The following is a 144,179-nucleotide window of genomic DNA, read 5'->3' as shown; positions in this document are numbered from 1 at the left end:
GGTCTGGAGGTTGCACAATATAAGGAAACACTCATTTGAATCACAGAATATTTTATTGAAGCCAGAATAAAAGGGAAGTATCATAAAGTAATCAAAGAGAGAATATGTGAAATACAGCTGATTAGGAAGGTCAGGGTCTAGTAAGCGAGGGCAAAGACCTCCAACTCAGAGTGTTTCAAATTCAACATGGATGAGAAAATATTTCTTCACATTGAGAGTAGTGGGTGACTTGAATGAACTTCTACAATAAGTGTTTTGTGCATATTTAGCTATATGAAACAGAGCATGGGTGGGTGGTACAGATGGGGATAAAAGAGGGTGATACAGCTCCAGGGTGTTAGCTGAAACACCTAGTCAGATTCAACAGACCTGAAATAACTACACCCAGAAACTAAATGTATTCAGCAAAACTAACATCTGTGCATTCTTTTAAGAAGTCATCTGTAGTGGAATCATTAGAGGTGATGAGGGGGTGCTCCCAGTGGGGAGCGGGCAGTCACTCCCCAAAACTAGCAAACTGACCTTCTCATTACCAGATGACTCTCACTGAGAAGCAGAGAACTCATTATGACTCACTGGTGGGAACAAATAGGCCATAGGACTCTTATCCAGCCTGGAAGTGCCCAGATGCCATGGCCCTAGAACAAATGTTCAATAGAGCTCTTACCCAGCATGGGAGTGACTAGATCTCATAACCCGGAACAAATGCTCCATAGAGCTCTTAACCAGCCTGCACTGACCAGATTCATTGGCCCTGGAGTGAATAAGCCATAGGATCTTACCCAGCCTGGAGTGCCGAGACCCTATGGTCCTGGAATGAATGAGCCTTAGGGATCTTACCCAGCCTGGGAGTTCCTGAATCCCATGACCCTAGAAAGAATTGGCTGATAAAGTCCTGGGGGAGGAAAACAACAAAAAAATAATTTTACAGAAAGAATGGAGTAGCCCTTGTACCCTACAGTCAATAAAAGTGTGTTCAAAATCAGCATTCAGTTACAACCCAAAAAAATGACAGAATAGTTTCTATGACAGTCCAAGGTAAGCCTTTCAACATTACAGTGATACAAGCTTACGATCCAACTACAGATGCCAAAGATGAGAAAGTCAACTGGTTCTAGAAGATTCTTCAGCACCCTCTAATTATATCAAGAAAAAAATATTTATTATAAGGGATTAAAATGCTAAAACTAATAGTCAAAGTACAACTGGAATACCAAGCAATTTAGGTCTTGGAGTATGAAATAAAATGGGACATAGATTAGTAGAATTCTGCCAAAACATGCCACTGTTCATAGCAAACATTCTCTTTCAACATCCTGAGAGATAGCTTCACACATGGATATAACCAGAAAATCAATATCTAATCAGACTGACTGTATATTTTGTGGTAAGAGATGGAAGAGGTCTATGCAGACAGTAATAACAACACCTGGACATGACTGTGGCTCCAACACTCAGATTCTTACTGTAACATTTAGAATACTTAGTTATTTTAGTTCTTATTGTTAACTGAGTAAGTGAACTTGTGCAATGACTCTTCAGCCATGCATTAAACCCAACTGGCAAAAATGAGGAATACAAAAGACAGAGCTGTCATGTTTTAAAGAACATTATAAAATAAGAAACATTAACAAGTTGTATACATGCAGCAGAAATGAGGCGATGTAGTTTTTAAAGTGACAGTAAACGTGTGTAAGCACTACTGTATACTATAAATAATATTGAATTTGAATACATTAATAAGATGATAGCATAAATGATGGTGTTTGTGGACATGTAAAATTTTAAAATAAGCTTAATGTATTAGAAACCATACTGTAGTCTGACCAAGTCATTTAAAGTGATATATCTGCAGCAAAGTTGCGAGTGGAATATTGAACGTCTGACTAAGCAGAACTCCTACAGAACAGTGGGGAGGCATATAAGGAAGGAAATGTGCATATACAGAGCATAGCATGCCTAATTATAATTAAATACAAATAGTAAAGCAAAATCTATACAAAATGTACATGTGTTCATGTCTTGCAATGTCAAGTTACATGCCTCTAGGCTGGTCAAACAGTGTGACGCAAGAGACACTCCAGGTGCAGTTAACCATTGACAAGACCTCTAGTCAAATCATAGCTAACTACTGGCCCAATCCACCTATCTGGACCTGTTTGAATCTATCAAGATTCAACCCTTTACCCTGATCCTGGGTGGCTTTAATTACCCAAGCATAGATTGGAAGAACTATTCATCCCAGAACACAAATGCCCAGAGATTCCTCAATTTTGTCAAAGCAAATGCCTTGGAACAGCTAGTCAATACCCTGAAAAGAGGTGATAATATCTTGGACTTGGTATTAACTAACACTAGTAACCACTGCAATATCCCTACAGTATCATCCTGCCTGGTAAGATCCGACCATAAAGTGGTCACTTTTGAAGTCACCATCTTCCCCAACCCCCCCTCTAGCTAGGGTCAGACATAAAAACTTCTCCAAAGCTGATTACAACATTGTGAGGGATGGTATAAACAGCTTCACAGCTTCCCCCCCATAGGAACTGGCACCAATATCCAAAACTAGACCAAAACACTATATGAGCATTTATATAGATGCATGGAATCAGGAATAGCAAACATGACTAAATCATCCTGCTCAAGGAAGAATAAACCTGTCTGGTGGGCATCTGCTATAAATAAACTCTATAACAAAAGGAACAAATTGCTATCCAAGACCAAGAAGGAGCAGGTACCCATTTGGAAACAATGCATCCTTAGCCTGAACAAGCAAATAAGAGCACTAGTGAAATCCTCCAAAGCAAACTTCGAGTCCAAATTGGTCACATTTACTAGACACAATCATAATGCCTTCTTCACATATGTCTGCAACCTCAAAGGAAGCACCCAAATCTGTTCAGAACTGGTGGTCAAGGATACCTCATATACAAATGCCATAGATATAGCAAACTTGCTGGCTGACAGATTCAGCAAAAACTTTACCCCTCTGTCCCCCCATCAGTAAATCAGGAAATGCCCAGTACCTTCCCCCTTCCCCTTATATCTAGGAAACAGGTCATCACTGCTCTCTCAAAGGCAAAAAATACAGCCTCCACGGGACCCAATCACATCCCAGGCTGCAGTCTACATGAACTCAGGCAGGAGCTTGCAGCACCATTAGGTGCCCTATTCAACCAAAGCTTGAGTACTGGTTTCATCCCAGCTGAGTGGAGGACAGCCATTGTCATCTCTGTGCACAAAGGTGGAGTGTCCACCGATCCAGGAAGATTATAGATCCAACAGCCTAACTAGCCTGATTTGCAAGGCCATGGAAGAGATTATCATGGACCTCATTAACAAGTACACTGGCAACCTCCAAACACTCAATCCCACACAGTCTGGCTTCATCAAGGGGAGGTCATGTCTGTTAAATTTGGTCGACTTCTTTGAGACAGTCACCAAAGCCATGGATGAGGAGAAGACGGTGCACATCAACTACCTTGACCTGGCCAAAGCCTTTGACACTATTCCCCACTCAGGCATAATAAATAAACTTTCTCAACTAGGCCTCAGTCCGTATGTCACCAGATGGGTAGCAAGCTGGCTCACTGATAAAACCCACCTAGTCAAAACAGGGGAAACCACCTCAAGCAGTAGACCTGTAACAAAAAGCATATCCCAGGGTTCAGTCTTGGAGCCTCTGTTATTTGGGATATACTTTTCTGAGGTGCAGGCCAAAACCAGATGCCTGCAAGCTGGGTGCTGTCATCAATTCCCCTAGTGATGTGGACATCCTCCAAGAGGGTCTCTCACCCAGACAAATGACTGGTGCCAGAAACTTGGCCTCAAGGTGAGTACCAAAAAATGCGTCATCATCCCCTTTGGGGAGAGTGATGTTCCCACAAATTATCACATTAATAACAACATCCTAAGCATGCAATCAGTTGTGAGGGATTTGGGCATCCAGGCTGATAGCAACCTGACTTTTGACCACCATGTTGCTTCCGTTGTATGGAAAGCCTTCTACGTGGTCCACCTCATAAGTAAGGGTATCTCATCCAAGGACAAGGAGGTCATAACATTCCTGTATTCTTCCCTTATAAAGTCCATTATTGAGTACCATGCCCCTTTTGGCATGTACCGTTCAAAGCACATGCAGCAGCTGGAGAGACCACAGAGGTTCCTCATCAGGAGAATCCAGGGACTCGAACATCTACCATACACAGATAGGCTAAAAGTCTTATCCCTCTATTCAATTTCATACAGACTCCTCAGAAGTGACCTCTGTCTGGCATACAAGGTGATCTCAGACCCCGCCTTGATGGAACTGCTGTATATCCGCAAGTCAAGTCCCACTCGAGTAACCTGCACACATGGCCTCAACTTGGTCTGTAACATCAACAGAACTTGTTGATGGGACAGATTTGTGTCCCAGAGACTCCCCCAATTTGGAATAGACTCCCTCTCCATGTCAAGCACAGTACCTCTTTACCCCTTTTTAAGCGAAACCTGGATAACTGGATGGGAAACAGAAAATACACCCTGGGATTCCACCCGTGTCCCTGCTGGACAGGGGCATCAGGTGCTGATTTGTCTAAACATGGGATAAACTCTTGGCTAGGTTTATAAGGGCCTCAGGGCCAACAGCCTAGTAACTTCCTATGATCCTGCAAACAAACAGTGTAAGTGACCGATTATGTTTTATCTCTGAAGCAGTTACTTTGTTTCCTTTTACTAGGTGAGATCATAACTTCTTCTTGAAAAGTGACAAATCAAGGATTATCTTAACTACTCAAAAATGATATTCCAGCAAGCTAACCGTACCTTTGGGAATGCTTTTTGTGTAATAGATAGTTTAAATTGGGATCTAACTACTATCAAGGCATTGTTGCCTCTTATGGAATGTGCCTGCTCTCTTTCAAACCATCATGTTTCTGGTGGTGGTGGTGGGGGGGTGGAGATAACCTCACTTGGAGTAATTTAATAGTATGAGTACCTAAGGCTGGTTTGGGCCCTAACTTACACTAACAGCAAGTGGCATTTGGTAAGTGCAGTATAGTGGCACTCCCTGTTGTTAGCCAAACAAATAAATCAGGGTAATTATTTTTCTGTGGTTTGAGTCAATGTATAATTTTGGGAAGGAAGAGGGTAATTATGGAACGTTTGTGCTCTAGCCTACGCAAGTCAGTAGCTCAATGAGTGAAGTACGTCTAGTTTCCTTTGTAAGCAGATGGGATGTTTTGAGACTTTAAGCTAAGCTAGTACTTTATTAACTATTATATGTGTAGTGCAAAGGGCATATTATAGTCAAGAGTGATTCTTAGGTAACTCTGGGATATAGTTTCAGGTAAGGAAGTTCCATTTGAGTTATAAATTGTAATGTTAGCAGTATTGTTTCATTGTGGGGTTCCAAAAAGAGTATAATATTAGTCTTAGGTGCATTAATGATCAGCTTGTTTGCAGTTAGCCAGGTTCATACAATATTGAAATCCTCCTCCTCTTCATTAAATAAAGAAAGCAAGACTCCCCCCCAAACAAAAAGCCTATAGGCCAACTAGATACAAGCTCAGCAATATTCCATTTGAATGTGTAGCAAACAAGTGAACAAATTCAGGAGATTCAATGTGATTGTTTGAGGGCTTGAAGAACTACAGAGGAAAGTCTAGGATATAGCCCAGGAGGTGGAAACAGAAAAATTTGCAAACAGAAAAAAAATGAGAGCAAAAGGCAGTGAAGAATTAGGAAAAACATGATAAACCAAAAGCAAAATTCCAGAGCAGAGCAAGAATAGATAAAACAGGAATATCTGAATGAGCAGTGCAAAGAAGTGGAAGAATACAACACAACGAGAAACACAAGAGATACACATGGCATTGCTAAAGGAAACTTCCATATAAAAGCGGGCATGATAAAAGATAAATGCTGGGGTGAAACACTAGAAAATGTTAACAAAATTTGCATGAATATACAGAAAAAAACTGTATCAGAATATCCTAATATCACTGATAAATGCAATGGTGTGTTCTCTGCTATAGAAGCAGGCAACCAAGATGGTGAAGTCAAATGCACACTAGAAAACCTTTTTACTAACAAGTTTGCAAGAAGTAATGGAATTCCAGCTAAGTCTTTGAAATCTTGGAAACCAATGCCAGCAAATCTGGAAAACACAACAGTGGTGATTACATTGTAAATGATCAACATATAGTCTAGTCATATAAAAAAAAAAACAACAACAACACTGAAGAGTGCACCAATTATTGGACAGTTGTATTCATTCACATGTCAAATAGATAACGTTTCAAATCCAGCAACCTAGACTCAGGCAAAATATACAGGCCAAAAAATGACAACTGTACAAATGAGTTTCAGAAGAGGTAGAGGTACCAGAGATGAAATTATTTATTTATTTATTTATTTATTTAAATTTGTTGACCGGGAGTGTCCGACTGGAAGTGGGTCCATTTTCAGCGGAGGCCCGGGGAGAAAAGCTCCACAGTAAAATAAACAGACAGTAGTTACATTGGATTACATAGCGATTAACAATTTAACATAGAAATTACTTACAACATATTTACAGATGAAGAACATAGTACATCAGTAGACAACTAGAATCTTTATCTGTGAAGTACATAACAGGCATTAACAAATGTAACAATGAGAAGTTCCTGCTGTATAATAAGTACTAGGCTTATGAGCATCTGAGCTTGCTATCATCAAGGTAGTTAGTGGAGGTGAAAGAAAGGTAGTAGTTGGATGGGGTGGATGATATTAGAGTGGGAGTTGCAAGGGCATAGCCAGCATGTTTTTAGGTGCGCTTTTAATAAAGTTTTGAAGTTGGTGCATGATGGTATGGAGGTAATTGTGGGTGGGAGTGAGTTCCATAATTTGGCTATGGCGCAAGAGAATAGTGCTTCACCAGCAGAGTTATTGGCTTTAGTGATCTGCAAGTGATTTTTGTTGCTGGATCTTAGTGGTCTAGTGGTGCGATAGGGTTGGAGTAGATTCTGGAGGGATGGGACATTTAGTGGATGGTTTACTAGTTTGTAGGCGAGTGAGAGTTGATACCACTGAAGGAGGTGAGGGAGTTCAAGCCAGCCCAGTTCAGCAAGTAAGAGACAGTGGTGACTACGGTAGGATGCCCCTGTGGCGAATTTTGCGATTTTTTTGTAGCAGGACTCTAGCTTGTTTAGATCACATTGCCTTAGGTTGGTATATACTGGAGAGGCATAAAGTAGGGTGGAGATAAGGTGGGAATTTGCTATTGAAATCTTTGCTGCTTTGGTGAGACATTGCTTATTTCTGTATAATGCTCCTAGTTTTTTGTGGACTTTTTTTATGGTCATGGATATGTGAATGTCAAATTTTAGTTTATTGTCTATTTCCACTCCTAGCAATTTGGTGTGCTCAGTTGGGTATATAGTGGTGTTGTCTTTTGCTGTGATGTTAAAGTGAGAGTTGTTTTGAGTATGTTTGGTGGGTTGGAAGACGAGTAGTTTAGTTTTGTTTGGGTTGAGTATTAATTGGGCATCGGATAACCATGTTTCAACAGAGGAAAAGGCTTCCTGTGTGACTTTTTGCAGTTTGGGTAGGGACTGGGCTGAGCAGATGATGGTAGAGTCATCTGCGTATTGGATGAGTGTGCCATGTTTGGTGGCAGAGGCTAGATTATTGGTGTAAACAGAGAAAAGTAGGGGTCCAAGGATGGATCCTTGGGGAACCCCTATGGAGACAGGTAGTTGGGGAGATATGTCATTCTGCCATACAACAGATTGTTGGCGGTCAGACAGGTAACTCTGAAACCAGTTGGTGACTGATTGTGAGAAGGATAAGTTATTGAGGACAGAGATAAGTTGTTTGTGTGGGACCATGTCAAATGCTTTAGATAGGTCTAGGAAAGTAGCAGAGGAGAGATAGCCATTGTTTTTATGCTGAAGGATAGTGTTTGTAAAGGAGAGTAAGGCAGTGGTTGTGCTATGGTTTGGTCGGAAACCATGCTGAGTACTGGAAAGGAGGTTGTTAGTAAGGAGGTAGTATGAGACCTGAGAGTGTATGCATCTCTAGTATTTTGGAGAGTGGAGAGAGAATAGCTATGGGCGGTAATTGGTTAGTTCTGCAGAGGGTCCGCCTTTGTGGAGGGGAATTATATGTGAGACTTTCCACAATGTGGGAATGTAACTTTCTGACAGAGATCGGTTAATCAAGATGGATACTGGGTAGGCCAGAGCATCAGCTGCGATTTGTAGGTATTCACTTGGGAGGTTGTCTGCTGCTAATTTGGTGGGTTTAAGTTTAGTTAAGAGTTTTTATGTTGGAGGTAGGTACAGGAGTAAAGAGAAGGCAGTGGGGAGATTACTAGTTGAAGGTGTGGGTTGGAGGGAGGGGTTGTGTTGTTTAGCTAGTGATAGTATGGTTTGGGTGAAGTGTGTGTTGAATGAGGTAGCAATATTTTCTGAGGAGTGAGGGATGTTAGGAGGAGGGGTACTGACTTTACCTGGGTGGAGGATGGAGTTTATGGAGGACCAGAATTGTTTGGGGCTGTGTTGTGAGGAGTCTAGGGCAGACTGGTAGTATTGGAATTTGTCCCGTTTTATTAGCTTTTGACTCTATTGCGTAGTTCTAGGAATTTCTGTCTAGCTGGGGATTTGGTTTTGCGCCAGTGCTCCCAGGCTTTATCCCTGTTTTTCATTTCTGACTTAGTGGTTTTCTGTAGCCATGGGGAGGGTTGTGCTTTGGTTCTGGAAAATCTTATGGGGGCATGGTAATTAAGGATGTTCAGGAAGGTAGTATTAAAAGATTCAACTGCGCCATCTAGACTGAGGTACTTTAGAGCATGCCAGTTACATTCTTTGAGGGATGAGATGAATGTGAGTGGGTTAAAGTTCATTTTTTTATGTATTTGACGATAGATGACAGGTTTAGCTTGGTACAGGTATTTTTTGAGTAGTAATGTTGGGGAGTGATCACTGAGGCTATCTGATAAGCAGCCTGTTATATATGACTGGGGGTTCTTACTGACTAGTATCCAATCCAGGGTAGAGTGCTTGCTGGAGTTTTTATTTATCCTTGTTGGTGACTGGACTAGTTGGGTGAAGCCATGAAGGTGTACATGATGGGTTGGATTGTTGCCAGAACAGGATTGCCAGTCAATATTGAAATCACCTAAGATGATAGTTTCTTGGGGTAGATGGTGGGTAGACCAGCTGAGGAGGTTTTCTAGTGGAGGGATGTTTTGGCCAGGTGGGAAGTAGCATCCAATTATGTTGATGGTTTTGTTTCAGTTAATTTTGAGGTTGGTATATATTATTTCTTCATTGCCTATTTGTGGAGCTGATGATTTTAATATCTGGATGTTTAGATGTTGTTTAAATATTACAGCTACACCACCTCCTTTTTTGTTTAGCCGGTCTACTCTTAGTATGCTGTAACCTGTAGGGAGTATTTGCTCACTGGTAATGTGAGGTTTTAGCCAGGTTTCTGTCAGGACGACTATATCTGGGGAGTATAAGTCTATGGTGGCATGGAGTTCATGGACTTTGTTGGATATACTTCTAATATTTAGGCTTAGTAGAAGGAAGTCACTTTGCTTTCTATTGGCTGTAATATGGGAGAAGTTGTGGTTTCTAGTCTGATTATGAGGATTGGGGTTGGAGATGGTAGGGCCAGGGTTGGGGTGGATGTCTCCACTTAGGGCTAGTTTTGATATGCATGAGATTATTAGTTTTCTCAGTTTTTGAATGTGTTTGTTTATAAGGGAAATTTTATGATTGTTCTCTGTGGGTAATAGGTATGGTGGGAGGGTTACTATGTTAAGTTGTAGGGATGCTTTACGTTTGAGTAATATAGTTGGCAGAATATGTGGGGGGTGCATAGGGATGGTTCTTGAGCTGGTGGGAGGGGAGCTGAGTATGGGTGAGACATGGGTGGTGGTGTGAGTAGTAGTACAGTGGTAGTGGTAAAGTGAGGGAATGATGGAGCTTTGGTAGGATGCAAGATATGCAAGGAGAGTGCATGCAGTGAGCAAAGGAAAGGTATGCTTGCACATGTCAGTTGAGGAGGTGTGATAGTAGAGGGAATATGGAGGAGGTAGTGTTGGGTTAGCACTGTGGTTGGCTATTGGAAAGATGGGAGGGATTTGAGTGCAATAAAGGTGGGACTACTGGAGGGAATAAGTGAAGCGGTAGAGACCCTGGTAGGTTCTTGTATCAGGGGCTGGAAACAATCACAAAGCAAGACAAGTATGTGTTAAGAACAATCACAATTGACCAAGGACTGCTCTGAAACTGTAAGTCTTGTCTTAATTTCTCAGGTGGAAAACCAGGATAACCTGTCAAATTTGATAAATTGTCAAAGTCCACTGGATAATAGAGAAAGCAAGGAAGTACCAAAAATGTACTTTTGCTTTATTGATACCTGTGAAGCATTTGATTAAGCAGACCATAATATATTTTTGCATATGATTAGAGAACTAGAGATATCAAGCCACCTCATTTACCTCCTCAGCAGGCTGTATGCAGAACAGGAAGCATCAAAACCATATTTTGAATAATTGATTGGTTCAGCATTGGTGTGCATATGCATGTGTGTGTGTGTGTGTGTGTGTGTGTGTGTGTGTGTGTGTGTGTGTGTGTGTGCGTGTGTGCGTGTGTGTATGTGCCTGTGTCTATGTGATTGCCTGTATCTCTGAGTGAATATACATGCAGATGTGTATATATCACAATGGACTGACATACCATACAGTAAGAGTTCTGTGATGGACACCCACTGAGTATTGAGATAGGCTCCTGCAACTCTGAACAGTATAAAGCAAATATCAATGAATTAATTGCTAATTACAGCATTATGAATCACACTTTCTGAGATCAGTATGGCATTGCACAACTGGTGTAAGGGATGTACTCCAGTTAGTGCAATGACATTCAGTTTAATGAATTTCACCTGTCTCCTACATTATGATTATTGTTAAGTTAATAGAAAATTATTTTTATTTAACATTTACATTATACATGTATTATATCACACTCTGCAAACAGCACAACAGTGGCTATTGTGTCCTGCTGAGATAAGGGTGAAAACTGGCTAAAAACCTATGGCTTATTCCAAGACCTATACAAGGCATTAGTATATAACAGCATTTACTAGCAGCACTATATAAAATTAAAAATTCAAAGTCAGTGGCAAGTAAAATATTACCCTGCAATATTTTTATGTATGGCATTTTATTAGCTAAATTAACCTTAGGTTGGCATGGGCTATATTACAATTTAGCACAGGGAAAATATCACATCAGTCCATCTTGTTTATATCTTACTCGCACACATTCTTCCTGACATGCAGTAAGCCACAGGGAAACCTCAGTGATCTGACACCAATAAATGGGATAGGCCAAGAACCTGTACGAATGGGAGACCTTAGTGTTATGACACCAACAAAGGGGACAGGCCAAGAACCTGTACAAACCGAAGACCTCAGTGCCCTGACACCAACAAAGAGGACAGACCAAGATCCTGTACGAATGGAAGAACTCTGTGTCCTGACACCAACAAAGGGGAAAGGCCAAAATCCTGCATGAATGGGAAACCATAGTGCCCTGACACCAGCAAAGGGAACAGGCCAAGATCCTGTATGAATGGGAGACTTTAGTCCCCTGACACCAATAAAAGGGACAGGCCAAGATCCTGTATGAATGGGAGACCTCAGTGCACTAAAAGCAACAAAGGGGACATGCCAAGATCCTTTATGAAGGGGAGACCTCAGTGCCCAAAAGATCAATGAAGTGGACAGGCCAAGATCCTGCACAAATGGAAGAACTCACTGTCCTGACACCAACAAAGGTGACAGGCCAAAATCCTGCATGAATGGGAGACCGCAGTGCCCTTACACCAGCAATGGTGACAAGCCAAGATCCTGCATGAATGTAGAACTCAGTGCACTGACACCTCCAAAGAAGACAAGCCAAGATCCTGTACAAAAGGGAGAACTCAATGTCCTGACACCAACAATGTCAACAGGCCAAGATCCTGTATGAATGGGAGACCTCTGTGTCCTGACACCAACAAAAGGAACAATCCAAAATCATGTACAAATGGGAGACCTCCATGTCCTGACATCAACAAAGGAGACAGGCCAAGATCCTGTATAAATGGGAAACCTTGGTGCCATGAAACCAGCTAAGGGGGCAGGCCAAGAGCCTGTACGAAAGGAAGAACTCAGCATCCTGACACAAACAAAGGGAACAGGCCAAGAGTCTGTATGAATGGGAGACCTCAGTGTCCTGACACCTACAAAGGGGACAAGCCAAGATTCTTTATGAATGGGAGACCTCAGTGCCCTGACACCATCAAAGGTGACATATCAAGATCCTGTACGAATTGGAGAAATCAGTGCCTTGACACCAACAAAGGAGACAGGCCAAGATTCTGTATGAATGCGAGACCTCAGTGCCCTGACACCAACAAAGGGGGACAGGTGCACCCTTACTCTTAAACTTCTGCAGTAATGTGAAATTTCCTCAACGTGGAACTAGCAGAACACAAAACAATCATACCTCTAAACCTCTTAAAACAAGAAATCTGGACAAAACCATAAATAATGGGGGGACAAAAATAAGGACGCTTTTAAAGTATTGCTCTTACAAACTTAGAAAAGTGATAAAATAACAGATTTTGCATTAGCATGAATTTTCTAAAAGGTATGAAATCTGAAACTCAAATGTTTGTCATTATCTTCTGACTTAAAACCTCAAGGATTTGCCAGAAAACCAACATTTTTATGAGAAACAGACCAAAAACATAAGGCAAAAATGTGGACATTCTGTGAAAATCTGTACAGTTGAGAGGTATGAAAACAATTTATGTTATGCATTCAGTTTACTTCTCCTAACCCTGACAACAAAAATGTCCAAAGAGGGAATGAATAGCAGGTTCAGGGTGTGACGTCATCTAGCAGATCACATTCAAGAACCATTTCTGCACATATGTCAGTCTATGGAACCTGACAACTGGCATTTGATTGGTGCCATTTTAATGCAGTTAGAATTATTAGGAGTTATGGCATTTGCAGGGATTGCTACAGTATGAATCACCATAGATGGCAATTCAGCCACAAGCTGACATAAGCCCAATGAAACAGACCTCCATACATTTAGACACCAACATGGCAGACTGGTCTCTTCTCCACATAGCTCTCTCAACCTTCCATCTCCAAAATGAGGAGCATTAGCCCTCATAATGAGGAACAAATGGGCAAAATGTGGAACACATACTTATGGCTTACTAACAACTTCAACTAGGAAGGTAATATGATCGTTGAAATATACTGGTTTTACTTATAAAGAAGCTCTTTTAATGAATTAATATGATTAATTTCTATTTACAATGGATTTCACTTAAAAAAAATTCCTGACACTGAATGTGTGACAGAGTATTTCAATATGGAACTTTGAGGAACTTTGAGGAACGTGAACTTTTTAAGACCCCAAATGAGGTACTTTCCTCGTAATGAGGTACACTTGAGAGGTATGCTTCTCCATGCCAGAGACATCTGTAGAAATCTGTGAATAAAATGAGAGAACAACTCACTCATGTTTTAATAAAAAAAAATGCACCGCTTCATTTACACTGTAGCAATCTGTTTGCTACATTGTAGAAACAGTTGCTACAGTTTGTACCTGCCTTCACGGAGCACTTCAGCGCTTATGTTTTAGTTAAAAAAAAAATGCACTGCTTCATTTACACTGTAGCAATCTGTTTGCTACATTGTAGAAACAGTTGCTACAGTTTGTACCTGCCTTCACGGAGCGCTTCAGCGCTCATGTTTTAGTTAAAAAAAAAATGCACTGCTTCATTTACACTGTAGCAATCTGTTTGCTACATTGTAGAAACAGTTGCTACAGTTTGTCCCTGCCTTCACGGAGCGCTTCAGCGCTCATGTTTTAGTTAAAAAAAAAATGCACCGCTTCATTTACACTGTAGCAATCTGTTTGCTACATTGTAGAAACAGTTGCTACAGTTTGTCCCTGCCTTCACGGAGCACTTCGGCACTCATGCTTTAGTTAAAAAAAAATGCACCACTTCATTTACACTGTAGCAATCTGTTTGCTACATTGTAGAAACAGTTGCTACAGTTTGTCCCTGCCTTCATGGAGCGCTTCAGCGCTCATGTTTTAGTTAAAAAAAAATGCACCGCTTCATTTACACTCTAGCAATCTGTTTGCTACATTGTAGAAACAGTTGCTACAGTTTGTCCCTGCCTTCATGGAGCGCTTCAGCGCTCATATTTTAGTTAAAAAAAAAAATGCACCGCTTCATTTACACTGTAGCAATCTGTTTGCTACATTATAGAAACAGTTGCTACAGTGTATACCTGCCTTCATTGAGCATGTCAGCAATCATGTTTAGTTAAAAAATCTGCCTTCAATTAGAACACGCTAAATTTTAGTGTAAAAAAAGGAAAGAAACAATTTGTGTTGACCTTTAATCTGCAGCAAACTGTTAGCAACAGTTGTTACAGATAAAAACACACATAGAGCGCTATGGTGCTGAGGTTTGACTGCAAATGCAATACCGGCTTTTAAAAGCCGATATTACATTAAAAAGCAATCAGGATCATCTCTTCGCATCTGAGGCTGTCACATACCTCTCAACTGTCCAGAATGCCCAGATTTCTGCCTCATATTTTTGGTCAGTTCCTCATACATTTTGTGTTTTTTATGGCAAATCACCGAGGACTGAAACTACTACATAAATGTCATATATTTGCGTTTCAGACTTCATATATTTAAAAAAAAAATGCACGGTTAGACAAATATTATTCTCGCAACTTTAAACCTATAAGAGCAATATTTAAAAGCTGTCCCTATATAGGAACTATAGCAATGGTCACTCAGTTTATAGGGGGAAAACAAAACTGTAATGGGAGGATGTTAAGGTGGGTGGATGGGATTGTTAGAGCCTCATTAATGATGTCACAAAAAGGGAGGTGTTTAGCTAAGTGGGTGGCAATGTTTTCAGCTTTGGTCCGAGGCAGAAAAGGGATTTTAGTAACGAGATAGTGTCCCTTTAACATACAAGGCCATGTCAAACCCAGAGCTGTTGGACATGCTAAACTTAAAGAAATCCCAATCCCTCAGAGCCACACGCTCCAGGGATCTAAACCTTGTCATCACAATAAACAAAACATGCTGGAGGGATAGGTTCCTGACCCAGAGACTCCCCAGACTCTGGAATAGATTGCCCATACATGTCAAGCAGAGTGCCTCTTTGGCCCTCTTCAAAAGGAACCTTGACGATTGGATGGGAGAAAGGAAATTCACCCCGGGGATCACGTCAGTCGCCCTGCTAGACAGGGATCCAGGGAAGTAAATCGTGTGGGAAGAAATAGCCAGAGAATTGTTATGGCTAGGCTTGTATAGGCCCTAGGGCTGATAGCCTAGTACCAACCTATGAACCTATGAACCTATAGTAATACTGTGTACTACTGACTACATGATACAGAGGGATGGATCCCTGAACATGATTTAGGATATCCAAGCTTGCGTAGTGGGCCTGGAGACTAGTAGAGTCACTTGGGGGAGAAAAGAACAGAACAAAAGGCTAACAATGGTTTGCTTTATTTGTTGGGGGAGGGAGTGCTAGTGGATTTCCGTCACAGTTGGGGTGACCTGTAGTGGAGACTGAATGGTGGGTTCCTGCAGTTGTGTATGCTGGTACACTGCTAAAAGCTGTAGTGGGTACTGCTGATGCCACCTTAAGCCTTGCAATTCTGTCAATTTGTTTAAAGTAATATATGCACTAAGGAAGTACATTAGATGTATTTTAACTAGTACTGGTAAAATCATACATAACTGCAGCAACTCTGTTGTCCATTATGTAATGACATGTCTGTCAATCTTACAATGCTCCGGCTGTGCACAACTGCACCCATGAAAATTATCCTGGAGAACGACTAGTCTAAAATGTTAGCCGAATACAATACTCATCTGATATCCTTTATATGACTTCTTTATTAATTTACATTGTGTGTAGACATAACAGATGTATGTTTACTTTTAACAAACAATATTGACAAAGCTTCTTTAAGGAAATGGCTACAGGCAAGTGTTTATTAGCCAGTTCTGACATCACATCCACCAGCACTAATGAAATACCATGAAACTTGGTTAGGCAAAAATTGTTGTTATGAATCAGGAGTCTATACTTGTAAGGAGTGCTGGCAGCCAATTGAATTCTGATGCATCAATCAAATAATAAATGAGAGTGGAAGGTTATATTGCATGCGTTTGTTGTACACACAGGTAAACAGTCTGCAGGATATTTATCCTTTACTAATGACTTGTGTTGTATTCTAGGACAGTTTACATGACATGCACTGCACATATTCAGTATATTAAATTTGCCTCCTTTGTAATACTATTTTGCCTAGTGTGACTTCCTTCTGGGTTACCATTCCCTTGACACCATCAAATACCATTTCCTTTGCCTAGGCCATATTTCTCCTAAACATGGACCTTTCAAAATTTTGACCAACCTCCAGTCCCTCTGAGTTTCTGTCTTTTAACCCTAAGCCTGTTCTTCCTTTGCAGGAGTGTAGATTTCACTCATGCCACCAAGCTTCTAGAGGAACTATCTCTTCCAAGCCTGCTTCCAAGTAAGTTATTAATCTCTCCTGTTTTGTTATACCCTTTCATTTGCACTGGCCAATATGGAATCTCAATCAGCTTTTGCCCTTTTTGTAGCCAGCCTAATAGCACTAGGTATTATGTGGTAACTGCCTCATGCTTAATGAAAACTCCTTATTGCTAACTCACAATGATTCAGTATGTGAGTATTTGCTTAACTTGAAGACTACCAGAACACATTTGGTAAGCACAACACACGTACACACACTGCACAAAGCTCTTACACTAAACCAGCTCACACTGAGATTGTAAGGAGAACATTGCTAGGCCCTCCCAGGCCAAAGACTGAGAAACCTCAGACATTAGTTCACACAGCAACATACAGCTTAACCCTTTACACCCACAACCAGTACACAGTCTGCTAAGAGTCACAAGGCTGCAGATTTGAAGCCCTTTTGATGCACTGTGACTGCACCTAATCGCAGTAATGTTTTCATAATAGATGACTCTGTTGTCATACATATGAACACCACTCTCACTATGCTAGATGAGACTAGGATGACAGGTGTCTTTCTGGAACCAGGATCTAGGATGTAACAGGGTCTCTTAGATCCTGTCATCCTGACAAATATGATTATGATTTTATAGTGGTCTATATGGGGGTGAATTACTTTAGGCACTCTCCCTAGATACGAGATAAGGATATGATTGAACTTACTATGCATGTGCTGAAGCAGGAAGGACATTGGTCATGAGTGATGCCAAGATTCAAAGGCAAGATAACTGTCTTTAATAATAGGCTTTGTAGCTGGTGTCATTCTAGAAGGCTCCAGCATATAGCAGCTTGGAATGAGAGGGCTGATAAGCCTTCCTGTTTTGCTGGGGATGGTTTGGACCTCTCTTAACAATGCTTTTGCATTCTGACTAAAGCCTTTGCTGCCCCCATAGTACATTTTTTAGGTAGAGTTCATGTGACAGACATTACAACCTAGTAAATTCAAATTTGGACCAGATTAATGTACATATATACAAATATTTCAAGCAGGGGCATTAATGCCCTTCTAGCTTGCTAGTATACCAAAACACTTGTTCCCATAATAAGTGTCCTGGCTGTTCTTAAAAATATCTAAACTAGTACTTGCTTTAATGTAATTTGGTAGTCTGTTCCATGTATCAGCTATTCTGTCAGAGAACCAATTAGTCCACTTCTCATTCCTATTGAATTTTTTTTGATTTCTCCATATCTTTTGGGTTTCTAATACCATGACGGGAATGGACCCTATTCCTAAGTGAAAGCACAATTAAAGTTCATGAAATTGGTATTGTTTCAATCTTTGATCTTAGCCAGAAGTGCTGTTCGCAGCACCCACAATATGCCCGGTAATGACTCCTCCAATTCGTATGGAGTTACATGTATTGGTAACATATCTAAATGCAGTTGTAGATTCTTTTTTATAAGACCCATTGCTCCTGCTACTATTGGGACTGTCTGGGTATCTTTCTTCCACATTGCTCCCATTTCTGCCTGCAAATCCTGACATTTTATGACTTTGTGTCTCTCTGTATGCAAGACACTGTAGTCACTGGGTGTGGTGATTTCATTGATCAATGCTACTGTTGTCTTCTTTTCATGGACCACTATATCCGTTTTCTGGCATCTGCCTTTTGAACTGTTGGTAATGGATGATCCCATGTGATGTAAACATCATCATTTTCTATGATGCTTTGTGGCTCATGTTTCCAGTGTTTTTTCAGCCACTTCAATACCATAATGTTTGCACAATCACCAGTGCAACAATCTTACCACATTATTATGCCTTTCAGTATACAGTTCCTTCTGCCATTAGTATGTCATAACCAGCAATGAGGTGTGCGACTGTTTCCAATTCGGTTTTACAAAACATACATTTGTCTGTTTCTCCCACATGTTCAATGGAAGTTGTAAACCAAAGTGTATGCAACCCATTATCTTGGGCTGCCAATATTAACTTTTCATCTGTTGGTTTGAATTTGCCTCTCCTTAATCATTCCTACGTTCACTCCTGATCAACATGAGGTTCTTCCAGAAGTTTTCTATACTTGCAACTATATACATTTTTCACATTTCTTGCCTTCTCATCTGGTCCTTCATCTTATATTTTTTCTTTTGCTTTTTGGCACATTCAGTTGCTGCCTAATTTTTATCTACTTCTGGTTTGATTTCCATTGCTGTTTGATGCCAATATGCTTCTGCTAGATTAAATAGAGAAGTCATCTTAGAGTTATTCTCCTCATGTTTCAAAACTTTAACTACATTTGGGTCTTGTGAGTTCAGCAGATATGTATGCAGTCCCACCACTGAAGATCTATACATGTAATCAATTTCAAGGAGGCACATCCCTCCTTTGGAATGGGAAATATATAATCTTGGTATGCACTGATTTTTATAAATCATTTGGTGAGCACAAAGCATCCTTGTTTTCCTATCTATCCAACATGTTTTGGGGCCAATCCCTCACTCCAAAACTGTAAGTTAGGACAGGAAGAGCAAATTGGTTTATAACTTGGATTTTGTTAATAGATATCAATGCTGTTTTCAGGATTAATTTAAGTCTTCTAAAGTATTCCTTATTAAGTTTTATTCACATTTGTTCATTCTTTATTGTTGATCCTTCATCAGTTCCAAAATATGTATGTACTCCCTCTTGCTCAAGCTCATTTATATCACATTCTTGTCCCAAACTGATGTTTTCCTAGTTCTGCTGTTTTCCTGCTTTAAAGGTTGCTTTTGCAAATTTATCAAGACCAAATGACATTCTTATATCATCTGAAAAAGTTTTGACATCTTGCAGTTAGTTGTGCTTTCAGTTACTCATCTGATGAGCTATACAGTTTTAAATCATTGACAAATAGAAGATGATAATTCTTTACTCTTTGTTGTTTTCAAGGAGCCAAATTATAGCCATGGTCTAAGCTAAGTAGAAAGCTTAATGGGTTAAGGGCAAGGCAGAATAGCAGTGGTGACAAAAAGTCACCCTGCAATATCCCCCTTTGAATTTTCATGCCTGGGATAATAATTTGTCCTTAATCACAGCTTAATTGGAAAGTGGTCTGCCATTGTTTCATGGTCACTGTAATATAGTCGATCAGTGTAGGGTGTATCTTATACATTTTTAAGCACTCTTTTATCCATGAATATGGAATACTATCAAATGCTTTTTTGTAGTCAATCCATGCCATACTTAAATTCTTCCATTTTTTACAGTTCTCCAGTATGACTTTATTTAACAACAAATTATCCCCTGTTCCATATGACTTTCTTTTATTGCCCTTTTGTTTTACTGCCATAATTAAGTTTTCTTGCAGCTTCACTCTTAAGTAGGAGCATTGTTTTCCTGTTATTAGCCAGGCTGGTGTCTGTTCAGGGTGCGCATATAAATATTTCTTACTCATGGCTAAATCTTATTGGAAAGATGTCAATACTTTTAACCAAAAGTTTGGTACTGCATTTGGGTCTGGGGTTTTCCAATTAGATGCTTTTCTTACCTGTGTTTCACTCTCTCTGGCTGTTACTTCATCCCATTTCCTATCCTGTACCTTTAAACTTCTTATTCTTGCTTTTACTTCTTCTATCCATTTAGCGTCTTTGTTATGTTCCACAGGATCTTCATAAATACTTATCCAAAAATGTATCTATTTATTCTTTTTTTGGTGGTCTTTCAATTCCTTTTACCTTGTTTCCCAGTTCTCTAAAAACCTTTTTGGGTCCTCAATAAATTGCTTATTTTGTACTTTTCCTTTATTTTTATCTGTGTATCTTCTAAGTTTTTTGCCTGTACTGAGTTTTTCTAGTTTGTTATTTGCAATAATGCATGATGGATCCTGATCTGTTCTAATGCTGTGCATTGCCTTTATCACATCTATCTTTCTAAGAATTTTTGTTGATCTGTTCCCTCTTTTATACTCCTCCAACAGTGACACGTATTGTCTCAATTGCTTTATAGTTTTCTCTATTCGATGCTTCCATGATGATATTTAATTTCTCCCCTTCCTTTCCCTCACTACCCTGTGTTCTTGTGGAAGACTTTTATCAGTTATCAATTCAGCTGCACAGTAATATATCCTGTTTACTTCTGTTATATCGCATGGATCTCTATGGACAGTCGTAATTATTGTTGAGTTGTTTTATCAAACTTCTAACTTTTTGGGTTTTATTGACCTTCTTCAGTCTATTTCTTTCATTGATCTTAATATGTCTCTCCATCTCTACCAAATCAAGCAACTCTTCTGTTAGCTTATTTTCTTCTAAACTGAGGACACATTTTTTGTTTTCCATTTCCTGCGGGCATTCTATAGAAAGTTCTGTAGCATCTTCCTGTGGCACATTCTCTTTAATTTCATCCCATGCCAGCCATTGCTTTGTCATATGGGAACTCATTGGCCTATCACTCCTCAACATTGACTATGCCAGAGTTTGCACAGTTTCCTGTTCCTCCTCTTGCTGTCCAGCTTCAAGTGAACATTTATACTGGTTTTCTGTGGAAGGCTCCAAAATATCTTCATATGGCATCTGATCAATTGGTTCCAGTTCCACTGGTTTCCCCTTAATTTGGATATCCATTGCTCTATCCTGTTGTAGTACTTTCTGAATTAGATTTTCTACACTGAATCCTTCACTTTGCAGGTACTCCATAACCTCAGTTTCTATTTCTTTAACTTCTCCTTTTATAATCTCCTTTTATACATTTCCTCTTTGTTTTCTTATTTTTTGTATTGTAATATTTTCCATGTCTGGATTCCTTTGCCTGTATTTCTCTTCAAATAACTTTGGTGCAGCTCTTTTAGAATTGATTAGTTTTGCTTTCTCCTTTGTATAGATATTACACCATATTAAATCTCTTTTTCTTTCCCATGTCCATATTTCTTCTTCATATGTCTCCTGAGCTTTCTGTTTCTTCTTATTCTGGAGGCTTGTTCCATCATGTTATGATATAACCTGTGTTAGACGTTCTGCACCAAATCCTTCATTTTGCAGGCACTCCATAACTTCAACTTCTACTTTACTAATCTTCTTTTCTACATTCCTCTTTGTGATATTATTTTTTTTATTGTGAAATGTTCCATATCTGGATGCCTTTGCCTGTATTTCTCTTCGAATATCTTTTGGTCTGCCTTCTTTATATTTATTAATTTGGCTTTTGCTTTTGCATAAATATAGCACCATATCAAATCTCTTTCTTTCCCATGTCCATATTTCTTTTTTATACTTTTCAAAAATCTCTAGGTTTTGTTGTTTATATTTTTGCACTTCCTCAGATGCTTCTTTTTCTAAACAGATCAAAGTTTCTTGATCTATATACTGTTTTTTCATAAATCTGTTGTATTAATGAACACAAATTTTTATTTGAGGCTTCTGACAGTTTTTCTTCTGGAAGTATTTTTCTTTCCTCTGTGTCTGGAAATTCTGGGCTTTTCACATAATAGTAACATTACATAATTTCCTTCGTATCCTCAATAGTTCACTCTATCATCTTTATGGCTCTTTGTTTGGTCTATCAGTGATTTTTTGTGGACTGCTACTTCCTTCTACAACAGGGGAGCCATCCTCCCCCTGGGCCTGTCCTTTCCCCATTTTAAGAATGTTTCATATTTTGAGGATTCTGCACTCTCATTTTTCCAGTCCTGGCACCAGTGCACCGACCAGGATTGGGCACTTTTTTATCCTGGGTCTTGAGCACCCAGCTTTCTTTTTTAATGTTTGACCTACTGCTGTCTATGATACATGCTATATAAATACAGTCTGTATACCAGTGTCATCTTGGTGAGATTTTGTAAAAAAACAGGGTCCACCTTGTGTAGGTACTCACCAAGGCTTGAGGATGAATTCAATTTCAGCAACACTACTCTCCTTTGCTTGCTGACATCATCTCTTCATTTGGACCCCTCTCTCCATTCTTCTTTTTTAATTTTTCCAAATCTTTTGGGTTTCTAATACTATGATGGGAATAGACCCCATTCTTAAGTCAAAGTATGATTAACGTTTATGAAATTAGTATTGTTTCAATCTTTGATGTCAGCCAAAAGTGCTTTTCGCAGCACTCGCAATGTGCCTAGTAATAACCCCTTCTGCAATTTGTATGGGGTTACATGGATTGGTAACATATCTAAATACGATTGTAAATTCTTTTTTATAAGACCCGTTTCTCCAACTACTATTGGAACTGTCTGGGTATCTTTCTTCCACAATGCTCTTGTTTCTGCCTGCAGCTCCTGATATTTTATGACTTTGTGTCTCTCTGTACTGAAGACACTGTAGTCACTGGGTGTGGCAATTTCAATGATCAATGCTACTTTTGTCTTCTTTTCTTGGACCACTATATCTGGTTTTCTAGCATCTATCTTTTGAACTGTTGGTAATGGGTGATCCCATGTGATATAAACTTAATTTTCTATGATGCTTTATGGCTCATGTTTCCAATGTTTTTAGCCACTTCAGTACCATAATGTTTGCACAATATCCAGTGCAACAGTCTTGCCATATTAGTATGCCTTTCAGTATACAGTCCTTCTACCATTAGTGTGTCACACCCAGCAATGAAGTGTGCGACTGTTTCCAATTTTGTTTTACAAAACCTACATTTGTCTGTTTCTCCCACACGTTCAATGGACCTTTGTAAACCAAAGTGTATGTAGCCCACTATCTCGGGCTGCCAATACTAACCTTTCATCTCTTGGTTTGAATTCTCCTCTCCTTAACCATTACTGTGTTCATGCCTGATCAACATAAGGTTCTTCCAAAAGTTTTCTATACTTGCAACTATATTTATGCTATCTCCACATTTCTTGCCTTCTCATCTGGCCAGTCACCTTATATTATTTCTTTTGTTTTTGGCACATTCAGTTGCTGCCTGATTTTTATCTACTTATAGGTTCATAGGTTCATAGGTTCATACTAGGCTATCTGCCCTAGGGCATTTATAAGCCTAGCCAGAGTATGTTTGGCTTTCTCCACCCATTTTAAATTAATTTTGCTATGCCCTTTTTCGAGGTTAGTATACTGTGCATCTGTCTAACAGTGACACAGAAGTGATACCCGGGGTAAACCTACGATCTCCCACCCACTCATCAAGATTCGTCTTGAAGAGAGTCAATGAGGGACTCTGCCTAACCTGGACTGGGATTTTATTCCAGAGTGAAGGGAGCCTCTGGGTTATGAATCTGTCCCTCCAGCATGTCCTATTTATTTCAGTGCTGAGGTTCAAGTCTCTCGAGTGTGTAGCTCGATGGGATTTGGATTTTTTGAGGTGCAGCATGTCCCTTAATTCCGGGTTGGACATGGCTTTATACATCAGGCACAGGTCACCTCTGAGCAGGTGGTATGCCACTGAGTAGAGCTGGAGTTTCTTTAACTGGGCAGCATATGGCATCTGTTTGAGCCCTTTGATCCTCTTGGTGAGGTACTTTTGGGGTCTTTCCAGTTGCTGCAGGTGTTTGGTAAGGTACATCCCAAAAGGGGCATTGTACTCGATTATGGGCCTGATGAGGGATGAGTAAAGAGGTACGATGACCTCCACTAATCTATATGTGAATCCCTTCATGATTAGGTGAGTTATATAAAATGTTTTTCTAACCACTTTGGCCACGTGGTTGTCAAATGAGAGATTGCTATCAACTTGGGTCCCCAGGTCCCTAATTACTTCTTCTGTACTTAATGGATTACCACTTATGTGGTAATTTGTGGGCACTTTGTTTTTGCCAAAGGGGATGAGTATACACTTTTTGGTGTTTAGCTTGAGGCCATGGCTCTGGCACCAGTTGTCTGTTTCTATGAGGCCCTTTTGGAGGATGCTTGTGTCAGCTGGAGAGTCGATTATGGCGCCCAGTTTGCAGGCATCTGTGAACTTGGTCAGCCACAGTCCTTCTGTGTTGGCCTGTACCTCCGAGAAATATATACAGAACAAGAGAGGTCCCAGGACTGAGCCTTGTGGGATGCCACTTGTAACTGGTTTGGAGTCTGACATGGCTCCAGCAATTCTAACCATGTGGGTTCTGTCCTTGAGCCAGTTTGCAACCCATCTAGTGATATAGGGGTTTATATTTAAGCTGGTGAGCTTATCTATAATGCCCGAGTGGGGTATTGTATCGAATGCTTTTGCAAGGTCCAGGTAGGCTGTGTGGACCACCTTCCCTTCGTCAATGGCCTTGGTGACTGTTTCAAAGAAGTCGACCAGGTTTAAGAGGCAGGATCTGCCCTTAACAAAGTCGAACTGGGTAGGATCCAGTGACTGTAGGTCCCCAATATCTTTATTTATGAGGTCCATGATGATCCTTTCCATAGCTTTGCAGACCAAGCTAGTCAGGCTTATGGGGCGATAGTTTCCAGGGTCCGTTGAGGCACCACCTTTGTGGAGAGGGACCACTGTTGCTGTACGCCACTCTTTGGGTACATATCCTGTAGTAAGGCTGAGATTGAACAGTAGTTTTATGTTTGGGTTTAGCTCTTCTTGGAGTTCATGTAGGACGCAGCCCGGGACACCATCTGGTCCCATTGATGCTGTGTTTTTTGCTTTGGAGAAGGCGGCTCTTACCTGAGCATCTGAGATGTCAGGGGGCAGCACTCTGCTGGGATAGATATTTGCCCTTTGGTGGGGGGGGAGAAGTTTGCGCTGAACCTGTCAGCTAGGATGTTGGCAATGTCTGTGGGTTCTGTGTATTTTTTGTCATTTTGGACTAATTCTGAGCATATCTGGGAATTCCCACCCAGGTTCCTAACATAACTAAAGAAAACCTTGTGATTATCCTTAGTGTCCTGTGCAATTTTTCTCTTGAAGTTGGCCTTAGACGATTTTATGAGTGCCCTTAGTTTTTTGCTAATATTGATCAGAGATGCCTTCCCTTTTTGGGATTTTGCTCTATCATGTAGTAGCTTCCTCCTTCTATTGTATAGTTTGTTTATGGCTGGGGTCCACCAGACAGGACGCCTGCCTTTGGAGGATTGGGTCTTGGTTTTATTTGGGATTGATGATCCATGCATTCCTGAAGGTGTTCATAGAATGCATTTATAAAGGATTCTGCAGTCTGGGCCGTATTTTCCACAGGCCCCGGGACTTTGAAGGATTCCACCTCAGTTTTGAGGAGTGTGAAATTTGCTTTAGAGAAGTTTTTCAATGTGGTTTTCTGGGCAGGGGGTGGGGTCGGGATGTGAATATCCAGTGAGATCAGTTTATGGTCTGATCTTACCAGTGAGGGATACACTTCTGGTCTGGAGCATAGAGTCCCTATGTTGGTGACGATCAGGTCCAGTATGTTTTCCCCTCTTGTGGGAGTGGTAACAAGTTGTTCCATAGCATTTGAGTTTATGAATTCTAGGAACCTTTGGGCTAGGGTGTTGGAGCTAGAGTAATGCTCCCAGTCTATGTTTGGGTAGTTGAAGTCGCCCAATATAATGGTGATTTGATTTCCATTCCTGCTTGACACCGATATGCTTCTGCTAAACTAAGCAGGCAACTCAGCTTAGACTTATTCTCCTCATATTTTAAAACTTTCACTATGTTTGCATCTTATGAAGTCAGCAGATATGTATGCAGTCCTATGACTGCAGATCTATACATGTAATCAGTTTCAAGGAGGCCCATACCTCCTTCAGAACAGGAAATATATAGTCTTGGTATACACTGATTTTTATAAATCATTAGATAAGCATGAAGAATCCTTTGTGTTTCCTGTTGAATTGATCCAACACCTTTTGGGGTCAATCAATCACTTCAAAGTATACAGTGGGTTAGGAAGACCATATTGGTTTATAGCATGGACTTTGTTCCTATATGTCAGCACTATTTTCAATATTAATTTTACCTGCACCAATTGTTCCAGTTTTTATCTAGGAAAAATGGATAGACGACTGAGAAACCGTATTTATGACCATTTGTATTGTATAAGAAAAAAGATGCAAACAACGCTCTATACAGACATTTGGAAGATAGTAATACTTGTGACACTTTTAAATTTGCCATATTAGAAAGTGTTAGGATTAACCCCAGAGGGGGAAATGTGAAAGCTAAGCTGGGGGAGAGGGAAGTAAAATGGCAAATTTTATTGAATGCAGCAACTCCCCCTGGATTAAATGAATGTATTTCCACCAAACCCTTATTATGTACCTGAATGGGTTCTTTCCCTTTATATAACAATAGAATTTTGAACTTCTCAAATATACAATAGTCACATTATAAATTATATAGTTACTTTTTTAATATGGAAACATGTTTTGTTAAAACAGTTGTGTATTTTATTACTGTTTTCCATTGATATTTATTTTTGTACAAATTTGCATATATTTTTAATGTATTATCATATATATTTTCATGTATTTTTTATATTTATATATGGTATTAGAGTATTTATTCTATTATAAGACATTTTAACCATGTAATTTTAACTAGCTTTTATCCTAAATTTTATTAATGAAATTTATTTGTAAGGTTAATGAATTTTAGAATTTTTGAAAATCAAAGTGATTAATTGATGCTGGGATGTAACTGGAAGGTAGTTATTATTTAAACAGCAATGTATTAAGATAAGGTGTTCTGATAAAGTCTACTGCATGTGGATGAAAGCACTTAACCTGAAGTCAATATTAAAGGAAGTGTGTTCTTTGATCCAGCTTTGGTGTGACTTTGTGGGACCTGACACCGCTCTTTCACCAGTGAATTTATTTTTGTATTTTGTTTGGAACTGGTTGGGTTTCGCTGGTGTATTTTGTGTTTTTGGAGAACTGATTTCCAGTCATTGTTTTTTAACCATGTTTCACAAGCAATAACAACATAATTCTTGTGGGAACATAGCAAATTTTCCAATAAAAAAAAAACTTTATTATTAATGCAAGATGTATCAAATGTTGCTATCTGTGAACAAAATTCTGCCTAGTGTTTGTCAAATATTGCAAAATATCTGCTACAAAAATTCAGTTCCCTGATCTTGACAAATGTATGCCATCCTGTCTGAACACGTGTGCCCAAAACTAGGCTTGGATCCTCTACACATTTCCATTTTTTAAAATAGGACATTTTTTCCATGTAGGAATTTTCCCCAAAAAATCTTTTCATTCACAGTAACCTGACTATCCTTTCTATAGGTGATTTGTGAAAAATGCATCCTAACACCAGTACAAGCTATACTATCTAAGAGGGCTGTCAGTTCCTTACTAACAGTCAGAGAATTCTTGCGGATGACATAATTTGTACCGACATGAATAAAAACAGATCCATTCTTCTTTACATTAAGGCATTCCAAACTTGTTTCACATCTTCTACTTTTGCTCCTGGCAAGCATAATACCATTCAATGTTCATTATCTTCTCTGCAAATGTAAGTATCAGTTCCTTTAATAAATGAATGTCCAATTGCAAGAATATCTTTGCTTGCCAGCTCTGAAGAATCTTCAGCTTCTGATACAGTAATATCTGCTCTATCAATTGTTACAAAGTGTAGATCTTCATCACCATTAGTCTTATTAATCCCACTGTTCTCACTGTGTGTTAAATTCTCATCCAGCTGGTATTGTAAATGCATAGCTTGAGCCATGTAGACAACATCTGTCTTTCTCTTCTTTTTTCTTACATTAATGTTCTTCAATCCTTCCACGTTCAGTTTTGATTTCTTCCTTTTCACCTGTCCTTGCCTCTTTTTCCTACCTTTTCCATTGGAAAGGTGATGCCTTTTTCTGTAGACTGAGAGTTTCTGTTAGATAACATCATTCCCTGTCACCAGTGTGTTACATAACAAAGCATAATCCTTTTTACTACGTATTCTCTTTCCTTTACTGTCATTAGTCAGCTTCTTTTTCTTCCTTGTTATTTGTTGAGAACTTCTTCCTTTCTTTCTTTCTTTTTTTGTTTCCTTCTAAACAAACTGGATCCTCAAATTGCTGAGTACTTGCATCCAGAATTCCAAAGTTGTCAGGGGCATTGACTTGCTTCATAGGGGTTGAATGATCTTTTCAGACAATAGATGCGTCATTTCCTAAATGTGTTCTATTTCTTCTATGCCTAACATTATTTATTTCACCAGTCCAATCATTAATATATGAGACAACAGTTCTCCAAGCCATGCCAGTTACACAAGTGCAATCATTAAGTCTAGATTTACTTCTAACAATGGTAAGCAAATCATCCAGCCTTTGGCACGAGGAACACAAATCACCAGTATTATCAGCTGTTACCTTTAAATATGCATAGCATTTATTACACTGTCCAAGATATTTGTGCATTAGCAAATCAATAATTGCATACTCATTTAAGGAATCCATATTCAGCTTCAAATGAATAAAATATTGTAAAAGAAAAGAATAATCAAAATCAGTAACCACAGAATTCAAAGAGAATTTAAATAAACTTCTATAACAAAAAATCATGAGCAATATACAACTAAATACTAAAGTAAGTACAGTAAAGTTGTTCTGACCATACAAGTTCTGTAAGCCAGACAAAAGTTGGAATTCCTTTACATCGAGGAAAATAGCTTCTGCTATCGCTTGCAGTCACACTTCTTTTTAACAGTAAAGATCTAAATGTCTAAAAGCTATCCCTTTCTAACAAGCAATAGTGAAATTAAAGGTAAAACAACAAAATATAAATCAAAGTAAATCTTGTTAACAAGTATGCCCTTCCTACTGACAAACAGTGAAAAACAGTGATCTTCTTCTTTCGGCTTTTCCTGGTTAGGTGTCGCCACAGCGGACCATCTGTCTGATCATGATTGGCAGTGGAGTTTAACGGTGTCGAGTTGCCAGCCTGGCACCCAACCTTCCACAGAAGGCACACACATGCACACACTGACACCTAGGGTCAATTTTAGAGTATCCAATCCACCTAATGCATGTCTTTGGGATGTGGCAGGAAGCTGGAGCACCCAGAGGAAACCCACGTGACCACAGGTAGGACATGCAGACTCTGCACAGAAGGCACCCCAGCCAAGAATCGAACCAGAAAACCTCTTGCTGTGAGGTGGCAATGCTAAAAGCTGCACCACTGCGGCCGCCCAGTGAAAAACAGTGATAACAAATAAAATATAAATTCAAATAAAACATCTTTTACCAGTCAACTCCAAAGTAAATCACAAACCAAGGTAGGATTGTTTAGCTATGTGGTTCTACACAGTGCCAGAAGTCTTAAAAAATGCCCAGCCCTGAAGATCTCCTGCTACTTGAACAAATTCATCTTTGTGTAGTTGCAGTGATATGGTTTTAGAGCAAGGTAAGCATGTCATCTATTCCTGAGTATAGTGCCTATGTCTACTGACCTACCAACTATGGGAGAGATATCATCACCTTATGACAGACTCCTAGGGATACCATATTTGAACTCCTAAAAGTCCAAATGACCCTAAACAAGACTATGTACCTTTTCATGACTAGCTATAGCACACCCTCCATGCTCCCACTGAGCACAATAGCTTTCCTAACACATTTGACAAACTCCCCATTAAACGCAACATGTTTCTACTACTGGACTACAACTATCTATTGATAAACTGTCTGACCTACCTTGCCAGTGGTTGATATTTCCAATGTTTCTTTGACATTATGAAGAATAACTCTCTTTTACAAATAGTTAACCATACTACTAGGGGCCTCAGTGTCCTTGATCTAGTCCTCAAAGATATGGCCACATCATGCACATATCCATATGTATCATCCTGCCTTGTTAAATCAGACCATAAATTAGTGCCCTTTTGCTTTACAACTGGTGGTACTTCCACTGTAAATGCCTCTGTGTTTAGGGACTTCTCAAAAGTAAACCTTCTTCAGTTATTTGATGACCTAAATAAATTCCGCTATAATCTTCCTCTGATGGATCCCATTTCTAAAGCTACTATCTTTGCCTCTAACTTCTACTCCCACTTAAATATTTGTACTGAAAATGCAGTCTCTATCCACAGTAAATATAATGAGAAATTTAAAACAAATCCCTGCAACAGAATACCTGTACAAATAAATTATATAACAAGGGAAAGACATGGCTTAATACTTTTAAGAGGTCTTATTCTACCTACCTTAATATCACACTTAAGCAAACTAGTATAGAGCTTAAGGTAACCATTAGGAAACTCAAATCTGAATATGAACTTAAAATAGTCACTAAAACCAAAAATAACTTTGAAATTATTTTTTTTAACTATGTCAGGAAGTTAAGGACTAACATTCAACAATCTTCAGAGCTAGTCCACGATAATACTGCACACTCTGATCTAAAGGAAATAGCTAATATTTTATCTGGCAAATTTAGTGCAAATTTTACTCTGCCCACAGTATTGGCTACTCCACAGATTCCACAGTCCCAACCATCCCCTTTAATTATTATGGAACAAGTTATCTCAGCCTTCTCAAAAGCTAAGAACACCTGAAATATACCAGGTTGCCTGATTATCAATGCCAAATATGATCTATCTGAACCCCTACTTAACCACTTTAATCTAAGCCTCTCCACTGGTTACCTTCCTGAAGCCTAGAAAATAGCCACTGTAATGCTATCACACAAGGGTGGCCCAAACACAGACTCTGGTAACTATGGACCCATTAATCTCGCTAGCCTCATATGTAAAGCTATGGAGCATATTATCTCAAACTTCAATTTTCTGGACATTGAATATCTCTCAACCCTAGATCATTATCATTTTGGCTTTGTCAGAGGAAGGTCCTGCCTATTTTTTTTCTATTAATAGCATTTTTTATTGAAATCAAAACTGAAATATACACAGTTATTAAAATAATTGTACAGATTTTTGATATATTATATAAAAATAAAAAAAGAATGGTATAATAAACCATAATACTATAAACTATATACAGAAATGTTCACTGTACAAGAATGAAATATTACTGTTAGGCTAATAGAAAAAGGATTTGATTTTACATTCAGGTTATTGGTTTTTTAATACTTCAGATATACACTTCCAATATTTATATGCTGTATTCCTTGAGAATCTAGAGCTAATTGTCAACATTTCAAGTTTAGAAACATCCTTGAGAAGATCTTTAAATTTTTGAAAAGATGGACTATGTGAAGATTTCCAATTTTTTGTGACTTCTTTCCTGGCGATTGACAATATAGACCATAAGATTGAATATTTGCTGGGTTTTACACATTTTGGGATTGGAGTGTTAAACAGAACAAGTGATTTAGTAATAATAAAATTATCTGTAAAGATTGCTTGTAAGAAGTTATTAACATCTTCCCAAAATTTCTTTAAAAGTGAGCATTCATAAAATATATATATCCAGTCTGCATTAATTTCCTTCCTACATCTCCAACATAAAACACTGTCTTTAGTTATCTTGCTGATATTATGAGGTGTAAGGAATGATCTATTTAAAAATCTCCAGGTGAAAATTTTCCATTTGTGTGAAGATGTTGTTTTACCAGCAGATTGAAGAATATTTAAGTTATCCTTATCTGAAGGATGGGCATTATTAGTGGTGGTAAAAAATTCCCAGCAATTATCTGTATATATATGCAAGTCTGATTTTATTGTTTTATATATGAGTGAAAGACTAACTTTCGGTGAAATGTTCTGTTGAGTTAAGAGAGTTAAAAGCTGTATCAGACTAGGAATTGAGGTTTTAATTGAAGGAGGGATTAGATTGAGTTTACCCTTGATGTATTTCCTTGCTTCTTGTAGGTCTAGCCATAGTACTGAGTCATAGGTTCATAGGTTCATACTAGGCTATCTGCCCTGGGGCATTTAAATTATTCTCTTCTATAATAGTATTAAGAGCTTTTAATTCATGGTTGTCCATCAATTGATGCCATGCTATGAGGCTCTTTTGTTTAAATAGTGACATTTCTGATAATCTACTGTAAACATAATCCTTTGTGTATAGGCAATGGGGAAAGTAAGAAATATCCAGCTTTCATATCTTTTATGTCTAAGGATGACATTTTTAAATGACCTTAAAATTAGAGTTATGTAGTTAGATTTAAATGTTTGGGTGTAGTGGAAAGAAAAATATTCTTTCAATCTCCAAATAAAGTTGTTATTCATTAAGTATAACATATGAGTATCATTGTTTTTTGGAGATTGAGATAGACAAAGTAAAAAAAAAATCTTTCCATTTTGCTGAATATTTACTGTCAATTAACTGAGTGATTGATTTGATTACTGAAGAAATTGAATAAAGTTCTAGGTTGGGTAAAGCTATACCTCCATTATCCCATCTATACATATGGGTTGATAGTGCAATTCTGGATTTAATTGGATGCCAAAGGAATTTTTTAATCATCGTGTTAAACTTTTTGATTACTAAATGTGTTGGGGGTATAGAGATGGACTGAATTATATACAAGATTTTGGGGAGTAATACCATCTTTATAAGTGATAATTTCTCATCCATGGAGAATTTTATTTTAGACAATCTAGTTATTAAATTATCTATGTTTGCAATACTTTTATTAAAGTTCAGTTTTATAATATCTTTTATGCTGCTAGTAATAATTATGCCTAAATATATTATTTGTTTAGATTGTGCTATATATTTCTTAAAATTATCTTGTATATAAATTTTCTTTTGACCAACTAAAAGAATTTGTGTTTTATTGTGGTTAAAGTTGAGGCCTGAGTTCCTTTGAAAAAGCTCCATATTGTTAAATATTTCTGACAATGATGGGTCTTTGCCACCCAGTGTAATCAGAATGTCATCTGCAAACATCTGAATTTTTGATGTTTCATTAAAACCCAATTCATATCCTATTATATTAGTGCTATCCCTTATCAAGTTTGCCCAGGGTTCCATGATTAAGGTGAATAAAAGAGGGGGACAGCGGGCAACCTTGTTTAGTGCCTTTTACTACTGGTATAGATTGAGAGATATTAGGACCTATTTTGATGTATGCATGACAACCATTATATAGTTGAGTAATAAGGTTTACAAAATGTTCCGAAAAATTAAGTTCCCCAAAAGAATGAGGAGATAATCCCAATTAATTGTAACGAAGGTGCAATTTATATCTAGACTAATTATAGTTAAATTTGTTTTTAAAATCTTTACTGATTCAATTAAGGTTAATATTCTCTTAATATTGTTGTAAGAGGTTCTATTTATTATGGATGTTAGCTAGATTCTTTTTAATATTAGTTTGGATGCTGCATGATGAAATTCTTTGGGCTATGGCTGTATTTCACAGTTCATTGTGTCATGAATATTCATGACTTCTGTCTGCCTATTGGTTTACATTTTGTATTTATTACACTGTGAATAGGACACTGCTGTTTGTCCTACACTGAAGAAGGCAGGTTGTGCCGAAACCGGTCTGTATGCAATAAAGGATTGATTTTTTCATCTGAGTCTGCTCCTGCTGGTCTACTTTTGTTTTTTTGTGGAAATGGTTTGGACCGTGCATTCCCCCATGCATAGAACTTTGTTTGGTATGGTCTATTCATTATGAAACCTGTTTGATACACCTCCACTAGATTAGGAAGAAAATTTTTGAATCTATTAGAATATATAGACATAAATATTTTGTAGTCTATATTTAGTAGGGATATAGGTCTATATGAGTTACATTTAGTGGGGTCTTTGTCCTGTTTTAAAATAGGGGTTATAAAAGTATATTTCCACAATGGTGGGATGAAGTTTTTATTTTGTAGTATGTTAAAAACAGCATGTAAAACTGTGATAGCTTTATTAGGTAAAATTTTATAAATTTCTGGGATGATGCCATCCTTTCCCGGAGCTTTGTTTTGATTAAGTTCATTAATTTGCAGTTGAATGTCTTTGAGAGTAATCTGTCTATCAAGTAATTCAGCTTGCTCTTCTGTTAATTTTTTCTTTGAGTTTTTACTAATGAATGTCCGTATGTCTTTTTTTGGATTTAATAATTCGGAAGACTGATTAAGATTATGAAAAAATTCTCTGAATTCGTTTAGTATATTATGTAAACCAGAGACCATTTTCTTCTTCTGTGGTGAGAAAATGTCATTAATATGGTTAAATTTATTTAATCTTTTAGTTTTGTTGGCTAGAATATTCATGGATCTAGGATTCACTGAAAATGTAATGAGTTTAAATTTCTCTAAGCTAATCATGATTTTACGATTTAATATTTCAAGATACTTTTTGTTTAAAGAATTTATTTCTTTTTTTTGTCTTTGTCATCTTGGTTTTTTAAAAGATCAAGGTTCAATTTGTCAAAATTAGATTGTATTTCTTTTAATTCTTTATCCCACATAAGTCTGTTTTTTATACCAATTAGTTATTCTGCCATATAAGTAGGATTTCATTGCGTCCCAAATAAAGACTTCGGATGTATCACTAGTTGTGTTAATTTCTATGAAGTTATGTACTTCATTGGATAAGAAAGCTTTAAAATCATTTAGTTTAGTGATATATGCTGGGATTCTTTTTATCTGTACATTAGAAGTTGAGTGGATATTTATATCAAAGGTTATGGAGTTATGGTCAGAAAGGGGACATGTAATTACCTTTACTCTAGTTAAAGAATCAACCAAGTTATTAGAAACAAAGGCTCTGTTTATCCTAGAATATGAATTATGCCTATGTGAATAGAACGTGTAGAAAAGAGAGTTGGGGTCTGCATAATTATTTGCATCTTTTAGCAGGAGAGAATCAGAAAATTCTTTCAAAAGTCTAGCCGTTGACGAGATTTTTCTTTTACCAATAAAGGTAGAGTCTTTGCTATCAAAAATACAGTTAAAATCACAGGCCAAAATGATATTATCCTTAGAAAAATGTAAGATGTGTTCTGTGTGTTGCTGTGCTGATTTAAGTCCAAAGCCAGGAATCCAGTATGTATTGATTAAAGTGAATATTTTATTGTTAAATTCTATAATAACTGATGCTAACATACCTTTTTTATCTTGGTATGATTCTATTATTTTTGGTTTAGGTAATTTGTTATGCCATAATATAGCAACTCTCCTCTTTTTTTTGAATGTTCTGAACTGACTAGATTAGAAAAGGATTTAGAGTCCAATTTAGAAATATCTTCTGATATCAAGTAGGTTTCTTGTAGAAATATTATTTGGGAGTTTTGCAATTTGAGGTATTTATTTAAAGATCTTCTCTTATTAGGATTGTTTAGACCATTAACATTGAGTGACAGACAATGTGAAGAAGTCATGAGGTAGTTTCTGTATGTGATAATGCATATTGTCTATACATTTATTACTCTTTTGTCTGTTTATGTATAAAAGATAAATGTAAGGAATACCACTGCTTGATACATCCTGCCTCTTTGACTTTATTAATTTCTTTGAAGATGTAACTGAAGAATAGACAGCAGTTATGCAGTACATTCAGCATACCTGTACAAATAAATTACATAACAAGGGAAAGAAATTGCTTAATACTTTTAAGAGGTCTCATTCTACCTACCTTAAGAGGACACTAAATCCCCTGACACCATTGCCTTTGACACTAGTTCCCATGCAGGCATTATTGATAGACTTGTAAATCTGAATATAAATCTTTGTGCTGTATGGTGGCTAGCTAAGTGTTTTTCAGAAAGAACCCATGTGGTTAGAGTCGCAGGTGCCACTTCTGAAAGCAAAAAAGTGGTTTATCACAGGGATCAGTATGTTAGCCCTCTCTTATCTGGCATGAATTTCTCAGAACTTCAGGCTGGCATTTCTGACCTATGGTTAAGTAAGTTTGCAGACAACTGTAAATTTGGTGTTGTTATTTGATGTTCCACTGACTCATAATTGCTCCAATATAGGTTAAACCATGTTAACAGCTGGTGCAAGAACAATGCTCTTAAATTAAATGTGAAAAAATGTAGCATAGTTTGCTTTGGTAAACAAAACATTTTCACATACCATGTAGGCTGTATATGTCTCTAGTCAAACACTGCCATAAAGGACCTAGGCACTCTTGCTGATAATTTCTTATCATTTGACCATCATGTTTCTGTAGTAGTTCAGAAAGCCTTTTATCTGGCTAATCTAATTTCCAAAAGCATCTCCAGTGGATCCAAGGAAGTCTTCATAGGTTTATAGATTAGTACTAGCCTAACTGCCCTTGACAATCAAACCAGCACCTTGTATCTGTGAAGTAAACACCTTAACCATTATGCTAACCTCCCACCCTAATTCCTTTTTACTTGTATCTCATCAGATTCATTATTGAATATAATGCACCTTTTTGTATACATTTGCCTAAACATGTCATTTAACTTGAGATACCTCAGAGATTCATAACGAGAAAGATCAATGGCCTAAAAAAAATCTTAGGTTTCGTGACAGACTAGCAGCTCTCTCTCTGTACTTGGTGTCATACAGACTTCTCTGTAGAGATCTGTGCCTAGCCCTTTGAGCTGTGACAGCTCCTATCCTTTATGACTTCCTATTCCTTCATAGAATAAATAATACCTCAAATACCCACTTACAGAAACTAAACTTTCATCTGCAAATACATAAGTCACATTAGTGTGTCAGATTCATATCCCAATGTATCCCTCAATTCTGGATTGGAATAAATTTCAACTATATGTTAATCAGAATAGCAATCTTGCCACCTTCAAGGTAAACCAAGATAATTGGATGGGCAAACTCAAGTTCACCAAGGGTCTATCTTGTCTTGCCCTCCTTGAGGCTAGAGGGGAATTTTGAATAGGGCTTTTTGGCTACGCTTGTACTGGTCTGCATTTTGGTTATCTAGTACTTGCTTGTGAACCTATGAACCAAATATCTCTAATGAAGATACTCAGACATTTGTCTGTAAGATGCACTCCATTAGCTACACACACACACACACACACGCACACACGCACACACGCACACACGCACACACACACACACACACACACACACACACACACACACACACACACACACACACACACACACACATATTCAATTCTTTATGCTTCACTTACATCTTTCTAGCTTTCTTAACAGGTGTTCATAGAAAACTTTGTCCTTTAATGTGATGGCCAAACTACCATCTAGGGGAAATAAAGCCTTGATAAGGGAAATTATATCTGATGCTTTGACAGAAGGGTATCCCAACATGAAATGGAATGGTATCTCATAGGGAAAAAATGCATGGAGTGGTTTTGTTCTAGGTGAAGCAGTATTAGAATGGAAATATACTAAAACAGGTGATGTGTACTTCATGTAAACTATCCATGTAAAAAAAAAAAACAGTTTTTTATATTCATTCATGGCCAGCCTCTATAAAATATATCTTACTATTATATTCATGAATAAATCATAGAAAGATAAACAATTTTCTTTTTGATCTATGAAGAACAGTATGTCATTGTCCAGTACTACATTCTCTCTTTACTGAGACAATTATTCCCATTTCTGTCCTTTCTGTTTCCATGATTTAAAATATATTTCTTGCTTGTGTAATTCTTACAGAATATGTAAACACTGTTTATTATCTAGGATTTTCATTTGTCTTTCCAGATGTACAATCAGCGTCTTTAGCTGACTGATTTGCCTTATTACATTGTGACTTAATTTTTACTGTTCCCCTGATTTTTTTACTTTAATTATTGCACTAGTTTCTGTTTATTAAAGAGTTTTTTCAACTAATCATCATACAGAATACTGTTTATCATATGAGTTGTTAAGGCTCCTTCCCCTTGAATGACTACATATAATTTAACAAACTGATAAATAAAGAATCTACCAAAATAAATATTTTGTACTTCCCTGGATATTAATCTTCTATACTTTAAAAAGCTCATAGCTGTGCTCCTTGAACTGCATGTGATTAGGATGTTTAAGTTTAACAAATTCATCTTTGGAAAGTATTGTCAGTGCTGGATGCATCTCTGTAGTGGAATTGCCATAGCCAGTTGTCTCTGCAGCTGTATTTCACTTCAGCAATGTGTCTCCAACAACATGTTCCCAAACAGCCTGAACCCCTTTTGATTAGTTCCAGCTGGCCACACAATGTACAGGAAATCAGTGATCATTTATCTTTTTTCCAGACTTTAGTATTGACTATTTAGAATAATCACTATAATACTTCTACTTCTTTTGTGATCTGTGCCTTCTGAAAGTTTGGTTTTAATCCTCTGTTTTAGATGAAAGAAATTATCATACCTCTCTTCAAGACACACACCAGCAAAATACCAGATTCTGTTCTACTATAAATAAACTATTAAATCACGGACAATCTACCTAACCTACCCAGCATTTACCTAACCCAAGGGAAAGTACTGCAACACAATTCAACAACCACTTCATTTAAAAATTTACCTCATTAATACAGAAAACTGATAATCACTTCCTCTCTCAGATTCTCACATCTTAACCAAGTAGAAACCGAGTAGAAATACTTTCACCTCCCAACTAGTCAGTATTTCCATCATAAAAAAAACACTTCCTTCATTTAAAATCCATTATCCTCACCCACAACAATTGACCTATAGAATATTTGAAATGGCTCCAGAAGCACTTGCCTATCCAGCCTCAAAACTCATAAACTAATCCATCAAAAAAGCTCTGTTCCAGCCATCTGGAAAAAATCATATGTCCTACCGCTGCATAAGGGAGGTAAATCTGTGGAGCTATCTAACTACAGACATATTGCCATTCTTTCTCCCATATCAAAAATCCTTGATAAATGCATATATAAACAGCATCTTCAACATCTCCAAGACAATAACTTACCAAAATAGATATTTTGTTGTCCCCTGGATGTTAATCTTCTGTCCTTTTAAAAGCTCTTAGCTCTACCCCTTGAACTGCATATGATTAGAATGTTTAAGTTTAATAAATTCATTTTGCCTCTCCTTTTACCACTATGGTTTCCATCTGAAACATAGTACTACAGCAGCCCTACTCAGCTTTATCTACTTAGAAAATTCAAATAGAAATTAAGGCAAACTTGTTTTTTCCTCCTCCTGGATGTATCCAAGCCTTTGACACTGTCTCAAAACTAATTCTCAGAGTATCTTTGTAAGAAATTACTTTTATATTGCACAGTTTATAAACAAAGGGATTGTGTCTAGGTCTAGGGATATCATTGTTCCCCTTAACTTTGACTTCATTAGACCAATCATTGAGTAATAATACTCTTTGGCTTATATCCATATGGACACATACAACAACTAGAATGCCAAAAGAGATACCTTATTAAAAGGATATAAGGCCTAACCAATATGTCCTGCACAGACTGACTCAAAGCCCGGTCACTATACTTGGTATCCTGCAGACCACTAAGAGGTGACCTGTTTTTGGCATACAAGGAATACTGATGCACCTACTGCACAACACCAAGTCAAATGGCATCAGACATACTCAGTCTAGGGATTTAAAACTTTTCTGCAACATCAACAGAATGGTTTGAAGGTACAGGTATATCTCACAGAGGATACCACTGCTCTGAAACAGACTACCCATCCACACAAAAGAAAGTTCATAGCATCCATGTAACTAGCATGGGTATTTATGGATGTTTCCTGACTCCCACATCTGTGCAGCAGCTGCCATGAATATATGTAATGCTGGCTTCAAACATATGTGCTTCCATACAAGCTCATCCTGGCTACAGCACATGTAGAGCAAGGGTTAGGGAAAGATCTCCTTCATAATTTTTATCTTGGGAAGAGGACTTAGGGCTAAAATGACATTATTTCAGAGAAAGTTAGGGATGTTGGGCCTTTCCCTGCAACTTTTTTCATATGACACATTCTTCAAGGACAATTTGAGACTAAGGAAATTTTCTGTGTCTGGCTTCTAAGACCATTGCCTTCCTCTCAAAACTGCTTCAGTGATTACCTGGGGATGGAGGGAAAGGCCGAGTCTGTGGTGTCCTGTGTTAACCCGTCTTTGATGAACACAGTACAAATCTCAATTCTGTTCCAAAATCTGTAATGAATAGATGAGTGTGAATCCCACAGTTGCCACCAAATATGTCAGGAAAAGGGAGATAGGCCTGAAATCCCAGTCTACTGTTACCAGATAATTTGATGCATGGATAAGGTTTAAATCCCACCTCTGCCACCAAATATGTGGAATATAGAAGGGGTTTGAATTCCACTGATACCACAAAATAATGTTGGGTCTAAGAGTATGGAGCTTAAAAATACATTAATTGTACCCATTGCATAGCAAGGGTTGATTGGCCTTAAGAGCTTATGGCAAATGCACACTATTTCCTTGAATAATGACTTAAATGTATCACACCCCAATGAGCTTTGCACCACTGACTCTAGAGATCAGAGTTATAATTATTATTATAATTTCTATCTTCAGGATTTCATCTATCCTAATCTGAGCCAGGTTCTATCTAGTCCAGTCTTAACAACAGTAACTGAGACTTAACCAAACTATTTTCTTTTGCACACACTCTCACAGTATTTTCCAATAGGGGCTACATATATCTTTGCAATGACAGTGCCCCTTTTCTGTATTTATGATACACACTGCCACCAATCATAATACTAATTTTGATGCCAAGATCTCAGCTAGTGAATACTCTCCTGGTGAGGCAATTACCATTAAATTATCATACTTGTTAACCAAGCAGTTGCCCTTCAAAAATAGCAGACGCACACAGTTAAATAAATGATTTGGTCAGGATTTTAGGTGCTTCACTGCATCTAGTGCACCAACATTGTTCTAATTTAGTATTTATTTTTGCTAGTTTTTTTTAATAAAAAGTTTTGTAAACTTTTTGTTAAGGCATGGCTAAATAAATCTGCTGTGGTCCATTCTGAGGTCACTGTAGGCAGTGCACCCATTAAATCTATGAAGCACTTTGTGCTTTCAGTAACATGATGTCACTGAGGTTAAAGTTTACTTTTCAGTTCAGTGGCATGATGGTAGGGAAAACTGTGATATAAAAAGCTTTTCCACCTGCAAAATGAGCTGCCAGACACCTGTCATAATACTATTAAAATGTTGTTTGACACTGCCTGTACTACCTTTTATAATGCAAAGGTAAAGACATTTTTAATGACCAAATCACTTTAATTAATAAAATAAGACATTACCAACAATCTTCTAGAAATGAGTAAGTAAAAATGATAATGTTTTAAAAGGTCCTGCTTATATATTCAAGACAGTATTGAAGTTGAATGGGAAAATAAAGTAAAACATTTTAAATCGAGAGACTGAGGACAGAAAAACATCTAACTATATTTATTTTTTGTCCTTTCCAATTATTTATTGTAGCTTACTGAAACCTTGTGGTGAAAATGAAGTCCAACAAGTCTCTGAAATGTAACTATAGGTTTAACTTTATCTACAATTTAGAATTTCCCAAATCCAAATAACAGTCTCAGGCAAATGGAAAGAAAAGGAAAACAACTGCTTTGGTTTAGTATATAGCATGGAGGTTAGAGAGGATTTCCAACTCCAAATAACAATCCCAGACAAAATGTAAGAAAAGGAAGCAGTAGTTTTGGTTGAGTACATACCACAGAGGTTAGATAGATTTCAAACAAAAATAGAATAGTTTATTCCATTTAAAGCAGTAATTAGAATTTGCCTATAGTTCTATTTCATGAAAAGGTACTTCAGCTTGTCAAGTTAACAGCAATGATATAGTAAGCAAAACCAAAGTATTAAAAAAAACAGTTAAACTTCTGCACATTTAATGAAATACACAGCTATTTACATTCTTAAATCCAAGAAAGCATATATAAACTATATTTCCCTTTCTGGACCATAAGTAAGTTTTCCTGAAAGACCTCAAGAAACATATTTGGAGAGAAAATGAATATTCCTAGTTAAATCACCCAATTCCCTTTCTGGGAATACTTAGTACATTTTCATTATCAAAATAAAACCTATTTTCTGTCTTCATGTGACATCTTTTTACTTTACTAGATAACGTTACAGTTTTAAATGGCTGTTGGGTCCCAGTATTTACACAGTATTCCAACAGTTGAGTACATATTGGTTTAGCAGTGTATACCTCTAAACTCTTGTGATACTTCTCAGCTTTTCTGAAATTGGGTAGGAGATACCTGCTGCAGCAGTATTACTTCATTGGCTTAAATGTCATACAGAGATTAAGTGAAAAGTTCTACTACAAGTTCCCCCTCTAAATATTCCTGTAACTCACTACAAATACTAACTATCAGTGACTATCTATTAGGGTACAGCATTCTTATGTTAACGTAGTACATTGTGTGCTTCTGCTTCTTTTCTGGCAACACCACCACATAATTAACATTGCTTACATTCCTTCAAGCAATAAAAGGAATAAGCACATTTCCTTTTGTCTAGCAAAATATCTTCATAATATTGCTGTCTCATTATACCAAACTTTTTATTGCTGTTGTGTTTGAGCTCGGTGCTGTTTTGCCAACTCAAAGGGCTTCTTAAGCTTATTTCTAAAATTTAGTCCATACTCCATTTGTGTGGGGATCACCTTTACTCTTCCATCATCATCATCTAGACAGAGGGACAGAGCTGGGAAAGATGTGCAGCAAGTAAGGGTGATAAAGGATAGTGAGGGAAAGGTACTCACAAGAGAGGAGAGTGTGTTGAGTAGATGGAAAGAGTATTTTGAGAGGCCGATGAATGAAGAGAATGAGAGAGAGAGAAGGTTGGATGATGTGGGAATAGTGAATCAGGAAGTGAAACAGATTAGCAAGGAGGAAGTAAGGACAGCTATGAAGAGGATGAAGAATGGAAAGGCTGTTGGCCCAGATGACATCCCAATGGAAGCATGGAGGTGCTTAGGAGAAATGGCAGTGGAATTTTTAACTAGATTGTTTAATGAAATTTTGGAAAGTCAGAGGATGCCTGAGGAGTTGAGAAAAAGTGTTTTGGTACCTATCTTTAAGAATAAGGGTGATGTGCAGAGCTGCAGTAACTACAGAAGGATAAAATTGATCAGTCACAGCTTGAAGTTATGGGAGAGAGTAGTAGAAGCTAGGTTAAGAAGGGATGTGATGATTAATGATCAGCAGTATGGTTTCATGCCAGGAAAGAGCACTACAGATGCAATGTTTGCTCTGAGAGTGTTATTGGAGAAATACAGAGAAGGTCAGAAGGAGTTGCATTGTGTCTTTGTAGACTTGGAGAAAGCATATGACAGGGTGCCTAGACAAGAGTTGTGGTATTGTATGAGGAAGTCGGGAGTGGCAGAGAAGTATGTAAGAGTGGTACAGGATATGTACGAGGGTAGTGTGACAGTGGTGAGGACTGCAGTGGGAGTGACAGATCCGTTTAAGGTGGAGGTGGGATTACATCAAGGATCAGCTCTGAGTCCTTTCTTATTTGCAGTGGTGATGGACAGGTTGACAGATGAGATCAGACAGGAGGCCCCGTGGGCTATGATATTTGCCAATGACATTGTGATCTGTAGTGAGAGTAGGAATCAGGTTGTGGAGACTCTGGAGAGGTGGAGATATGCTCTAGAGAGCAGAGGAATGAAGGTCAGCAGGGCTAAGACAGAATATATGTGTGTAAATGAGAGGGAGGGTAGAGGAATGGTGAGGATGCAGGGAGTAGAGTTGGTAAAGGTGGACAAGTTTAAGTACTTGGGATCAACAGTTCAGAGTAATGGTGAATGTGGAAGAGAGGTGAAGAAGAGAGTACAGGCAGGGTGGAATGGGTGGAGAAGAGTGTCAGGAGTGATTTGTGACAGACGGGTACCAATAAGAGTGAAAGGGAAGGTCTACAAGACAGTAGTGAGACCAGCTATGTTATATGAGTTGGAGACAGTGGCATTGACAAAAAGGTAGGAGTCAGAGCTGGATGTGGCAGAGTTAAAGATGTTAAGATTTGCACTCAGTGTGACTAGGATGGATAAGATTAGGAATCAGTATATTAGAGGGTCAGCTCATGTTGGACAGTTTGGAGACAAAGCAAGAGAGACGAGATTGCATTGATTTGGACATGTGCTGAGTAAGGATGATGGGTATATTGGGAAAAAGATGCTAAGGATGGAGCTGCCAGGTAAGAGGAAAAGAGGAAGGCCTAAGATAAGGTTTTTGGATGTGGTGAGAGAGGACATGCAGGCGTTGGTGTGACAGAGAAAGATGCAGAGGATAGGAAGAAATGGAAAGAGATGATCCGCTGTGGTGACCCCTAATGGGAAAAGCCAAAAGATGATGATGACTCCATTTGTGTGGGGATCACCTTTACTCTTCTACTCATCACAAATTAAGTCTCTAGACTCTCTCATCCTATAACCATAGAGTAAATGGTGAAAAACCTTGGGAATTTTGAGGTACCACCCTGCCTTAAAATAGAAGGTGGGCAGGGTACTTTTCCACTCCCAATAAAACTGGTCCATGAATGCTATCAGCATGATTTTAAGAGTAGAGTTTAACATCTCCATCAAAACAATTGTATATAGATGTTAGAGGTACAGTAGAGAGTAAATTATCCGAACGTTGATTATCCAAAATGTCAATTATCTAAACGCAACCTTCCAAAGTTTTCAGGTAGGAAAAATCATAAAGTCTGAATATGTAAACATTATACGTATTCACTTGTGTGTGATTTTTGAGCTTGTACTACAATAATATACTGTACTGTTTTGTACTTACAGTAAATTTGTTTTATTTTTCTTGTTTAATGTTCATCAAAAACATTTTTAGAAGTTTTTTAATCTGGTTCAATTATATGTTTGATTATCTGAACAGTTTGATAATCCAAACTACCTTAGGTCCCAGTTAGTTTGGATAATCGACTCTCTATTGTACTTTTCAACCGAAAAAAAACAAAGTACTTTCACAAACAGATCAGAAGACTTGAAACAAAGGTAGCCCCTCTATCAATATCTCCTGGTGAAAACCTACACTATGGAAGCATTTTAACATAGCATTCTATGCTTTTTCTGCCAAAATAGAGGACAAATGCACCACTTCAGGGTTCCTAGTTGCATAGTCTATCACCACTGTGATGTACTATACCTGTTATATCTGTTACATGAGATGCTTGAGGTACTAAAGAAGCCCACATTATTCATTGCTACCCTCTGAAATGTTTCTTCAATAATAGGTAAAGCCACCAACAAGTTTTAACTTTGCCTTCTAGTCGACAACCCTTTGCCATTGCTCACATGATTTACATTACCATGTCATGTTTTTCAGTACCTGGGCAGCAAATATTTTACATACACCTCATCTTTCTATACTGTTTGCCAAGATGGTCTGAAAAAGGAATATAATGGAATATGGACAGAAGTGTCTGATGGTAGGCCCTTGACACTACCTGCTGCTGTATCATTTCATTCTGTAGACCCCGTCTAGTAATAGACTCCCTCTGCCCTTAAAAGTCAGAAGTTTCCTTGGCTAACCACACCAAATTTTGTTGTAACATGGTGTATAACACATGTGCCTGTTGCAGCTTTCTCTTTATGATCCTCCCCAGCTCCCTTTCCATAGAAATTCTAGTATCATTTGAAATATCTTGCTCACATTAAGGCTTACTGCTACAACTACAGCTTTCCTTGAAGTAGCCCCCTTCAGAAGAAACCCAGTATGTTTTGATACCTGTGGCTCCAATTTAGGTGTTCTGCTTTTATCCATCTTTTCTACTGAAATACCCACATCACAAGCTTCTGTTGGATTTGAGGCCACTGGCTGGGCCTTCCTCATTATGGGTTCCTCACATGTTTGTCTTCATGTATGCCTGCCTGTAACTGCATGTACACAAGGCACTGTATAGTCAGAATCATTTCCTATTGGGATATCTTCCAGGCTATCATTAAAACTGCTAATTGCTTGTGTCTTTATATCCCTTTTCAGTCCAAATTATCCTGGCCAATGGGATCTGAAAAGGTGTGCTTCCCATGACCCTTTATAGACTGGACTTCTCATGGAAGTAATTTTCCTATGAAATGCAGGATTATCAATTGTTATATCTGATGCCATATCCTTCTTTTTTAATATCTTTACTAAATTATCACTTAAGACAGGCAAACATACATTAATATAAAAGAAAATGAACCATACTAACATGTTTTCAGTTATATACATTATACATCACATATGTTCTTTTCTATAATTATCATCAGTCCAACATTACACATATTGCTCAACCATACTGCTCAACATCTTAGAATAAGAAATCTGGACAAAGCCATAAACAATGGAGGGACAAAGGCCCAAAAAATGGGGATGATTTTTAAATATTGCTGCTACAAACTTAGAAAGTTGATAGAATAAAAGGTTTTGCTTCAGCATGAAATTTCTGAGGGGTATGAAGACTGAAACTTAAATGTCTGTCATTTTCTGTCTTCATTCTTTAATGACTCACCAATAATTTGCCAGAAAACCACAATTTTATGAAAAAAGGGCCAAATATATGAGGCAGAAATCTGAACATTCTGCGAAAATCTGTGCAGTTGAGAGGTATGTGCTCAACTTTTACCTTCCCTTAAAGCTCACGTCTCCTCTTGAACATTATTCTGCATGTATTGTTCCCACAATTTTCATGTATTCCTATGTAATTTGCTCCTTCTCTTTTTAAAAGATCCCACTTTCAGTTCTTTTATCTCTGTTACAATATTAAATATTTCAGAAATAGTTGGATTACACTTTGATTTCCTTTTTCTAGTGGTAGCTTTTTTGGTAGCCAATAGAATTAACCTTAACAGGGATTAACTCTGTCTATGCAATTCAGATCCTGTGACTAAGCTCAAAAGAATCATCTTTAGTTACATTCATTTGCTCATCCAATAATAAGGGAATTTTTAAAGTCTGCCAACTCATTACATTCTCAGAACATATGTTGACAGTTACCATTTCTTCACCACCACATCCCTAATATTTACCATCTATGTGAGGAAAAATTCTTTGGAGTCTTCTTGTGATATAAAATACCTAAGCACAAACTTCCAAGCAAAATTCCTAAACCTTCTAGACTTTTGTGCATACTTGGGACCCCTACATATGTCCTCCCATTGTTTTCTTGTAAATTTCTTATCCAGACTCTCTGTCCAATCTTTTCTAACCTCCTCTGATTGATTCTTATAGTTATAATTTTATAGGGTCTATGGTTAATCGTCAAATATAAAAAACATCGAATGGCTAAACATCAAAATCAATTTATTGAATGTTCACTTCAGTGAACATTCACTTGAGCGAAATTGTGAGAAGGGGAAAGTAACTAGTTTCCCAACACTTCTCTGTTTCACACACCGCAGTATTTGAAATCATTTTCCCCACTGTAGTGTGATCTCAGAGTTGTTATATATAGTTAAGGGGGTGTAGGGTGTGAAGGCCCCTACCAGGGTGGGTTTGAAATACTGCTGTGTGTAAGACAGGGAAGTGTTGGGCAACTAGTTACTTTCCCTGTCTCACAATTTTGCTGAAGTGAACATTTGCTGAAGTGAATGTTTGATGATTGATTTCGATGGTTAGCCATTCAATATCTTTTTCATTCAACGATTAACCACAGACCCCATTTTATATGTGCTACTAATCATCCCCTTTTTAACAGCAACTTCTGTTGTAGATGCATCTAAGACTCTACCAGAACAGGTCATTCACTTAGGATTCCCTTATCTCTTTCTTTTTGCCTATACTCTGCTATCAGTCCCTAGTAGGAAAGGCAGTCTTTAGCCTGCAGTCCAAATGCCTTCTTGGCCTCATCTCATTCAATAACCTTTCTCTCTCCAGTTATTTGCTTCCAATACCTAAGTTTCTTTACCAGTTTTCTCCTGTAAATTTCAGCTCCCTCTTGCCTGATCTCTGTATCCCTACTTGCAGTCATCCCTAGCAGCAAAATCTCCTTTCTACATTCTTGTTTTGGCCTAGATCTTAAAATATGTTCTATTATTTTATGAAGGTAATATTCTGTATGGCTGTTGTTATTCTGTTTAACGATCTGCATCTAAAATCCCACTCTCCCATTAGTTCTTGAATTTCCCCCCTGCTTCATCAACATCCATTTCTACTTTGAATTATACATTTCTGCTTCTGTTATGTATATGAGCCTTAATTGTGCACCTCTAAAATATCCCTTCAACTTGGGTAATCTTAAACTATCTTGTTCAATTGGAAGGGTCAAATTATCCCACTTGACCCTTCCCTCTTCCCCTCTTAGATTAATCCTTCAACTATTTATTAATTATCGTCTACAACCTCTCTTCTGGTTGATAAAAATATGCTTAACCTATATACAAAACTAAAGGGACTAAAAACGTTTTGACTGCTTGTATCTTATTATCCATATCCATAAACAAGAGCTTCCAGTTTTGCAGTTTAGTATAATTTTCTTTAGTGTCTTCCTTCATATCCTTAGCTGCCATAACATAAGCCTTTTGAATCCATACTCCTAAATAATTCATCTTATTGTGTCCCCATAAATATGGGTATTGTTGAAGCAATTCATGTGTGAGTACATAGTTTATGGCTGTAGCCTTTGTTTTATTTTAATTAATGTTATATCCTGAAAAGACTTGAAACTATCTCAAAATACCAATTATATCCTTGAATTTTTAAGTCCCTTATTTTCTTTGTCAGTAGCTTTAAATTTAATGAGAATAACAAAGGAGAAAGAGAACAACCCTGCCTGGTTCCTCTGTTCAGGCACAGCTTATCAGAGAGGTATCCTTCCACTTTAATTCTCCCCTCCAATCACTCATATATCCTCCTAATTAACATTATTATTGTATCAGAGAATTAAAAAGCTTACATTGCCCTAAAATACAAGCTTACTCTGTCGAATGCTTTCTCTCCAACAAAACCCACTAACAACAGTAGTATTTTCTTATACTCTGCTTCCCTCTGTATCGTCATTGTTCTTTTAATACTGTCAAATGTTTGCTCCCCCCACAAAACCACATTGATGCATATCTATCAGTTTTGGCAACACTTTTGGCATTCTTTTAGCTAGTATACACATCAACACTTTGTAATCATGGTTTCAAATTGAAATGGGTCTATATGAAGCTGGGTTTGATGAGTCTTTACCTTCTTTGGGTATTACAGCTATGACAAGTTTTTTCCAATACATTGATGCTTCCTCTCCTTTTAAAATACTGTTAAACAAAACCTTTCAGATCCTTGTTATTTTTTTCTCTCCTAACTTAAGAATAAATGTAAAAAATACAAAAACACAGCCAAGAGACAGTTCACTTGTTTTAGCATACATACATGTAACTCTCCACTTTCATCTAGAGCAGACTTCTACAGAAACACATCTCATTACAAACAGCAAAGGATATATAAAGATATACAACTACCAATCAAATCATTAATACAATCAATTAAATAATTAATTAAGATGACAGAAATTTAAAAGCGCAGTACATAAAAATGCTAAAAGACTTTCACTCCTCTAACTTCCAAATGTGCACAGGAATAACGTCTGTTTCTGGAGACTTTCCAGCAGATTGATTATACATCACCATTTTTGTCTCATCTCCTCCTATCTTAGATGTTAATTGTTGAGCCTCATCTACTATCTAACCTTGGCATAGTTAAGTTTTCCATAAATATTTCCATTTGTGCTTTTTACTGATTTCTATATTTTTCTGCTTTATACAAATTTTCATAAAGTTTCTGAAATACTGCTACAGGATCTCTGGTTACTTTTCTTGCCAAGGCTCCTTAAGTTAACTGACAACATTTTCAACTTTCTGGTGCCTAAGTCATTTTGCTAAAAGTTTTTGTGCTCTAGAGCCATTATCAGAAATCAGTTGCTTAACAGCACTTTTTCTAAACTCGTGTATATTATCCAGATACTCCCTTATTTTCCGTTTAGCACTCTGCAGTTGTGCCTCTTCTTGTTCTGTGAGATTCCCCTTATTCTGCAATATGTTTAACCTTCATCAGCCCCTCTAAATAATTCCTATTACTTCTTAATCATATCCCCTTTTCTTTTATTTCTACCCTATTTTAAACTCTATTTTCATTGTATCCCACTCACTGGCTATAACATCTGAAGACATTTCTGTCTTCTGTAATAACTCCTGAATAATTTCCACTACCCATTCATTACATTTCTCTCTTTTTAACTGGTAGGACCACTGTCTTATTTTCACTTTATTAGCCTGCATTTTTATCTTAGTTTGTACTGATGCACGATCTGAAATAGTTACTATATGTGTGTTGAAGCTTTCAATTAAATGCACATATTCCTGTGAAATATAATTTATATCTAGTCTAGCCTAGTTATCATACCTTTTGGAATAATAAATAAATTCTCTCCAAGTTCCTACTACTGAATTCATATTTTCCATATTTTCATAACTTTCTTTGGAAATATACCTTTTTTTGTCATATTTTCCCTTCTATGTCCCCCAGATACATCCTTTCTGTTGCAAAACAGGTTCCAGTCCTCACCTATAAGTAATATTTCCTTCTGAATGTTGATAATTTCTCCCACAATTTTCTTAATCTCCATAATAGCAGTGTGGAATATAAATACTTGCCAGTAGCTCCTTACTACCACAAAATCTACCATTATTATCTTTTTTATCTCTTCTATCACTACTGGACCTCCTCTAGCAATTAGTACAATTACTTCTATTTTCCTTTCATGATATTCTGCTGAATATCCATCCTGAAATCCTTTCTTTAAGAAATTCTTATGCTCATTTCTTTCTAAATGTGTCTACTGCAGGACTACTATTTGCACTCTCCATTTCTTAATATAATTCAGTACTCTTACCTTTTGGTCTATACCTGTAAGGCCATTTACATTTTGAAATAATATGAATAGTGTAGCCATTATGTTAAGAAGTTATTATTCCCACCTCTCATACATGACAGTTTTTTTAATGTATATTTCCAGTTTTTTATCTTTCATGCACAGACTAATGTTTGGCAGCTTTATCTTTTATACAGTTGTTTCTTAACATCTCCATTTGAATTTATGCCAAGTTTTCAAGACTTGTTTTAAAGAAAACCCTCAAACAAACAAACAAACAAAAATATATATTTTCAGAACAGCCCCATAATCTAGTAACTTAAAACAAAGACACAAAACTATGTATATATTCAAAAATGAAGTTTAACCCTCATGATAGGAACAATTGCCCCAAATCAACAGCTGTACCCACAGGCATTGCCTATCCTAAAAAGTAATGTTACCATGCTAAAGCGCATGTACAGCCTGTGCTCCCATTCCTGCTGATTGCTGAATGTTCATTTCTTATCTCTATTCCCCTCTCAGATCTCTTATTCACTTCCAATAATTTCAAACTTTATTTTTACTGAATTGCTTGCTATTATACCTTTAAATTGTACATTTACCTAAGCAAACAACACTCAGAACTCTCAAGATTAATTGCTTGCACCTGTGGACAGTTAGTTTCCATGGAAACATAAGAATCCACTGAGCATTTGCTAAGGGAATAAAACACAAGCTAATACCATTTCATCTATGCAAAAATACGAGAAGACATCTCAGCTCTACTTATAATATACTCAGTGCACTTTTACATCCTATTCCCTACCTCAACAGCCCAAGATTACAGCATATTAACTTAAACTTGCTTTTGTCCAGACTTTCTTCTCTTTTTTCACTGCAATGCCAATATTTCTTAAAAAATACTTGTTTAATTTTAATATCTTTATCACATACAACAATCACTGAAAAGACTCACCCTCACACCCACATTTAAGATACCCCTGATTACATACTACACAAATCTGCTTTAGTATATAACATGCAGTTTATATCATGAAATATCCAAGAAGAATCATTCCCCACCAGGTAAACGCTCCTTGTGTCAAACACAATCCGAATAAAACAAACCACATCAAAGGCACAGTAGCAATGCAAGGCAGGCAATGTATAGAGGATCCAATACTCACACAAAATGAAAAGTCCACTTAGAACAAAGTTAAAACAACAATTTATTGTAGCACAAAACAGACTTGGTAAGCGCTTTCACCTAAATAGGCTTCTTCAGACCTTACAAGCCAGTCTTCTACACTCTTAATATACCAAAGTATACAAAAAGTGCACCAAAAAAATCAATCAACATTTAAAGAAACATCACAATATATAAAATGCTAAAATCACAATGGATCTAAACCAGCCCACAATAACAAACAAAGATAACATATAATATGTACGTAAAAATATAATACATATAAAATCTAAATGAATGTACATACTAAAAAATATATATATATATATATATATATATATATATATATATATATACAATATATATATATATATATATATATATATATATATATATATATATATATATATATAAAAGATGTGCTCATTTTAGTTTGCTGGATCTCAAGAAGGGTCTCAAAGGTACCTTCTCATTGAGTCCTAAGCCTGACAATCCACCTGGACTCTGCACTTTCCATCCTACCCCTCACATCACCCCCCCTAAAACTATGATGTATAAAATCTAGCACTTTAAAGCAAAACACGTGTGATATCAGTGGATAAAACATGTTTAGATAAGGCATTTACAGTGTAGTGGACCCTAATCTGGTAAAAGTGTTCCCTAATCCTGTCCTTCAGCCTCCTATCCATCTTACCCACAGGCATTACAGGAGGCTAAATAGACCACATGGGAAGAATTACAATCAGCAAACACTCTGACCTTGTAGCTATTACCATACACAGGATGATAAAAACTAACATCCATGTCAATGTGGGAGCAATGATTACAATGGCCACATGGTACAATGCCAACCCTCTCATCAGTGTTGGAACCCAACTTAGGATAACACAGCATATTCTTCAAATTTGGTCTATTCTTATAAACAAAACATGGAGTGGCACGTACAACATCTCTTACATCTGGGTCAATCGTTAACACACCCGAGTGTGACCTAATCACATCCTTCAAACTCCCCACATCCTTCGTATAGTAAATTGGTACTCTAAAAAAAAGTACCATCTCTCTCTCCCTCCTATTACCTATGTTACTCTGACCATTGCCATCTGGATAATTCATTGCACCCTCTGAAAAATATGGCACAGCCTCACTATCCCTCAACACAGAGAATCCTTCTAACCCCTTTTATATGTCAGAACTCTGATACTCTCTATCCATAAAGCTCTGACACAAATCCTGAACACAATCTTCAAAACCGACCTGACTGGGATTATGGCGGGAGGTCCTGTAAACCTGGCCTCTCACTATATTGCCAAACATATAGCCAGGATGCATACTATGTCTGTGAAGGAAGGCATTCTGCTGGCAAGTCTTCCTATACACACCTGTATTCAAAAGGCCACATTCCAACCTCTGAACATAAACATCAAGAAAAGCAATCCAAGTCTCAGAGACCTCATAACTAAACTTCAGGAACTGTGTCAAACCATTAACCCTCTCTATAAACTTAGATAACTCATCCTTAGAGCCTCTCCAAATGAAAAACATGAGCACATCTTGTTATGTTAAACATATTTTATATATATATATATATATATATATATATATTTTGAATATATATATATATATATATATATATATATATATATATATATATATATATATATATATATATATATATATATATATATATATTTTTTTTTTAGTATGTACATTCATTTAGATTTTATATATATATATTTTTACGTACATATTATATGTTATCTTTGTTTGTTATTGTGGGCTGGTTTAGATCCATTGTGATTTTAACATTTTATATATTGTGATGTGCCTTTAAATGTTGATTGATTTTTTTGGCACACTTTTTGTATACTTTGGTATATTAAGAGTGTAGTAGACTGGCTTGTAAGGTCTGAAGAAGCCTATTTAGGTGAAAGCGCTTACCAAGTCTGTTTTGTGCTACAATAAATTGCTGTTTTAACTTTGTTCTAAGTGGACTTTTCGTTTTGTGTGAGTATTGGATCCTCTATACATTGCCTGCCTTGCATTGCTACTGTGCCTTTGATGTGGTTTGTTTTATTCGGTTTGTGTTTGGCACAAGGAGCATGGTTTACCTGGTGGGGAGTGATTCTTCTTGGATATTTGATTACCACGTGTTGCTGTTTTCACCCCCCTGAGAGCATGGCAGGAACTGCCGAGAAGCAAGTAGAACTACCGTATGTACCTGAGCAGGGTGTTCCGGTGATTGGTGATTGTTTCTCCATGTGTGTATCTGCTGCTGTGAATCCATTGGCATTGTTTGAGGGAGGAGAAGATGAAAATATGGTGACTTTGGGTGAGCCGTTTGATAGGGTTGAACTGCGCACGTGCATTGCCAGGTTGGAGGCTGATTTTCTGAAACTGAAGTGGTTGCAGACCTAACAGCAGCATTTTGAAGTCTGCATTTCTCGGAGGATCATACCAAGGGGATTAACGGTATTGAAAATGCCCACTATGAGTAATTTGAACCCAGAGTTACTGTTCAGATGGCAGCAGGCAAATATAGAGGTAAGCCTCAAGTACATGTCCATTTTAAATGAGTTTTACTTACCGGAGGAAATAGAGATGTGTGAGAGCATTAAGAGGCAACAGAGGGAACTATATCATCATTTCCCAGTGGATGTTGTTAATAAGTTTACTGACTCTGTGTTAGATACTGTACAGTTATATGAGAGATGATTGTTGGCACAGAAACAGAACAAGCTTAAAAGAGTTATGGACGATTTCAGACTAGGCCAGGTCTTTTCATGGCCGAGGACTTTTAATACGGGACATATGTTTAGTGACTCAGTTCAGTCTCAACATGTGGATGTACCTGATGGCTGTAATAGAGATGGTGACACTAATGTAATTGCTAATGTAACTGATGATGTGATTGATAAAAATGGTTTCAGTAAATCAACTACTGTTGTATCTGTGGGGACGTTTTTGATAATGCTGTTTCCAATAATATAGAACCCTCTAGTTCAGCTGTAGTGGGGAGAGGCCCTGATACATCCTCTTCTGACCAAGGATCTAGCACATTTGAATGCTCTACCCCTGGTAATCTGAAATTTGAGCCGGTGGTTAGAAGGAAGGAACTGGTTCATTCTACACATGGCATATCCCCTCCTGGTTTTGATCAGGGTGGTGATGGGGCTACTAACCGCCCTTTCCCCATCAACGAGGTGTACAGGGGAGGAGAGAGATTGAGGTCTATGAGCAGGGGCAGGACTAAAAGGAAGCTGTCAGCAGACTCCCAGTTGAACCACAATTTGAAGAGGATGTGGGACAAGGCTGGGAAACGTTAGTACATAATACCTTGTCTCACCCTCTTACACCTGATGAGTTAGGTGTTTTATCGAAAGGGTTGACCTTTATACCTAGTTGCAATAGTGATTATGTTGACACTTTGGTGCAGTTTAAATTGTTTGTTAGGAATTTATGCCTCAGATTGGAGTTTAAGTATGTGGTACAAGTGTAAGATGCAAAATCTTTTAAAAGGCCTAGTGTTTATATGCCAGGGGTGCCGCCACTAGTAGCTGATTTTAGTAAATTAGTGGAGAATGACTTATATGATATGGAGAAGAAGGTCTGTAGGTCTAGTGTAAGGAGGGGTAATTTGACATATTTACAGAGGAGAGCTCTGCAACAGTTAAGAAGGGACACATCCCTTGTCATTAGTCCTGCTGACAAAGGGGGTGCCATGGTTGTTATGGACACTGGGTTTTATAATGATTCCATGGAATTGATATTAATGGACCAGAGGTTTTACTCCCAGACAGAGCGGTGTATGGTTGATATGCACACACAGAGGATATGGGAGATGTTAGCTGATCTGGTTAGGACTGGAGCTATTTCAAGAGAGTTGTATGATTATTTGTTTGTTAGTGACCCCCCCTGCCAGTAATACAGGGCCTACCTAAGATCCATAAGGATGGTGTATGTCCACCTATGAGACCTATTGTTGCTGGCAGAGGGTGGATTACGGAACCTTTTTCTTTATATGTGGAGAAGAATTTGCACCCCGTGGTTGATGCTAATGGTCATATCTTAAGGGATACGAAACAGTTCTTGTTGGATTTATATGAGTGTATGAGATTGCTTCCTGCTGATCTTTCTTATTTTATGGTTACGATGGATGTTGAATCTCTTTTTACTGTTATCCCGAATAGGGAAGGGGTACAGTTAGTGTCTGATTATCTGAAGACTAGGTCTGAGTTGAGCAGTGATGTGTTGGATCGAATAATGTTATTTTTGGAAGTTGTATTAGAGAATAATATTTTTTGTTTTGGCACGCAGTGTTACCTGCAGACGGATGGCGTAGCTATGGGCACTTCTTGTGCCAATAGCTATGCCAGCCTTTTCATGGCTGCATGGGAGACTGAATTTTTGTTTAAATTGGAGGGGTATGTTAGGCATGTTATGTTTTACAGGCGTTTTGTGGACTATGTGTTTTTCATTTGGAGAGGCTCAAAGGATGAGTTATCTATGTTTATAGAGAGGGTTAATGGTTTGACATAGTTCCTGAAGTTTAGTTATGAGGTCTCTGAGACTTGGATTGCTTTTCTTGATGTTTATGTTCAGAGGTTGGAATGTGGCCTTTTGAATACAGGTGTGTATAGGAAGACTTGTCAGTGGAATGCCTTCCTTCACAAACATAGTATGCATCCTGGCTATATGTTTGGCAATATAGTGAGAGGCCAGGTTTACAGGACCTCCCGGTATAATCCTAGTCAGGTCGGTTTTGAAGATGGTGTTCGGGATTTGTGTCAGAGGTTTAGGGATAGAGAGTATCAGAATTCTGATATAGAAAAGGGGTTAGAAGGACTCTCTGGGTAGAGGAATAGTGAGGCTGTACCATATTTTTAGAGGGAACGATGAATTATCCAGATGGCAATGGTCAGAGTAACATAGATTGACCCAGATGTAAGAGATGTTGTGGGTGCCACTCCATGTTTTGTTTATAAGAATAGACCGAATTTGAAGAATATGTTGTGTTATCCTAAGTTGGGTTCCAACACTGATGAGAGGGTTGGTACAGTACCATGTGGCCATTGTAATAATTGCTCCCACATTGACACGGATGTTAGTTTTTATCATCCTGTGTATGGTAATAGCTACAAGGTCAGAGTGTTTGCTGATTGTAATTCTTCCCATGTGGTCTATTTAGCCTCCTGTAACACCTGCGCTGTGTTTTACGTGGGTAAGATGGCCAGGAGGCTGAAGGACAGAATTAGGGAACACTTTTACCAGATTAGGGTCCACTCCACTGTAAATGCCTTATCAAAACATGTTTTATCCACTGATCTCACACGTGTTTTGCTTTAAAGTGCTAGATGTTATACATCATAGTTTTGGGGGGGGGTGATGTGAGGGGTAGGACGGAAAGTGCAGAGTCCAGGTGGATTGTCAGGCTTAGGGCTGATGTGTTTCCTGGACTCAATGAGAAGGCACCTTTGAGAACCTTCTTGAGATCCAGGAAACTAAAATGAGCACATCTTGTGTTAAACATGTTTTTATATAGATATATATATATATATAATATATATATATATATATATATATATATATATATATATATATATATATATACATATTGTATATATATATATATATATATATATATATATATATATTTTTTTTTTTAGTATGTACATTAATTTAGATTTTATATGTATTATATTTTTACGTACATATTATATGTTATCTTTGTTTGTTGTTGTGGGCTGGTTTAGATCCATTGTGATTTTAGCATTTTATATATTGTGATGTGCCTTTAAATGTTGATTGATTTTTTGGAGCACTTTTTGTATACTTTGGCATATTAAGAGTGTAGAAGACTGGCTTGTAAGTTCTGAAGAAGCCTATTTAGGTGAAAGTGCTTATCAAGTCTGTTTTGTGCTACAATAAATTGCTGTTTTAAATTTGTTCTAAGAGGACTTTTTGTTTTGTGTGAGTATTGGATCCTCTATAAATTGCCTGCCTTGCATCGCTACTGTGCCTTTGATGTGGTTTATTTTATATCATGAAATGCTTTATATACTATTAAGAACAAAAATTATTTTGCTTGCAGCTACTTTTTTCCCTTTTAGTGGCCTTCTAAACATTAATGACATAAAGTGGGGTATATGGTTTACCCCACACACAAGTTTAACCAAGTCAGTAAAAGTCCAGTCGTTCTCAGACACTTTATTGTGCAAAGCCATATTTCAGAAATGTGATTGTTGCTTTATAATCTCATATGCATTCACTAATTTCAGTAGTGCAGGTCTTCTTCCTGTTCATCTTCATCTCCCAACACCAGACTCTGGTTCAAGCCCAGATACTCCCAGTTCTTCTAGTCAACTCCTGTACTTTTTTTCTGTGTTAATCATTTTCTTTTGGGATATTGGAAAAGGTTTCTCTGGAAAAGTCACCTTCTATGGGCATAATTGTCAGAAGATTGAGAAGTAGAGTCAACTTCTGTTTGATGGCTCACTTTTTGCTGGATAAACGTTTGCATTTCCTCCTTACCCTGTTCTGCATCAAAAATGTCTTTGATCAATCAGGAAAAAAATATTCTGAAGACAGCAAGAAACATCAGCTTGAATCACACACCTGCCTCTCAACATTCCCTGATTGCTGGGATAAATTTGCTTTTCTTCTGTCTGGTGTACAGTGAATAATTTCTCACAAACCCTTTGCTGATTCCAATTTTAATACTTTCCCTTTCTGCCACATTTTTGTCAGACTCAGCTCTTTCTGCTGGTATGATTGTGTCACTCATCTGGTCAGGATAAAACAGACGAACAGTTGTGGGTTCGGTTCAAGCAGCTTTATTACACACAAACACATCAGGATTGAGGCTTAGTAACTTAAACTTAAATAAACTTAAAAACAGACTGACTAGTACATTCATACATGTTAACACTCTGGCTGTTCTCATAAAATGGACTGCTGCCTGCAAGTGCTCACTATTTATATGCATGTGCCTACACTTGGAAATTCTTCTTAAAGTTACAACACACAATCTGTTCTACATCCTTCCTCTTTGAGAAATAGATCATACACTAAATGACAGTATTCACTGACATGCAGTTGCACAGAAATGATCCTTTGACATGAAATTACTGTATACAGAACTAATTATTTGACATGCAGTCATACAAAGTTAAACAAATATAAAACAATCATGTCCAGGTTGCTGTGTATTTTGCACAAGGTCTAGAAATACGACCTGATTGTGTAACATAAAAATCAGAATTGGATCTAGCAACGGGGACTGTCTTCAAGGAATGTTCAACTTTGGGGATATCTGGGACATCACCAGGAATGGGAATAGGTACTGAGACATGTTCTTCAGTATGAAAATTGTCTGGGTTGCTCTGAGATCTAGAGTCTGTATCACAGGTAAAATGCTGTGATATCAATTCAGACACTGGAAGAAGAAGCCTGCAGTTTCTCCTGTATTCTATATCCTCAGATTCCACTAAGTAGGATCTTAGCTCAGCATATATACCTCTCACTTGACCAATTTGATCAAAGCTTTTTGCCGCTTGCATCTTCACTGGCTCTCCTTCTTTCAACGGACGAAGAAATTTGCTCACTTTATCACAGTAGGACTTTTGAAAAGAACACTTCTTAAAGAGTTGGGCTTTGACTGCTCTGGTGTTTGTAGCATTAGGCACTAACAAACTAGAACTAATAGGCAAGGGTGTTCTGGTTTGCCTAAATATAAGTCTCTGAGCAGGCGAGCCAAGTAGGTTGTCATGGGGTAAATTTCTGAGATTAAGTAAATTCAAGAAGATATCGGTATTGTCACACTTTGACCTCTCTAGTTATTGCTTTTCACTCTATACTGCACTTCAGTTTGACTGTGGGTATTCCAGACTGCTAATAATATGGATAAAGTCCCACTTTTCTGCAAATTTCTGAAATAACTGACTGATAAATTGGGTACTGTTGTCAGAAATAACTTTGCGTGGACTACCATGGAAAGAGAAATGATGTTTCATCTTAGTAATAACAGCACTGGATGTTAGGTTAGGTAGCAAATTGACCTCAAACCAGTTTGAATAAGAGTCTAGCAACACTAAGTAATGCTGATTATTCCACTCAAATATGTGAGTGGCTACTGTTGACCAAGGTAGTTCAGGAATCTAGCTTAGCTGAAGTGGTCCATTTTGCAAATGCATTTTACTTCTATTGCATACTGAACAAGATGAAAGCACTTTATCAATGTCTTTTGACATGGAAGGCCAAAATACTAGTCTTCTTGCCCTTCTTTTGGTAGCTTTGGAACCTGGGTGGCCATGATGCAGAATCTGAATGTACTCATGTTGTAAGGAAGTAGGAACAATAACTTTGAAAATCATAACATCTTCCATCAGCATTTCATCTCTGTATGAAAAAAAGGTTGCCCTTCTGGTGGTACACAAGATTGCTTTGACGGCCATCCAACATTGAGGAAGTGGTTGAGCTTCTGCAAAATTGGATCAGTCTTTTTTATGATCTCTCAGCTCATCAAGTCTCATGGTAGAAAAATTATGCACTTCCATGACATCAAAGTCAAAATTCTCTGCATCAAGCTGTTCTGTGGTATTTCTGGGCAAACTGGGTAAGGTATCAGCCAGATAAATAAGTTTGCCTTTTGTATAGACCATTTTGAAGTTGTATTTTTGTAATCTGAGCATCATTCTTTGTAGTCTTGCTGGACCTGTATGCATAGGCTTCTTTAAAATAGTGACTAGACGTTGATGATCAGTTTCGATCTGCATAGCTCGGCCATAAATACAATCATGGAACTTTGAACATGTGAACACAATTGCCAAATGTTCCTTCTCAATTTGAGCATACTGCATTTCAATTTGGGTAAGAGTTCTAGGTGCATAGGCATCTGGTTTGACCTCTTGGAGAATAACTTCACCAAGACCGAACTTTGAAGCATCACAGGAAGGAACTACAGGTTTGTGGACATCATAGTATTGCAATGTAGGTGGGTTGGCAATTTGCTGTTTGAGGTTATCAGATGCTCTCTGGTGCTATTCCAACCATGACCAGGCAACATTTTTGCATGTCAGCTCTCTCAAAGGTACTGATCACTAAAGTTAGGGATAAATTTGCCCAGATAGTTAACCATACCAAGGAAACATTGTAGGGCTTGGACATTGTTTAGTGCTGGCATCTTAAGAATAGCTGCTTGTTTGGAAGGGTCTGGTCGTAAGCCTGTACTGGTAAATAAATTATCTACATGAGTAACTTCTGGTAGCCTGAATTTACATTTCAGAGGATTGAGCTTTAAGTTCACTTCACGGTCTCTATCCAGAATTTTCCTGAGGTTTCTGTCATGCTCTGCTTCTCCATTACCTCCAACCAGTAAATCATCCACTATTATAGCACATGGATAACCCAAAAAAATTTGCTGCATTGCCTGCTGAAAGACTTCACTAGCAGAATTTATTCCAAATGGCATTCTGAGAAATCTGTAGCTACCAAATGGTTTGCTGAATGTAGTCAATAATGAAGATTTGTGATCAAGCATTACTTGCCAAAATGAACTCTTTGTAGCCAAGAAACAAAAAACAGTGGTACTTGGCATGAGGGCAGCAACCTTCTTAACTGTATGCATAGGATGATGAGGTCTCTTTAATACCTTATTCATGTCTCTTGGGTCAATGCATATTCTGATTTCATCTGAGCTTTTATTATGAGCTACTACCATGGAAGATACCCACTCAGTTGGTTCTGTGACTGGACAAATCACACCTTGCTAATTGGACCATGACTTTGCCCTGCAAGGCTATTGGAACTCTCCTCACTGGTCTGACCACTGGACTGATATCTGGGTCTACTTTTGTGGACTATACAACTAGAAGTTTGCCTAGCTTGTTGTCAAAAACATCAGCATACTCTGAGAAAATAGCATCAGTGAAGCTGAAACTAGGACATGTGCTTAAATGATGGACTTCTTTGGTAAAAAAAAGCAGTTTCATTCTTAAACTGTCTCTGAGACCTAATAATGAACGCACAGGTCTTCTGACTATATAAAATTGCAAGCTGTAACTGTTCCCAGCAAAATAGCATGAAAGCATTACTGATCCTTCAGTTTGAAACTCTTCACCTCCATAAGCAACAAGCTTCGCACAATTAGCCAAATGAAGTTGCTCACCAGCTTTTACTCTAGCAAATGCTTCTGCTGACATAACATAACACCAGTGTCTGCTTTGAGCTCTGTGGGTTTACCATTGATCAGGACAGATCAAAACACTTTGTTCTTTGCCAACAAATCTACTGCATTAACCTTTTCACCTAGCACTGATACACCATCTACATAGAAAGTAGGATTGCAGCTTTCCACATGATCAACTTGATTTTTTGAGCGACCTTTCTTAATAACTGAATGAGGCTTGCTTGATTAACAAATTTTTGAAAATGACTCAATTTTTATACTTGTGGCATTGCTGACCAAATGCTAAGCACTTCTCTCTTTAAGACTCATGACTGGCATGACAGTTATGACAGTTAACAATAAGACTTGACTTGGGTTTACTGACTCACCCTTATACTGTACTGTGCATATCCACTTTGCTGGGCTAGTCTTGGAACTTGCTAGAAAGTTACGGGTCCTCCCTGGAAAACCTGCATGGGCTGCAGCTGCCATGTGCTTAGGTTTGCTTCTGCTAGCCATGTGCTGCATGCTGTCTACACCTGCTCTAGAGGCTGCTGAAACCATGCTCTTATCACTTCCAAGCATACTTGTGTGCCTTTCTGTGAGCTCATGGATTTGACAAATCTCTATAGCTTTGTTCAATGTTAAATCACTGTCACAAAGCAAAATCTTTCTCACTGCAGCATTATTAACACCACACATAAGCCTGTTCTTTATTAACTCATCTTTCAAGTCACCAAATATGCACATTTCAGCTTTATTTCTTAAGTCGGTGATATAAGCTGCAAAACTTTCTCCTGGCTTTTGGTCTCTTGTATAAAATAGGTGCCTCTCTAATGTAACATTTGTCTGGGGGTTGCACATTTCTGTAAATTTATGTTTCAAGCACTCAGGGTCCTCTCTTTTTTTTTTAAATATTTTTATTCATTTCCAAAAACAAGAAAACATGAATGCAGGTTATTTATGACAATGAAGTATTTACAAATTATTTAAAAAGGTAGGCTAAAACCTCTAAACAGATATCAAACATTAAAACCAAAATAAAGTATTTACAAGGGTGTCTATTGTTGACATATAATTGACTTTCTATACAATTGTTTCCTGATTATAATCTGCTGCAGTCATTATTTTCCAGTATTTCAGTTACTTTTTGCCATGCTACATATAATGATGTAGTTCTTTCAGTTCTTCCTTTAATAGTGTTCATTTCCAATTGCAATACTGCTGACACCATATTCATGAATTGCTTGAAAGTTGGAGAAGCTTTGGATTTCCAGTTTGATGTAATGTTCTTCCTTGCAATAGCTAGGATAGTCCATAAGATTACATATTTTGTTCTTGGCACACAGTCGGGTACAGGTGCATTAAACAAAATAATAGATTTGGAAATCTGGAATTTATCATTGAATACCATTTGCAGAAAATAATTTATTTTATCCCAATATGGTTTAATCAAATGGCATTCGTAGAACATATGTTGACAGTCTGCTTTTATTGATAAATCACATCTCCAGCAGCCAATATTTTTCTTAAACATAAGTTCCATTTTATGAGGGGTTACATAAGATCTGTGTATGAATTGCCATGTAAAAGTCTCCAATGTAATGAAAGTGATGTCTGCTTTGGAGAGAGAAGAATTAGTTATTTATCTCTGTTATTTGGCACAAGCACATTAACAGATCTAAAATAATTCCATATTTTGTCATTATTATGCATTTTTATTTTTGTTTGTTTTATAAATAGATGATAAGTATCCCTTTCCAGTAATGGGTTGATTCGTTAGTAATATTATATGTTCTATAAGGTTAGGAACATTTTGTCTTATTGATGGTTGCATTGTTTCTTGTTTGCTTAATATATACTGTCTTAATTCTTGTACATGTAACCACAAACTATCTTCCATATTTAATTTCTGTTTAATCTGGTCTATTGTCAGAGGTTTTCCAGAGTTTAGCAATTGATGCCAATATATTAATCCCTTTTCATTAAGCATGTTGACTATTTCCATATTAAATGTTATTATATTACCTTGTGTGTACGCTACTGGATATAAAAGAAATGACCATGCTTTAATATCAGGATTGCTATTAATAAGATTTTGGAAAATTTTAATGTATAAGTAATGTATTTGGAACTTATATTTTTATTCTTATGTATCATCATATATTCCTTCATCAGCCATAGAAAATTGTTTGGTATGAAATCTGTATACTTATTTGCTACTACAAATCTTGATTTTAACCAGATTCTCTCATGAACTAGCTTCCATTTTGATGTATATTTTGTATTTAGCCATAATGATATTGTTTTAATAATGGATGAATGCAAATATATTTCTATGTCTGGTAAACCTATGCCACCTATATCCCAATCATCTAGATGATACTTCATAGCTATCCTTGTTTTTTTGGATACCATAGGAATCTTACCATTAAATCATTTCATTGTTTTAGGTGCGATTTAGCTGGTGGCAAAGAACAAGCTTATATGACATAAAGAATTTTTGGAAATATGATCATTTTAATTATATAAAGCCTTTCTTCCATTGAAAAGAAGAATTTATTCCATCTTTGTATTAGATTTTTAATATTATTTAAGGTCTCTTTATAATTTGTTTCAATTGTAGTATCTAGGTTGTTAGTTATTATAATTCCCAAGTATTTAATTATATTATCGGTAGAGATATATTTATGGTATTTTTATTTAGATCTTTTTATTAGTATTTATAAGCAATACATTTGTTTTGTTCTCATTAAATTTAAGACTTGAAAAGTTTTGAAAGTTTTGAATTGAGTCCCATAATGCTTTTAAACTGCTATTATTATTTTTAAGGTAATTAAAATATCATCAACAAAAAGTTGAATTTTAAGCTCTAGGCTATTGTCTAGTTGTATTCCTTCAATATTTTTATCCATACGTATATTATTTGCTAAGGGTTCAATGACTAACGCAAACAATAACGGAGAAAGAGGGCAGCCTTGTTTTGTGCCCTTAGTTATTTTAATAGATTTAGACAGACAAGATCCCAGTTTTACATAAGCTAATGATTTTTCATATAATGATTTTATTAACAAAGTGAAGTTGTTTGAGAAGCCATATTCTTCTAAAACTAACCACAGATAATCCCAGTTCACTGAATCAAATGCTATTTATGTCTAAGCTAATAACATTCATTTTGTTTTTGTGACATTTATATAATCAATTAAGGAAAGAATTCTTTTAATGTTGTCATAAGTGTTCCTATCTTTTATAAAACCTGTTTGATCCTCCTCTATCAAAAGTGGTAGTAATTGTTTTATTCGAGCAGCATGTATTGCCATAAAAATGTTATAATCTATATTAAGAAGTGAAATGGGTCTGTATGATGAACATTCACTGGGATCTTTATTTTGTTTCAGAATTGGTGATATTAATGTGTACTTCCAAGAAGGAGGAATGTCTTTACCATTTTTAACTGATGTAAAGACATTCAATAACAACAGCAAAGCCTCATTTGATAGTAATTTAAACATTTCTGGGGTGATATTATCTATACCTGGAGCTTTGTTTAATTTTAGCTTATTTACTTCAGCTTTAAGTTCTGTCATTGTTATTTGTTTATCTATTAGTTGTACCTGCTCCTCTAATAACCTAACTTTAACATTGTTTTTGAGAAAAGCTTTCAATGCTGAATGTGTTTCTGTTTTCTCATTTTGATTATTAAGTTTATGAAAAAATAGCCTAAAAGCTTCTAGTATTCCTTCTAAATCAGATACTTTCTTTTTGGTTTCTATATTATGTATTTCCTTGATTTGATTTGTTTTAATAATCTTTTTAGTCCTATTTGCTATTCTTCATTGGTTTTAGGGTTCATTGAATAGTAACATAGTTTAATTTTTCTAAGTTGATCATTGTTTTGTGGTGTAGCGTCTCTGAGTATTTTTATTAGTATCTTCTAGTTCTTTTATTAAGTTGGTGTTTCCATTTTGAATATCAAGCTTTAAATGATCTACTTTTGACTGTAATTCCATTAATTCCTTATTCCACTGTTTTTGTTTATTTGTATACCATCCCACCACTCTTCCATATAGGTATGCTTTCAATGTATCCCATATATATATTTCAGATACATCTTTTGTAAGATTGATATCTAGGAATGTTTGTGTCTCTTTAATATAAAATTCCTTAAAATCTTTGAGATTTGTTATGTAAGATAGTATTCTTGTTACTGATATCCTTCTCTTGAAACATAAGTCTGTCTCAAACATTATGGTGTTATGGTCCGAAAATGGACATGAAATTGTCTTGACTTTATTTAATTTAGAGGTTAAATCCTTTGTTATGTACACTCTATCTATTCTAGAGTATGTATTATGTCTATGGGAAAAATGTGCAAAGAATAGTGAATCTGGGATAGCATACTCATTTATGTCAACTATATTAAAAGTTTCAACAAACTCAGATAACAACTTTGTTAAAGGTGATCTCTTACTTGTAGTTTTAGTATTTGTGTCAGTTTCTTTTATAATGCAATTGAAATCTCCAGCTATGATTAAATTGCCTTTGGTATATTGTACAATGTCTTCTAAGTGTTGTTTGGCCACTCTAACACCTAGTCCTGGTATCCAATAAATATTCACTAATGTATATATCATTTCATTGATAAATATTGTCACTAGACAAAACATTCCTGAGTTGTCATGGAACGTGTTTATGATTTTAGGCATTAAAGTAGTGTTTTTCCACAAAATTGCTACTCCCCTTCGCTTCTGATTATAGGTGGAACTTACTAGTATTGTATAATTTTTATTGTTTATTTTATTTATGTCTTCCTGTGTAAGGTGTGTTTCCTGTAAAATACTAGTTAAGCTTCACATAGCTTTAAATATCTATAAAGACTTTCCCTTTTGCAGCTATTATTTAAACCATTTACATTAAGAGATATACATTTTGCAATTGGATTTATATTAGCTTTGCTTTTATCCATATTCATATACTCGTAACAATGTGTAGATGTGTGTACATGAAGAAAATGACTTGTTCTTTCTTCTTCCAACAGTATTACAATAGATTATAGACACCCAATAAAAGTAAATTACAAGATCATAACTGAGAACAATATAAGATAAACAACCACCAAACTCCTCCATGAGAAAAACATCTCATCCTTGAATGATCTAATCATTCAAGCGATCTCTCTCAGTCTGCATTTCAGCATCCTCCCCGGCCCCGCCATATGGTAGTTTTATAATGAAAAGTATCTTATATATCTTTTAAGTATACATGTATCTGTCTTTACAGATTACTTAAATACAGTCTTTATCTATTTTTAATATTTTATAAAACACTAAGGCAACACAACTATACATAGATTTAATACTTAACTATTTGGTTTTGTTTAAATTGTAAAGGAAAATCTTTTATTTTAATATATCTTTTGTGTAGCAATAACAGTTATGCATCTTAAAAATAATATGCTTGCTGTCTATCTCCCTTATAGTGTGAGTGGCATTCATAGGTATCAAATTTATTGTAATGGTCTACCTGTATATATATATATATATATATATATATATATATATATATATATATATATATATATATATATATATGTCTGTATTTATGTATGTATATATATATATATATATATACACATATATACACACATACATACATACACACATATATACATACATAAAAAAAAAAGTTAAGCATTATATGCATCAGTTAACCATGCCACAAGTTGATTAAATCAGAAAGTATCCATAACAATGAATATAATGTTACATTTGTATTGTCATTTATCAGTAATCTTATAGTTTTCTTTTAATTCAAAAAGTCATATTTTAGTGGTATGAATGCTACTAATTTGTTTTTGGCATTGGTATTATATAGTTTAAGACTATATTTCTTAGCAATTCCTATATATTTATTAGTGCCACTGGCATATTTCATCGCTAGTGTACCACATATGTCATATGTCAAATAGCAACTCATACTCCTTATGATATTACAGGATTTATCTGCAACATTATAACTGTAAGGTTGGAAAATATGAGAAGCAAAGCAGGCTTTAAATATGCTATAACACAATTGTTTGGTACTTATTACTGTCAACTCTTCTACATACACAGGAAAAGATAACCTTATATGACCATCAACCATTTTCCTTCATTTTTCTCTTCATCCTTCTATTCTCCATTTTTAATAAATATTTGTTTCTATTGTGGCTTCTTTGAATTTAGTGAGGGTACTCCATATCATATTATAGATAATATACAACGTTCAAACAGAGAACATGCCCAATATAGAGACATATTCTCAACTCAAGTGGTCCACACCATATAGTTATAACACTGCAGTCAGAAATATACTAATGAATATGCAATAACTAGCAGCTTTGCAGCATGTGTGTGTCTCTAACAAGTACATACCTATAGGATATTAAAAAGAATAGATAGCATGCTCTTGTTTCATAATTAACAAATACACACAGACTGGTATTTACTTTCATAGACAGAAATTAGACCTGTTACTTATATGCATATCAGGTACCAACAGCAATATGTTAGTAAATGCCTATGCTATTCAAATCATATTTTAATGCTGATTGATATGAGATGTAGCTGACAATGGCTTTAGTGTTTGTGATGTTATATAATATATATATTCAGCATTATAAGTAAAAGTATGTTGCATGTCTATTTGCAATCTAAGGTTCAAGGCTGATCAATTTAGACATACAAGATGATCTCTTTAGCCTTGGTTATATAATGGGAGTTACTGTGTCTCTACACAATCATTCATTTTCAGTGAGGATGTTCAATATTAATATAACTTGCCTTTAATAAAAGCATACTTATAATTCAGCAGTTCCTTCCTATATATATATATATATATATATATATATATATATATATATATATCTATATATAAAACAATATCATAAGCAAGACTGAGATTTTTTCTTGCTTATTACTGCTTAATGATTGTGCAACTTGAACAATTTAATATTTACAGAGTATCTTGATAGTTAAACAGCAACTCCTTTTTACCCTTAAAATGCCTAGTAACACATAGCTACATTCATGAACCTTAATTGACTTACTATCCTTAAGGTTGAGTACACTAGCTGCAGTGTGTTTACAAATATGTTATATAGTTCCAGTCAAGGACTTAAATATATTAAATTTTTATAAAATTAAGTTAAATTATAGTAATTTACGTGGGTGATCTTATCAGAAAAGATTATAGTAAAGTCTGTATGTGTTAACTATTCATACAGTTTCTTCCAAGTGATATACTTATTTTTAAGCTTTGTGTGCTGTTTATGTGTACAATTCAAAATGAATAACAAATATTACAATATAATAAAATGTCATGTATGTGTTGATACCTTCTAAATTCATTAGGTACTTCAGTGTACTTTTAATATTTGTTAAAACTGTAAAAGCACTTTGCCATCTCATAAATAGTGTGCTGGTTACTTTAAGTAGCTTAGCTGACACCACACCCATACTGTCTTGTTTTAGTGCTGACATCACTCATGACTGTTTACTTTCATTTTGTGCTGTTAGAAGGTTTAACACACTGTAATGGATTCTAACTGAATAACCTTCATTCAGGGGTGGTAAAATAAGAGTTCCCAGCTCGTGACCATGGCGGGAAGACAAAAACAAAGTAAATGAAGTTTTAGGGCTTTTTTTAAACTGAACACCAGCTCATTAAACTTCTATTAGTTTTCTTAACATTAAGGGCAGATATACAAGCCAAACAGTTGTTTGCTAGTCAAAAAGGCACTTTTAGCATCAAAGAATAGATAATTACTTTTCAAGGCACTTTCTGACAGTTATTACTATCGGTTTTTATATATTATTATGTGTATTAAATATATCAGTTTAGATATTTCATGCAGCTTAGTGTAAATAATATAAAAAGGAATTATGCTCATTTAAACACACCACATTAATATGTCAGTGTAAATACATCATATTCTATACTAGCAGTAAAAGGCAGGTAATTTATAAATGAACTATCTAAACATCATTTAGAGTTAGAAAAATCATGACTGTAAGTATTTACACTGTAATAGAGAAAGATATGTTACCTTGCTTTCTTTAGGGTTACTTCCTTTAGTTATAAAATGTCCTGCTTATCTTGTATTTATATTGTTTTAAAGACTGACACATGTGTAAAGCATGAATGCTTTCAAAGAACTTTTTTGCCTTACAGAGCAAATAGAAGACAATAATGTTTGTGTTTTTCATATGTCTTTTATCGTTTCTTCTTCTTCTTGTCAGCAGTGCTCCATTCATTTTTTTCTAAGTGACGCTTAACCACAAATTGGGAGAAATCCATTTCTTCCACATTATCCAAGGTTTCATTAGCTGAAAGATAAGAAACTGTTGCTTGCAGAGTGTCAAAAGTTTTAGGACCTTCAGTAAAAAATATTTTTATTCTTGCAGGGAACAGCAAGTGGACTTTAAGTTGTCTTTTTTCAATTCCTTTATCAGAGGGAGACATTCTTTTCTTGCAGTTATAACTCCAGCAGAATAATCATTATCAAATCTGATTATGTTGTCTTTGTATTTAACTGGAGAAGTTGACCATGCTGTTTTTAAAATAAGTTCCTTGTCCTGTGATGAAAAAAACTTTACTATTATTGATCTCGGGTGATTTTTTGATTTGATGGTTGATGAGGCAGCTCTTAAGGATCTGTGGGCTCTTTCAATTCCATAAGAAAGAGCTTCAGGCAATTTTAAAACTTCTGGTAACCAGGTAGTAAGGAAAGTCACCATGTTATCTCCCTCTGTTTTCTCTGGTAGCCCATAGATGCGAAGGTTATTTCGTCTGGACCTATTCTCTAGATCCTCTATCTTATTTTGTAATGAAACATTTTGTTGTGATAAAAAATGTAGCTGAAGATCTTATTCTGAGAGTCTGCCCTCAGTATCATTTAAGGATCTCTCTATGTCAGCTATTTGAGACTTCTGTTGGGTCATTATTTCTTGTAGTTGCTGTATTTGTTTTGTAGATCTCTCTAGTATTTTTACAGGAAACACACCTTACACAGGAAGACATAAATAAAATAAACAATAAAAATTATACAATACTAGTAGTTCTGAACCCCATATGTATTTCTGATAGTTTTATCAAATATCATGGTGTCCAACACTTCATTTAATTAATAATGCGTTTTCTGCCTTTTGCTTGATTAATAATGCATTTTGTGCTACTCGTTTGATTAATAATGCATTTTGTGCCTTATGAATGCTTTGTATCATTTCCTTTGCAAAATAAATCATTAGTACAAGTTTTGGTCATCTGAAGCTCGTTTCAGGCCCTTTTTAATCATTTAAGCACTGTATCACCCAACCTGCTCAATATACCTTCATTGTTTACTCTGCACCTCATGGCTTGAAGAAGTTGCACTCTTAATCCCTGTTCTGACACCATATCACTTGTCTGGTCAGGATAAAACAGACGAACAGTTGTGGCTTTGGTTCAAATAGCTTTATTACACACAAACACATCAGGCTTGAGAATTAGTAGCTTAAACTTAAATAAACTTATAAACAGACTGACTACTACACTTATACATGTTAACACTCTAGCTGTTCTCTCATAATGGCACTGCTGCCTGCACATGCTCACTATTTATATGCATGTGCCTACACTTGGAAATGCGCCTTAAAGTTACAACACATGCTCTATTATACAGATTGCATCTTAACTCTATGGCATGGCTAGCCATCCAGTAGTGTAAACCTTGGCTCCAGATGATTGTCACTGCTGAAGTGACACCTCGACCCCTTGTGCAAAATGGGAAAAGGGGTTGAGGATTGATGGATGGATTGCATCTTTACTAATGCAGGTCTTGGCTGCTTTCTCATGGCTAGATTTGGAGCATACGCTTGATGTGCCCTTTCAATTAACACATCCTGCTGTGAAATACCAATCCAGTTGCTTTTTTGTGCTTTCATAAAATGAATACAATCTGTCCCTTCCAGTTTCTCTGGTACAGCAGAAAATCTCAGTTTTTCTCTGTGTGCTCTGTCTTCTAACTACCATATTTTGAAACACCTCTTCTTGAGAAGTCTCATACTCAGCCAACCTTTTCTTTGTTTCAGCTTCTGAGTTTTGAGGTTTTATCAATTCATCTGAATATTTAGTTAAAGCTTCTATTTTTTCAAGCTATTTGTTATTTGTGCTGCTATACTCCTTCAGTTTTTCATTTATCTTAATCAGCTCTAAATACATTTGATTTTTTTCTTCTAAACTACTGGAAGCTGACTTTTGAACCAAACATGGAATTTGAACTGCCTTTTGCTGAACAGCTGCAGAAATCTTCCCAGTCAAGGTTTTCTCTTCACCTTTTCTAGTTGATTTTCTTTCAGGTTCTCTATTTTTTTGTTGTTGCTGGTATCCAGGCAATGCACTTAATAGCCAGGAACTGAATTTTACTCAAGCTGGCAGAATTACTAGCTTTTATTTCTCAGTTTCTTTCTTCACATTTGGAGAGCTGAAATTAAACTATTGATCAGTGTGAAGTGCTGATACCATATCCTTCTTAATAATGTTTACCCTCAATAAAGGATAGAGTGCAGGCTCTTGCAATAATAAGCAAATGCATTTTCACGGCAACCCATTACTACCTTGGTGTTACTTCTTCTATCTCCTTGACATGGCTTTTGTTCTTTTTGCTATCTCTGTGGACATTTGACTGTACAAGTCCCACTTAGCTGCACTGGAACCACCTAATGTAATATTTTAACATGTGTAGGAACTAAATGATTTTTGCCTTCACCTGTTGAATCCAATGTGATGCTACAAATTGCACCCCTGTAGGTTCCCTTATTTGTATGTGTGCCTTCCTTACCAAGTAGAAGTAACTTTTTTAAGTCATTTCTTCATCTACAGCACATTCCTGGTCCATCAACCAGATCTTTATATCCTTAGGCAAAAAGCACACAGTACTTGTTCTCTACAATATCTTTCAATATTTCAAAAATGGTAACTAGACATCCACTCACCCACCTATGAAAGTAACTGCTTATTTTTGTCATGAAATTACTATCACTGTGTTCAGATTTTCTTTTATGTTCTCTAAACATTGTTTCATAAATTCATGCATGAGCTTAAAAAACAGTTGAAAGTACATGCTTTACTATAGTTAATACAATCAGAATCTGACATGCTACTAAAAGCATATATAGCTTTACACACGAGCAGAAGAGGAAAAACCTCACCCATTTACCTTGGTCAGTTTGATTCTGATTGCATTCAAATGCCCAAGTGAAACTATCAACTTCACCATACTCTTTTTACTTAGGAAATAATTTAGTACTGACTTCAGCAAATAGAGTTGGGTTTCCCTTACTACTCACTTGTACATGTTGAAGTGTCTTGAGTTTTCACTCATGCTGTTGCTCCGTCTCCCTCTCAGCAGCTTCATGCTGCCACTTCCTATGCTGTCTCATTCTCACAGCTACTTCATTCTACATGCATCTCATGTCCATCTCTACCTCTTGTCTCTTTAATTCAAGTTGAATTTTATGATCATCCAAAGATGCAATGGGTGGTCCACTAGCTGCATGATGCACACCTGCAGTCCCTCCCAGACTGTCTCCACCTCAGTGGATGAACTACAACTGCACGCAAGGCAGTCTTTGACTAGTTGTGCCTCTGATGGCTTAAGAAATGAAGTCAATGACAGCAGCAACTTTGTGATTCTTTACACTCCAGAAGGGTTAAAGACATTTCAAACACAGACAGAATCTACTTTTCCTTTTAAAACAGATGCCATAATGAAGTAATTCAAGTTTTCAGAAATTATGGGCATGGCAACAGTAAACAATTCAATATTATAAAAAAAACAGTTGTGTATTCTGTGATTCTCATAAAATACACCACTATTTTCATTTTAAATTCAATATCCACATAAACACACATGTTGTTGTGTCTTTTCGGCTTTTCCCGGTTAGGGGTTGCCACAGCAGAACTCCGGTCTGCTAATGATTGGCAGTACATTTTTACATGCCGAGTTGCCAGCACTGACTCACAACCTTCAATGAAGGTACGTTCATTCACGCATGTCTCCACACAGAAGACGCAATAGCTGAGAATCGAACAGGACAACATCTTACTGTGAGGCGACAAAGCTACCGCAGCACCACCATCGCTATATATATATATATATATATATATATATATATATATATATATATATATATATATATATATATATATATATATATATATATATATATATATATATATTTTTTTTTTTCCTTTGGCACAATCCCTGGAGTCATTGTTCAAGGATACTATTCTAATTGACTTGAAGCATCTGGATTTCACTGCCTTTACTCAGAAGAAGATGGGAACCCTAAATCATCCGCTTACTTGCTATGCCCCCGAAACTCTTTCCATAGTATTTAGAAAGCAGAATGTTACTGGTGGTTGTGGACTTAGTGCCCGCGTGGCTTTGGGAGGGGGCTTAGTGATATACAGCAACGTCAAACTTCTTAACGTCTTGTCTCCGGGGTATACTTTTGAAGTATATCTCTTGATAAGGAACATACCTCCGTCAGACATCTCAACGAACTGGGGACAAATTTCAACGGAATTGGGGACAAGTCAAGAAAATATCAGGGACACTTTTAAAATATTAGTGCTATTAACTTGAAACATTGACAGAATCAGAACATATGAATTAATGCACATTTTCTGAAGTAAAAGAAGTTTATAACTCTTAATTATTGTCGTTCATTAAGTGTAATTCACCACCTTTCCTCCAAAAGTCATTAGTTTTAGGAGGGATTAAGAGGGAAAGAGTTAAAATTTGAGTCAAAATCAGGGACAACTGAGGTATGATCCGTTTTTTATTTGATATCCACGGTGAATATAAATCAATCATATTACTTCCTTATATGGTTGCCACCTTTTCAAATGCCCAACGTGGGACATTTTTTGTACAAACGTCGTATTTTGCAAGGCAAAACATACCCACAACCAGTACAAAGGACAAAACTTCACTTTTTTGCCTAAATAAACGTTTATTCTTGTAGCATTTTAGTTGCTTATTCTGTTTCTTATAACATTTAAGTGTTTCAGAAACAGAATAACTGTTTTATGCAAATATTACATTAAATAGCAAACTTTTTCACTTTTTCTAGCATGTCGAAGGGTCAGTTGCTAGTGTCCTCTCCTGTTCAGCTGGTGAATCTGGGCATCTTGAGGCAATGTTACAATTGCCTCATGTACACAGACAACCCACTCCTTCTCCCACAAAACACAAATACATGTGAGAGATGCAACTATATAGCCAAACTGGAGGCTGAGCTCTCTCAACTCAGGACTGGCAAGACCAGACAGGAGGAGAAGGAAACCACGCACACCACAAACCCAGTTTCACATAGAACTATCACAACTGCAAAACAAATACATAAACACACAAAGACATACTCGGAGGCACTGATCAAAAATCTACCAAAACTACAGAGGCCTCCAAAGCAGACACCCAAGCAACTGCCACCTCAAGACATAAGACATGCAACACATAGTTCTCAAAGTCAGTGTGCTAAACAGTCACAGCCCTTAAGGCCAAACACAATGCCAGACACACTTGTTATAGGTGACTCCATAGTCAGACACACTGACGTCCCACTCACCAGACTGAACAAGGAGAAGATCACAGTAAGCTGCCTGTCAGGCGCTAGAATCCGCCACATAACACAAGCACTCAGGTCACTCCACAGCAAGTACAAGTATGACTCAGTCATTGTCCATGCCGGTCTGAACGACCTGAGACGTACCTCCCTGGACTACATGAAAAGAGACATAGAGGAGCTCTCAGATTATGTAGCTCAGGCCGGTATGACCCTGACCCTGAGCAGTATCCTACCATCACCAAGAATGATGACACAATACAGAGACAAAATGATCAGCTTTAATAATTGGCTTAATTACTGGTGTCATTCTAAGGGGATCCAATGTCTGTCTGCCTGGGATGACATGCTTGACAAGCCACGCTGCTTCGGAAGGGACGGCTTGCACCTGTCACCCCTGGGCTTCCGGATATTGGCAAAGGCTCTTGCCACCCCCATAGTGCCTTTTTTAGGCAAGGCTCAAATGATAAACCTACCGCCCTAGAAAACAAAAATGGAGAAAAACTAAGGGTAATACTGCTCAATGCCAGAAGTCTAAACCTCATGATGCACGCCCTCGAAGCCCTCCTCAGTATGGAGAACATCGATGTCTGTGCTGTGACTGAAACCTGGTTCAAGGCTCCTGAGAGCACCCCGGCACTATCAGGTTATACCTCTTATCATGCGTTCCGGCCCCAAAATCCGGACCGAACCACAAAAGGAGGGGGAGTATCCATATTCATAAAGGATACCCACACCTCCAGGTTAGTGGCAACGCATCTAAGCATCGGAGACCATCCAGATGCAATTAACCATAGGTAAAACTGCCCTACAGTTTGTAACATGCTACAGACCACCTTCTCAAACTCAGGAAACCCACACAGCCTTCCTGAAGACACTGGAGAGTATGAATGTCTCTCCAAACACCATCATATTGGGTGACTTCAACTACCCAAACATAGACTGGGAACATTACTCAAGCCCCAACACCCTAGCCCAAAGGTTCCTTGAGTTCATAAACTCAAATGCTATGGAACAACTAGTCACCATTCCCACAAGAGGAGAAAATATACTAGACCTGATCATCACAAACATGGGGACAAAATGCTCCACACGAAGTATATCCCTCATTGGTGAGATCAGACCATAAATTAATCTCACTGGAGATCCACATCCCGCCCCCACCCCCAGCAAAAAAGACCACAGTGAAGAACTTCTCAACAAAAAACTTCACACTTCTTAAGACTGGAATGGTATCCTTCAAGGCCCCTGAGCCAGTGGAAACCACAACCCACGCTGCTGAAACCCTTACAAATGCCTTCTACGAGCACCTCCAGGAATGTATGGATCAAGCAATCTCTAATAAAATCAAGACCCTTTCCACCAAAGGCAGGCGCCCAGTCTGGTGGACTCCAGCCATAAACAAACTCTACAACAAGAGGAGAAAGCTACTACATGACAGAGCAAAATCCCTAAATGGGAAGGCATCTCTGATCAATACTAGCAAAAAACTATGATCACTCATAAAATCATCCAAGGCCAACTTTGAGAGAAAAATCGCTAATGACACAAAAGACAATCATAAAGCCTTCTTTAGCTATGTTAGAAACCTAGGTGGAAACTCCCAGATATGCTCAGAATTAGTCCAAAATGATAAAAATCACTGAACCCACAGACATTGCCAACATACTGGCAGACAGGTTCAGTGAAAATTTCTCCCCTCCCTCCCCCCCAAAAGGAGAAATATCTATCCCACCAGAGTCTAGCCTCCCAAACATCTCAGATGCCCAGGTGAGAGCTGCTCTCTCTAAAACAAAAACACAGCATCAATGGGACCGGACGGTGTCCCCGGCTGTGTGCTACACCGAACTCAATGAGGAACTAAATCCACACATAAGGCTGCTGTTTAATCTTAGCCTTACTACAGGATACGCACCCAAAGAATGGCGTACGGCAACTGTGGTCCCACTCCACAAAGGCGGTGCTTCTACGGACCCTGGAAATTACCGCCCCATAAGCTTGACGAGCCTTGTCTGCAAAGCTGTGGAGAGGATCATAATGGAACTCATAAATAAAGACATTGGGGACCTACAGACACTGGATCCTACCCAATTTGGCTTTGTCAAGGGCAGATCCTGCCTCTTGAACTTGGTCGACTTTTTCAAAACAGTCACTAAGGCCATTGATGAGGGTAAGGCAGTTCACACAGTCTACCTTGACCTAGCAAAAGCGTTCGACACAATACCCCACTCGGGCATCATAGAAAAGCTCACCAGCTTAGATGTAAACCCATATGTCACAAGATGGGTTGCAAACTGGCTCAAGGACAGAACACACAGGGTTAGAGTTGCTGGTGCCATGTCAGACTCTAAGCCGGTCACGGCGGTGTCCCACAGGGCTCAGTCCTGGGCCCCCTCTTGTTCGGCATTTATTTTTCTGAAGTGCAGGCAAACATAGGGGGATTGTGTCTGACAAAATTTGCAGATGACTGCAAACTGGGCACCATAATTGACACTCCATCAGACACAGACATCCTCCAGAAAGGTCTCATAGAAATGGATAACTGGTGCCAGAGCCATGGCCTTAAGCTAAATGCCAAAAATGTATAGTCATACCCTTTGGGAAAAACAAGGTAACCCCTAATTACCACATAGGTGGTAATCCATTAAACATGGAAGAAGTTATCAGGGACTTGGGGACCCAAGTTGACAGTAACCTCTCTTTTGACACTCACATTGCCAAAGTGGTTAGGAAGACCTTCTACATTGCCCACCTGATCATGAAGGGATTCACATCCAGATCAGGAGAGGTCATTGTACCCTGTACTCTTCACTTATCAGACCAATGATTGAGTACAACGCCCCATTCGGAATGTACCTTACCCGACACCTGCAGCAGTTGGAAAGACCCCAAAAGTTCCTCACCAAAAGGATAAAGGCTCAAACATATGTCATCGATGCCCGACTGAAGAAACTCCAGCTCTATTCAGTCGCATACCGTCTGCTCAGAGGTGATCTGTGCCTGACATACAAGGCCATGTCCAACCCGGAATTAATGGACATGCTCCACCTCAAAAATCCAAATCCACCAGAGCCACGAGCAAGAGACTTAAACCTCAACACGGATATAAATAGGACATGCTGGAGGGACAGATTCATCACCCAGAGACTCCCTACACTATGGAACAGAATCCCAGTCCATGTGAGGCAGAGCCCCTCACTGACTCTGTTCAAGAGAAATCTTGACGAGTGGATGGGAGATCATAGGTTTACCCGGGAATCATCTCTGTATCACTGCTGGACAGAGGCACAGCAAACTATTGTGTATAGTATTCTCATCCTAAGGGGTGGTGAAAGCCACACACACTCTGGCTAGGCTTATAAATGCCCTAGAGCAGATAGCCTAATGCAGAACCTATGAACCTATGAACCTCCAGCTGAATGGGTGAGATCTTCTGTAAAGCTATGTCCGCAACCTCAAAGGTAATGCACAGTTGTGTGCAGAACTCATTGTAAATGGAGCCACCTATAGTGAGCCGAAGATGTAGCAAACCTCCTGGCTGATAAATTCAGCTCCAATTTTACTCCTCTCTCCCCCTCAACCTTCCCTCAGGAAATATTATTAGATATAACTCCCCCTACTATCACTAGGGAACAGGTCCTTAATGCTCTCTGTAAGACCAATAACACGGCATCAATGGGCCCAGACAATATCCCAGGATGCCTTCTGAATAGCATGAAACTTGACCTATCAGGGCCACTGAATTGCTATTTAACTGTAGCTTTCAAACAGGCTTCATGCCTCATGAATGGAGAAAGTTTGTCTGTGCTGTGTCTAAACCTCAAGATGCACGCCCTCGAAGCCCTCCTCAGTATGGAGAACATCGATGTCTGTGCTGTGACTGAAACCTGGTTCAAGGCTCCTGAGAGCACCCCAGCACTATCAGGTTATACCTCTTATCATGCGTTCCGGCCCCAAAATCCGGACCGAACCACAAAAGGAGGGGGAGTATCCATATTCATAAAGGATACCCACACCTCCAGGTTAGTGGCAACGCACGAAGCATCGGAGACCATCCAGATGCAATTAACCATAGGTAAAACTGCCCTACAGTTTGTAACATGCTACAGAACACCTTCTCAAACTCAGGAAACCCACACAGCCTTCCTGAAGACACTGGAGAGTATGAATGTCTCTCCAAACACCATCATATTGGGTGACTTCAACTACCCAAACATAGACTGGGAACATTACTCAAGCCCCAACACCCTAGCCCAAAGGTTCCTTGAGTTCATAAACTCAAATGCTATGGAACAACTAGTCACCATTCCCACAAGAGGAGAAAATATACTAGACCTGATCATCACAAACATGGGGACAAAATGCTCCACACCAGAAGTATATCCCTCATTGGTGAGATCAGACCATAAATTAATCTCACTGGAGATCCACATCCCGCCCAGCAAAAAAGACCACAGTGAAGAACTTCTCAACAAAAAACTTCACACTTCTTAAGACTGGAATGGTATCCTTCAAGGCCCCTGAGCCAGTGGAAACCACAACCCACGCTGCTGAAACCCTTACAAATGCCTTCTATGAGCACCTCCAGGAATGTATGGATCAAGCAATCCCTAATAAAATCAAGACCCTTTCCACCAAAGGCAGGCGCCCGGTCTGGTGGACTCCAGCCATAAACAAACTCTACAACAAGAGGAGAAAGCTACTACATGACAGAGCAAAATCCCTAAATGGGAAGGCATCTCTGATCAATACTAGCAAAAAACTATGATCACTCATAAAATCATCCAAGGCCAACTTTGAGAGAAAAATCGCTAATGACACAAAAGACAATCATAAAGCCTTCTTTAGCTATGTTAGAAACCTGGGTGGAAACTCCCAGATATGCTCAGAATTAGTCCAAAATGATAAAAAAATCACTGAACCCACAGACATTGCCAACATACTGGCAGACAGGTTCAGTGCAAATTTCTTCCCTCCCTCCCCCCTAAAAGGAGAAATATCTATCCCACCAGAGTCTAGCCTCCCAAACATCTCAGATGCCCAGGTGAGAGCTGCTCTCTCTAAAACAAAAAACACAGCATCAATGGGACCGGACGGTGTCCCCGGCTGTGTGCTACACAAACTCAATGAGGAACTAAACCCACACATAAGGCTGCTGTTTAATCTTAGCCTTACTACAGGATACGTACCCAAAGAATGGCGATGGCAACTGTGGTCCCACTCCACAAAGGTGGTGCTTCTACGGACCCTGGAAATTACCGCCCCATAAGCTTGACGAGCCTTGTCTGCAAAGCTATGGAGAGGATCATAATGGAACTCATAAATAAAGACATTGGGGACCTACAGACACTGGATCCTACCCAATTTGGCTTTGTCAAGGGCAGATCCTGCCTCTTGAACTTGGTCGACTTTTCAAAACAGTCACTAAGGCCATTGATGAGGGTAAGGCAGTTCACACAGTCTACCTTGACCTAACAAAAGCGTGACACAATACCCCACTCGGGCATCATAGAAAAGCTCACCAGCTTAGATGTAAACCCATATGTCACAAGATGGGTTGCAAACTGGCTCAAGGACAGAACACACAGGGTTAGAGTTGCTGGTGCCATGTCAGACTCTAAGCCGGTCACGGCGGTGTCCCACAGGGCTCAGTCCTGGGCCCCTCTTGTTCGGCATTTATTTTTCTGAAGTGCAGGCAAACATAGGGGGATTGTGTCTGACAAAATTTGCAGATGACTGCAAACTGGGCACCATAATTGACACTCCATCAGACACAGACATCCTCCAGAAAGGTCTCATAGAAATGGATAACTGGTGCCAGAGCCATGGCCTTAAGCTAAATGCCAAAAATGTATAGTCATACCCTTTGGGAAAAACAAGGTAACCCCTAATTACCACATAGGTGGTAATCCATTAAACATGGAAGAAGTTATCAGGGACCTGGGGACCCAAGTTGACAGTAACCTCTCTTTTGACACTCACATTGCCAAAGTGGTTAGGAAGACCTTCTACATTGCCCACCTGATCATGAAGGGATTCACATCCAGATCAGGAGAGGTCATTGTACCCTGTACTCTTCACTTATCAGACCAATGATTGAGTACAACGCCCCATTCGAATGTACCTTACCCGACACCTGCAGCAGTTGGAAAGACCCCAAAGTTCCTCACCAAAAGGATAAAGGGGCTCAAACATATGTCATACGATGCCCGACTGAAGAAACTCCAGCTCTATTCAGTCGCATACCGTCTGCTCAGAGGTGATCTGTGCCTGACATACAAGGCCATGTCCAACCCGGAATTAATGGACATGCTCCACCTCAAAAATCCAAATCCACCAGAGCCACGAGAGCAAGAGACTTAAACCTCAACACGGATATAAATAGGACATGCTGGAGGGACAGATTCATCACCCAGAGACTCCCTACACTATGGAACAGAATCCCAGTCCATGTGAGGCAGAGCCCCTCACTGACTCTGTTCAAGAGAAATCTTGACGAGTGGATGGGAGATCATAGGTTTACCCCGGGAATCATCTCTGTATCACTGCTGGACAGAGGCACAGCAAACTAATGGGTATAGTATTCTCATCCTAAGGGGTGGTGAAAGCCACACACACTCTGGCTAGGCTTTTAAATGCCCTAGGGCAGATAGCCTAGTACGAACCTATGAACCTATGAACCTCCAGCTGAATGGAGTGAGATCTTCTGTAAAAGCTATGTCCGCAACCTCAAAGGTAATGCACAGTTGTGTGCAGAACTCATTGTAAATGGAGCCACCTATAGTGAGCCGGAAGATGTAGCAAACCTCCTGGCTGATAAATTCAGCTCCAATTTTACTCCTCTCTCCCCCTCAACCTTCCCTCAGGAAATATTATTAGATATAACTCCCCCTACTATCACTAGGGAACAGGTCCTTAATGCTCTCTGTAAGACCAATAACACGGCATCAATGGGCCCAGACAATATCCCAGGATGCCTTCTGAATAGCATGAAACTTGACCTATCAGGGCCACTGGAATTGCTATTTAACTGTAGCTTTCAAACAGGCTTCATGCCTCATGAATGGAGAAAGGCAACAGTTATCACTTTGCACAAAGGTAGGCCATCTACAGACCCTGGAAACTACAGACTCATAAGTCTCACTAGTCTTATATGTAAAGCCATGTAAAGAAGGTTGGTTTTGTCAAAGGCAGATCATGCCTACTCAAGCTGGTGTACTTCTTTGAGAAGGTCACCAAAGCAATGGATGAGGGCAGAATCATTCACACTGCCTATCTTGACCTGGCCAAAGCATTTGACACAATATCCCACTTGGGCATTGTTGACAAACTCAAAAGGTTAGTTACAAACCCATATGTCACCCAGTGATAGCCAACTGGCTCACTGACAGGGCCCAGGAAGTTAGAAATGGGGAGTCCACCTCTACAAAGAGATCAGTCACAAGTCGAATCCCTCAGGGGTCAGTCCTTGGATTGCTCCTTTTTGGAATTTACTTCTCAGAGGTCAAGGCCAATGTCAGCGGTCTCTGGCTGAGTAAATTTGCAGATGATTGCAAATTAGAAGCTGTCATTGAATCTCACAATGACACAAATATTCTCCAGGACAGGTTGACACAGACAAACAACTGGTGTCAGAGCCGTGGACTAAAGCTAATTGCCAAGAAATGCATAATAGTATCCTTTGGGAAGTCATCCATCCCTTCTAACTATCATATTGACAGCACACCCCTTAGAGTTGACCCAGTAGTCAGGGACTTAGGGACACACACAGATAATAATCTAGCCTTTGATCATCACGTGTCTACAGTGGTGAGGAAATCATTCTATGTTGCACAACTTATAAACAAAGGTGTGACATCTAAGTCCAAGGAAGTCATTGTTCCACTGTATTCGGCATTCATCAGACCTGTCATTGGGTACAATGCCCCCTTTGGTATGTACTTAACCAGGCATATCCAACAACTGGAATGTCCACAGAGGTTCCTCACTAAAAGAATACAGGACATAAGCAATATGTCCTATGCAGACCACCTCAAGGCCCTATCCCTGTATTCTATCTCCTACAGACTTTTGAGGGGAGATCTATTCCTGGCATACAGGGCATTGTCAGACCCCACTCTGATGAACCTCCTGCATATCCACAAAACAAACAGTACCAGAATTACCTGTTCTAAAGAGTTAAACCTTGCCTGTGATATAAATAGGACCTGCCAGAGAGATAGATATGTCTTCCAGAGTCTACCCTGTCTATGGAACAGGCTCCCCATGCATGTGAAGCAGAGTTCCTCCCTAATCCTATTCAAGTGCAACTTGGATGATTGGATGGGAACATGGAAGTTCATCCCTGGTTTGGCACCTATGTCTCTAATGCAAACAGTTAACCTGTAAATGGTTCATCTCCCAGGCCCATGCTTACACTTATCAAGGGTATCAGAACTTGTCAGAGATTTGGGATGCTTGACTAGGCTTAAAAAGGACCTTGTGGTTGTTAGCCTAGCAAACACCTATGAATCTATGAACCTATAAACCATCCTATGGAAAACTGTGTGATCTCTGTAGTCCAGCATAATTTCCAGAGACCACTTCAGTTTTGCACCTATTTGCTTGAGAATTGTTCCTTCATAAATCATAAGTGGCCTAACTATAAATGAATATATATTTGGATCCACTTTCAAATCCTGAAATACTGAAATATCGAATTTCAGTATTTCAAGATGAAAATAAAAAAAGTACAGTTATTTGAAACTGCATTTTAGCGAATGTTAGGTTTCCAAATTCACGGTAGTTCTGGTGTGGTGTGTAGTCTATAGTGTGATGTCTCTTTAAGGTGTAGTGTAGTGTATTCTGGAGTTTAGACATGGTGCCCAATGTGAGGTTATGTCTGGAAATAGATAGGTTTGTGTTTTTATGGGTTTTGGGTAGAAATGTTTTGTTTTACTCTTTTCAGAAGTTTTAGGAATAGGTTTGGTAGGTAAGTGAGTGTGTGTACGTGTGTGTGTGTGTGTGTGTGTGTGTGTGTGTGTGTGTGTGTGTGTGTGTGTCTGCAAGCGTGTGTGTGTGTGTGTGTGTGTGTGTGTGTCTGTATAAGTGTTGATTTTTGTACACATGTAGAGTGTGTGTGCATTTTCGCATATGTATGTGTGAAAGTGTGCAGTGGAAGTGAAGGGTACGTAGCATTGGGTTTGTTGTATTGTTTGTGGTAGTGCGACCTTGGAGATGGTATATATAAGTAGCGGAGGTGTGAGGATGCAGGGGGGCTTGCCCCCCTGCGTATATGTAGATTTCTTGGATTTTGTTGGTGTGTGTGTTGTGTTGGTTTGTTATGGTCTAGGGTGGATGGTCATGTTTGTGTTTTGTTTGTGTGGTTTAGGGTGTATTAAAAAACAGAGTGTGGCATGCTGAAAATTCGGTATTATGAAGTTTCAGTATTGTGACGTTCTTTTTTAAATTTTTTATTGTAGTGGGTTTTCGAATTTCTCATTTCAGTTTTTTGAGATTTGAAAGTGGACCTATATATATATATATATATATATATATATATATATAAATAATGCATAAAATAATTATATGCTTCATAACATTGTTAGGAAGAAATTCAGAAACCTTAATTGTACTATAACATAAATGTAAATGCTTGGTTTCATTACCCTATTCATAGACCTGAATGTATGTCATGTGATCTGATCTCCCATGCACCACAACAGAGTCTGAAAGTAAAGGTGATGTGTCGGCAGTACTACACCTCATGTCTTTCCTCCTTTTTTCATATTTTCAAGTATCAGGTGCTACATTTTCTCAAAGGTAATTCAGAACTGAAACAGATTTTTGTCTCTTGAGAATGTGCTGCTCCAGCCTCTAGAAAGTCACTCTTTTTGGAACATTTTTTCGAGAACTGATAAATGTGGATCAAGAAATTTGATTTATTCTTGCTATGAATGGTATAGCTGAGAGGGTCCCCTTCAGAGTATCGAAATTACAGAACATCGAACCTCTGAACATCGAGGACCAAAGGATCAAAGTTATGCAATATTGAACTCAACCCCCCCCCTAAAAAAAACTAAAACATGAAAACTTCATATTCATGTTTTTGCAGGGGGGCAAGCTCCCCTGCACCCCCCACACCCATTGCTACTAAAATATATCAACTCCGAGATCGCACTACAGTGAAGAGAATGGCATGGAATCGGAAATTTACCATTCTCTGCATTGTAGTGCAATCTCAGAGTTGGTATATTTAAGTAGCAGGTGGTGTGGGGGTGTGCTGGGAGGCTTGCCCCCCTGCAAAAACTTGCAAGCAGAGGTTTTATCTTATTTAATTAAGTCTACTTTCATGTTCGATGTTGTAGAACATCAGTCATTTTGTCCTTGATGATATGTGGTTCGATGTTCTGCAACTTCGAGCATTTGAAGTAGACCCATCTGAGAAGCCTGATAGGGTGGTGTCCTATGTTTCAGTATGTACCAGGAGAGGAAACTCCAAATGTTTGTGATATGTTTGAGTTTTGAAAATGAGAATGAAATTATTGCAATAATGAGAAAGAACTTTCAGCATTACTCTGAGCTGAGGAGAAAATCTGCCAAATATCTGCCATTTGTTCTACATTAGGGTACAAGGGCCAACAAAAAGTATTGATGTTTGTGTTACTGAATTAAAAAACTGAGCCAAAGACTGTGACTGTGGTTTCAGATTCAAGTTCAATAAAACACTATTACTGTAAATAAATAAAACAAAACACACTAAAACACAAATGCCAGAAGATACAGCAATAAACAGATGACATAAAATAAGAGTACGTCAAGATAAATCATGAGCAAGTTTAAAAAATATTGGGTTTTTAGGGATCTTTTAAAGCCAGTCTGGTATAGACTCTCTCAACTGCTGGTGGATGAGGTTGATGGGGTGAAGTGCCTGATGGGGAAAGAGTGATCACCTGATGTCTCCATATGCACTCTTGGAACTTCCAACAATTACAGTGAAGATGAAGTCAAAAGCCTAACGAATTGATGGAAAATGGGAGCAAATTGATCAGCTCTTATAGCCTCTAACTTTCTGCATTCCATCATTTTAATATCATGGGATATAATTGGGATAAAACTGCTGCAAACTGAACAAGGTAGTGATCAGACCATGAGACAAGTTACACCACCTTGTCAGAGATAGAGTCTCCAAGCTATAATATTGGGTTAAGAGTATATCTGGTCTTCTTGCGATGGAATTCTGCTTATAGCACAGAATTCCATGGTTTCCAGCCAGGAAAAAAAATTAAAAGTAATACAAAAATTGATTGAGTTAATAAACATTTCTAGCACATCTTTTAATGCCACACAACAGTTTTGAAATTCATTTCTTTGCTCCTGTTAAAGTGAGACAAGTATATGCAAAGGATCATGGTGCACAGTTCTGTTAAGTTTTCTCCCTTCCCCAAATGTTGTGTAGCTATGGAGATGGTATATATAAGACTGAAGTTGTATGGGACCCCATGCAAAAAAAAAAAAAAAAAAACACTTATTTTGAGTTGTTATTCTGCTGTGTATGGTGCTGCGGTAGCGTTGTCGCCTCACAGTTAGACGTTGCCCGTTCAGTTCTCAGTTAGAGCGTCTTCTGTGTGGCGACATGCATGAACGGGCATTCCTTCATTGAAGGTTGTGCATTAGGCCCAGCAAGCCAGCACGTAAAACTCTACTGCCAATCATTAGCGGACCAGAGTTCCGCTGTGGCAACCCCTAACTGGGAAAAGCCGAAAGACACAAAATTCTGCTGTGTATGTAACAAGCAATTTTTCATAACAGAATCATAAACACCTTACTGCTGCTGGAACAGAAGATGTGTTATATACATTGTGTCATTTCTGGTTGCCAGAAAAAAGTGAAAAGAGAAAGAAACCTAAATTAGATCAGATCCACTTGGGAACGCACCTGTATGGTGACTTTATAATGTCTGCTGATAGTGCTAATGTGCAAGTGGAGAAGTGACCTGGGGCAATGACATGGAGGAGGCTGTCAACCTGCATTACTCTCTAGTTCAAAGCATGTGTAAACTGAGTCTGATTAATGAAAAACTTGATGACTATATGAGAAAGTCACAGAAGTATGACAAAGAGTTCGAGGAAGTGCTTACCACACTTTGAAGTGCATTGATTGTTCTCTAAATGGATGCAAAGAAGGTTTAATCTCAGTCAAACAATTAGAGGCAAAAATAATTGACATAAAGACCTGGTCAAGAAGAAGAAGAAAACAATGCTTATAGTGGTGATTCTTGAGAAGAGAAGTTGGAGAATCCATTTGGACTTTATTAGTCCTGCTAATTAGACTGGAATACCAGAAAGTGAACTGGAAATTGAAACATGCTTACGGAACTTTTGTACCTGAGTCACCTGCAAATCTTAATTATTCAATGTTCTACTTATTTGTTGAAATAGAAGGTGTTGTCACACTTAAGCCAAGAAATATGCTTATGTATAATGTTTCCTGGTTATTTTATGAAAAGGAGTTCAGTGCCAATACCAGAAGAAAAAGGGCATGTTTAGTCCCCATAATGCCACAGTGTATAGTCAAAAACTGCACTTTAGGATTATTTCTCCATTTGTTCAGATTCACTTTCCATTAGTTGCTAAGACTTTATTGGATCATGTGGAGGTGTGTGTGTCACTGTTCAGAAGTGGATGGCCACTAGAGACTTATTCCACCATGTGCAGGTGACATTGGGATGCAAAAAGAAGCAGAACTTTTGATAGTAAAAGGACCTTCAGTTAGGAAGGGTCTAGAGTCCTTTATTCTCTTTTTATATCCTATGCAGCAATGTAAATGAGCATTTCTATCTATGCCGGCTTCACAGAAACAGATGTCCAATAATAGGGGCTGACAAATGATGGGTTGTACCATGAATGAGAGATGGATAACATATTTCAGGTCTTGTGTGTACGTTTTTTGTGTGTGTGTGTTTTGTTACACATATATTAAAGGGGCTCCATGGGCTGAGGCTTCTGCCTCTTTATGTCATCTAATGCTATAAAGTATTTAGAGTAGCTACTGAAGATTTCTTTAGCTCTCTTACTACTTGGGCCAGATAGATGTTTTCTGTTGCACATCAAACAATCAACAATGACTGAGCATTTCAATTCTTCTTCTTTCGGCTTTTCCCAGTTAGGGGTCGCCACAGCGGATCACCTGTCCGCTCATGATTGGCAGTGGAGTTTTACAGTGTTGAGTTGCCAGCCCGGTGCCCAACCTTCCACAGAAGGCACACACATGCACGCACTGACACATAGGGCCAATTTAGAGTGTCCAATCTACCTACATCATGTCTTTGGGATGTGGGAGGAAACTGGAGCACCCGGAGGAAACCCACGCGACCACAGGGAGGACATGCAGACTGTGCACAGAAGGCACCCCAGCCGAGAATCGAACTGGGGAACCTCTTGCTGTGAGGTGGCAACGCTAACTGCTGCACCACCGTGGCTGCTGCATTTCAATAATAAGTTAAAATGCCAGCCAGGATCAGTATTTATTTGACTACAATCTGTTAGAGTGTCTTAAGGCTGTATCTTGGACTCAGTATGATGTTAGTTCTGTTTTGGTTTATTTTGTGCTAATGTTAAAAATGGAGTTTCTTATTAACTGTTAAGTAACCAGATTTGAGACTGTTACTTGCAGAATTCTGGAAATGATTTGAAGGGTGCTGAACACTTTTTCTAGGCAGTATCATCTCTGCTTAATTGTCAAAGTTTCTTTACAATGACCTCTACTTAATGGGAACACAGGTGGACTTTTATGTGTGGAATTTGTATAGCTGCCGATTCATATAAGGGAACTTTTGGTGCAAGAGCCTTTGAAGTACTTGAGTTGCATGTAATATTTTAGCTTTTTGTAGGTATTTAACTTCTATTTGTGGTTATATTCATACACTTTCTTTTACTCTGGCATTTTAAACAGTTTCTGGTGACACAATCTTCATTAGGTTTTGACTAATTTACTAATCTGCAACTGCTACCAACTTTACAACCAGTTAACACATAAATTACTCACAAAGTACATGCTGGAGCCAGTGGATCCACGTGTTTGGAATTTTTCATTATGTATCCTGGCTTCTGTAGCTTGACATCATCTTTTATGAGGGTGCCTATGCTGGTCAGAGAATCAAACATTTTTTTGGCTGCTATTAATCTTGGAAAGAGATATAAACCTTAATTTTTATCCACTATATTTGTTTTAAATGTATTCTTATCAATAGGTTTGCTGGTTTATTCAGAATTCTAAATGGATATGCCTTAAAGTTATCAGTTCATAGTTTTTTCAGTCTCAATAAATGCTTCCTTTCTGCTATTTTGGTGCACATATTTGCTCAATTTCTTTAAGTGTTACACTTTCTTTGCTTATTTTAAATGGAACTTAGTCTACAGCTTACAAATGGTAGGTGATGGGCATGTACTTATGTAAAAGAAAGATCCAGGTGAATTGGTTACTAATGTTCCACATCTGGCTCTACCCTTCCCTGTGACCCTGGGAGATGAGGATAAATATAGGTTCATAGGTTCATACTAGGCTATCTGCCCTAGGCATAGGTACGTACTAGGCTATCTGCTAGAAGGGAATTTATAAGCCTAGCCAGAGTGTGTTTGGCTTTCGCCACTCATTTTAAATGAATTTTGCTATGCCCTTTTTCGAGGTTAGTATACTATGCCTCTGTCTAACAGTGACACAGAAGTGATACCCGGGGTAAGCCTACGATCTCCCATCCACTCATCAAGATTCCTCTTGAAGAGAGTCAATGAGGGACTCTGCCTAACCTGGACTGGGATTTTATTCCAGAGTGAAGGGAGCCTCTGGGTTATGAATCTGTCCCTCCAGCATGTCCTATTTATTTCAGTGCTGAGGTTCAAGTCTCTCGAGCGCATAGCTCAATGGGATTTGGATTTTCTGAGGTGCAGCATGTCCATTAATTCCGGGTTGGACATGGCTTTATACATCAGGCACAGATCGCCTCTGAGCAGGCGGTATGCCACTGAGTAGAGCTGGAGTTTCTTTAACCGGGCAGCATATGGCATCTGTTTGAGCCCTTTGATCCTCTTGGTGAGGTACTTTTGGGGTCTTTCCAGTTGCTGCAGGTGTCTGGTAAGGTACATCCCAGGGGCATTGTACTCAATTATGGGCCTGATGAGGGATGAGTAAAGAGGCACGATGACCTCCCCTGATCTAGATGTGAATCCCTTCATGATTAGGTGGGCTATATAAAATGTTTTTCTAACCACTTTGACCACGTGGTTGCCAAATGAGAGATTGCTATCAACTTGGGTCCCCAGGTCCCTAATTACTTCTTCCGTACTTAATGGATTACCACCTATGTGGTAATTTGTGGGCAATTTGTTTTTGCCAAAGTGGATGACTATACACTTTTTGGCGTTTAGCTTGAGGCCATGGCTCTGGCACCAGTTGTCTGTTTCTATGAGGCCCTTTTGTAGGATGCTTATGTCGGCTGGAGAGTTGATTATGGTGCCTAGTTTGCAGTCATCTGCGAACTTGGTCAGCCACAGTCCTTCCGTGTTGGCCTGTACCTCCGAGAAATATATACCGAACAAGAGAGGTCCCAGGACTGAGCCTTGTGGGACGCCACTTGTAACTGGTTTGGAGTCTGACATGGCTCCAGCAATTCTAACCATGTGGGTTCTGTCCTTGAGCCAGTTTGCAACCCATCTAGTGACATAGGGATTTATATTTAAGATGGTGAGCTTATCTATAATGCCCGAGTGGGGTATTGTATTGAAGGCTTTTGCGAGGTCCAGGTAGGCTGTGTGAACCACCTTCCCCTCGTCAATGGCCTTGGTGACTGTTTCAAAGAAATCAACCAGGTTTAAGAGACAGGATCTGCCCTTAACAAAGCCGAACTGGGTAGGATCCAGTGTCTATAGGTCCCCAATATCTTTATTTATGAGGTCCATGATGATCCTTTCCATAGCTTTGCAGACCAAGCTAGTCAGGCTTATGGGGCGATAGTTTCCAGGATCCGTTGAGGTACCACCTTTGTGGAGAGGGACCACTGTTGCTGTACACCACTCTTTGCGTACATATCCTGTAGTAAGGCTGAGATTGAACAGTAGTTTTATGTTTGGGTTCAGCTCTTCTTGGAGTTCATGTAGGACGCAGCCCGGGACACCGTCTGGTCCCACTGATGCTGTGTTTTTTGCTTTGGAGAGGACGGCTCTTACCTGAGCATCTGAGATGTCAGGGGGGCAGCACTCTGCTGGGATAGATATTTGCCCTTTTGGTGGTGAGGGGGGGGTTTGCGCTGTACCTGTCAGGTAGGATGTTGGCAATGTCTGTGGGTTTGGTGTATTGTTTGTCATTTTGGACTAATTCTGAGCATATCTGGGAATTCCCACCCAGGTTCCTAACATAACTAAAGAAAGCCTTGTGATTATCCTTAGTGTCCTGTGCAATTTTTCTCTCTAAGATGGCCTTAGACGATTTTATGAGTGCCCATAGTTTTTTGCTAATACTGATCAGAGATGCCTTCCCTTTTTGGGATTTTGCTCTATCAAGTAGTAGCTTCCTCCTTCTGTTGTATAGTTTGTTTATGGCTGGGGTCCACCAGACAGGATGCCTGCCTTTGGAGGATTGGGTCTTGGTTTTATTTGGGATTGCATGATCCATGCATTCCTGAAGGTGTTCATAGAAGGCGTTTATAAAGTATTCTGCAGTTTGGGCCGTATTTTCCACATTCCAAAACATATGTTATGTTTGTTTCCCATGTCTGTGTGCCTGGTAAGCCTCCTTTGTACTTAGGATATGACTCGATTTAAATTAATTTTGATAACTGAGAAAATGTATCTTCCTCCATTTACTGTCAATGTATAGTTTTATTTTTAGACAGAAATAAGAAAATGGAAAACCTAGTCAAGAGGTCTATACTATTTGCTTATGTTAGGCATTTTCCCTAAGTAGCTTATCTTCAAAAAAAAAAAAAAAAACACCTCTCTTGCTCAGAAATATGCCAGACTTGTGATTTGGTTATGTTGCTGTTTATTACTCATCTCTTTAAACTAACAGGTAAAGGATAGCTCTGCTATTAGTTCAGGGGATAAAGTCAAATCTCAGCTGTTGACTTATCAAGCATATATTGAAAGGGACTGCTCTTGATTGCAGAACATGTGCACTGCCCTCATGAACTCACTATAACAGAGATAAGGAAGACCATAGATGATCTTATTTGGTTTAAGAAGGAGTTGAAATTTTGCCAAGGTATAGAATTTAATTCCATACTTTTCTGATATGCAGGTAGTCCTATGCCAAATAAGAATGCCTTGTAGAAAAAGATAATTTTCTTAATACTTTTCAGTGGAAAGTATGGGGATGATGATAACCTCAGTGTAGGCTTGACAGGTAACATGTTTGTTTACTATTTTGTGGTCATTCAATATTTTCAAGGACAGTCAGAATCTTTATATGAGGGTAATTCTTTTACCTAGAGCATTTTTAGTAATGTTACTGATACTGATATCTCACAATTCTCCTCATATCTTGTGTCTCACTTCAGATGTTTAGGCCCTGCCTAAGCACTATTTTTTAAATCTGTTTATTGATTTTATATACCAAACCCTATAATTTCCAATAAAGTTTGTCATCATTATGAAACCATGAGATGGAAAAAGAATACAAAGTAGTGATCCAGTTCAATTTAGGCATTAGATTATGCTGACTAATAGATCACTTAAACTTTAAGCATTATTATGTCTATTTGATAAAATTATCTTTGTTTATCTAATTATAAAACCAGAAAGAATTAAGTACTAGTATTTTAACAAATTACTCTGTAACTCTGACTTCTTTTGTGAATGGTATGATTCTCAATTAAAGGAATGGGTGAACTGCTGCCCTAAGAATAGTTATGAATGGATGACTTGGTGGAAAGCCACAAAGAGATTTTTGAAGGGAGCTTTAATGCAGTGTACTCATTCAATTCAATTGTATTATTGCATTGGCAGGCAGCCTGGAAACAATGTCAAGGCTAGGTAAGGTGAATGCAAGCTAAAAGAGTTAGAGGGGTGTTGTGACTCAAGTTAGATAAAGAGAAAGGGAAAGCTAAAATCACAAAATTGTAAAATGTGTCTAAAACTTAAGAAACAAAAGCATTGCAGCTTAGAGATTTTGATAATTTCCCAAGACCTAAACAGTCCTCCCATTGAAGTTGTGAGTAATTAAATCAGACAGCTCAGTTCCCAATGTGTGCGATGACTGGAAGGAGTGAAGGGTGAATAGGTCTTTTCTGTGCCTGTCTGTGTTTCAAAGGTTTTATGAAAGACTCTATAGAATAGAAGTGGAATGGATGGCAATGCTATAACAGAATATCAAAGCAAGTTTTGGAATATATTTCACTGCCTAAACGTACAGAGGATCAAGGTGGCAGACTGTTGTTATGATACTAGGGATGAACTGATTGACTTGTTAGCCCACCTTCCTAAATGAAAATGGCATGGACCAAATGGAATTAAAACAAATTCCATCTAAGCTGCTTGATTTACTGAATGAGGTTTTGAGAACATTTGAGGTACCCTCTTCATGGTTCCAAAGAGGAGTATGGATACTCTGTACTCCAGCTCATACAAATCGATGTTGTATCTTTCGGCTTTTCCCGGTTATGGGTCGCCACAGCGGAACTCCTGTCCACTAATGATTGGCAGTAGATTTTTACATACCGAGTTGCCAGCCCTGACGCACAACCTTCAACGAAGGTATGCCCATTCACGCATGTCTCCACACAGAAGACACTTTAGCTGAGAATCGAAAAGGACAACGTCTTACTGTGAGGCGACAATGCTACTGCAGCACCACCGCCGCAGTTAGCTCATACAAATCAATATCAGTGCTAAATCAGGATTATAAGATTCCAGTGGATCTTCTGGTGGCCAGGTGCCTGCTCCACTTCAAAACTGATTCAGCCAGACCAAAGTGCAGTCATAAGAGGCTGGCAGATGCTTGACAACATAACTAAGACCTTATAGTAGATGCAGGAAGTCCATGACTCTAAATTTCCACTTTTGGAGGTCAACCAGAATACCAAGCAGGCTTTTGACAGAGTGTAGTCAGTTTATTTATTCTCAGTATTAAAGTCCTTTAGGTTTCCAGATAAATTTCTGTCACTGATCTGGGAGGTCAGTGTAATGGTTAAGGTGTTTACCTTACAGACATAAGGTGCAGGGTTTGATCTCACATAGGATAATTGGCTAGGCTTAAAATGATACTCAAGGGAGTTAGCCTAGTACTAAGCTATGAACTTTTCCAGAATATTTATGAAGGCTTCATGTCTCATGTGACAGTAAGCACTGGACTACCCACAGGATTTCAATTGTGCAGATGAATGATGCAAGTTTGTCCGACCCCATATGCTCCTTACAATTATTTGTTGAAGATCTCCATAGATCAGGCATCCAATAGCTTAGGAAGGTAGGTCAAGACATGAAGCTGTGTGCAGACAATTTGCTAGCTTATTTAAGTAACCTAGTGACTGATCTTCAAACATTACGTGACAGATTTTTTAAACAACTTTATTAAAATATCACTTAAGACATAAGCAAACATACATTAATAGAAAAGAAAACAAACCATAGTGATATTTGTTTCCATTTGCACACAGTATACATTACATGTTCCTTTCTTTCTAACAACTTCTTTCAGTTTAATATTACATAAATCACTCAATTATTCCCTTCCCTTAAAATCACTCCTCATCCTGAACATTATTTTGAATATATTGTTCCACTTATATTCCATTTATTTCTATGTAATTTACTCCTTTCCTTTTCTAAGGATCCCTCTTCCAGTACATTTATCTCTTTTACAACATTTAATACTTTAAATACAGTTAATTTAGATTTTGATTTCTATTTTCTAGTAACTGCTTTTTTGGCAGCTAATGGAATTAAACTTATTATGGCCTTACTATGCATAAGCAATTCAAATCCAGCATCCTGGCATAAAAGAATCATTTCTTTAGTTACAGCCATTTGCCCTCCAATAATTCTGACAGAGTACTCTCTTTATAGTCTTAAATCTGTCAACTCATTACACTCTTAAAAACATGTTCCCAATTGCCCCTTCTCCCCCCTCACACCTTCAACATTTGTTATCTACCTGAGGAAAAACTCTTTAATGTCTGCTTGGAGTAAAATAATACCTATGCAAACACTTCCAAGTAAAAGTCCTAAACCTTCTGGATTTTGTTGCATACTTGGGAGCCATACATATGTCCTCCTATTGTTCCCTTGCAAATTGTTTTTCCTAGTCTCTTCCCAATATTTCCTAACCTCCTCTAATTGATTGTTATAGTTATCATGCAATATTGTATATGCCCTATTGATTATCCCCTTTTTAACAGCAGCTTCTGTTCTAGATATGACTAAAAACTTTACCAGAGAATATTTTTCACTCAGGACTTCCCTATCCCTTTCTCTTTGCCTATACTCTGATATAAATCTTTATAGGAAAGGCTGTCTCTAACTTGCAGTCAAAACTTCTTCTTGGCCTCATCCCATACTATTACCTTTACCTCTTCAGTCACAATACCTTGGTTTCTTTGACAGTTTTCTCCAGTAAATTCCATCACACTCTTGCCTATTTTCTGTACAATTACTTGGAGCCATCTCTATTTGTGAAATTTCCTTTCTCCATTAATGTGTTGACTAAACTCTTAGAATACTTTCTGCAACTTTATGAATATTATTCTGCACTGTAGTTATTCTTCATCTTAAGGATATGCATCCAAAATCCAACTCTACTTATTTCTTGCCCCCCCTTCCCACTTCATCATCTTCCTTTTCCACTTTGAATTAAAACTTCCTGCTTGTGTTATGTATATGAGCCTTAATTGTATAGTTCCAAAATATCCTTTCAAACTAGGTACTCTTAAACCACATTGTTCTATTGGGAAGATCAACTTATCCAATTTAACTCTTGTCTTCTTCCCCTCCTAGATAATTTCCTTCAATTCTTTATTGATTATTTTCTACAACTTTTTATCTGGTTGATAAAAATATGTCTGACCTCTAGATAAAACTAAAGGGACTAAAACATTTTCACTGTTTGTATCTTTCTAGCCATATCCATAAACAAGACCTTCCAGTTTCTCGTTTTTTTGTATTATTGTTTTTTGTATTATCTTTGTTTAGTTCCTTCCCACACATCATTAGCTGCCACAACAAAAACTTTTTTAATCCATACTCCTAAATACTTCACCTTATCATGTCCCCATAAATATGGGTACTTCTGAACCAAGTCATGAGTGGGTACATCATTTTGGCTATATCCCTTGTTTTATCTTCATTAACGTTATATCTGGAAAAGACTTGAAACTGCTTCACAATGTTCCACAACACCAATATATCCTTTTCTGGATTTACCAAGTGCAACATACTATCATCTGCAAATAAAGCTAACTTTTCTTGATTACCATGACAATTACATCCTTGAATATCTGAGTTCCTTATTTTCTCTGTCAGTGATTCTAAATATAAAGGAGATAACAAGGGGGATGAGGACAACCCTGCCTGGTTCCTCTGTTAAAACACAACTCAGAAGTACTTTCTTACATTCTGCTTCCAACTAGATCATTAGTATTCTAATAATGTTGTCAAATGTTTGCCTCCCCTCAACAAAAACATAGTGAGCCATATCTATCAATTTTGGCAACATCTTTGCCATCCTTTTACCTAGTATAGACATAAACACTCTGCAATCATGGTTTAAAATTGAAATGGGTCTGCAACCTTTTGCTGCCAGTGCCTTACAGCAAGGGTGCAAGCTCTCTCATTAATTACCTGCTTTATATAATTTACTGTATTTAGTAAAGTGGAAACAGTAACAGTTACACACACTAGTCTTCTTTTGACCAAGTTCACTGACTGATTGTTTTCTGTCTCACAACATTCTGAGCAGGTGGAACCTGCTTGTGCTTGCTTTGGTCCACTCCTCTACCCTACCCCTATTCCCATCGGTCCCTACTTATTGTAAATTTAAACCCCCTATCTCCACCCACCTCAAAGCTCAACAAATCCCACTCTGTAACACCTGCACACATTACGTATTTGCAGTCCCGCCCATATTTCATTCAGTACTCCCTTCACTATCCAGCTCTCCCTTCTGCCCTGTATGGCATAACATACTCCATGCCCTCTTACTTATCAACACCTCAACAACATAGTTTCCCAATATAACACATCACCTCTATTTTTTCACCCCTCCTCTATCCCTAAACCTGTCAAAATATTGTCCCACAACTAACCACCATGATACCAATCTCCATGCTGACTCTCTCACTTCTCCTGCTTCGTACCCACTTAACATCTTTACCTTCCGGCTTCCACACTGCCATCACATCATCCTAGCTGTACTATCTAACATGCTGCAGCAGCATACTCAACCCTTAATTCACCCAAGATAACATTTACCTCATAATCTCCCAGTACCACAGACATTTTCAGACACAACTTACACTTACATAACCCCATAATACATACATTAAAATTAAAATGAGATGCTTATCCTACAACCAACATATCTCTCCCAAGCTAGAACTCACTGGAGACATCCATCCACACCCTGGACCAGCTACATACTGACAAATCTTTAACTCCACAGCATCCACAAACTGTACCCCTTAAATACAACATAACAGTACTTGTTCTTCCCTTAACATTACATATATAAACATTTTAAGCATCTAAAACAAAATACCCCAGTTCCATGCCTAACTTAACCTACATGCTCCAAATATAGTAGTACTAACTGAAACCTGGCTAAAGAAAGAAACAAAAGGTAATAACATTCTACCCCCAATCTATAATAGGAGCAGACAGACAAAATAAAAGGGATGCTGAAGTCACAATACAATATAAAAATTATTTGCAACTTTTCTGTACACCACTAAATTTGATAAGGCAGAAATTATCTTATCTACCCTCAGTTTCAACCAAAACAAGACAAGATCCACCATAGGTTCTTATTTGGCCCATGGGAATAACATCTCCTTTGCAGAAGACTTCTGCTGGGTCTCATCCAACATCTCCCAAGAAAAATATATTGTGGGTTATTTTAATATTGACTGTCTCTCTCTCTCTCTCTCTTTCTCACTCTCTCCTCCAGCTCACTTAACCAATCACTAAATCTCTATGATTTCTCACAGGTAATCACCACTCCCAACTGTTATAACAAACACAACAAAGAAGGCTCATTAATTGACTGGATTCTTACCTCTGTACCTCATAATATCTTTACCTCATGTACCCTTCCAGATATCCAAATTGATCATCTCCCTACCTACGTAATAAGAAAGCAAACTAATATTCAAAAGCTGCCACATTTCAGCATAGCAGGTAACCTCACACATTTAAACAAAGATTCCTTTATCTGCTATCTAAAACTATAGAAATGGAATGCTTTAAAATACATTCTACTAGATGACTCAGTATCTCTTTTTTATTCTACTTTCTTGAACATCCTAAATGTCAATCAATCAGTCAATAAACTTGCTCCACTCAGAAAAAAGAGAATTAGGGCCAAACCAGTTACCTGGTTGTCTCAAAATACAAAAACACCTTATAAGAATTAAAGCTAGAGCCTGGGATACATGGCTGGCTATCCAATAAAACACTAACAAATCTCCAAAAATTCAGTGAACTCAGAAAACAAAGACTCAAATTAAGCTAGATAAAAAATATACTATAACATAAAAACTATAAAAATCTCAAAACATTCTGGTCCTCTATAAACCAGATGTTCAGTCTTGGCTGCACCACTCAACCATCTCCTACACTTAACTCTAACAACAACTCAACCGACTCTGCTGATGCTTTCAACTTTCATTCAGTTGGTCTCTTCACAGCTTTAAAATTCCCCTAATACCAACAAAAAGACAACAGTACCACTTTCCATTCCTCTTCATAACCTCTCCTTCCAACCAGTCCCTACTACTTACTTAAAAAAAATTATTACTTAAATTGAAACCCACTGCTTTAGCCCCAGACAACCTACCAGACCTTAACATAGCTGCAGATGCAATAGATTACCCCATCTCAATTCTAATAAATTGTTTCATCAGTGAAGCATTTGTCCCTACCATCTGGAAAGAGGCACATTCTTCTCTTCCATAAAGGAGAGCATTCAACTGAACTCTCAAACTACAGGCTCATTGCCATCATCCCCAATCAAAAATACTTTAAAAATGCATCTATTCACAAGTCTTATATTACCTCACAAAAGATAACCTCCTCTTTTCATTTCAGCATGGCTTCTGTCCCCAACCACATTACCTCTACTGCTTTACTTAGTTTCACCAATACAGTAAACACATATAAAAATGACGGAAAACTAATTTCTGCCTTCTTCCTTGATTTATCCAAAGCATTTGACATTGCTCACACTTTTCTTCTACACAGTTTATAACTTAGGATTCTATATCACTGCTATATCATGGTTTCATAGCTACCTCCAAAATAGAGCTCATGTTGTCAAGTGGCAAAAAGACATCTCATCTTTCCTCCCCGTCCAAGTCAGTGTATCACATGGATCAATCCTGGGGACCATTCTCTTTACCATCTTCATCAGTGACCTACATAAAGCCCTCAAAACTGCATCTCTAGTACAGTATGCAGATGGCATCACAGTTATATGTATCTCAAAACACATCAAGAAACTGCAAGAACTTATCCAGAAGTCCTTTTCTTTGATAGAAACCTGGCTGACATCTGCCCAGCTATTCCATAACCCAAGTAAATCCAAACTAATCCTATTTACTCCCAAATAGCTTAAAATCAACAAAACCTCCTTCTCAGTTACCTCAGCCTAGAGAACAAAAAATGAACTTGTCACATATACTAAATTGCTAGGCATCTGTGTAGGTAAGAACAAAAAATTTGACAGACACATCCAAAAAATAGTGAAACAATTACACCAAAAACTCACTATAAAGACAAACTCCTCTCAGGCACTATAAAAACACATTGCATATTCTCTCCTCTTGCCTACTATAGTGTATTCTGCTCCCATCCTTAACAATATCTAAGTGACCTCGCTAAACAAACTTAAGCAATGTTACTACAAAATAGCATGATTTGCTTCCAACCTTCCAAATAGAAACCACCCCTGTGTTGCCCTAAGGGAATTACAATGGCTGAAATTCTCACATGATCTAATCTACTCAAAACTTCCACAAATCCATAACATTGATCCAGAGCTGCTCATTGTTTGGCATTGACAACAGAGACTTTGAGAGATTTTGCAAACATTTGAAACCCTCCATGGCAAGACTAATGAAAGCAAGTACAATTTTGCACTAGCATTGCTGATTCTCATTATACTGTGAAGGATTGCTGTGATATTTATTGTTTTTTTCTGCATTACTTTTGAGTTTTAAAGTTGCTTTTCAAACTGTTGTAAGGGCTGCTCTTCTGCATTGAAATACATAGTATCTACTGATTTATCAGTCAGTTCCAGGCATCTGTTTTTGTTCCTTAACACTTGGGCTCCAAACCAGCCATTTTACATTAAGAGGGTCAAGTCTGCACTCTTGTGGCAAGAGACAGCTGATTCCATCTATCGGAATTGTGAACTGCTGGCAGAAAGCTCATTGTATGCTTACCTGATTGACTTCAGGGCACAGTTAGTATAAAACCTGCTTTTTTTCTAATAGTTTATAAGCCTCGCATTTGCACGAATCTGCTCTTCATGTAGCACTGGTTAGTGGTGCCTTGTACATATCCAATCAGCAGAAGTTGAAATTTCCTTACAAAAACCACCACAGAACTTTACATCAATCCCACGTTACCCATGGTGGGCAGCACTTATGCATTTAGTTAGGACTATGTAGGTCTACATTACCTTATCATAGTACCCAGGACTGTCATTGCACAGACAGCATCTAGTCTGGACACTGAGCATCACTGGCTAGGTTGGCTGCAGATTACATCAAGTAAAGCACCCACCCTGCATCCGGTTACAAATACCCTCCACTCCTATTGTTTGCAAAGTGCACAGCAGGGCCTGCAATCATGGATGGGCACTTTCCTACCATCTCTGTATCTAGCTTGTTGACATGGGCATCCTGAGGCAATGTAGCACTTTCCTCATGTACACAGACAACTACTTAATTTTCATACAGACAAATACTGTATGTAAGAGATGTAGTTACACACTGCAAGTGAAGGTTAGACTCTCACATACAGACACTCAAAGCAACAAACAGGTTATCAGTGACTCACACACATACTACTCACTTACCCACAAAGGACCACACACATAGACCCATATATGCAGAGGTGCTCACATGTAACTTACCCAAGACCTCAAAGGCTGTTCAGGCGCAGTCCTCAGAAACTTTGCATGCACACAAACAAGACAATTACCAGCACAATACATAAAGCCACATCTCATTGTGTCTCAAATACCAAGCGCATAAGGAGAAACACTCCACAACCCTACATTCTGGTCATAGGTGACTCCAGTGAGATACAAAGATGTTCCTCTTACCAGGCTGGATAAGATGAGGGTTACAGCTAGTTGCCTGTCAGGGGCCAGGAACCATCAGATCACACAAGCAGTCAGGTCACTTGCTCCTAAATATCAGTGTGACTCAGTCATAGTCCATGTTGGTGTGAATGAACTAAGATGTACCTCCCTGGACTATATGAAGACAGACATGTTTGATTACTCAGAATATGTGTCACAGGAAGGTATAAACCTAACATTGTACAGTATTCTACCATTTCCAAGGATGATGCCACAATAGTAACAGAAAATGATTGACTTTAAAAATTAGCTTAGCTGCTGGTGTCATTCCAAAGAGGTCCAATATTTGCCAGCCTGGGGGGACATGATAGATAGGCCACGCTGCTTTGTCAAGGATGGTCTTCATCTGTTAACCTCTAGGCTTTTGGATATTGACCAAAACATTATCCACCCCTATGGTGCCTTTTTTAGGCATTGACAAACACAACCTTCCCACATAACAAAAGCTACTCAGGCAAGCTAAAGGTGTTACTGATCAGTGCTATGAGTCTCAACAAGAAACAGCATTCCCTCGAAGCTTTCCTCACCCTGGAGAATGCTGATGTCTGTACAGTTACTGAAACATTGTTCAAAGTCATAGAAAGCACTCTGGCACTGTATGGCTATAATGTCATTTATATGTTCTGACCCCCAGTGAACATGAAAGAGTAAAAGGCGGAGGTGTATTTATCTACATAAAAGATAAACACAACTCAAGGCTGATCAAACAATATGACATACTTGAGCTACTCCATGTCCAACAAACAATGGGAAATATCCATTACCATATTCTTGCTAGCTACAGATCCCCTACCATGAACCAGGAAACCCACATATCATACCTGAAGTTACTTGACTCACACACCATCCAACCCAATACCATACTCATGGGTGATTTTAACTACTCCTCCATTAAGTGGGAGGTATACACAACCATTAACATAAAGGCCCAAAGATTTCTTGACTTTGTAAATTCAAATGCCCTAGAGCAGCTGGTCTGCGCTCCCTGTAGTGGAACAATTATTTAGATCTGGTACTCACAAATATGGGGGAGTGTTGCACTCCCCAAGTGTGATGTCCTCACTGGTAAGATCAAATCAAAACGTGGTCTTCCTGGAAATAAAGGTAAACCTAGAACCCCAAAAACTTTAAGAACATTTCTAAGGCAAGCTACCTCCTTTTAAGTGACAGCATAACTAGATTTCAAGCTCCCCCAAATCCAGAAAACACAGAAGCTTATACAGAGGTGTACACAAAAGCTCTGTATAATCATATAAACAACAGCATAGAAATGGCAGTCTCAAAATTAAATAAGCCCAGATCAAGCTGTATAAACAAGACACCCTGGTACATCCCTGGTCTTAATAGGTTATACAACAAAAGGAAGAAAATCATGTCACGAAGTAAGAAGGAATATGCACAACAGAGCAATATGTCCCTCATTAGTAAAAACAAGTGAAACAGGAAACTAGTCAAGTTTTTGAAAGCAGACTTTGAAGGAGAAATAGCCTCCAAATTAGTTATGTCCACAGTCTTAAGGACAGCACCCAATAATGTGTGGAATTAGTTATAGATGCATCACCTATGCTCAGCTAGAAGATATTGCAATTTTGCTGCTGAGAAATTCAACTCAAATTTCGCTTCCTCATCGCCCACAGTTATCCTCCAAGAAATACCCTCCACCACTCCTCTGCCAGTTATCACCAAGGAATACCTCAGTGGGGCCTGAAGATATACCAGGTTGCCTCTTAAATAGCTTAAATCAGGACTTATCAGGTTCACTAGGATCTCGATTTAACCACAGCCTCTGGACCTGCTTTGTCCCAATAAAGCAGAGAACAGCAACAGTTATCCATCTGCATAAAGGGGGAACCATCTACTGACCCAGGAAATTACAAACCCATAAGTTGGACTCATCTTATTTGTAAGACCATGGAAAGAATAATCATGGACCTGATAAATAATGATGTAAGAAACTTCCAGAACTGGACCCAACCTAATTCAGCTTTGTTAAGAGTAGGTCACACCTACTGAATCTGGTGGACTTCTTTGAGAAAGTCACTAAGGCCATGGATGAGGACAAAACAGTTCACATTACTTACCTTGATCTGGACAAGGCATATGACACAATTCCAATTGGGTCATGAACAGGATATGTGGTTAAAGCTGGTGACTCCACATCCAGCAAGAGATCAGTTACTAGTGGTGTGTCACAGAGCTCAGTGCTGGGAACACTCTTGTTTGGAATATGCTTCTTGGACACCAATGCCAATGTAGATGGCCTCTAGATGACAACGTTTGCTGATGACTGCAAGTTGGGGGCAATCACTGAATCCTCTAATGATGTACATGTCCTTCAAGAGGGTCTAAATCAGACAAATGATTAGTATCAGAGCCACAGCCTGAAACTAAATGTGAAGAAATGTATTATCATACCCTTTAGAAAGTCAAGTACCCCTGCAAACTACATCATTGGCAAAACACCCCTAAGAGTATACTCAGAGGTGAAGGATGTAGGTACATAGATAGACAGTAGCCTGAGCTTTGACTGTTATGTGCCCATGGTGGTGAGGAAGTCTTTCTGTGTGGGCAACTTATAAGGAAAGGTATGGCATCGAGATCCAGGGAAATTATAGTCCCACTGTACTCAGCCCTCATTAAACCAATAATTGAGTACAGTGTGCCATTTGGCATGTACTTGACTAGGCACTTACAACAGCGAGAGTGACCTCAGGGGTTCCTCACAAAGAAAATACAGGATGTTAACAACATGCCCTATTTGGATAGAATAAAAGCCCTATCTCTTTACTCTGTCTCCTACTGACTATTAAGGGGTGACCTATGCCTAACCTACAAGGCACACACAAATCCAACCCTGAGGGAGCTGCTACCCATCTGCAAGACAAACAGCATGGGGGTCACCTGTTCTAGAGATCTAAACTTAGCAAGCCACTCAAAGAAAACATACTGGACTGATAGCTATTTGTCTCAGAGATTGCCCCTTCTTTGGAACAGGCTTCCTATTCACGTTAAGCAGATCCCTTCTCTGGTCCACTGCAAGAGCAATTTGGATCGATGGATAGGGAATTGAAAATTCACACCTGGGGTAGTGCCTATGTCTCTTATGGACAGGGGCAATTTGTAAATACTTTAGGCATAGGCACAAACCAATGCCATCTTCTTGCCCCTAGGGGCCATGTACTGGGTAAAATTAGGTTATATTGGTACATAGGTTCATAGGTTGGTACTAGACTATCAGCCCTAGGGCCTATACAAACCTAGCCATAACAATTCCCTGGATATTTCTTCCCACAATATTTACTTCCCTGGACCCCTGTCTAGCAGGGTGACTGACATGATCCCCAGGCTGAATTTCCTATCTCCCATCCAATCGTCTAGGTTCCTTTTGAAGAGGGCCAAGGAGGGGCTCTGCTTGACAAGTATGGGCAGTCTATTCCAGAGTATGGAGAGTCTCTGGGCCAGGAACCTATCCCTCCAGCATCTTCTGCTCATTGTGATGAAAAGGTTTAGATCCCTGGAGCATGTGGCTCTGAGGGATTGGGATTTCTTTAAGTGGAGCATGTCCAACAGCTCAGGGTTTGACATTACCTTGTATGTTAAGCAAAGATTACCTCTGAGTAGACGATATGCCACAGAGTATAGCTGGAGTTTTTTTAGACGGTCAGCATAGGGCATCTGCTTTAGGCCTGTGATTCTTTTAGTGAGGTATTTCTGTGACATTTCCAGCTGTTACAGATGTTTTGTGAGGTACATACCAAATGGGGCATTGTACTCTATAATGGGTCTAATGAGGGATGAGTACAGTGGGACAATGACCTCCTTTTTTCTGGATGAAAATCCCTTAGTGATGAGGTGTGCCACATAGAAGGATTTTCTGACTGTTGTGATGATGTGGTTATCGAAGGTGAGACCACTGTCCACCTGTGTCCCTAAGTCTCTTATCACACTTTCGACATTTAGTGTAATGCCACCTATGTGGTAATTCATGGGTACATGTTTTTTCCCAAAGGGGATAACTATACATTTCTTGGCATTAAGCTTGAGCCCATGGCTCTGGCACCAAGCATCTGTTTTTGTAAGGCCCTTTTTTAGAATATCCACATCATTTGGGGATTCAGTAATGGCTCCCAGTCTGCAGTCATCTGCAAACTTTGTTAGCCAGAGTCCCTTAGTGTTGGCCTGTACTTCAAAGAAGTAGATGCCAAGCAAGAGTGGTCCCAGCACTGAACTCTGTGGTACTCCACTTGTCACTTGTCTTGAGCTGGATTTGAAGTCGGCTACTTTTACAGCGTGGGTTCTGTCAGTAAGCCAGTTGGCATCCCATTGAGTGACATAGGGATTTATGCCCAGCTTAGTAAATTTATCTATGATTCGAGAGTGGGGGTGGTGTCAAAGGCCTTGGCGAGGTCCAGATAGGCTGTGTGGACCACCTTACCCTCGTCCACAGCTCTGGAGACTGATTCAAAGAAGTCAATCAGGTTCAGGAGACAAGATTGGCCCTTCACAAACCCAAACTGGGTGGGGTCCAGTGTTTGAAGGTTGCCAATGTCTTTGTTTATAAGTTCCATGATAATGTGTTCCATGCCCTTGCAGATCAGGCTCATCAGACTGATGGGACGGTAATTCCCGGGATCCAAGGTGGATCCCCCCTTATGGAGTGGGATAACTGTAGCTGTGCATCACTCAGTGGGTATGAAGCCTGAGATGAGGCTATGATTAAACATGACACTTAGGTGAGGTGCCAGTTCATTTTGTAGTCCATATAGTACACAGCCTGGGATGTCATCTGGTCCCGTGGATGCTGTATTCTTAGCTTTGGAGAGTGCAGTTTCTACCTGTGTGGCCGTAATTACCAGAATTTGGCAATCTTTTGGTATTGAGATGGGCCCTTTAGGGGGTGAGAGGGGGGTGAAGTTGGCACTAAATCGATCTGCCAGGATATTGGTAATATCCATGGGATCAGTATATTTAATGCCATTCTGTTGTAGCTCAGAGCAGATCTGAGCATTACCATTTAGATTCTTGACATAACTATAGAATGTCTTGTGGCTGTCTTTGGAATCTTTGGCAATTTTATTTTCGTAACTAGCTTTGGAGGATTTTATGAGGGATCTCAGCTTCTTACTGAGGCTGGTAAGGGAGTTTTTTGCATCCTGGAATTTTCCTCTTTTCTGCAACAGTTTCTTCCTTCTGTTGTATAGTTTGGCTTCATTTTTTTGGAGAAGAGCATCTTGGTTCTATTTGGGATGGCACGATTCATGCACAAGTGGATGTGCTCGTACAGTGCCTTAGTGTAGGATTCTGCAGTTGAACTTTCAGATCCCGTCTGCATGGGTGTCATGAAGTTTGTCACTTCTGACTTCAGTAGCATGAAGTTGGCTTTGGAGAAGTTTTTTAAGGAGGTTTCCTTACTGGGGCGTGGGGGTGGGAGGTGGATGTCAAGGGTGATTTGCTTATGGTCAGACCTGACCAATGAGGGGGTGACCACTGGTGTGGAGCATCTATCTCCCATGTTGGTAATGACCAGGTCTAGGATATTGGAGCCCCTGGTGGGACAATAGATTAGTTGATCCAGGGCATTGGAATTTATGAATTCCAAGAACCGTTGGGAAAAGGAGTTGGTACCCGAGTAGTTTTCCCAGTTAATGGCAGGGTAGCTGAAATCACTAAGTATTAGGGGGTTTGGTTGTTTCTTAATATTTTCCAGTATGTTTAGAAAGGTGTAATGAGAATCTTGGGGCTTGGTGGGGGATCTGTAGCAAGATACTATTTGGATTGCAGTCTTACCTAGTGTTAGTTGCACCTGGAGAATTTCAGATGCATTGCGTTGGGCAACTAGCCTGGAGGTGTGAATATCCTTGGTGAATATGGACACTCCTCCACCTTTAGTGTTTTGGTCTTGGTTTTGTGGCCAAAAAGTGTGGTAAGAGTTGTAGCCTGGTATTGCAGGGGTGCTCTCTGGAGCCTTGAACCAGGTCTCAGTTACTGCACAGATATCGATGTTCTCCATTTTTAGGAGTGCCTCGAGTAAATTAAAAAGAAACCTGATAAATTGGCAAGTATGAGATAATCACACCCAATTATTGTTAAAATGATATTTCATTCTCAGAGGCGTTTGTGTTTTTACCTGAAGTTGTGCAATCTGGTACGTCAATGTAAGTCAAAGCTGATATAAATAATGCCTATTGTAATATTAATCCAAGAGAAAGTATGTTAACTTATTCATTTCCAGTTAGATTGTGAGGCAAGAAAGAAACAGATTCATTTCACTATCAAGAACTTTAATCCAGTCTGTGTTGACTGCAATCTTAAGTTTCCAAAATTCGTGAAGTTAACTGATACTATGACTAGAGGTATGATCAGTGCATTGAAAGTTATGTTCTAAAAGCATGGTGCACCAGATATGCTTGTATCAGATAATAGTTTGCAGTTCCTAGAATGGAGTTTAGGAAATGCTTAGACCAATAAGACTTTCAACATGTTATGTCCAGTCCCAACTATGCAAAGTGTAATGGTCAAGTCAAAGGAGCAGTACAGATTGTAAATATATTAATGTATGTGGAAGAGAACATTAACAGTGGTATTTGCACAGCCATGCAGTGCTACTGGAAAGTAGAAATACTCAACTGTAAAGTGGTGCTCTGCAACATGCTTAGTTTTTTTATCTGTAGTAAATTAAAAAGAAACCTGATAAATTGGCAAGTATGAGATAATCACACCCAATAATTGTTAAAATGATATTTCATTCTCAGAGGTGTTTGTCTTTTTACCTGAAGTTGTGCAACCTGGAATATGATTATATAACTTAGTGGGTTGTGGATATATACACAGGACCAACATTTTTATCTATTAAGAGAAAAAGGGGTGTTTTAATAATTATTGGGGTAAGATGAATTTGCACTCAATAATTCATTAGGAATCCAAATTACAAAGATTCATGCATCCACTTTTTTGTTAACTCTCAAATATCAAAATTAAGTTCTTGAGAGAGAGAGAGAGAGAGAGAGAGTGAGACAGTATTGATCAAGACTTATATTCTGCTATGATAAACAGACACGAACTAATAGAAGAAGATAATAAAGTGAGAAATCTGCAGAGATCTAGTGAAAAACAGACAGAAGCAGTTGTTCTGAAGAAACATGAACAGACTAGATACTTTGTTGTTATTTATTTAATATTTGTTAACAGGGTAAATAGGCTGGCATATAGATTATTTTTAACAATTTAACTTTTACAATTCTAAGATTTACTTTTTGTACTTGTGGGGCATTTCTCCCTGAACCTCCGCTGAAAAAGGACCTGTGTCCAGTTGGAATTTCCCAGTAAACAAATGTAAATGAATAAATAAATAAATAAATATATATATATATATATATATATATATATATATATGTATATACACACACACACACACACACACACACATATATATATTTATTTATATATATATATATATATATATATATATATATATATATACACACACACACACACACACACATATATATATATATATATATATATATATATATATATATATATATATATATATACATACATTTTTTTTTGGCTCACTGCTTTCAAAATTAAGTTTTCAGAAAACGGTGAGCTGAAAAGATCATTGATGGCTCATAAGTAAATAGGTTATCTCACTTTTAAATGGAGGTTTCTTCTTTTCCTCCTCCTAAGTCTCCTTTGCTATGTTTAGCAAGCTTAGAACACATCTGCTATTTACTAACTCATATAAGGTGAATCCTTTTGAAGACTGGGGAATTGTCTCTAATAGGAAAACGGACATGGGGAGCAACTGATCCTACTTCTTACCATCTTGTTCTGTGGCCTTCTTTATCATAGCCTTTAGTGCTTTATTAAAGTGCTGCAGTAACCCACCTGTTTAATGGTGGTACACCAACGTTTTTAACTATTCCGTATTAAAACAATGACAAAGCTAATGCACTACCCTCAACATAAATGGGGTTTCCCTGGTCTGAGAGTATTTCTTTGGGAATCTGTTGCTGGAGAAAAGTCTTGCTATTAACTTAGCAATGGCTTGTCACATGTTACTGCTTCAGGAAACATTGAGGCACTGTCAATACGTATTAGTCGCCATTACTACATTTTATCAACGGGCATACAAGATCCATGGTTGTCCACTCAAATAGGACTTAAATAGTATGTATAGGTAACAGTGTACAGCTGAACTCAGAGTGTAGTGCCATCCTTTGACATTCTGAGCAAGCTGTACATATGTTTTCAACAAGGCCAATGAAATGAAGCTAACATTTAGCTTTGGGTTTGTCAATCCTTAAGTGTCCTCCCAAAATATGGCTATGTGCTAGCTAACAGTTTTTACAGTATTTCTTCCTTGCTTTTGTTTGCACAGAACAAGTCCTTTTTCAGCTCAGAATATAGGTATGAGATGGCGACAGTCTACTCATCTGCTTTTCCTTCTGTTCTGGATATAATTTCTCTGGCTTTTCTCAGTGTTTCATTTTTCCATTGTACTTTTTTAATATTTTCATTGCCTATCTGCAAATTTGCCAAGTCGTGAATACATTTGTTAATACACTGACATGAAGCAGAGGGTATAGCCTCTTTACATATGAGTACAGGCTTAAGATTCATTCGATCTGAATTACTTTTGATTAAAAAAACAGTGACACATTTGATCAAAACACATTTGATCTAAATCACAAATGATTGAATGACTGATTTGTAAGTCTGTAGACAATTATTGTTGGAGTAGTTTTGGAGCATAGGAATTACAAAGCAAATCACTGTTGGTCAATATTAGTTCCTTGCTAATGCTCACTATTTTTGTACCTCAATGGCTAGAATTTTGTGTGTGTGCATCAGCAGTGATTCATTGTGTGAGAAATATTCTCTTTTCTCTACAGTTGTGCAACTGTGAAGTTTGTATATTTATTAAGAGGTTTTGGAGATATATTTACTGTGTGACATTTTCAGTGAACTCTGTTTCAATATTTTGAGGTTTTGATGTAATATGTTTTCAATCAAGTGTGCCACTGTTTTTTTTTTTTTTTTTATGAAATGGGCTATATATTAAATGAACCATAACTGAATACAGGTATAGGTGTTTCTGTTTCTCATTTTCCTTCCTTTGGAAAAAGACAACTCATGCCAGTGAGTTTCTTCTACTTTTGGTTTTGGCATTTCCTTTAGTTTTACTTAAGTAACGTCTGCCTCTTTAACTACTTGCTACTGACATTCCTGTTTCTGGCAAGCTCCCTGTTTTGTTATTACAAACGGAAACCCAGGATTCTGTTCAGGTTTCCTTTCTTCTGTTATTGAGTTTATTACTATTTGTCTCTCCCTCTGTTTGTACACAGACATCTTAATGGTTGGAATCTTCTGTCATGTTTCCTTACCATGTGGTATGGGATCTTCTCTTTCAGATTCTGCACTAATTAATTCCACTGACTTAATAATTGGGACCTTCTGGTAAGATTCAATAACTTGTCTCTAGTAACACTAAGGTTCTTGTTGTCCTTTTTGTTAAAGACTGACTCTAGTTCCTTTTGAAGCTTGTAATGCTCTCCCTCCTCTGCTCTCTTTTGATAGAGGTGAGGGTAGATTGGAGAATTCATTGAGGACAGGTATGTAGCCGTGGGTATACTTTTCTTTAGGGGCCCGCTAGATGTTATGTTGTTTAATTCTTGCCAGAATTTTTTGGGCGAATGTAGAACTGAAGTTTGCCTAGATCACACACACACACACACACACACACACACACACACACACACACACACACACACACACACACACACACACACACACACACACATATATATGCATTCAAATTGCTTGTTTATTCATATTCCATAGGGTGGTGTAATGTTTTCTAGTTAAAGTTGATGGATCTTGTTTCCAGGTTTACCAGACTTCATTATGAAATTGCATAAGTGTTTTAAGTTCTTTGGTTAGCCAGTTTGTATTAGTGGGTTTGAAACATTTGGTAATTATGGAGAAGCGAGTGATTTGAAGGGAGAAGAGAAGTTCTTTGAATTGTATAATGGCTGAGTATGGCAGACCAGTCTGTGCTTTGAACATGAAAACAGAGTTTGGAGAGGTTGTTTGAAGATTTTGCTCTAAATGAAATCAATGTTGAGGGTGTTTTATTTTGAAGTTTTAATGTAGAAATTTATTGACCAGTGATCCCTGAAGGTAGAGGGTGGATAATAATGGAGGTGACATTGGTTGGATGTGAGGTCATTATGAGGTCAATGAGAGTGTGGTGGTGAGTTCTATAGTTGGGTCTGGTAGGTTCATGTACTAGTTGTATTAGATGAGCAACCAGTAGGAATTTGGATATACCTTAGGAGCTGGTATCCAAAAAGTTTATGTTGAAGCCTCTGCATTTAATGGAATAATACTTACCATGAGTTCATAAAATAAACGCTAAGCATATGAAGTTTGAAATGGCAGCAGGTGTGCGCACAGGAATATGTAGTAATTATGTAATAAAAGCAAATGACAGTGCCTTACAGATGACAGCAAAGGATGAAAGCTATAATCCTTAAAATACACAGTAAAATGAATCAATACAACATTTGTGCATAGAAAATAATCACAAGGAAATGTATTTATTTAAGAGGAACGTTTAGCTGTAACAGCGACAGTTAAGTCAGAAATATATTGTATAAATTTATTTGGGGAATTAGTGGTAAAGTTTTGTTACGTTTCAAAATATTTTCCTTTAACATTTTATTCAGAAGTTGTGTGTCTGTAAATATCATATCCTGCTTCAAAATGTATTAGCCTTCCTTTTCAATTATCCAAGCCCAGACTTACAATAATATAAAACAAGCTTCCACATTTGAGTTCTGTGTTTATTGGAGCCAAAGATACTGGGCTCAGTTTAAAATTATTGGGCCTTGTTATTTCCTCTCACTGAAGATTGTACTGCATTCACAAGTATCAAAAGTAATGTTATATAGATGACTGAGAATTAATTCATGCATTCAAGGTAGAGAGTAGGTTGTCATGTTGGAGGGCCCTGAGTTAGTATTGTGCAGAGAGACCCACCATCTTATAGCCAAGAACTACTTGTACACACAATGAACAAAAGAAAGAAGGAAAATTAAAAACTTGCAGCCTCCCGATACAGTCTTTTCATCAAGCTATTATTCTTATCAACCTAAAGTGCTTCACTAATTAGTTATAGATCATTTGCAGAATTTCCTGATCAACTGAAATCTACAGATCAAATGGTAGCTCATTATCATAGGCTCAGTTGGATCTAACTCGTTAAAAATGTAATAAATGATGTTAGGAATAGTCACAAAGACACATCAATTAGTTTTTTGTGCAGAACCATGTATGTTAGTTTCAATGAGAGTTTTCATGCAGTTAAACTTCCAGCCTATTGCTCTTCTTTCCCCCATATCCAAAATTCTCGAAATATGTATCCAAAAACAACTAGTTAACTACCTGTTAAACAACAACATCTTCTCCCCAACACAACATGGATTCCATCTTGGCCACAGTACCTCTACTGCTCTCCTACCCTTCTTAGATATCATTAACAAAATTTGTGACTCTGGCCATATAGCATCTACCCTTTTCCTAAATCTATCAAAGGCTTTTGATACCATATCTCATTCCATCCTTCTCTCTCAACTCTCTTCCATTGGGCTGTCTTCTTCATCCCATGCCTGGTTTGAAAGTTATTTCTCTAACAGACAACATGCCATCAAATGTCAGCAGCCAATCGCTCCATACTGCCACAACCCTACAGGTATCCCTCAAGGCTCACTTCTTGGCCATCTCCTATTTAATATTTTCATTAACAATTTACATCAAGCTTTACCTCACTCCTCCCTAGTCCAATATGCTCATGACTTGACCATAGTCTGTTCTGCATCCAACCCTATCATCCTACAACAAATGACCCAAACAGCTTTCTCTACTGTTAAATCTTGACTCCACCAAAATCACCTGTCCTTAAACGCCACAAAACCCCCCAAAACTTATGTTGTTCACCCCTAAAAAAAATACTTCTATCAATTTCCAAGACTTTAACATTCTCTCATTAAATTCCATAAAGATTGAACTCTTTGCTAATACTAAACTCTTGGGGGTTATAATAGACAACAATCTAAAATGTGATCTGCATATCCAATTCAACATTTCTAAAACCCACAAAAAACTTGGCCTCCTCTACAGGTACCATAAATTCCTCTCCTTTGCTACTAAACATGCCCTAGCCCTCTCTTAACTGTTTCCTTCTCTAACCTATGGTGCTCCTCTACTAACTAACCTGCAGTCCTCTTTAAAACTGAAATTAGAATCCTGTTACAACAAACTCGCCAAATTTTCTTCCAACTGTCATTATTCTACCAATCACTGTATAGCCTTAAGACATCTCCACTGGCTCAAATTCCCACATTTCCTGCTACGCCTCCAACTAACTACCTCTCATAGACTAATTTACAAACCACAAGACTGCCCTGCACTCAGCTCCTTATTTACCCCTTACTTCCTCACCAGGTCATTAAGCTCAGAAAATCAAAACTTACTACAAGTCCATAAACCGAACCTTCCAGTTAGTAAACTTCTATACTCCTGGACTATGGCCAGACACTGGAATAATCTCCCCTCCTCTGGACATTCTGAACAACATCTCTTCAAATTCAAAACTGACCTCCAAAATCATCTTCTTTCTAACTGGATTTGTAACTGCTGTACCTTCTTTAATGCTGTTACCCAACCCTCTCTCCCTTGTTATCAGTCCTTGTAATTCTCTCCTCTTAATTAACTTATGATCTCTGCTGCATCTAAAAATCACCTTTTTGTCATTTTGCTTTATTCTATTACTACATTTTGTAGTTAAGTTGTACCACTTCACTGCTATTGTCGTATAGTAGAAATTCTTGTAAATATTGTAACTACCTTACGGTAGCCACCTCTGTACTGTAATACAGTTTTCATATGTAAGTTGTACCACTTCACTGCCATCATTTGTTTTGTAGTAACTCTTGTTAAGTATTGTAACTACCTTGCAATAGCCGCCTCTGGATTGTAATGCAGTTTTCCTTATTGTATTAATCTATTGGAGCTTTTCTCCCAGGCCTCCACTGAAAATGGGCTCTCGTCAGCCCAGTGGACCTTTCCGGTAAGCAAATGTCATATATAAATAAAATAAATAAAATGTGACCTGTTTAATAGTGAAGCAAGACCATTCTGCAGAACCATAAAATTATTTTTTCATACATTAGGAATAGAACCGCAAATGAATCGACATCCAGTACAATTTCCATTAGTCTCTCTTAACATTGATTCATATCTCAGATATCCTTTCTGCATCTGCCACATTTAGACCTATTCCTCAACTCTGTCCTCTGTGCCTGCGCAACATAAGTTGTCTTAGATGACAGTGATTGCGATGCCTGTGACAGTAACCCACATTTCACCCATGTAATGTCAGGTTCCTATCAGCTGACCGAAGACGCAGGTTAGCGAATGTGACTTGGTCGAGCTGTAAATGCCAAAACAGCAAAATATTGAAGCCGCATGTAAGTGAATTCTTTCCCTGGGAAAGAATTTGCTTGGCCGCTTTGGTAGTTTGCTGTTTTCAGCACTGTAGTGCGGTCTTGGAGCTGGTATATTTAAGTAGGGTGTGTGTGTGTGGGGGGGAGGGGCGAAGATCACCACTTAATATTATGTATTAAAGTGTATTCTTTTTTTTTTTTTTTTTTTGTGTTGGAACAGCGATTTTTTTTCCCTTGGAAAAAAATCGCTGTTCTGACAGTTTGGTTTTGTAACCTTTCGCTTACATGGGGTCGATTAATCACCATTCGCTAACCTAAGTGTTCGGTGATCTAATATAGACCCGTAATGTCAGGTGTGCAGAACTTGGTGCAATGACACTTTTTGGTTTCAGTCAGAAATTGAATCAAAACATGAACAAAATATGATTTATGGCTTTTAGATGCTATGTTTGCCTAATAATGTTCTGGATAATGGTATGGTTGGAAAATGCCTGATTATGTATTTCCCATTTTTTAACCTTGAACTGATTGATTTTCTAATTCTTACTTTATCATATCCAAAGTCAAGAGGGAGTTAGAACCATTCCCAGCAAGTAGTGGGTATAAAGTATAGAACAAATTTTGGAAAGGACAGTGGTCTTTTGCAGGGTGTAGACAAACTCACATGCACACAATCTGATAAAAGTAATTTCCTCTGTTCATCTGTCTTTGGGATGTGGGATATGCAGGAACACACAAGAGTCCTTATAGAAATCCATGCAGCCACTGGGAGAACATGCAGATCCTGACCAGAAGTCAAGCAAACCATGATCATCAATGGAGAGTCAAGTGGTGCTGGGCAGCATTACTAAGCACTGCACCACTATGTTGCCTCCTCAAACGTATTGAGATATTTGCTTTGGCAAAAACATGTTGCTGTATTGTTTTCAAACTGCAGAGCTGTTAATGGCAGGTAAAATTATTATATGTTCTTCACATTTAATAAACCGTCACATATTTCTGTACCACTGTTTATAAAGTAAATTAAAAATGTTTGACCTTTTGAAAGAAGAAAATGACACATTAAGTTAAAGATTCTGGGTGTGAGAAATAGCTCCCTGTATTTAATACACATTGATGCTACCTGAGGAAGGTTCAGCAATTTATGATATTTAACCTTTGATAATGTTTTATGATGGCATGATCATGCTTATATCATAAACAAGAAATGAAGATTCACAGGCAGACAACAGTTCCAGCAGACTGATATCACCAGTTATCTGGAATTCATAAATTCCAATGCCTTGAATCAACTTATTCACACCCCCACCAGGGGCAGTAATATCCTAGACCTGGTCATTACCAGCATGGGCAACCAGTGTTCCACACCAGAGGTCAATTCCTTGTTGGTCAGATCCGGCCACAAGCTAATCACCCTAGACATCCACATCCCGCACCCAACCCCAGTTAGGGAAATCACTGTAAAAAAACTTCTCCAAAGCCAACTTCACACTTCTTAAGACAGAAGTGGCAAACTTCATGACACCCATGCAGACGGACAATAGAGTTACGACTGCTGAATCCTACACAAATGCACTTTATAAGCACTTACACGAGTGCATGGATCATGCTATCCCTAATAGAACCAAGATGCTATCCTCCAAAAAAAGGAAGCTGATCTGGTGGTCCTCTGCCATAAACAAACTCTACAACAGAAGAAAGAAACTGTTGCAAAAAAGAGTAAAATCCCATGACTGGAGGAACGCCCTGGTCAACCTCAGTAAGAAGCTGAGATCCCTCATAAAATCCTCCAAAGCTAGTTACGAAAACAAAATTGCCACTGACTCTAAAGACAACCACAAAGCATTCTATAGCTATGTCAAGAATCTCAATGGCAACACTCAGATTTGCTCTGAGTTACAGCAGAATGGCACTAAATATACAGAACCAACTGATATTGCCAACATCCTGGCAGATAGGTTCAGTGCTGACTTTACCCCCCTCTCACCCCCTAGAGTTGGCCCATCTCTATACAGGAAGAATGCAAAGTTCCTGTAATCACGGCTGCACAGGTAAAAAACACACTCTCCAAAGCCAAGAACACAGCATCCATGGGACCTGAGAATATCCCAGGCTGCATTCTACACAAACTACAGAATGAACTGGCGCCCTACCTAAGTACTATGTTCAGTCATAGCCTCACCTCAGGCTTTGTGCCCACTGAATGGTGCACTGCAATGGTTATCCCACTCCACAAAGGGGGAGCCACGATGGACCCCGGGAACTACCGCCCCATTAGCCTGACGAGCCTGGTCTGCAAGGTCATGGAACATATCATCATGGAACTCATAAACAAAGACATTGGTAATCTACAAACTCTGGACCCTACCTAGTTTAGATTTGTAAAAGGCAGATCATGTCTCCTAAACCTGATTGACTTCTTTGAAGCAGTCACCAAAGCCATAGATGAGGGTAAGGTGGTTCACACAGCTTATCTAGATCTCACCAAGGCTTTCGACACCATCCCCCACTTAGGAATTATAGATAAGCTCACTAAACTAGGTATAAATCCCTATGTCACAAGATGGGTTGCCAGCTGGCTCACCGACAGAACCCACACTGTGAAAGTAGCAGACTCCAAATCCGACTTCAGACCAGTGACAAGTGGAGTACCACAGAGTTCAGTTCTGGGTCCTCTCCTGTTTGGCATCTACTTCTCTGAAGTACAGAAGGTCTTTGGCTAACAAAGTTTGCAGATGACTGCAAGCTAGGAGCCATAATCGAAACTCCTAACGATGTTGACATACTACAAAGGGTCTCACTGAGACAGATACCTGGTGTCAAAGCCATGGCCTGAAGCTCAATGCCAAAAAGTGCATTGTCATCCCCATTGGTAAAAACTCTGTACCCATGAACTACCACATAGCTGGTAGTCTACTTAAAGCTGAAAATGTGATAAGAGACCTTGGGACACAGGTGGACAGTAGTCTCTCCTTTGATAATCACATTGCCACAGTGGTCAGGAAATCCTTCTACGTGGCTCACCTCATCACAAAAGGTTTCTCATCAAGAAAAAAAGAGGTCATTGTTCCCCTCTACTCATCACTCATTAGACCCATTATAGAGTACAACTCTCCTTTTGGTATGTACCTCACAAGACATCTACAACAACTGGAAAGGCCACAGAAATACCTCACAAAGAGGATTATTGGCCTCTAACAGATGCCCTACGCAGACTGTCTCAAAAGATTCCAGCTTTACTCCATCGCATATCGCCTACTCAGAGGCGATCTCTGCCTAACATACAAAGCTATGTCAACCCAGAGCTGTTGGACATGCTCCACTTAAAGAAATCCCAATCCCTCTGAGCTACACGCTCTAGGGACCTAAATCTTATCACCACAATAAACAGAACATGCTGGAGGGATAGATTCCTGTCCCAGAGACTTCCCATACTCTGGAACAGACTACCTATCTATGTCAAACAAAGCTCCTCATTAGCACTCTTCAAGAAAAATCTTGATGATTGGATGGGAGATAGGAAATTCACCCCATGTATCACTTCTGTGGCTCTGCTCGACAGGGGCACAGGAAAATAATTTTCTTGGGTGGCGAAAGCCAGGGTACATTTTTGGCTAGGCTTATATAGGCTCTAGGGCCAATAGCCTAGTACCCTCCTATGAACCTATGAACCTATAATCAGGACAGTAGTGAACATAATATCTGTGACCGGAGAAATACCTGGGTAACAAGTGCCCATGAATTACAGAAAACAATATTTAACAAAACTTGTAGTTTAAAACAAAGTAACAGTGTAGGGAAATTGCATTCATCTAGAGTGTCTACACTAGCAAAGAATACAAACGGGTCTATATTAAATACTTAAAGAGGTGTTTCAGTGAATGCCTCTTCATCGACACATACACAGCGAATGCACAAAATTGTGGTTTCCCTGGGAAAGAAATTGCTTGGCCATCCCTGTAAGTTTGCTGTTTTCCCCACTGTTGTGCAATCTTGGAGATGGTATATTTAGTTAGGGGATGTGGGGGGCACAGCCCCCCACACTGGGGGTGTGGGGGGGGCAAAGCCCCCACTTTATGTTTGTAATGATCTGTTTATGTTTTGAGGCAATCGATCTCTTTCCCAGGGAAAGAGATCACTGATGTCAGCATTCGCAGTTTTGTGCGTTCGCTGTGTATGTGTTGATGAAGAGGCGTTCACTGCAATGCCTCTTCGGTGATATGATACAGACCCAATGCGAATAGTTTACTTACTCAAAAGTGAAAATAGGGTCACCAGGAGTTACAAGGCTAATGGATGAGCTTGTGACAATTATGATGCATCTTGCAAAAACTTGTAAAATAAAAAGGAGGTGACAAAATGTAAATGTAAACATGACTCAAAAAAGCTGTGGATATTAAGACCAATCATATGTATTCTTCATCTATCTAAATAAAGGTCCAAGCACTGCAAGAGGAAATAAGTACTTAGCATATTCCAACCTTTACAGAAGCTGCAAGAGCAACAAGGTACTCAAGCAACATATTTTCACCTTTATAGGACCTGATGACATAGCTGGTGTTTTCTTAATTATTGTCCACCTCAGATATTTATATATGTTTGTATTTATTTTTATTTGTTAAATGAGGTATAGTACTAACCCACACAGACTGTTTTCAGACTCATACAGAGGAACTGTCTATTTAAGTGATTTGCTCAGGTTTACACAGTGGAAAATGGAAGCTAAGAGAAACAAACCCAGGTCTTCAGTGAGCAACTCATTAGCAGCTCATAGTCACTAATTTAATAAGAAAGACCAAGTACAATGTTGTGAGCATCGTCCTAGGATGTGTCAAAACTGATGTTGAGTAAATAGTGTTGTGATGTAATATGTTGAAAATGTTGTGCTTAAATAATGTTGCAAATACTGCTGTACAATGTGTTGTTTTTTTATAAGAAAAGACAATTATGCCTCTTATTATGTATGGAGATTTTTTTTTTTTAAGAAAAGTCATGCATTTCATTTAGTAGGTAGGGGGTTCCTGTAAACAGTGTTGGTAACAAACAGTTATGTAGCTAGTTTAATGTATAAAAAGGAGGGCTATGACCCTGGAGATCAGTAAAAGTTGGCCTTTGTAGGTGGAGGTTTGTGTCTGGGATAGTGGTTTTAGCGAGTGTGCTATGGAAGAGAAGGGCTTATTGTGTGACCTTAAGTACATTACTTAACCAATGAGTGGTTTGAGGTAATTAGGAATTTGGGCTATGCTCTTCAAAGGTTTCCTGCACTGCATGTCTAGTAACTACCTATGTACCCAGAAGCCACTCAATGCTTCAAGGACTACCTCACTAGCAGATCCTTCAGAGTGACAATCAGCTCTACCCTCTACTAGACTGCCGCCACTCAATCAGAGATTTCTCAGGGATTAATACTTGCCACTGTAACCTTTTCAATCTTCATAAATAAATTAACATTAGACCTACCCCATCTACTATGTCTACTATTTGCATATGATATGGTCATCCTCAGATCTAGCCCTTCACACCTGGAGATCCAAAGTCAGTTTCAGGCAGACCTCTTACACCAAAATAAATGGCTTATCATTAAACAACCCCTGCTCATTATACAGATATGCTGTCCAATTAGTTTAGTAGATGTAGAGGCATGGATATCTGTGCCAGTGGGAGCTAGCTGCATGATATCGGCCTTAGCATGTGTCAGAACATCTTAGGTTCATAGGTTCATAGGATGATACTAGGCTATTGGCCCGGAGGCCCTTATAAGTCTAGCCAAGAATTTCACCCATGTTCCCTCAAAGTCAGCACCTGTTTCCCTTGTCCAGCAGAGACACAGGTGGAATCCCAGGGGTATATTTTCTGTTTCCCATCCAGTCATGCAAGTTCCTCTTAAAGAGGGCTAGAGAAGTACTCTGCTTGACATGGAGAGGGAGTCTATTCCACAGACTGGGGAGTCTTTGGGACACTAATCTATCTCACCAACAAGTTCTATTAATATCACAGACCAGGTTAAGGCCTTGCATGTGGGTTGCGAGAGTGGAGTTTTTCTTACAGATATGCAGCAACTTCATCAAGGCTGGGTCTGAAATGGCCTTGTATGCCAGACAAAGGTCACCTCTGGGCAGTCTATGTGAGACTGAGTAGAGGAACAGGGCTTTTAGCCTATCTGTATAGAACAGGTGTTTGAGACCCTGGATCCTGGTCAGGAACCTCTTTGGTCTCTCCAACTGTTGCATGTGCTTGGCAAGGTACATGCCAAAGAGGGCATTGTACTCGATAATGGGTCTGATAAGGGAGGAGTACAGGGATGTTATGACCTCCTTGTTCCTGGATGAAATACCCTTATTTATGAGGTGGGCCATGTAGAAAGCCTTCCATACAAACAGAGGCAACGTGGTGGTCAAAAGTCAGGTTGTTATCAACATGGGTGCCCAAGTCCCTCATGACTGATTGCATGCTTAGTACATTGTTATTAATGTGATAATTAGTGGGGATAACATTTTCCCCAAAGGGGATAATAATGCATTTCTTGGCATTCAGTTTGAGGCCATGCTTCTGACACCAGTCAATAGTTTGAGTAACGCCCTCTTGAAGGATGCTCACATCACTAGGGAATTTAAGACAGTGCCCAGCTTGCAGTCATCTGCAAACTTGGTCAGCCACAGAACACTGGTTTTGGCTTGCACCTCAAAAAAGTATACCCCAAACAGTAAATGCCCCAAGACTGATCCTTGGGGCACACCTCTCGTTACAGGTCTACTACTAGAGGTGGGTGGTGTGGGGGGGTGAAGTCCCCCACTTACTTTTGCTTTACTAAGCAATATTAAAGCAAAACTAAACAATATAATATGAAATTAAGTTGGGGCGTCACCCCCCCACACCCCCCTAACTATATATTTGAACTCCAGGGTCACACTACAGTGGGGAAGGGGACATATTCCATTTACCTGCCTTACAGTGCTCTGGAGACTGCCAATGATACTTGTCAGTCAAATGAAGTGTCAGTCAAATTAAATTTCAGTCAAATGGGGTCAATCAAATGGGTGTCAGTCAATTGGAAGTTAGGGCAAATGAAGTAGACCCATATATATATATATATATATATATATATATATATATATATATATATAAAAAAGAAAAAAAAATATATATATATATATATATATATATATATATTATATATATATATATATATATATATATATATATATATATATATATGCTACCTTTTGGAGAAACTTTGTATGTAGTGCTGAGTGTTTTACTGCCTTATTTATGTTCATATTTTCAAGTTCCTTTAACAACTGTTTAGAAGAAACTGCTTTAAATTATTGTGTCATTAATTGTGGATATGTTCATTATGAGGAGTGTGAGTATGTTACATATAAGGGATTTCATGTTATGTAAATGTTACGCAACCAGAAAAGAAATTAAAGAAGACTACACTATAAAACAGCTTTACTGAAAACCTTAGTGTCTTGGCAGAAGCCTTCAGGAGGAAATAATTAAAAAAAAAACATAGACAATAAATACACATTAAATAAATCGACAACTTAACAATCAACTAATCAAATACTTCCAAGATAATTCACTGTTCAGACCAAACGTTTTTAAAGTATTAAAGTTTAAAATACAACTACTTTCCTTACATAAAAGTAATTTATGTAAATCACTTCCAGAAATGGAATTCATCATAACCTGCAACAACACAGAAACCAACTAAGAGTAAGAGCAATTGAAATATTGTTTAAAAAATATTCACCAAATGGACTTTCTTTTCTAACCAATCTGTTGTCACTGAGATGTTCATGAATCCTGCCCTTCAACTTTCTTATTATTTTACCTATATAAAAAAGGTTGCAAGGACATTTAACGACATACACAGTGTTTACCAAATCACATGAATACCTGCCAATGGAATCAACAACAATTCCATTAATGTCAAGAAAATTGGAAACAATAATATTAAAACAACTACACCTACCATACAGAAAACTGGCAAACAAAGAGAGACTTACATAGATTTGATAAAGAGAAGAGGGTACAGTCTAACTATACATTAATCTAGCACCCAGACTTCTACCCTTCGTATGAGAAACCATAGGTCTGCCAGAAATAGAATGCCTAAATAAAGGATCGTTATAAAGAAAAGACCAATATGTAACAAATACTATCAACAGTTTCCTTGGAAAGTACACTATATTCAGTCACAAAAAAGATTTTCACTTTTTTCATTCTTATTAGAAAAACACCCACTGGACCACCCAATGTCCATACACCGAGACAAACAAAAAGATACCTTCCTATAAGACTCCATCAAAACATCCATACATTAGAATAACCTCTGTCAACAAACATTAATAAGATAGTTAACCCTAATCAAAAATCACTTCTCTCAGTAAACAGACATTTCAGCCTTAACATCTGTCCAAAAGGCAATGATGAAACAATGTGGGAAGGATGACAACTAGACTCATGCAGAAAATCAGTAGTACAAGTAGGTTTCCTGAATAATCCAGATCCTCTGACATACAAAGTCACATCTAAGTAACCAGTACAATACTGAGACACAAGCCTGGTAAATTTAAATCCATAAATACTGACATTAAGATTGTCAGTAAACGGCTGTGCACTTTCAAAGCCTCCACAGCATATAAAAAACAGACTATCTATGTACCTATAATACCTATACACAAACCATTGTTAAAACTGGAAATTATAGCTATAATCTTATTCAAAAGTATCCATCATTAAATTTGCATAAATACTGCAGGGGCAAATGCATCCATAGCAGTACCAAACTTTTGTCAATGAATCTCCTTTTCATAAAAAAATATTGTAAAGAAAAAATCAATCAAATCAGCCAATGCCGTATAAGGAACGCCATGCAAAAATCTGTAAGCAAACTTAATACTATCAATATGTCTAATACTGGTCTGTAAGTTCTGAACATCTAAAGTGACAAAATACATCAGATGATCAAGCAAAATCATTTAACTTTTCAAGCAAATGTAAAGATTGTTTTATATAAGAAGGCAAAGAAAAAATAGTTTCATTAGATAATGATTAATGACACATTCAACACTGTGTAATAAAGTACCTTGAGTAGAAACTAAACTTTTATTAATTTTGAGTAAGCATTAAAATATTGCAAACCTACTATCTTCAAAATTAAATTTGTTCTTCACATCTTCAACAGTAAAATAGCCAAGATGAACCCCTCTGTCTAATAACCTCCTGAACATTATTTTTAATATTTTCAAATGCAGGCAAATGAACCCTTTAATAAGTGTTGGCATCATCCAAATGTTCACAGCATATGGTATAATATTGGTGAGCATTCAGAACAACTAAATTCCTGCCTTTATCAGCTACTTTAAAAAACAAATCCTGGTGTTTCTGAACACCAGATAATGATTGCCATTGTTCTTTAGTAAGATTAAAATCTGAAAAAATGTTTATAAAAAGAAGAAATTGACTGCTTGATTTCTGTAGAAAGACAGAAAAAATGTCAACAGTTTCATTCACAAATGTAGGTATGAAGGTACTTTTACTAATTAAATAGGAAGTGCAGATATGAAAATAAGCATTACTAATTTCATCATCACTTCAACAAGAAAAAAAATTCATCAAAAGAACACAAGCCCCGATTAGATGTAAAATTAATAGAATTATGGTTACCAGTAACTTTTGATGTTTAATAAACAGATAAAAACAGTTTATGACAAAATTTAAGTAAATCAGTTTTAACATCATGTATCCTTGAGAACATAGTAGGTACAAACTTCATGCCTAAATTCAGAACAGAGCTCAATATTGGTAAGTTTAAAAGCAGACAAATTCACGACATGACTAAAACAATGAAAATAGGACCCGCGGTGGTGGTGCTACGGTAGCGTTGTCACCTCCCAGTAAGACGCTGTCCGGTTCGATTCTCAGTTAGAGCGTCTTCTGTGTGGTGACATGCGTGAATGGGCGTACCTTCATTAAAGGTTGTGTGTCAGGGCTGGTAACTCGGCATGCAAAAATCAACTACCAATCATTAGCGGACCGGAGTTCCGCTGTGGCGACCCCTAACCGGGAAAAGCCGAAAGATACAACAACTAAAACAATGAGAATCAAAAGTAACACCAGGAAGGTGAATAATATTAACAGTCCCAGAAAAATACAACTTCTTTTCATTTTCTGCAGCATTTGTTATTGGAATTATGGCATTTTCTTTCCTGGTTATCTCAACCCCCCCCTCAAGTCATTATTAGAAGGCCAGTAATCAAAAGGACCAGCATTCTGATTCAAATTACTTGTCTCCATATTGTAATTCTGCAGAAATGGAACTCTCTGACATGAAAGCAAATGGGAGGTGCTGGAAGCACATGAACTTTTTCTGTTTCCATAGAAATGCTCATTCCTCATTGTAATCTGCAGTATCCCTTTGCAATTTTTTTTTACATTGTATCAGTTCTGACTCAAAACTCTTAACTTGGGCATTCACTTGATGAATAATTGTATCTACATTAGCCACAGAAAACTGAGCTTTCATCTTAGAATGTAGAGTCCAAATATTACCATCCGACTTCCTTTGTTTAAAAACATCTCATGCAAGTAAAATTTCTAACCAGGTGATAGCACATAAATATGCAGCATTAATCTACCTAATGGCAGAAGCATTTTCCATTTCATTGGTCATATCAAAAGGAGCTGATAGAATTTTAAGAGCCGGTAAACCACAAGGAGTAATATTTAGTTCTAAATACTTTTTTAATGACAGTATATTAAAGTGTACCTTAATACTTTAAAAACTGTTGGTATGAACAACAAATTATCATGGAAGCATTTTATTGGCTGATTGTTTAATTGTCAATTTTGTAATGTGTATTTTAAAGTCTTCATTTTTAATTATTTCCCTTTGAAGGCTTTTGCCAAGGCACCAGGGTTTTCAATAAAGCTGCTGTTTTTATATTATGTATATGTGTTGAGGCTTGTCTGGGCATTTGAGATTAGTTGTAGGCCATTTGTCATTATTTTGAGCATTGTGCAGAATTCTTTGGAGCTGATTTGCATGAAAACTTTGCTGTTTCTGGTGTAAGATGCTTTTGCTGAATTGGTGACAATGTGGGTCTGTTGTTTGTAGTTGTTATATTTTAGTTTGCTTGTTGTATTGAACATGTCTGCTTTACAGGCTTTCAAGTATTATTTCATTGCTTTAAAAGTTTCTTCATGTCTAGAGTTATCTCTGGACAACTCTGTGCTTTTTTCTTAAATTTTCCTTTCAGGGAAGAGGCAGTTTTGTATGGGATGCAGTATGTTTAAAAGTTGACTAAGTGCTGTTATTGAGAATTATATCTCAGTTAAATGTTTCAAGTTCAGTGTTTAGTTTTGTTGTGGCTGTTCAGGGGAATGGTCTTGTGGAAATTGTTTTTGGTATTTATTTTTGTGTGATGCGAAATACCAAAAAGACATAATGGAGTTTGGTCAGTGAGCAAGTTACATTAATATAATTCTGTGTTGGGATTTATTGGGGATATTTATTAATATTACATCCAGTAGTGTAGAAAGAGCTTGTACAGTGGTTCTAGTGATTATTTATTAAAAGACTGCTTGTGCCTCTGTATAGCGAAGAGCTCATTTAGGATGAATAACAGCACATTCCATACAACACAGGAACATGCACCAGTTCACGTTTTACTTTGTACATGATATGTATAAGCTCAGACATAGAAATGTCTGCAGCAAGCAGTGAAGGTAAAAAGTAATATATGCTGTATTTCATACCAACTTTCTGCAGAGCTGCCTCACTGTTTCTGAGATTGGGGGAGCAATCACCATCATGCAGCTGCACTTAATTGCCAACATCTGCTGCCTTAAGTTTAAACTAGTTGAGAGAATTCATGCAGTAAATTAGTATTAAAATTTGTATGCTAGTGCAGTGTTCACACAACAATCTGCCCTGTACACCTATAGTAGTATAGTAGGTTTAATAACTTCAGTTCCTATTCAATCATAACTTAGTTAATAGAAACAAGAGAGCTTGTACCAAACTTTAGTAAAATTATAGGGACTGGTATTAATGCTGGACCACCTCACTACTTAGAAATATTATGATACATGATTTTGTAGCAAAACAAATTATTTCTGTTCAGTAGTGAGACTTTAGACTTGGCCTATTTAGTGTTGTAGTTAGTGCAGAGTACTAAGGCTCTAAACTTCCTGTGCCCAGGGTAAAAGGTATGATTTTGTCCACCTACATTTGCCTACTGTGTGACTTTAAGCAAGATACTTAACCAGACAGTGTTTGTGGGTTGCCCCTGAAAAGAGACACTTATGTCCAAGGGGCTTATCCAGTTAGTGTCTAAGCAAACATAGTATGGATGTGGGGATGGTACTTCACCCCCAGATATCATCTGCTGCACATCTACAACCATAAACTAAATTTAAATTTACTAACTTGAAGGTCATGCTATCACAAAGTAAGGAGAATATTTGGTTTTGAGAGACAGTATGTGCCCTTTAGCAATGAGGTGCTTCAGTGTTTCAGATTTGCAATTTGATGCATGTATAGTATGTCCTCACTAACAATTCCTCCTGGATCCGCTCCCATGCATTTAGCACATTGGGCAACGAGCACCGTTCAGCACTCATTGTTTCCATAGCAGGTATGGGTTTTACAGGGTTGGGTTGCTAGCCTCAGGCCCAACTCTCCCCAGAGGCTACACCACACACTTGCATGCACATACTCACACCTAGGGCCAATTTAGAGTGTCCAGACCACCTACTGCATGTCTTTGGAATGTGGGAGGAAACCAGAGCACCCAGAGGAAACCCACACAAATGCAGAGAGGACATGCAGACTCCACACAGAAGGTAACCCAGCCGAGAATCGAACCAGAGAACCTCTTGCTGTGAGGCAACAGCGCTAGCCACTACACCACTGCACCATCCATTCACTAACAATTACCAGGATTAATTAATGCACTATAACAATGATGTTAAGCAAACTTTAAATAAGTAAAACATCTAAAAATAATATTGTTAGCACAACTCCTAATCTCAGATTTATTTGAAGACAGAAAATAGTTATACAACGGGTGAACTGAAAGACCTGTACATTGGGTGGCAAAGATTAGGTGACAGATGTAAGGTGTATCTGTATTCAATAATCATTTTAGTTTTTTTATAAGAAAGCTGGCAGTGCTTGCAAGTGTTATTTTGCTGAGAAGAGAATTCCATGTTTGAAACCATTAAGTGAGAAAGTTTCGTCAACACACATTAAGTAAAGCTATACTATGTTCAATAACAATCCAGAAGAAACAGTGGACATTAAGGCTATGTGTAGTATTTTCAGACATGTGACTTTGTGAAGATACCTGTCTTCGTCTTGGCAGACCAGTTTTGTACATCAGAATGCAAAAATGGTGCTTTCTCACTTTATTACAGACAGTCACCCTACAGTGAGTAGCATGGTAGTCGTGCTGCGTCTTAGGTGGATCCATGACAAATCTGCAGAGTTTGTTCTATATTTACTGTAAACTGCTATGTTTTTTTCTGGAGTTGTAGTCATAACTAGCAGAGCATATCCTAAAGCAGGGTGTAAGATACTTTTTGCCAAAACCTGTCTTGCTTCTTTTTTAAGAAAGTTTAACATTCATTGGTAGTGATGATTAAAGGTTAGAGAATGATCTGATGATACACCAATGTACTTATAGGTCTATACATGTTCCAAAGAGACAACTTACTGACCCATAATTTTCTTAATCTTCTAACTAATGGGGCAATTGTTGGGTGCCAGATAGCATAGGTTTGGTCTTCTTGAGGCTCATCTACAACACGGAATGCTGCAGCAAAATGTAGTGTTGTCCAACTTTGTTTGCAAGCTTAGCAGCAGACCTCTTAACTGTCCCTGTTTTGTAGGGAGACGTTTCTCAAAGTTTTGTTCCACTCTTCCTAAAATTGGAAATAGTTTTGAGAATTTCTAAGATAATAGTGCCAACATTTAAAATATGTCCCTAACTTGGGGTCTTTTCCTTAGTTATTTTTCACTTTGTTGCAAATTCAGTTGGTAAAAGTTGAGAGCTTTGCTTGGCAGCACTTTCATTTTGTAATCGATCAGCATCACAGATTACTATATTATCTGCATGGAGTGAATATTGCTGCTGTTTCTAAGGCTGAAAGAAGGAGAGTTTGGGAAAAGTGTGAAACAGTTGGTTTCAAGGTCAGCGAATTGCAATACTCCCTATAGTAAAGGAAGTTTTTTTTTTGCTTTTCCACCTTTTTACTCATTGTTTTAGCGTGTGACCTTTTTACTCATTGTTTTATGGTTAAAGGAAATGGAACGTTCTTCTATACAGAAGGTTTGTGAATCAATGAATTACTGCTTCAGTAAGGACACACACTGCCACTTTTTGCAGTTCATCATGTTTGACTGTCAAAGGCCTTTCTTTTGTCAGGTTAAAAACTGATCCAATCATTTTCTACTATCCATGGTTTTTGGGATTTAGTATGTAACAAAGAAGTACAACAGTGCTATGCACAAGTTTAAAGCCATGTTACTGATCACTTAATAGGTTATAGGTTTGACAAGGTATCTCAGACTTTCAGCCTTCAGGCTTTAGTAGTTCTTAAATCAGCATAATTCATTTCCGAGTGAGGGAAACTACTATGCTAGATTCTTAGTGGTACTAACTACCTTTCTTTTTGTTTTGGAGATTGCAGCTGTTGGCAGACTGTGCTAGTTCTCATACAGACCTCATGGTCATTTGAGTTTCAAACACCCTGGCTTGACTGAAGCTACTGCTTTCTCCAAAATTTTGGAGAACATAGTGAGAATAGAGATAACGGTCTGAAAGGCACTACACTAGATTGCTGCTGTTGCTTTGGTACTGCAATAATATTTGCTATTTTTCAGACATCTGGGAATATTTCTGCAAATAAGAATAACTTAATAGTGTGTTGAACTAGTAAGGCTAAAAAGGGATCATATGCATAAAGAAACAAGGACTAATGACATCTGCTGGGGTTATCTAGAACATGATATTTCCTTCAACAGTTTTTTAACTTTGATATAGGTGCCTTTTTGAGTGATGATCAGAATAAATGCACTTAATTCTTTGAATACAAAGAGTATATCTGAGTTCACCCTTGTATATTGCATGTAAGGATGTCTATGAACGTCTTTTCATTCTTTCAAAACACTATCAGTTTGCTTTCTAGATGCAGTCCAGTATTAATTATATACACTGCATTCTCTTATTCCTATACACACCCTGATTTTTGATAATACTGTCTCATAGCTCTTTTTATGTAATTGTTTTGAACTCCAGAAATATATAAATTCACATGAGATTACTTTTGAGAAAAGGTTGTTTTCTGACTTCCATAATCTAATTGAGCACCATTTTTTTCGTTTCTGCAGATCACCAGTCCAATATCTTTTCGGTGTTTTTTTCTTTAGGTTTTGGTTAGTGATTGGGCACTTCACTTGACATGAGTTAAATATTCTGGTACACAGCCATCCTATTTATAAAATTTGAGTGCATTACATTCTATTAGACCCTATGGGCTTGGGCTGTTAAATTAGGTGCTGAAGCTGATGGTATAGTTCACAGATTAGGGTGGTTAACAGGGTGCAGGTAGCTTCTTAAATTTTAGTTTTGAAAGCTCTCAATACATGTAGCATTTATGACTCCACTGTATGTTTCAGGATTCAGGGTTAACTCTTAAAGTTCTTACATTTGTACAATATTTGCGTCAACAGTGATGATAAATGGTGCACTGTTAAGCCATTAATTTTACTTATGCTTTCTGGTTACTAAGGTTCCCATAACACACACTTCCTTCTTCTTTTTATTTTTTCTTTCGGCTGTTCCTGTTAGGGGTCACCACAGTGGATCATCTGTTTCCATTTCTTCCTGTCCTCTGCATCTTGCTCTGTCACACCAACCACCTGCATGTCCTCTCTCATCACATCCATAAACCTTATCTTAAGCCTTCCTCTTTTCTTCTTACTTGGCAGCTCCATCCTTAGTATTCTTCTCTCAATATACCTAGCATCCCTCCTCAGCACATGTCCAAACCAATGCAATCTCACCTCTCTGGCTTTGTCTCCAAACCGTCCAACCTGGGCTGACCCTCTAATATACTTATTCCTAATCCTGTCCATGCTCATCACATCCAGTGCAAATCTTTATCTTTAACTCTGCCACATCCAACTCTAACTCCTGGCTTTTTGTCAATGCCACTGTCTCCAACACATATAACATAGCTGGTCTCACTACCCTCTTGTAGACCTTCCCTTTCACTCTTACTGGTACGCGTCTCTCACAAATCACTCATGGCACTCTTCTCCACCCACTCCATCATGCCTGTACTCTCTTCTTCACCTCTGTTCCACACTCGCCATTACTCTGAACTGTTCATCCCAAGTATTTAAACTCATCCACCTTTGCCAACTCTACTCCCTGCATCCTCACCATTCCTCTATCCTCCCTCTCATTCACACACAAATAGTCTGTCTTAGTCCTGCTGACCTTCTTTCCTCTCCTCAATAGAGCATATCTCCACCTCTCCAGGGTCTCCTCAACCTGCTCCCTACTCTCACTATAGATCACAATGTCATCTGCAAACATCATAGTCCACGGGGACTCCTGTCTGACCTCGTCTGTAAACCTGTCCATCACGATTGCAAATAAGAAAGGGCTCAGAGGTGATCCTTGATGTAATCCCAACTCCACCTTAAATGCATCCGTCACTCCCACGGCAGACCTTACCGCTGTCACACTACCCTTGTACATATCCTGTACCACTCTTACATACTTCTCTGCCACTCCCGACTTCCTCATACAATACCACAGCTCCTCTCTGGGCACCCTGTCATATGCTTTCTCTAAGTCCACAAACACACAATGCAACTCCTTCTGACCTCTATATTTCTCCATGAACACTCTCAGAGCAAACATCGCATCTTTAGTGCTCTTTTCCAGCATGAAACCATACTGCTGATCACTAATCATCACCTCTCTTCTTAACCTAGTTTCCACTACTCTTTCCCATAACTTCATGCTGTGACTGATCAGTTTTATCCCTCTGTAGTTACTACAGCTCTGCACATCACCCTTATTCTTAAACATTGGTACCAAAATACGTTTTCTCCACTCCTCAGGCATCCTCTCATTTTCCAAAATGTCATTAAACACTCTGGTTAAAAACTTCACTGCCATTTCTCCTAAACACCTCCATGCTTCCACAGGTATGTCATCTGGACCAACAGCCTTTCCATTCTTCATCCTCTTCATAGCTGTCCTTACTTTCTCCTTGCTAATCCATTGCACTTCCTGATTCACTATCCCCAAATCATCCAACCTTCTCTCTCTTTCATTCTCTTCATTCATCAGCCCCTCAAAGTACTCTTTCCATCTGCTCAACACACTCTCCTCGCTTGTGAGTACGTTTCCCTCATTATCCTTTATCACCTTTACCTGCTGCACATCTTTACTAGCTCGGTTCCTCTGTCTCCCTCCTTAGTGTCCAACCTTTCATATATCATTTCATATGCCTTATCCTTATCCTTCGCCACCTCTCTCTTTGCCATGCACCTCATCTCCTTGTATTCCTGCCTACTTTCTTCATCTCTCTGACAATCCCACTTCTTTGCCAACCTCTTTCTCTGTATGCTCTCCTGTACTTCCTCATTCCACCACCAGGTCTCCTCGTCCTCCTTCCTCTGTCTAGATGTCACACACTTGCTATTCCAATTGATTGTCGCTAATTTAAACCACAACTGCTATTGTTACACCTTTCTTAAGGCCTTCGTTTTTTTTTTCTGCACTCCACCCATGTGTATTTTGAGCTTGCAGTCAACTCTGTTTTGAAAAATGACATACGTTTTCTAAATAGATGGCATTTGCAAATGTGGATTGGAGCAGGCCGTCAATACTTTTGTCTTGTGCACCTTTTTCCACACAATGTCATCTATATGAAATAATAGCTGAGGCTTTTCATTCTATGTTTAGCTCTTTCTTTTTACTTTCCGTTTTACATATTGCAGTAACACATTAAAATGATGCCATGAAGCATACCCATAACACTAAAATAATTATTTTAAAACGTATCACAATACACCCCCTTTTTTACTAACAATGTCAATTAAACAATAGAATTATTTATCTTTGGTGAACCTAGTGCACTATTATTTTAATTTGCATAATATTCTCACAAAAAATATGCATATATACACACAAATATATGTATGTATATGTGTGTGTGTGTATATATATATATATATATATATATATATATATATATATTTATTTTTATTTATTTATATATATATATATATATATATATATATATATATATATATATATATATATTTATGCACACACACACACACACACACACACACACACACATATATATATATATATATATATATATATATATATATATATATATTTATTTAATAGGAATCACTGATATGAATTCTGGTGTGCAGCTCGCGAGACATTTCCCTGCGAGCTACAATGCCAAAACCAGAAGGCTGTAGCAACACTTTACTGTAGAGCGTTACAGCTGAAAAGCACAATCACTGCATCTTAAATCCCCAACAAGATACCAAGCCCACTGTGGCAATCCCTAAGGACAGCAACCCGGTTGCATTCTAACAGGGACAGCTGCACTAGAAGAGCTATCATCATGATGTACACGACTCCTTGCACTGAGTAAAGCTGGAGAGCAAGGAAAAGTGGAAGCATTCTGGGGATGGCGTATGAAAAAGGGAACAGAGAAATATAAAGGAGGAAGACCTGCCATAAGTTCAGTTTAAAAGTTTTATAGTTTCACAGTTCAATACGTTGAAGACTCTTTTCTGATTTGCTCAGCAAATCCTCTTCCTAAACTCTAAGACCTCACTTAACAATCCAGTTCTTCTGTCAAAACCTGGCTAAATAATGCACAACTTCGTCTAACCTTCCCCCAAAAACAAAATTAATCCTTTTTGCATCTAAGGAACTCTCAATGCAAAAATCCTCTTTCACCATTACCTCTGGCGACAATAAAGTGATTGAACTGATAAACCAGACAAAATTAATTGGCAACATTATTAATGACTTCATTAAATTTAATCATCATATATCTAAGCTAATAAAAAATCATCAAAAACTAGACTCTCTATATAGATCAAAAGTTTTCTTTGATACAGATGATACAGATGGAAAATGCATAGCTACTCCTACTGCCATCCATGCTCTATGCTGCCCAAATTCTTACTAATCTGCAAACCTGTAAGCACAAAAAGAAAGTGGTGGAATCAAACAGACCCAAAAGAACAATAATATAAAATAAAAAGGTGCTGTGGCTGGAGAGTAAAAAGCAGTGTATTTTTTACTCTCCAGCCACAACACCTTTTTATTTTATATAATCTCCAAACCTCACTGATAATGAATTGCACCAATGTTATAGGAAAACTTCCAAATTTTTTGCAAATCATCACTACAAAACTCATCACTGTCTAGCCCTCAAGAAGTACCACACCTCCTATTTCTAACCCAAATTACCATGGTTCACAACTTAACTTATAAGCCTTAAAGCTGTCCAACTCTAAACAGCATTATAGAATGTTATTCCCCCAAAGAGAAATGCATTCCCAAGATAAATCTCTACTCAGTACAGCAACATCACTCAACACTGTAGGTGACTCCTTATATGCATATATTATTGCCACACCATGGAATGCTATACCTTTATACATTAGATCTGTAGCAAATGCCATTTTTTTAATCAAATCACAGCTCAAGCACCATCTAACAAGCAAGTGGCTTTGTTCTTGCCTTACTCCAGGTCTAATTCTCTCCTAGCATGACCTTCTCATCTTGCCACTCCTGCAACTTCCTTTCATCACCTTGTGCACCAAGCTACATGTACCCCATCACTTAAATACACTCTTCATGTCTCCCTACCAGCACTATAGCTGAGTTATTATATTATTATACTTTGATTATTTCTGTCAAACTCGCCTTCCTTTTTTATTTTTCCAATTCCAGATTTTCTCTGCACTGAACTATATACTCCTGACAAACTCTCGTCCCCCCTTTATATTTACTGTTATCAGCATTGCTCACTGTTTCTTTCCTATAATTTACTGTTTCTACTTGTATGGGTTATATTGTAGTCATGTTAAAAGAGACATAACATACCATAACTAGACATCATACCTCTCAACTGACCAGATTTTTGAATCATGGTTTGGTCTAATCCTCATAAAATCTGTGGCTTTCTGGCAAATCATTGAGAACTGAAGTCAGTAAATAATGACATACATTTGAGTTTTAGATAGCATATCCTTCAGAAAATGCATACTAATACAAACCTTATATTTCTAACAACTCTTTAAGCTTTATAAGAGGAATATTTAAAGTATGTACTTGATTTTGGACCTTTGCCCCCCCCACACACACACACAATTATTTTGGCTTTGTCCAGATGTCTTGCACATAGAGTTTGAGAGCTGTGGATGAAGGCAAGGTGGTTCATACAACCTACCTTGATCTGGCCTAGGCCTTTGATACCATTCCCCAACTCAGAAATCATAGAAAAACTCACTAAGCTACGCATTAACCCCTATATCACTAGGTGGGTTGCAAACTGGCTCACAGATAGAAGCCACAGTGTAACAGTAGCTGACTCCAAATCAGATTGCTGACTAGTCACGAGTGGAGTCCCACAGGGTTCAGTCCTGGGTCCTCTCCTGTTTGGTATCTATTTCTCTGAAGTCCAGGCCAACACGAACAGACTCTGTCTGACAAAGTTCACAGATGATTGCAAGTTAGGAGCTATTAATAACTCCCCAAGTGATGTTGACATCCTACAGAATGGCCTCACTGAGACCAACGACTGGTGTCAGAACCATGGCCTTAAGCTCAATGCCAAAAACTGTGTCGTCACTCCTTTGGGAAAAACCCAGTTCCCATGGATTACCACATCAATGATAGTTCACTGAACACAGAAGGTGTTATAAGAGATCTGGAAACACAGGTTGACAGCAACCTCTGTTTTGATCACCACATTGCCACTGTGGTCAGAATCTCATTGCTAAGGGTTTTGCATCCAGGAAGAAAGAGGTCATTGTCTCCCTCTACTCTTCCCTCATTAGGTCAATCATTGAGTACGATACCTCATTTGGCATATACCTCACTAGACACCTGCAACAACTGAAGAGGCCACAAAAGTACCTCACAAAGAGGATCCTAGGCCTTAAACACTTGTCCTGTATGGACAGACTAAAAAAACTACAACTATTCTCTGTCTCATATCGCCTACTTAGAGGCAATCTCTGCTTGACTTACAAAGCCATGTCTGACCCAGCTTTATTAGAAATGCAACATCTAAAGAAATCCCAATCCCTCCACACCACACGCTCCAGAGACCGCAACCTCATTACCACAATCAACAGAACATACTGGGGGGACAGGTGCATAACCCAGAGACTGCCCATGCTATGGAATAGACTTCCCATACATGTCAAGCAGAACACCTCGCTGACCCTGTTCAAGAAAAATCTCGATTAGTGCATGGGAAATAAAAAATTTCCCCTGGGGATAACTCCAGTGGCTCTACTCAACAGTGGCACTGGGAACTAAGGTCGGGTGGCATGATGCCAGGGTAATCCTATGGCTAGGCTTGTAAAGACCCAGGGCCATTAGCCTAGCACACACCTATGAACCTATGTTGTAACTTGTTGTATCTATAAAATTGTATATATGTTATTTATCAACTTAGTGTAAGCAGTTAGCTTGTCAAATTTTGACTTTCTTAGGATAACATAATTTCTTTCAACTTATCAGCTGAGCAACCGGGCTAAATTCTTATGTAAAATGTTTATATTTCTGTTAATATTGAGAAATAACTTTACACAGAACTTTCCCTCCAGGTCTCTCCTGAAAATAGGCTTTTAACCCAGCTGGGTCATCTTGGTAATTAAAAGGAATGTAATCAAAATAAAATATGTGAGTAAGGAGAGAAGAGATAAGAAATGCGCAGTTCAGAACAAGAGAGCAACAATGATTTAAGATTTATGATTTATTGGTTGAGGTACCTGACTGTACTTGACAAAGATATGTAGATATTGTCTGAGATATTGGAATGATTTGGGAAGTTGTAAGTGAATGCATCAGAGGAAGACCAATGCTCTTACCTTAAATGTTGATTTATTTCCTTATCATGACCTTACCCTTTGTGCCACTTTTCTTTTGAATATGTAGGGGTGTGTTCATCTCATCACCACAGAAGACAGTCAAAGCTCAGTATGAGGTGTTCTTTGAGAAAGTGTGGGGTTTACTTTATAAACTGGAGACCCCTTCTTTGGTTCTACCCCAGTGAATACATATTGTATAGCTATTCATAAAACCTCTGACTTTGTATAATTTCCAGGCCATTCCACTGGAATCCAGGAGTTTTTCAGGTGTATAGAAAGTGTGACCTTGTGTTTGATGTGAGTTGACAAAAAGCAAAAGTAGTCTGCCTGGGAAAAATGAGTTTGTCAAGTAAAATGACAGGATTAAGCCTACCTGCCCAAATATGAGCTGTACTTTAGGGCAGCTCAGTTAAGATTATAGCTCTGGAAAATGGATAGATACAGGTTTTGCTGGAAGGACACTGGCAGTGAATCTCTCTGTATGATATATATGGCAATAGGTTAGGCAACAGGGACAATTGCTACTTGCTTCTAATGGCAGTAGGGACTCACATCAGATGGGTTTTAACAAGGTTAGTAGAGTTTTATTGGCTGATTTATCCCTTATAGAATTCTATGATGCTGGATTAGGGAAGCATTTATAAGAAGCTGATGGACATATATCTGTGGAAAAATGCAGGATTAGGTTTAATCTTAAGCAAACTGATTACTTACAGTATAGTCAACTAGTGGCAGGGCTAAGATATCAAAACTGGATGGCCATCCTGTTTAAGAGTATCCACGATCTATGCCTTTGGAACTCGATAAGAGGAGGCCACTAGGAAACATCTTAATGGGATCTATTGTAAAATTATGTTAACTGAATAAACTAGTGTCTGATATTATAATGATGTTCTAGGAAAATGCCCTGGAGCTAGAAATACATCAAGAAAAATTGGAGACAGCTTTGTTTGCTACACTAATATGCCACAAAATCAAGGTGTTTCAGAATATATAGGTGGCAATAAGTTCATAAATAATTTTGCACACTGAGTAGACTACAATACAGATATGCAGGTTTTCAGTCTAACACTTGCAGATATAATTCTAAAGCCAGAGAAAGAGCTGAATGCACATAACTTTGGAGTGTAGTAGTCTTGTTTTCACTGCTGGAAAAATGTAACAAGAAAATGGAAAACAAAAGTAATCCTAATAACAGATAACATCAGTAGTACAATATGGAAATATATAAATGTAAAAGTGCCTTGCTAACAAGTAAAGGAAGGCAAAGGTTAGTTAATAAGTGGCTGCACTGGTTCGTGTATGTAAACATACACTAACCAGTGCTGCCACTGGTTAGCATATATGGACATGTGTTAGGTTGCAATTTGGGGATGTTTATGAGACCCTTCCTCTGCAATAGCCTGACATCTTTCATATTCATTTTTTCCCAAAAATGATATGATCTCATGTTACAAATGAGATGATAAGATGGTAATTAGAAGGAACAGTGTAGTTAACATTGAAATGAACCAGCAAAGAATGTGTCTGTTGCTTGGTAAATGACACTTAATGAAAACCACTGTTGTTTACAGACTGGTTGCATGGATGAAAAGTGCAAACTTTGAAATGGACAGTAGGTGCTTAAACAACACAGGTTTTCATTATTAGACAGCTTTAGTACATTGCATTGTTTGCTGAATATTTTTTTTTTAATTTTGTTTCTATTGTGCTATGCAGTTCTAGTTTGCTAGTTGAAGACTGCTTAAGAAAATGGCACTAAAAAGTGCTCAGCAATTATGTATGCCTGCTCCATGTACTATGCTACCCTAATTCCTAACATAGTAATTTCAGGCTTAGCCTTTCAGCTTTCACTGGTTTATTTGTAAAAAGTTCATGCCCTTCCCATCAGAGCAATATGTTGTTTCTGTATCTGCTTTGGCCTTTCTGACCAGCTCTGTACAAATGTACTTCCACTGTTTCTTGGTCCTTAAACATCACACCCGTTTAGCTTGTAAGTTGTTAACCACCTTTTAGAATCAGAATCAAAATTACATTTATTGGCCAAGTATGCACAATTACAAGGAATTTGAGTCCAGTTTCTGTGACTCTTCAAGTATGAGTTACATAAATGACATGCATACAACTATTAAGAACAAGACAAAAAATGTAAATATGCATAGGGCTAAAACTTCTCCATTCTCCATTTTTGCTAGCTATTTTTTTTCACAGCTCTTTTAATTCCTGTATTGCTTTTCTCAGGCTTCGCTATAATCCCATGCCAAGCATGTCTCCTGCTCTAATCATTCTATGCCCTCTCAAATCTGATTGCTCAACCTTCTGAAGCCAACAGCTTTTGTTTGCAATATTCTCCTAAATGTCTGGTAGGAAAGTATGTTACAGAATAGTCACTCTCCTCACCAGATCTTCTAAAGTCAGTTTCTCCACCTCATCTGCACTTGAATAGATGAGGTCCGGAAAGTTTACACTTCAGGTAAGACTATTCATCATCTGTATGAAGCTGATCCCTAAAATATGTCTTGAATGCTTCTACCATTTCATCTTCTACTGATGGTATTTCCAAATTAATTTAAGTTGAATTTCTCACGTGTACAATTTATATAAAGGTCAATGTTTGTATAGATAGATATATAGCTCACTATCTCTGTATTACACTGTATGCAACTTTCTATCTTTGTTACATTGTAATATGCTCACCCAGGCTGTGCCTGTAAATGTTCCACTGGGATCAGTGCACTACTCTGGTACACAAATGTAAAATAAAATTAAATGAGCTGATATTAAGATGCTGCATTATTAAATTAACTCAGTTACGATACACATTACGCTACAGAACAGTTGTTTTTAATGGCTTGGCAGCATTGCTTCCCACAACTGAATATCTATATTATGTGCAGAAGAGGTGATTGTGTGAAGAATCAGAAACTGTCTAATACAGAGCGTACAAAGCAAATACTGGAATTCTGTAAATGGGATTTGCCAACTTTTTTTATTGGCCATTGTAAATATTAAATGTTCCTCTAAATTTATGCATAATACTTCTGTGTGCATCATAAATAATTGAAATAGCTTTTGTATGTTTGCCACAATGCTGTTCTTATTCTTTGTAATGTTTTATTGTTCATTTTTTTTTTGCTGTATATAAACATTTTATCAGAAGGATTTTGAAGAAAAGAACTGAAACAGTTGGGTGCATTGTACCATTGTACCACTATGTGTCACTGTAGCTGCAGCGTTAAACTCTAGCAAGGCATTCTCTCACATACAACTAATCCTTTGATTAAAGGTAAGCTGTCTTCAGGTTTGTAACAGAGGCCACCTGCTGGATGTTTCTCCATTATGCAGTCTGTTTTACTTCAGGAGTATATTTTGTTATAATAGTTACTGGGTACAAGTTCTCAAAATATGAATGCAGAGGTTTATTTATTTTATTTTATTTTACATTTGTTGACCGGGCTAGTCTAGCTGGATATATGTCCATTTTCAGTAGAGGCCCGGGGAGAAAAGCTTCACACATTTCAAATAAAGTTCACATCTTTATCAATGAATTATGTGCCAACAAGTCTAAGGGATATGTGTTAATGTATGATTTTAGGGGCAGCTTGATGCATATGTGTGTCTTCTTCATACTCTTATTAGGTGTTTATAAAGAATGTAAATAGATAAACATTTAATATCGTAGAAAATCGGACCAGAAAATGTAACTAGTAAGCTAGTCTTAATGGCTTGGGTTTATCATGTCAGGATCACTCTTTTCTTCTTAAAATGATTTATATTAGCAGTGTATAGCACTGTAGAGAAAAGCTACCTGCACACTTTCCAAGTCAAATTTTAACTCATTAACACCTTTGTGCTGTGGAATGTTGCACCTCTTACAGCCTGCACACATCCTTGCATTCCAGTGTATTTTCTGAAAAATCAACTTAAAAAACATAATATAATCAGGACTTTTCTACTGCCAGACATCCTAGATTAGCAATCTTAGAGTTGTTTTATTAATAAATCCTTGCCCTTTCTATTTATGTCTGTTATAAGATGGCAAGTCACTTTGATAAAAAGGCATGCCCAAGAAAGGTCTGGACGCCATAAGGAGCTATAGGTGTTAACTGGAAGTATACAAAAAGGGTACTATAGGCCTGAATGACAAAACAAAGATGATTTGGACAAAAGTCTTACCATATTTCTGAAGTTACAGCTTGCATTCAGTACAGAAGATGAAAAACACTTCCATAGAATGAAAGGTAGAACCCCCTGTGCATAACCCAGATTACTGTTTTATTCCCAAATGTATTATCTAAGTACTTAGGTTCATAGGTAGGTACTAGGCTATTAGCCCTAGGGCCTATATAAGCCTGCCAAAAAGGTATCCTGGCTTTTGCCACCCAAGAAAATTATTTTCTTGTGCCCCTGTCAAGCAGAGCCACAGAAGTGATCCTGGGGGGAATTTCCTATCTCCCATCCAATCATCAAAATTTTTCTTGAAGAGTGCTAATGAGGAGCTTTGTTTGATATAGATAGGTAGTTTGTTCCACAGTATGGGAAGTCTCTCAAACAGGAATCTATCCCTCCAGCATGTTCTGTTTATTGTGGTGACAAGGTTTAGGTCCCTAGAGAGTATAGCTCACAGGGACTGGGATTTCTTTAAGTGGAGCATGTCCAACAGCTCCGGGTTTGACATAGCTCTGTATGTTAGGCAGAGATCACCTCTGAGTAGGTGATATGCGATGGAGTAAAGCTGGAGTTTTTTGGGACGATCTGCATAGGGCATCTGTTTGAGGCTGGTAATCCTCTTTGTGAGGTATTTCTGTGACCTTTCTAGTTGTTGTAGATGTCTTGTGAGGTACATACCAAAAGGGGCATTGTACTCTATAATAGGTCTAATGAGTGATGAGTAGAGGGGAACAATTACCTCTTTTTTCCTGGATGAGAAACCTTTTGTAATGAGGTGTACCACATAGAAGGATTTTCTGACTACTGTGGCGATGTGATTATCAAAGAAGAGACTACTGTCCACCTGTGTCCCAAGGTCTCTTATCACACTTTTGGTGTTAAGTTGACTACCACCTATGTGATAGTTCATGGGTACAGAGTTTTTACCAAAAGGGATGACAATGCACTTTTTGGCACTGAGCTGGAGGCCATGGCTTTGACACCAGGCATATGTCTCAGTGAGGCCCTTTTGTAGGCTGTCCACATTGTTAGGAGTTTCGATTATGGCTCCTAGTTTGCAGGCATCTGCAAACTTTGTTAGCCAAAAACCTTCTGTGTTAGCCTGTACTTCAGAGAAGTAGATACCAAACAGGAGAGGACCCAGGACTGAACCCTGTGGTACTCTACTTGTCACTGGTCTGAAGTTGGATTTGGAGTCTGCTACTTTCACAATGTGGGTTCTGTCAGTGAGCCAGTTGGCAGCCCATCTTGTGACATAGGGATTTATACCTAATTTAGTGAGTTTATCTATAATTCCAGAGTGGGGGATGGTGTTGAAAGCCCTGGCAAAATCTAGATAGGCTGTGTGAACCATCTTACCCTCATCTACAGTTTTGGTGACCATTTCAAAGAAGTCTATCAGGTTTAGGAGACATGATCTGCCATTTACAAACCCAAACATAGTGGTGTCCAGAGTTTGGAGATTACCAATTGTTTATAAGTTCTATGAGGATACGTTCCATAGCCTTGCAGACCAGGCTCGTCAGGCTAATGGGGCGGTAGTTCCCGGGGTCTGTGGTGGCTCAACCTTTTTGGAGTGGGATAACCTTCGCTGTGTGCCATTCAGTGGGCACAAAGCCTAAGGTGAGGCTATGATTGAACATGGTACTTAGGTGGGGTGCCAGTTAGTTCTGTA

Source organism: Protopterus annectens, chromosome 7.part0, assembly GCF_019279795.1.
Source record: "Protopterus annectens isolate FY-2018-M chromosome 7.part0, PAN1.0, whole genome shotgun sequence".
Lineage (NCBI taxonomy): Eukaryota > Metazoa > Chordata > Ceratodontiformes > Protopteridae > Protopterus > Protopterus annectens.
Note: the sequence above shows the minus strand (reverse complement) of the source record.